This window comes from Arvicola amphibius, chromosome 13, assembly GCF_903992535.2.
Source record: "Arvicola amphibius chromosome 13, mArvAmp1.2, whole genome shotgun sequence".
NCBI classification, from domain to species: domain Eukaryota; kingdom Metazoa; phylum Chordata; class Mammalia; order Rodentia; family Cricetidae; genus Arvicola; species Arvicola amphibius.
Genome location: NC_052059.1, coordinates 48,172,980 through 48,274,807, shown reverse-complemented (window position 1 = coordinate 48,274,807; position 101,828 = coordinate 48,172,980). Strand labels below are relative to the sequence as shown.

Here is a 101,828-nt window from a genome sequence, read left to right as displayed (position 1 = left end):
ACCATGGTGGTCTCTGATCACTGCCTCTCCATACACTCTTTGCCTCTTTATTGGGTGTTTCTTTCTCCGCTCTGGTGGTTTTAAATTCATTCCCCCACAGTTTGGGCCGAGTTGTAGGTCAGCTGCAGTACCAGATGGTACCGGCAGGTGGTGCCGGCAGGTGATGCTGATGAGCTATCGTCTGCATCTCCACTGTGCACATCCAGTCTGTCAGTTACTTTGCCAGTTTCTTGGGCCATTGGGAGAAACACTGTAGAAGCGACAGGTTCAGAGACCAAGGGGCTTCGCTGTGGTCTTATGGATGCCGAGGCTTCTAGCTCAGGGTCCTGTGCAGACCTAGCCTGGCTAGGTGTTTTCTGGAAGAACTCGGTCAATCCAGGATGCACAAAGATGGAGAGAGAACGTGCAGAAAGGGGTTGGATCATCAGATTTCAGCACTGACCCTGCTGGTGAGACAGCGATCGGCACACCATGCCAAGCAGTCTCACAAGGTTCACAATGAACGTTTGCCTCTGAGCTTTACCCACTCTGACCCAGTTTCACCTCTGACCCCAATATCCCGGCTGTATCCCTCACTGGCTGACATGGCTTCATGATGGCTCGGCAGCGTGAGTGCCTGTACTATTTTTCCTGCCCAAGCTCAGTGACTTACAGTCCACCTCTGGTCCACCTGTAAGTGGATGAGGGTTCATCAGGCTTGGGATGGGGTTGTCACAGGTTGGGATACCATGATCAGCCTGCCCTCGCTTATACTGGCACCCAGGGGAGTAACGACCATGTCTTGAGATGGCACCAGAACCACTCTGGAAACTCTTGCCTCAGTCTCTCTAGGTATCCTAAGGCCCATCACAGGATGCGGGTGACTGGAGGGTCCCCTTTCCAATCTTTGCCAATGATGACATTGGCAAATGTGACATCTTTGCCAATGATGTTGTATGTGTAAGGCCGCAGGGACATGCTGACACCGTCCCAGGAATGGGCATGTTTTTCACATCAGCAGATAAAAGGACCTAAAGACAGGAGCTAGCTAGTTCTTTGAAACTGGCGCGTGATGACCTTGACAGCCGTGAACACAACATGATACTGGCTGTGTGAAGACATCCTGTGTCTAGAAACACATGTCAAGAACATGAAGCCAACAAACATAGATGACTCCCTTTTGGAATTTTCTGGAAATGTCTGGGCTTCTCTTGACCTCTGAAAGGTCCTGTCTCATGGAGACGATATCAAGACAAGGCTTATATCAACAGCCCGGATGTTTAGTGACCTTTGCTCCACATTGTCTGGTCATTTTGCCCCTCTTTGTAGATTCCCATTCCAAAATCTCCTTGGCCTGTGTGGTTATGCTCTTTAGAAGGATTTTTCTGGCTTCCACTCTACTATTCTTGTGATAGAATCTTTCTTGGAAAAGACCTTAGGCAGGGGCCTTCCTTACGGAGACCAGGAAACCTCACTTCTAAATCTGAAGCCAGCTACGATTTGCAGAGCTCTGTGTCTGTTCCTTTCTGAGACATTCAAGGTTAGCTTTTTGTTTGGGCCATGGCAGGCACACACATTAGGTTTAGATTTTCTCCTGGGGACAGTCACTGGTATAGCTTCAGACTCAGTTCAGAGACCTACAAGAGGCTACCATGGAATGACCAGAGCGGTCCCTTCATGAGCTGTGTGTTCCCTCAGTTGGTGTGCTTTGATGGCCCTCCCCAGCCAGCGCTGCCAGTCTGCTTTCCTGACAGGTCACAGTGTCTTATCTAAGATTCCAAGGTGACAGAGTTGATCCAGTCTCCAGTATTAGTTACTTTCTATTTCTGTGAGAAAAATATCCCAAGAGCAGCAACCCGAGAAAGAACTGCCAGTTCCAGACAAAGCCCAGGGAAGCTTCATCTCTGAACAGTTCCAAAACCATCCCCAAATATCCCCACCAGCTGGAGACCAAGTGCTCAGACATGGGAGCCTGTGGGGGCATTGGACATTTGGGTCACCATGTCGGTGGCCTGGCCAACTTGTCTAAGTTTGTCCTTTCCTGAGTCAGAGACCCCAGGGCATAAGAGCCACTTGTCTGTATCCTTTAAGTGTATTCGGGTTTGACAAGAACCTCAGAATAATGAGCTGGTGGCTGCATCCCATGGGAGCCCCAGAGCTCACCAGGGCCCCTCTTTTCCTCAGCCGCATACCTGAGGAGTGTGGAGACAAGTGGAGAGGTGGTTGTTCACCTCTCCCCAGATTCAGCTTGGAGAGCTGCCGCTGTGCTGTGTGATCCTAATTCCCGCTCCCACCCCAGGAGGGCACTGGTCCTCATCGTCCAACTTGATTTTAATTTCTTGCATGCTCTAGTGATTACTGCCCACTTGTTAGAGTCCAGGCTCAGCAGACAGGAACAGGCCCACACCTCAGTACCCATGAGTTCCCACATCCAGAGAGGAGGTTAGCCTTTGTCCCTTGGGGCATGGATGAGCTGCTTCGTGATTGGGGTTCAGATGATGGGGAGGCAGCTGCAGACAGGATTCAGCCAATGGGAACTTGGACCAGAAGAAACAAAAGAAAGATGGAAGGAGGGAGGAAAGGGGGATCTAGATCAGCAATGCCCTTGGGAGCCCGACATCCCTCAGTGTCAAAAGGATGGCGCCATGGTGGTCTTCTGAATGGATACCCTGCAGGAGTCAGAAGGCACCAGCTCAAAGAAGGAAGAGATTACATTGATCAGAGGCCAAAGCCCCTAAGGATACGCAGGTGTTCCGGCAACGAGAACGTGTACTTCCAGAACACTGGGTTGACTGAGCAAGCTGGGAATTGAAGAATTAAGGAACTTGGAGGTTTCAGGTCTAAGTCACTGGACTGAGTCCTTCCCTCACTGCCTCTGTGTCTGGAATAGACTGCTCAACCCATAGAGTTTAAGGGTTGAATGTAAACGCTCTAAAATACACACTGTAAAGGGTGCTCCCGTCTCCAGCAACAGGGGATGCTTGCCCTAGGCTGCTACTTGGGTGCAGCCTTCTGGTGAAGAAATTGTTTTTAGGATGAGTCAGCATGGAGCGAAGTTGGAGTCGAGTCAGAAGGAAAGTTCTGGATTGGTAAGAAGACAATGCAGACTTTAAGTGTGGGCATGGAGACAGACACACAGACACACTTAAGGGAAGGACATTTGAGGAAGTGAGGGCTTCTCAAGGGATTGGAGTCATTGAGATTTTGGATAGCCCCTTTATAAACAAACTTAATGGAAGGGCAATTATTTATGAATTAAAGTGGGGTGGGTGGGGGATTCTATGTGTGGATTTTCCCAGAATGGGGTTCACTTTTTTGGTCCGTTGTGGGGTTTTCCAGATGAGTTATGACATCAGATGAATAATGGGGGGACAATCGTGCCAGACCAGCGAGGGCAAGCTGCCATTATAGCAGAGCCAAGGACGGTCAGTGAGCGCGTTGCTCAGTCATGCTGACCCAGCTGGGTTTGGGTTGTGTTATTCATTGATTGAGCGATACAGGATGTTTCACTATCAGACAGTTGTTGTTGTTTTTTCTTTATGTAACAAGCGGTTGGCCTTTTCATCCATGCCTAGGCAGTCTGTCCCCTGTCACTTTAGCTGAAGAGTTTAAAGACACTGTCTTTTGCAACTTGCTCTGAGATACTGATGTTTCTTCTCTTCCCTGAGCCTCCTCTTTTGTGGAAGGGCAGGGTAGGGGTGATTTAGGCCTGGTTATTTCCAATGCCTCAGAGCTTAGTTTGATATTTTTTTCTAAAAACATTTTTACTTGTATGTATACATGTGTCCGTTTATGCACATGCATGCAGTTACCCACAGAGTCCAGAAGAGGGAGCTAGAGCTATTGGTGGTCATAAATCTCTTGACCATGTGCTGGGGATTAAACTTGGGTCCACCATAAGAGCAGCACATGCTTTTAAATTCTTGAGTCATCTCTCCAATCCCACATTTACTCTTGTTGGTCACTCCAATCCTTTCCAGATGCCTCGAGAGAAAACCAACCAGTAGATACCTCAATAGCAATGTTGGGCTTAGGTGCCCGTGATCTCAGCAGTCAAGGCAACTCTGAGGGCTGAAAACTCTAGCTAGAGCTAGAGTGGACTCTACGGCCCACAAGTTTCCCCTAATAGGCCTGTTTAACCTTTTGGCTGGTCAACATGGCACTATCATCTACGAAACTCACACATGAGAAATAGGCAATCAAGTTAAAAAATCGAAGCTTGGACTACCAGAGGGGCCCCTGGCAGTAGGTCCAGGAGCTATCCCTGGTGTATGAGCTAGCTTGTTGGAGCTCATTCCCTGTGGTGGGATGCCTTGCTCAGCCTTAATGCAGGGAGGAGGGGCTTGGTCCTGCCCCAACTTAATGTGCCAGGCTCTGTTGACTCCCCATCAAAGCCCTTACCTGTTGTGAGGAGTAAATGGAGGGTGGACTGGGAGGGAGGGAGGAGGCAGGGAGGGAGGAGGAGTGGGGAGAACTGTGGTTGAAATGTAAAATGGAATTAAAAAAAAAATTAAAAAATAATTTCAAACTATAGTATTTTAAGTAAGCTTCTACATTAAACTATGTGTTATTGTTGATACTAAGAGTGTCAGGCCCTGGCCTCCATTTGCATTTTCCTTTGACAGGGATGCTGAACGACTTTTTACGCGTTCGGTGGCCTGTGTGCATTTGCTGTAGAGAAACGTCTACCGTGTCCTTTGCCCCTTCGCTGATCTGCCGGTTCCGCTGGTAAGTATGTTTTGCACTTTAGCTCTTTACGAGATAAAGAATTAATATAAATCTCTCAAGGCAGAGCAATATCTTCAGAGTCTTTTAATTTTTACAAAGCAGCTGGAGAATCTTGGTTCTCCAAGGGAACGCTCTAGAAAGGTCACAGAGCAAACTGAAATCACTCTTGTGAAGGGAAGGTGAGAACGGTACCCAGGGAAAAAACATGGTGAGACCCCTGCTTTTAAGACCTGTCTCTGAGGTGATGGGAGAGAAACACACAGAAGAGGTGTGGTCCACTCTGAAAAGAGGCACTGTGAAGGCCAGGCCACGGCAGGCCAGTGGGACCCGTCTGGAAGATGGCTTGTCCAGGACCAGACAGTCTCTGGGCATCCAGAACTTTTAAAGATAAAAGAAGGCAGAGCATGCTCCATGCCAGCCCTGTGCTAAAACTCTCACCAAGGGATTCCTTCTGAAGAGGGCTGTGGAACTTCAGGCCTCAGGAAACTCACTGCACCTGGCTGACAGAGCCTAGGAATGACCAAATCCCTAGTCTGGATGATTGCAATGTGTGTGGGATTCATGGGAATGCAAACAGGAACTTGAGTGAGAGGCTGCCTCTTGCCTGGGGTGCTTTGAAGGTGGTGGAGAAAGGAGCAGAGAAGCTCCACCCAGAGCCTAGCCCTTTTGTGTGGTCAGGAGAGGAGGTCGGCCCCCACTGTGCCTGTGGGACCCTGTTCCATCCCCCACAAGGGCCGCAGGACCCTGAGGGGTGGGGGTGGCTTTTGCTACTCTTGCTTTAGTAGAACACCTTCTCCAGGTACGAATTCAAGAACATTCCAGTGGGGTCCAGCTTCTCGCGGATGTCACAGAACTTTCGAAAGGCGGGGTACATTTTCTCAAAGTCCTTCCTGGTGCAATTGTGGGCCTGTGGAAGCAAGCAGACACAGTAGACTTCATCTTAACAGAGCTGGCAGGCTACACTACAGGCCAGGACCCAACGTCTCCGAGCCTGCATTATGACACTGCTTCCCTTTCTATACACAGTACAGACTCCCAGACAGAAAGAAAGAGGTCTGGAAGGGAAGGCTGCAGGAATTTAGAATTCATCACTGGTCCCCACATCCCAAAATACCATGGATGTCCTGGCTCTGGTCCCACCACCACACAGGCCTTCACTTTCCTATCTGTTAAATGGATACACAGATACCTGCCTTATTCTGCTCACAAGCACCATAGGAAAATCGGATAAAGTGAAGTAAGTTTCTATGAAGATCCCCAAGGGCCTAGCAACTTCCAGGCCTTTTACTAGCTCAGAGTAATGGAGGAGCGGCACCCTCTGGTGGAAGCAAAACGCATAGCAGCAGCCCCGTGGCGACGGGTGCCAAAGAGTTACCTTTGCCCAGTGAGGCCTGCCTCCAAACTTCTTCATGATGGTCTCATAAGCCTGCCAGTAGTCCAGCCGAGGCACATCCTTGCCATAGGGCCTAGGGCAGAGAAAAGGTGGTTAGCCGGTCTTCCCTGTCTCATGATGTGCCCCTCCTGCCCCTCGGGTGCATTCCCAGTGGCCTGCCCTAATCAGGCAGGTGACTGGAGATCGGACTGGCCCTCCCTGCAGGACAGCACAGACAGGACAAGCACCTGTGCTCATGGCGCATCCCCAAGGGATCCCCAAGACTTTGTCCTCTTTGTGTATTCATCACTTGGTACCTGGACATGACTGTGAGTTTAATCTTGGCCGGAGACCCTAAGGTAATGGAGCTGAAAAATTTCTCACGTCCTGCCTGGCCTTTGCTTTACACAGGTTAGCTACCATAGTGTAAACAGATACAGTGTAATGCACAGGCAGAGAGTCTGACAACAGCAGGGGTGTGCAGAAGGGCATGCCAGCTAGGTTTGCACAGGGTGACATTCATTGTGACAAAATTGCTAATGGTGTCGCAAACATATAGTATTCACACCTGCAATACTTACACACAATACTTAAACACACATGGTAGTCACATAGCTAGTATTCACACATGATTTACATACATAATTCACATGATCTTCGTGCAGCACCCATACATACTAGTCATATACAATACCCATACACACACACACACACACACACACACACACACACACACACACACAGCTAGTACTTTGGAATCCCTGGATGACCTCATTCATGTCTGGAAAGCATGGCCATGTAACCTAATGAATGTCTCCTACCTAGTTGGTCCTCCTACCCCTACCTAGCTACTCAGCCCCAAAGTGACTGGTCCCCAAAGCTGACTTCCATGCTAGCACCGAACACGCACCTTCAGATGCATCCCCTGGTAACTCTCACTTCTGTGTTTGAACTCAAGGAGCGAGGAAAGGAGACATACAGACAGCAAGAGCCTCCCATGAGCATCACCATAGCCATGTCCTCTCTGAACTAGACTACCGTTCCTTCAGTGTGTCATTCAGAAGCTCTTGTGGCTCCCTAAGAACTGTGATGACAGCTGTCCCTGGCTTTTCAATAATTTGGAGCCTTCTACATGGGGAAGGAACACCTAGAGAGATCAGGTGGCCACTCTTTGGCAAAGCCAGTGAAGGCCTGTGGAGGCATGAAGCAGGGCAGGAGGTGGGTGGGTGGCAGATGAGGAACACATCTTAGCAAGGAACCAGAAAGGACAAACTCCTTCACATGTCTCCTGTTGGCTGAAAAGAGAGGTCATCCGTGGGCTTGGATTCAGTCACTGCGATTGACAGATACATCCCGACATCAGGTTAATGTCTCCCCCACTGAACTTAAACCAGCTTCAGAACTGGTCTCAGTATAGCACGGCTTCCAGGCCAGCAGAACGCTTACCGACTTGGGCACCTGAGCTGGGATGGATTGCTCTTTTCCATTATATAGTCTTCATAAATGGTAAGTGTTCCTCATTAATATTAACTCACTGTTGATGCTAGAATACAGGGGTGAAGCATAGGCTGGAAGTAGTACATGGCACAAGTGTCTACAGGGAGGGAGTAGTAAAAGAACTCAAAGGAGTGGGACGCCATTTCCTGCGACTAAAATCACTGCAATCTCCCGGTAGTGAAGGTGGCCTCAGAAACGGGCATGAGAAGACTGAGGGAGGAGAGGATTCCCTTACACGAGGGGACAACTCCCTATACCCCACGCCCTGCAGGGCACTGTCACCTGTACATGATGATGTTCATGTAGCAGCTGTCTCTCTGGAAGCAGGGGCTCAGCAGGATCTCATCACCTCGGGTGAAGCGCACCTCCACGGGGAAGTGGGCTACCACATGGGGGTGGGCCTCCAGCATGGCCTTCAGCTCCAGCAGGGCCTCCTTGGTCTTCTCCCTGCCCAGGAGAGACCACAGAGTAAGAAGGCACTGCCCCAGTCCTCCTCCATGGCTCCGTACAGGGCTCCCAGGGAACCTCAGCCCAGGCAACAGGGACTCCCAAGCTCTAGAGGGTCCTGCTTTTCATAGTAGGCCTGGGGGCGTGCACTACCTGGGAATGGCCCAGTCTTGGACGTGCTGCTTGAAGCGACACTCGTAGGTGAAGATCTTGTGGCTGAGGTTGCTGCTCTTCTTCTTGTGGCTGAACAGCAGCCAGAAGAAGAAGCGGTTGATCCAGCCCACCAGGGATGGCAAATAGGTGCTGGAGGTGACAGGGCAGAGAGGCGGTTTGTGTGTGTGTGTTGTGTGTGTGTGTGTGTGTGCAATTACGTGTGTCAGCTGTGCACTGAGTTCTTTTCACACCAGGCCCTCACTCCTCACTTCCACTCTCCTAGTGGCTGTATACAGGTTTGGGCCAGTATGGTGTTGGTCTCACTTTTCCTCTACTCCTGCTGACTTGTTACAGGCACTGCTCATGTGGACTCAACCCTCTCCCCAGTCCCATATTCCCCTTGCCTTTCTCAGTCCACAGGTTCCCAGCTCCCAGGGTACCTTACTCTCTTTCAAATCCTCATGACTTTCATTGGCCTTAGAATGCACCCAAACTCTCCATGTGATTCCAGTGTGTGGCCAGGGCTGAAACCATGGCTCTAGACCCAGGAGGCAGACCAGTTTACAGGTGTAAAGGCAGGGGCTCTTCTCATGGACTGTGTCCTCCACAGCATACAAAAGATAGCATAGAAGTCCCATGGCATTCCTACCTGATCCAGAGCAAGAATTCCAATAGGTAGAGTCCGATGGCACAGTCCCAAAACCAGCTAGATGCTGAGTAGGGGGGCTGGAAGGTTAAGTATTAGAGTTAGGCAGCAGGGGCTCAACTTCTGACTTGTTTATCATGATGTCCCATTAGAAGACTGTTGTGGAATATTATTTTAAGATGTGTTACATTCGTTTATGCCGTGGAATATTTGTTCAATGATGCGAAGATATCTTGCAGTCTTTTATGCTACATTTGTTTAATTCTGTGAAGCTGTGTTAATTGCCTGTCTAAAACACTGTATTGGTCTAATAGAGAGCTGAACAGCCAATAGGTAGGCAAGACCAAGGATTGGTGAGGATGGCAGGCAGAGAGAATAAATAGGAGGCGAAATTTGGGAAGAAAAGATAAAGGAACAAGGGAAAGAAGGAGACGCCAGGCAGGGCACGCCTTTAATGCTAGCACTTGGGAGGCAGAGGCAGGCAGATCTCAGTGCATTCACGGCCAGTCTGATCCACAAAGTGAGTTCCAGTACAGCCGGGAATGTTACAGAGAGAAACCCTGTCTCAAAAAACCAAAAACGAGAGAGAGAGAGAGAGAGAGAGAGAGAGAGAGAGAGAGAGAGAGAGAGAGAGAGAGAGAGAGAGAGAGAGAGGAGAGGACACCGGGACACTGGGCCAGCCGCCCAGCCAGACATGGAGTAAGATATACAGAAGAAAAGGAAAAAGCCTGGTCAAGAGGTAGATGGGATAATTTAAATTAAGAAAAACTGGCTAGAAACAAGCCAAGCTTAGGCCGGGCATTCATAAGAAAGAATGAGCCTCCCTCCTTGTGATTTATTTGGGAGCTGGGTCGCAGCCCCCACCCCATAAGAGCAAAGAGTAAGAAGAGTGAGAAACAACCAAACTGTAGAAGACATGTCCCAGGAGGGCTTAATGCTAGAGGAGGAGGGAGGAAAGTGAGATGACCCAGCCACCAGGACAACTGGAAGCCTTTTTTCTCCATGGCAAAGTTAATTTCCACCATGTGGGTCCCAGGAATATGAACTCAGGTCATCAGGTCAGGCTTAACAGTCGCTGTCTGTTCTAGAGATCCTGTGATCCTGTGTCCAGCAGTCACCTCCACAAACCCCATACTGTCCCCTACACACAGGAGGATTTGGACACCACTGACATTCATTTTTAAATTATGGCATTTTAAAGGTTCGTTTTGTGCATGCTTATATGTGTACCTGTGCACCTGTGGAGGCCAGAAGCCAATACTGAGCATCTTCTTCTTTAGTCTCTCCATCTTAATTTTTTGAGACAGTCTCACATTGAACCTGGAGCTTACCCAGTAGCTAGACTGACTGGCCACTGAGTCCCAGGATTCCTCCCGTCTCTACTTCCCCAGTAGAGATACTACCACCCAAAGCCTCTATATTTATTCTTTCTGGATGCTGGGAATCAAACATGGGTCCTCATGCTTGCATGGCAAGCACTTTATCAACTGAACCAACAACACCTCAGCTGGTAAATGATGGCTTTGTTTGTTGTGGAATAGAATATTACTTTAACTAGGTAAAGATGTGTTATATTTGTTTACGTTACAGACATTTAACTATGTAAAGGTGTATTACATTTGTTTATGCTGCATTTGTTTATTTATGTAAAGATGTGTTTCTGTTTTGCCTTGCTTGCCTAAGGCACCTGATTGGTCTAATATTAAGCTGAACAGCCAATAGCTAGGCAGTAGAGGGATAGATGGGGCTGGCAGGCAGAGAGAAAAAGTAGGAGGAGGAAGCTAGACTCGAGTGGAGAAGAAGAACAGGAAGACAAAGGAGGAGAAGCCCGGGGCTAGTCAGTCATGGAGTAGGACATACAGAATGAAGGGAAAGTAAAATCTGAGGCAAAATGTAGAAGAGGAGAAACAGGTTAGTTTCAGTTTTTAATAAGAGTTAGTGGGACAAGCATAAGATGTGAACATTCATAATGAATAATAAGTCTCCGAGTCATGATTTGGGAGCTGGTTGGTGGCCCTAAAGAAAGCCTGCTACATTTCTTTCCTTCTGCTAAGAAGCCCCTTATTTGCAAGGCTGTGACTAAAGGGGACAAAATATGATTTTTCTTCAACTGAAGTAGAAGAGTGGAAGTGTTAGAGAGGGAAGGATCCTGTGGGCCAGGCCAGCTGTCTCACACTCATCCATCCTGACTGCTCCTCCATGTACTTCTGTTCCCTGTGTCTCTCTCCCACATCTAGGTTTTGACATGCTGGACCCCATCTTAGCCACCTTCCTTCCCACCTTCGCCTGTCTCTTCCTCTCTTCATGTTCAATGACAAGTCCATTTCCCTAGGCATCAGGAGAACAAATGTCAGCTACTCTGGGATAGGGAGGGTGCGCAGAATGTGGTGAGGATGGACAGTGAGCATGCTAGTAACCAGCAGCCCCCTGCTCCAGATTGCTGGGCCAGGTTACCTTATTGGTGTGGTCTTGGTAGATGACGCTGACATTCTCACTGTGGGGAAACCAGAGGAAGCGGAAGTACTCTGACTTCTTCAGGTGGCTGTCTAGGTTGTCCAGGACCTGGCACAAGAGGGAAGTAGGAGAGATGATCTTGACTGTCAACTTGATTTGATTGAGAAACACCTGGATTAGTGAAGCCCTCTGAGTGGGTCTAGGCGAGTGGCTCCAGAGATGATTAGATCATGCAGACTAAATCAATGAGTCAGGCTCTTTTCTGGTTTTTAGTTTTTTGAGACAGGGTTTCTCTGTGTTAATAATTCTGGCTGTTCTATAATTTGCCTTGTAGACCAGGCTGGCCTCAAATTCAGAGATCTGCCTGCTTCTGCCTCCTGAGTGCTGGGATTAAAGGTGTGAGGGGCTGCCACCACCACCTGCCCAAGCCAAGCTATTGATGGACTCATACTATGAAGATATTATAGGAAGGTAATGGATCAGAGCTAAGGCATAACTCTGGTCCTTCCTCGTACCCCACTTCCTCTGCTTCCTGCTGTCTACTGTGCTCTCCCTGCTGTGATGGGCAGAACGTCCTGAAACTGTAAGCTCAAAGGAACCCCTCCTCCTTTAACATGTGCCTATCACACATTGGTGACCACCATGCAAAAGAAACTGGTACAGGGAAAGGCTCTCAGTCACAGAGAGAAGTCAATAAACCCAAGTCCGGGCCTAGGCATCAGTACATTCTAGCTGGACTTGGAGGCAGGACAAAAGATTTAACAATGTAGCATGCAAGATTACAACCTCTTTCTGCTGGACCATGGTCCTAGCTACATACACATCCCTTCCCAGCATGCGATGGTCCTTTTCTCCTTCACCTGTAGGAGCCCCTCTGCAGCTGTTCTCATGGAGGTCAGCGATGGCCTCCTGGGATGGATCTGACCGATTCCCTGCAGCATGCTGTGGACACCCATTCCCTGCAGCATGCTTTGGACACCCATTCCCTGCAGCATGCTGTGGACACCCATTCCCTGCAGCATGCTGTGGACACCCATTCCCTGCTGCTTTGGGAACCCCACCTTTTCTCACCATCTCCATTCCTGCCTAGCTAACCCCTCTGGGCTCTCTCGTCAGTCAAATGTGCTGCCTTCAAAGGCTCCTCTTTCACAAAAGCCCCCTTTTGAGGGGTGGTGGACCCTCTCATTGATCAGTTTCTCAGGGGTTGACGTTCTCTGCCACTGCCTGACCTGTGTCTACTAGATTCCTACGCTGACTCCCTAACTGACCTCTGCTCCTTAGGATGTGACCATGTTTAGAGATTGGGCCCAGATCTCAGCCTGTGGTGTCTTCCATAGTAAGGGAGTGCTGGCATGTCCCCCACAGGACAGGTCCCAGTCAGTGCCTAAGAACAGCTAGTCCTCATGTTTTCCTGGGGCAGATCTCTACTCAAACCCCTTCCCCATCTACAGGTCAGTAAACCCTGAGGCTCTTCTGGGTCTTAAAGTTCACCATGTTTCTGACCAGTCTCTCTTGGGCCAAGAAAGAAAGGGGGTGTGTGTGAAATGAAAACCCCTTTCCCTCAGGACACCAGAGGTCCACAGGAACTGTCTGAGGGCGAGGACCCCTGGTTGGGACCTCCATTTGTTTTCTGAGGCCGGGAAGTGGAGAGCAGGAGAGCAGAAGGCTAGTACCTCCTTGAGGGTTGAAGGGAAGGAGGTCTCCTGCAGGTGGAACTGTGGCACGCACTGCAGAGTCACGGTGAGGATGATGCCCAGACAGCCCAGGTGCACCCGTGCAGCCTGGAACACATCCACGTTGCTTGACTCGGAGCATTCCAGAACTGTCCCATCAGCCGTCATCAGGGTCAAGGCCACCACCTGGCAGAGGGAGAGATGTCACTCTTAATAGCCCACTCAGAACCACCCAGCTTTCGGACTTGTACAACAGAGATCAGGTAGCACTTATTCCTAGGAGGCCAGCCACACAACTTCCTAGCTAGGTGTCTTATACTACCTGAGAGGGCATTCTGGGAGCGGGGGGGAGAAGTGGGTGAGAGGAAAGCTGAACCTGGCATCAGCGATCAACTCTGAGGAGTGTGGAGTTCATTGTCACGTGACGTCACATGCCCCCCCCCCCCCCCCCCCCCCCCGCTGGCTTGGCCTCTCTTCCATCATTCTGTGACCTCACAGTCAAGAAGCAGCTAACCTCCACTGCCTGGTGATGCTCTGCTGCCTAGAGACACAGATCCCCAGGACAGATGCTTGACAAGGCCAAGTGGAGTCTTCCTCATCAATAGAGGACTCCTCCCACCTTAGGAAATGCATTCTCCTGCTTAGCCTCACCTGACTAGAAAGTTTGGGTTTCTGTGAGTGTTGAGGCCTTTGGTTGCAAACTGAGGGAGGTCCCCGAGGTCCCCACTTCCAGAAGGGCTTTCTCTCATGGCTATTAAGGTCCTTCTCTGTACTCCGCTACCTGCTCATTTGGATGGAAATTGCTTCTGACACGTGCAGTTGGTGGTTGGTTGCTCAGGGAGAGAGGACAGCTACAGCTGAACTAATCCTGATTAACAGTGACCCGAGAGCAGAGAGAGGAACTGACAGAAATGGGACACCATGGCCAGCTGTGGGGACAGGGTGGCAGCTGGGTATTTGTTGCACTGTTGGAGATTCGGAGCCTTGAGGAGAGCAGGCCTGTGAGAGAGGCTTCACGAGCATCTGAAGGCCTGTGCAGGGTGGGGCTCTGAATTAGTCACTCCTGTGACCTCAACAGGTGACAGCTGTCACTACCTAGGAAGGTAGGAGGATCAAGTGTGAAGCCTGGGACTAACCTCCCATTGTAAGCCGATGCAATGCGAGAGCTGGCCACCCCTTTATCTTGAATCTGAAATGTCCCCCACAGGTGCATATGTTAAAGTCTTGGTTGCCAGTTGATGGGTCTGGGGGAAGCCATTAAATCATGACAGATTTAACCTCAGTGATCCACAGGTTGACTATTAGTTTGATGGAGGTTGTGAAAAAATCAAGAGTTGGGTCTAACTGGAAGAAATATACTGCTGGGGGTGTGCCCTGGAAGGACCTTCTCCTGCCCTCGATCCCTTCTTTTGCTGTCCCGGGTTCCTAGCTGCTGTGTAGTAAACAGCTTTCCTGTCTGGGTCTTACCGGTCCTCTAAACCCACTGAGCAAAAATATACCTTTCCTTCTTGAAGCTAATTTTCCTCAGACACTTTGTTACAGTATCAAAAAGTGACCAATATCGTTGTCATCTGCATGACTGTAATACAGGACAAGCCCCACCTCTTTGGTTCCAGGCCTGCTCAGTGGGGCTTCCAAAGAAAAGTAACCAATAAATCCTATGTGCATTTTAATGAGTGACCCCCTTAAGTTAGTTTTACACCCTGACGACCAGCACATAGCACCTGACATGACCATCTTGACATGGGTCCTAGACAGTAATGCACTGGGCTCATCTCTTGAGAGTGCTACCTATATCCCCAGGGACCACTGAGCCCCTGGGGCAGGAAGCCCAGCTTTGAAAAGGCAATGGCCATGAAGGACTCCAAGTTGATAGTATGGAAAGTTGAAAGTGTTTGGTTTCAGAAAGGTCATTCCTGAGGCAGGTAGCTCTGAACTGCCATTTGGCCAGACACCGTTCAGTGAGTGCTAACTCATTGTGTCCTCTCCCTGTGGGTTGGGCTATCCTCATTTTAGCTGAGGATTTTGACAGCAATGTACCCTGAAGCTAGGGACCCTACCAGTGTGCACAGACCCAGGGAGAGATGGATTAAAATATGTTTTTTTTTAAATGAAGGACAGACAGACTCTGCCACAGGTTACCCCTATGCTGTTCCAGGCCCTGCCTCCACTGCTACCCTGGGTAGTCCCATCCCCCACCTGGCTCCTGGTTATAACTTCCAAAAGAATTGGTGCCCTTGCCCTGTGCTGCCTATGAGGATGTGCAGGGGTGGGGCTGAGAGTGTCCCTTGGGACAGCTAAAGCAATAACAAACCTGGGGCTCCTTCAGACCTGGTAAGGCTTGGGGAAGGAAGTGGTGTTTCTGGGGGCACTTTCAAGTGTCTCAGACCCATCCGGAGATGGTCATGGACCTAGGTGACTCACCTGGGTAGCCACGGACACCGGAGACTCACCTGGGTGGCCAGGATACCATGCTTGATCCCCGTGTTATGTGTGCCAGACCCAATGACGCCGGCAACCGTCACATCGGACACTGCTCCTAGACTGGGCTCAGCAGGTGGAGCAAGAGAGACAGAGAGCAGTCAGACTTCTCAGGGCAATGGGAGCCCCAGATGAATCCAAGCTCTGTGGGACAGAAGACCCTCTTCCTCCCTGAGAATCCCCCCTTCCTCTTCGACGGCCTAGCTTGTGATCAGCCCATCTCTTCAGACCTCAGCTCCCTGACCTCCATGATGAGCAGATGAGCAGGTTGGGGCATGGGCTGGTTTGCAGGGAACACCCAGCTCTTTAGCCTTTGAGGTCTCTGAAGCCTAACAGGCCCCTTTTGCTTCCTACCAAAGGCATCTTCTCTAAGCAGACACAGCCACATGTTCTGCTGAGTCTCCTCCGCTCCCAACGCACCAAGGCTTGGGTGCCTCCCTGGTTCTAAACACACAGCTATCCCAGCAGGTCTGGGTAGGTGAGCCTCCCACCCGTCCTACTTGGAAACCCACACAACTTCCTCGGGGCTCTAGGAGAAAACTAAGCTCCTGAGACTCAAGGTCCAGGCCCAGAATGAGTCATGCTGAACTTAGGGTCCCCTGAAGTCTTTCGGTCCCCTCAACACTGCTGTTGAACCTCCTTCCTCTACAGTACTGGCCAGTTTCTGTATCTACCCGCCCCGTGCTGGAGCTCCTGTTAGGTGGGGTCTGGGTTTCCTTTGTTGTTACTTCTCCAGAGCCTAAACATGGTCTATACATGGCGATCGCCCTATAAATATCCTAGCCATCCTGACCTTGGGAGAGGGGCGGGGACAATGGTTTCCATAGTGTAGATTTGTGGGATCTGTGCTAGGAAGGTGAGGTGAGCCGACCCCAACACTTGAAGGTCAACCCCAGGATTTCCACGGAGTTAATTCCAGTTGCAGTGAGATTTCTACACCACTGTTCAGACATCTGGCGGTACTTTCTCAGAGTTACCCTGTTAGCTGCATTTGACTGCTGTGCTAATGGTAACCCCTAGGACTAAGGTGAGCAATGACAAAGGCATTTGGGTAGAAGGACCAGAAGGCCATGGCCTGAAGGGCCACCTTGTTTTTCTGTCCCTTCCAGGGCTGGTTTTAGCTGCCTTAGTGTATTGGGCTCTGTAGCTGTATTTTGCCAATTTTGGGAGAGACTTAATCCTCAGTTGCCTCATCCTGGTTCAAGACCACTGACGATTGTTCAAAACTCTACTAAACTTGGACCTTTCCCCCTCTTAACCTATCGGGCATGACGAGTAAAGCCACCGGTGCCAAGTGGGAAAGGCAGAGCTCTGAGGAAGGGTTACTCCCCAAGAAGTGTGACTGTCTCACTGCCAGATCCTTGAGTATGGGGGCCCAGAGCAAGGAGGGGAGAGGCAGCTCTGGCCCAGTGGGGGCCAGAGGAGGGGCTCTTACTTGGACATGGCCAAGCCATGCTTGTCCAGCTGTAGATGCAGGTCAGCCAGGAGGATACCAGCTTCTACCTTCACCTGCTTCTTCTTCGTGTCCACCTGCCAGAGACAGCACAGGCTGGGAGGAGCTAGGCCACATTCGGGCCCTTGGTCCCTAGTCAGACCCTTCTGGAATGTGAGTATAGCTATCCTAGCCTGTGGTCAGCTTGAGCCACTTTTCAGTCTGAATAGGGGTACTGAGCCCAAGAACGCTGGGACACTGGGGGAAAAGTTTGTCTTTGAAACTGAATCTTATTATGGAGTCCCGGTTGGCCTCAAAGGTGCAATCCTCTTGTACCGACCTCCAAGCAGAGGGATTACAGATGCACGCCTCAATCCCTTGGTTCTGGTCTCATAAAGTCAGCTCTTTATTTAGTATTGTAAATGGAACCCCGGGCCTTTGCACATGCTGGGCAAACACTCTTGACTGAGCCTCCCTTTAGGCCTTCAGGGATGTCCGTGCAACTGCACTTTTCACAGGCAAAGGGAACGAGAGGCAGAGAAGTAAAGAGCTTTGTCCTGGGACTCTTGGGCTAGGATGGGGGCTGGGCCACACCCACGCTCCTCACCTTGTCCACACTGGGAAGGTGTGGACAGGGTGTGTTGCCACAGGGCCTGGTCATGCTATTTGGAGGACAAAGTCTCAGGCTGCTCTCACCCCGAAGACCTGGGCAATGGCTAACTGTGGGATCCTGAGATCCGACCGCAGCCGGGGGCTATACCAAGATCCAAGGTCATGCAAACAGAAACGTTGGTGGCAGAGCTGGGACGAGTATCCACATCAGCCCACCCACCAAGCGCTTGCTCATCCAGCCACCCAGGGTCCAGAGCTTGGAAAATCAATTGCTGAAGTCCAGTCCTCACTAATTAGCAATCAGAGTTAATTACTGCCATGACTGATGTTCGCTAAGAGACAGAGCCTGCCAGTCTGAGCAAATACGGGCACAGTATAGAAACCTAGGTCATTGTTAGCTGGCTGCGGGGAAGGGGGAGAATTCCGTGGAATTCAGCTCAGTGGAGCCAGGCTCGGGGAAGGAGAGGACTGAAATCCTATGCACATGTTTCTGGGATCCCATGTCCCTAGTAGGCAAGCTGCACAGACAGTATTCCAATAGGAAGCTAGTGGCAGTTCTGAGTCTGGGTCCATCTTTGCTGTTGTTTGCTGTGTGACCACAGGCAAGTGACTGCCTGTCTCTGATCTTCATGTCTTGTGGAGTAGTCACCGTGATTCTCTTTGAGAGTCTGTTTCTCCACGCCTCTTTGAAAGAGGTGGAATGGAAGAGAAGGGATGGACGTCTTCTCTGTGGCCAGGCCAGGCAGACCTGACAAGTGGCCTGAGCAAGCCCAGGGAGGGCTCAGGTGACAGTTGTTCAGGCGAAGGCCAGGGATCAGGGTGTCACTCTGGGGACCCAGAGCAGGAAGAGGCTAAGGACTGAGGCAAAGACGGGCACATATGGAGTCTGGGACACAGGCTGAAGCTATCAGCTTAGGAACAGCTGGGGAGGAGAGCCATGGGCCCCCGTACCCGCAGAACCCGGTTCATCTTGCCCATGTGGATCATGAAGCCATCAGTGCAGGCGATGTCTGAAGGGGAGTGGCCACCGCCCACCACCTTCACTCTCTTGTTCTGCTGCCGAGCCAGGGCCAGCACCTGCCAAGACAACATCAGTCAGTCAGGATCTGCTCAGAGAGGAAGCCAGGGGCCCCTCAGGGCCAGCTGTAGTCTGCAGCGGGTGGGGAGAAGTTGAAGAGTGAGCCTTTGGCATTAGTGGATCGACCCGGCCTGGTTCCAGAAAGCCAGAGAGATGGGCTTCGAGGGAAACTGGGACAGAGAACCACAGTCCTTCTAGTCTGGGACTCTTGTTCCTCCAACTGCAGCCCCAAGCCTTCTTTATGTTTTGTTTCTAGACAAGATCTTGCTATGTAGACCAGTCTTTCCTCTAGCTGGTGATCTTCCTGCCTCTCTAATGGTGGAATTACAGAGCTACCATATGGGCCAGTTTGAGGAACCCTCCCTTTTGAGACCTACGTAGCCAAAGCTGGCCTTGAACTCCTGATCTTCCTGCCTCCTTCAGTGCTGGGACCACAGCATACAGCACCAGCCCAGTAAGTGCAGCGGATGGAACCCAGGGCTTCGTGCATGTCAGGCAGGCACTCTACTAGCTGGGCTGGATCTCCAACCCCAGCTTAAAGCTTTTTCTCAACAATAAAAAACCTTCCAAAGGTATCCTAGCAAAAGGATAGGACCCAAGCGCCTCAACATGGCTTCCAGGACCCTTAGTCTACACCCACACCTCAGTAAAGGCCCCTAGAGAATGGTGACTGGGACCCATCCCAGGGCTGGCACAGGTAGATAGTGTCTGGAGGTATTTGGCTGAATAAATGTGCCACAATGCCACTTCAGTGAATCCGCTTCCTTCCTCATGCCTCTACTCAAACACACCCATCCAGGTGCCTTGGGACCCGCAAGTCATATTACAAAGTGTTCCATTGGCAACCAGAAATCCACTGAGAAATGCTGGCCCTACCACCTGCACGGTATATTTTAGGCTGAGGCTGAGCAAAGACATTATGTCACACCACAGTCCTGGAGCTGCTTGGTCACACACCTATTTTCATTTCCACTGGGTTTTGCTGGTCCTCTGTGGAAACACTCCCACTTACCCTGTTAGTGCCACAAGATCACATGGACTAGTACCTCTCAGGAACCGTCGTCTTAGGTAGCTATGCCAAAAGCACGCTCCTGGCTCCCTCCCTCATCCCTTAATTGCCACCAAAGTCAGTTTGCTTTTCAGCTTCTCACCCATTCCTGGTGTTTCTTTCTTGTCTCTTAGAGTACAGCCCTCAATCCCTACACTAGTGTCCTTCCCCAGCAACCCTGATTCTTCTCAGAAAGTCATCTCAGATGTGAGTGTGAGTGTGTGTCTATGCATGTGTGTTTATGTATGTGCACAAGCACTCATGCATATATGTACAGGTATACAAACCCATGTATATACATGTGTGTGTGTGCACGCATGTGCATAGATGTGTTTATGTATGTATGTATGCACAAGGCTACATGCATATATATGCATAAATGTGCATTTGTAACAGGTATCTATGCACAGGTCTGTTTGTGTGTCTGTGTATAGATGTATGTATGTGTGTGTGCTTTTGTACAGTTGCATGCACATAGGCCTGTATGTGCATATGCATATGAATGTATACATGCATGTGCATATACATAGGTCTGTATGCATATGCATCTATCTGTACCAGCATGCATGAATATGTACACATGTGTGCGCATGCATGTGCACAAGTCTTTGCATGGAGTTCATTGCAGAAGTCTGAGATGGGAGTACAGACATGGCTGCTTTTGGCACATCCCTGTGTACACCTTGAGGTGGGCATGGAAATTACAGCCGGCTGCTGGGCAGACCTGAAGCTGGGGGAAGCAGGAAGAGGAGCTTTGTGTATACCTAACCGGGACAGCAGTTAGGGACTGTGGTGGGCTTAGACCAGGAAGCCCCCCACTGACCTCTGTTCCAGGGCCAGAACTGTGGCTGCAGACTGGGCAGCCCATGTGGTGTTGATGGACCCACCTCTCTGACCTCCTCCACTGATGTGGGCTGGTAGTACATCTCTGGGCAGCAGCTGTAGGTCTTTGCCCAGTTTTGGAACTGGAACCCTTTGCATCCATGGACCTGTACCAGGAAGAAAGCCAGGTCTCAGCTAGTGAGCAGCCACTCTGCCCTAATTGTAGGCTGTCACCTCACCAACCCCACATCCCACACACAAAGAGGGGAGGACGCAGCCACAGCACAGAGCCCCGGTTCCCTATGGTTGCCAAGGTTCTTAGGTCAGGGCCACTTAGGAAGATCAAACGGGCGGCGGCTGCTCTGAAGCTGGCGTCCCACACAGGGCTTCCTAATGTTATCTTGTGATTCCCTCCTGATCAGACAGAAGGGAATTCGGCCAGTTCTGAGGCCAAGGGGATGGATTGGGTCAAACAACAACGGAACCTGATAAACCAGAACTCAGACCATTCCCTACTCCAGGCATGTTGATGGCTCAGCGGATAAGAGTGCTGGAGGCCAGCGGGCTGCAGGGAAAGAGCTGGAAGAGGTGGCCCGGGAGACAAGGGCTGGGACGTGGCTTCTCTAGCAGGGTGCGTCTCAGGGGCTAAATGGCAATATCATCTTCTTGACCTCCAGCCTGGGAATCAGAATCCTGTAGCACACCTTTGTATAGCCAGTCAGACACTGTAGAGCTGGGTCTTCTATGTGTCATCTCTTATTAGATCTTATAATAATGTCACCAAATAGAGGATATTAGTCCTCTTTCAGCTGCCAAGAAAATCAAGGCTCAGAGAGGTGAAAGAGTCTTCCCCAAGCTTGCAGAGACCCAATTGAAGGCGTTAAGAGTCCAACCTAGGCTTTCTATCTCTTTTAATGCCCCAACAGTCCCCCCAAGAGCACTTGGAGGATCCCCATGGCCCCTCCCATGACTCCAGCCTCAGCCTGACCTTGCCATCCCGCACCTGCCTCACAGGTGCACTCTCCTACACCTGACTCCCACAGGTGCTGCCTGGATACAGCTGGCTCACACAGGTGCTGCCTGGACACAGCTGAGCTGATCTACTAGCTGCATCATGGGCCCCCACCATTCCTACCATGATTCCAGTAGTCTGTGGTGTCAGACGATTTGAAGCGTTCCCAAGGAAAGTCTAACAAAGCCTTTAGGCAGTAGGGGCAGCGGTCAGGCAACCTCAGCTCTGGGTTATCTCAGGCAGAATGGAACTGGTGGTTTGGGCCGAGGCAGGTAAACGGTGTCGAACGGGCTCCTCCCCCTGCAAAATCCAGGCAATCCCTGTAAATAGCATCTAGGCCCTGCCCCCTGCCTGGATGCTCCCAGGAAGGCTGAAAGATAGACATTCAACCGCAGCTGCTGTGCTCCTAAAACCCACGGCCTGAGTTCTGAACCCAGCCTTGGGGGTTCAGAGCCAAAGACACCAGCCCCCGTTCCCAGGCTCAGAACAAGACTGACTGCCTAGGCATCTGGCTTTGACACAGCCTGTCTAACGGGCCCTTCAAAGTCAGGTCCCTATGCAGCCCTGGTACTGAGCACCTCTGAAACTGCTCCCCGCTTCCATGCTGACCTATGATGGTTGTGGGAGGAGATTGCTGAATGGTAGTCTAGTGGCGTTTAGAGTCAGTAACTGGCATCCTACTGAAGCAGACCCTTAAAGGCTGTTTGGGTTAAAATTCACAGATCCCTCACTTGGACCCACAAGGTAACTAAAGGCAGGACGGGAGCCTGACTCCTCTGCCCTCGTTGTGTCTCTCCTTTTCCGAAGACGTGGAGATAAGTCATTGTCCTTAGAGTCACTGCCACCGTGGATTCTTTTCGTTTACTTTGGTTGTTTTTGGAGACAGGATTTCTCTGTGTGTTCTGTCCTGGAAGTCACTCTGTAGACCAAGCTGGCCTTGAACTCAGAGATCTGCCTGCCTCTGCCTCAGGTGCTGGGATTAAAGGCGTGCACCACCGCGTGCAGCTACCTTGGATTCTAAGAACAGCACCACCTCACAGCACAGACCACCCTCCAAATTAGGGCCCGTATCCCTGAAGGTGAGGCTGTGCCCTGGAACCCAAGGACTCATGTCTGCAGAACTCACGTCTGGTGTGGAGGGCAAAAATGCCTCGTGCACACAGATAAGCACTGGAGGAGGCAGGAGGTCAAACCACAGTTTGCCTCTGCATGGGAATGAGGGGCTCTGCAGCTCCTCCCGGGATGCCAGGAATGGCGTAGTTCACAACCTGGGGATCCTTTCTGGAAAATGAGACAGGCTTTGCTGAATCTCCCAGAATTTATGGTTTTACTTATCCCTGACCCTTACCCCCCTAAATATTTTTAAATTATTTATTTATTTATTATTTTTGTTTTCTATGCCTTGGTGTTTCATCTGCATGTACATCTGCGTGAGGAGGGTGTTGGATCCCCTGGCACTGGAGTTATAGACAATTGTGAGCTGCCATGTGGGTGCTGGGAATTGAATCCAGGTCCTCTAGAAGAGCAACCAAAGCTCTTAACCACTGAGCCATCTCTCCGGCCCATCCCCCTAAATCCAGAACCTTGCTTTTAGGCAATAAAACCCACTCTTAGGAGTGATGTCACTTGTGTTACAACAGCCTTGGGGACTTCTGTGTTATCTTAGGGCCAGGCTAATCCTGACACCACGGGTGTTGTGTCTACTTCAGTCACACTCCCTAGTCCCTTACCCTGAGCATTGTTTCTCAGGCCACAGGAACCCATTATACAGATGAAGCCACCTGTACTTTGCAAAGAGTTTCAATGTAAACATGTCCTCAAACTGGGCAGTGGTGCTCGCCTTTATTCCCAGCATTCGGGAGTCGAGGCCAGCCTGTTCTACAGAGAGAGTTCTAGGCTCCAAAGCTACACAGAGAAATCCTGTCTGGAAAAACAAACAAAACAAACCAAACCAAAAAAACCCCAAACAAAAACAAACATGTCTTCCATAGTTGTGTACTTGGGACTGAGTTAATTGTTATCTGAATATTGCTTTTCCAAAATTTTGCTTTGCTAAAGGCTAAAGTAAAATCTGGGCCAGACGGGCTGAGCCAAGTTTCTTACCTAACCCTAATTGTTTTTTTTCCCCTGCCTGCTGTAAAGCCTACAGGGGAATCACCACAGCGGGCACCTCAACATGGGATACATGACCCTGGGAGAAGGTACGAAAAATTTCCTTCAAATAGAAATGAGGTTTAGGAAACTCGGTCCTTTCACCCAAAGGGTCGAGACCGAAGCGAGGGTGAAAACTGATGTGGTTCTGCTCAGTCCTTTGAAACAAAGCCTGTTGTGCAATTATTGAGATATTCATTAAGATCCAAAGGAGCAAAATACTCAGCGCTATAGCTCTGCAATGTTATAAGGATAGCCCATCCAAGGGAAGATAAAAATTCCTTGTAATTATTTTGCAAACTGGAGTACAGTAATGTTTTGCTTGGAACCTCCCAGGAAGAAAAAGAGGGAAGAAAAAGGAGAGAGGAAATTTTCTGCCACACATCTTGGCAGGTCTTGGCAGGATGGGCCAAATGGTGACCAGCCTTGTCAGTGGTCACAGAGCCACAGTGGGGCTGTCGCCCTTCTGGGTGAACTGACGGGAACTCTCGGGCCTCCTGCAGCCTTTTTTTGGCCTCTGAGGTCTGGAGGAGCAGAGTGAATTCCAAGGAATGGCCCGTGGGACTGTAGCATCAAAACATGAGCTAGCTTGGTTACCTCAGAACTTAGAATTTGTATTTGTTTGCTTAATTTTTTGATTAAATGTTTTTGGTTTTTGCCCATAGCAGGAATAACTCAGTATGGTCTTTTCATGGGAAAAACCTGAAAACAAGCTTAACTCCTAGGACAGAAAGCAATCATGAGGGGCAGGTGGATCTCTGTGAGCTTGAGGCCAGCCTGATCTACAAGAGCAAGTTCCAGGACAGGCTCTAAAGCTACAGAGAAACCCTGTCTCAAAAAAACAAAACAAAATAAAACAAACAAAAACAAACAAACAAACAAAAAAGCAATCATGATCAGGCATAACGTAGTCAGCCAACGCTGTTTAAATTTCTAGAGGTATTAGCCATCATTATATGGAAGATATTCTTTTCTCCTGCTTATCTAAATGCTTAAAGGCTTAACTCTAAAATTTTAGATCACCATTGGGTTTGTTCTTATCTGCTTATCACTCCTAAGGAGTTGGCTCTGCTCTTTAAGTTGCTTTCTGGAAATTCTCAGTTAAATTCTGCAACAAAGGTAACATCTAAAGTGGAGTGAGTTATTAATTTATTAAATAATGCAGTTGCTAAAGCAATAACTCATAGAAATAATTCCTTACTGGTAAAGACCATTATTGGTTTCATACTGACAATTAATTGGCAGGTTGTGTTATCAAACTACTTGGGATTTACAGATAATTATCCAAAATACTTCCTGTATTAATCAGGGTTCTCTAGATTCACAGATATTACAGAATGGATCTCTTTCTCTCTCCATCTATATATGAAAGGGGAATTCATGGGAATGACTTACTAACCCAACAATGGCTGGCTGTGAATGGGAAGGTCTTAGCAGTTGCTCAGTCCCGCGAGGCTGGGTGTCTCAGCTGGTCTTCTCTATATGCTGGAATCCGGAAGAAGTCCACCCAATGCCAGTGATGGTTGGATTACAGATGAGGGCAGGCAGGCGAAGAATGAGCCCTTCCTTCTGCCACTGTTCTTATGCAGACTTTCAGCAGAAGGTGTGGCCTTCCAGCCTCAAGGTCTGGATTAAAGGGGTGTGTTTCCCCATGACAAGATCCAGCCCAAAGGTGTGTTCCCCCAGCCTCAAGATTCAGATCAAAGGCATTTTGTCTTTTCACCTCAAGATCCGGATTCCAGGTAGGCCCTCCATTTCTGAATTTTAGCTCATTTCGGATATAGTCAAGTTGGCAACCAAGAACAGCCACCGTGTTCCCTCTTAAAATTTCTAAAGATAGCCAAGCAGTGGTGGCGCACGCCTTTAATCCCAGCACTCGGGAGGCAGAGGCAGGCGGACCTCTGTGAGTTCAAGGCCAGCGTGGTCTATAGAGCAAGTTCCAGTATTGGCTCCATAGCTACAGAGAAACCCTGTCTTGAAAAACAAACAAACAACAACAACAAAAAACAAAAATAAGAAAAGAAAAAAGATTTTTTTAAAAGAAATCCATGGTTATTGCCTAAAATTACATCTAAAAATACTATAGTTTTAGGATTTTCACTCTAAAAAAGATTGCTTTTGTAGCTAACTCTTTGAAAAGACAAGTAGCATATACACTGCATATGAATTCCACGTGTCCCACAAAGATTGTACCCATCCCAGGTGATACAGCTCAAGAATCTAAGCTCGCTACAGCCAATCAGCTTTTATTAGATGTTTCTCAGCCATTGGCTATTTTACCTGACTCTGCTGTTTATATAAATTTGGATGCTCGTCTATTGGATGGACTAAGGAAGAATCAGCGTCTTCCAGTCATGATGGGTAGCTTTGTACCCCCAGTTTGCACACTGCACCCAAAATGGCTATCCTGAAGGGAGGCAGAGGCTCAGCACTAACTGACCTCAGATATAAATTACCGCAGGAAGGATGGAGATGCACTGAGAATGGAAACGGACCTAGCTTGAGAGAGAACGAATATTGCAGAAGGATTGTAAATGTAGAACGGTATAGAGAGAGGAAACATTTGAAGGAGGTTCCTGAGGATGGAGTCTACTTAACAGGACGTTGGAACGGATGGGGCATGAAGGGTTTGGAGATAAAACTGGGAAGGAGACAAAAGTAGAAAAGAGGCTTATGTGTTCCTTCAGCTGTTTCCTTGCAATAATAATAATAATAATAATAATAATAATAAAGACAATCTCACTGAAACATGACAGTGATACTGGACTTCTGGCACCTCTGTCTCTAGAAAACGCTAGCAGGGAAAGCCTGCCTGGAAGGCAAGCCGGGAACAGCTGTGGCTGCCATTGGTAAAAGGCAGCACCTGTAAAATTTCTTAGTCCTAACGAACCCTCTGTTTATTATTTCTATCTTATTTTTAGACTAAGGAGACAATGGCAAGTTTCCAAGATACTTTGGATTAGAATGGATTTTTGTATGGTAAATTCCAAAGGTTGTAAAGGTATACTCAGGTTAGCAATTAACTTAGAGATGTGTGTCTAAAACTGTAAACCCTGATCTTACAAAAACCACTAACTTGTTGTAAACTGTTGAAGATAATTAAGACGTGCAAATTAATGGTCACCTTATAAAGGATCAGGCTCTTTAATGTGCTCAAAGCTAAATTTGTAGTCATACTAAGTATAAATATGATTTCATTTCAAAAGACAAGCTTTAGACTTCTATATATGTTTTCAAGGATACCCAGAAGACAGGCTTGGGGTCCTCGTGACACCAGGATCTTACTCTAGCCTAAGGGTCTCCAGTCCTCATGATTTCCATTGGGTGAATTCAGACAGTATCCACAGAACACAATGCAGAAGACAGGCAGAAATAACTCGATGAATTCTTGAGGGTGAGATTGGGCAATGGCCAAAGGACCATTACCTCTCATGGTGATGGACAGTGGCCAAAGGCACCATTGTGCTGACCGTCATATTTAAGTAGTTGCTATTTATTTCTAAAAATTTCTGGGATACACAGCTTTACTGAGAGATGGTTTTCTGTCCAGGTGATTGATAGCCCCATTTGGACCAACTCTTAAGGGCAGAGGCAGTGGTACACCTTTATGATTTACTGGAAAGCCCTAGCTAGATTGGCATCTCAGTTCAGAATGTTGTGTTTCCACCCAGAACCAGAGAGACACTCATGCTCCACCCTTTGACCAGTTAGCAAAGCCCTGCTGCTGTTAGTTATCCAAGCTGCCGCTGAGGAAGGGGAGTCCTGAGGGTGGCTAGACAAACCGGGTTGCCGACTTGTTCCTAAAAGCCCCTGTTACATCAGTTACTCTGCTACCCCCTCCCCACCAAGCCCAGTCCCTCCAAGTTCAAGCCAAGTTGGTCCTGCTGCTTCTTCCACAATTTCTCTTTCAACTGGAGTTAGGTCGAAATCGTCTTTTTGATGAACGGAGTCTTTCTGAGTCTAGTGCCATGGCACAGGCCTGGGAAATCTCGTAGCCTGGATCTGTTTGTGGGCTCCCTGCCTCCTCTGCCCAGGTTTTCTGAACCAGTTCCAGTGCAAAAGCTTTCTGGCTAACGGCCCACAGTGTGATGCTCCCTTCCCAATGGAAACCAGTCACATCAATGGTATAAAGTTCTTTTATTGGAAAAGAAAATGAAGGTGCATTGAAAGAAATAAAAGTCAGCAAAAATGGTGTACATCACTTAATTTGACGTGTGTTGTCTTCAGTGTGATGGAGGGCCAAGGTTTATGGAATATTTCTTCCTGTAGGAGAGACTCAGCTTGTTAGATAACTGCTACAACTTACTTTTCCCCCAAACATTCATTGACAAGAAAATCGATGTCGGTGGTTCAGAGTTCACCAAAGGGCTGGGGTCATGACCTCTCTCAGGATTGCTAACCCAGAAGAACAGAATCTTTCGTATCACGCGCTCTGTAACAGAACACATCTCGTTGGAACGGTCATGCTTTTTTCACCGTGCACATTTAGAAGGGAGGGTAGTGCTTTGGGGTCTGGGTGTAGCACTCCTGGCAGGAATGAGGCTATTCTACAGAGAGACACTTGTCTTTGACAATCAGGTATTGGAACAATGGACCCCCAAGGAACTGGAATTCCCCCCCAGGAATCCCATGATGGGGGATGGGAAGGGCTGAATGTCAGGTGTCCACCAGAGAGGATGTTTTCTCCTAGGATGAGCCCTGCCAGCTTGTCAGTCGGCCTTTCTTGAAATAAGGTTGCTACTCCATATGGTCTGGTACAGTTTTCAGGTTACGCCTTGCCCTCAGTGACTCTGTCTTGTAAGTAATGGCTGGCTCCGTTTTGAGCATGGAGGATGGCTACACTGTGATGGATGTATGAACAACACCGTGGGTCCCTGGCCGAGCATCAGAAACTGGTGACTGAACTCCTAAAAGCAGGAATGCTGCCATCTTATACATTTATCCAAGTGGACTGGGACCACATGATGAGTACGTGGGTCTATTAAATTCATATTAATAAAGCCAAGCCTGAGAACCTCTTGAACACCAGACTGAGAACAGGGTACAGCTTCCCCAGACCCCATGAAGAGCTGGACATTTAACACCAAGACAGGACAAACCCATTGACTTCATTAAACCATCCAATGCATGCATCAGGAGCCCAACAGGCAGACAGCTCCTAGACAACAGGCAGACAGCTCCTAGACAACATCAGGCCAAAAGCTCCTAGACAACAGGCAGACAGCTCCTGGACAACAGGTAGACAGCTCCTAGACAACAAGAGGCAGACAGCTCCTAGACAACAACAGGTAGACAGCCCCTAGACAACAACAGGCAGACAGCTCCTAGACAACAGGCAGACAGCTCCTAGACAACAGGCAGACAGCTCCTAGACAACAGGCAGACAGCTCCTAAACAACAGCAGGCAGACAGCTCCTAGACAACAGCAGGCAGACAGCTCCTAGACAACAAGAGGCAGACAGCTCCTAGACAACAGCAGGCAGACAGCTCCTAGACAACAGCAGTCAGACAGCTCCTAGACAACAACAGGCAGACAGCTCCTAAACAACAGGCAGACAGCTCCTAGACAACAGGCAGATAGCTCCTAGACAACAACAGGCAGACAGCTCCTAAACAACAGGCAGACAGCTCCTAGACAACAGCAGGCAGACAGCTCCTAGACAACAGGCAGAAAGCCCACCAAGATATGGCCTGTTATTTTGCTGCGCACATTCATTCACCTGGCCCCAATACTGCCTGTCACCTCTATCGCCTCCAGCACACATTGCTCCTGCAGGTCAGCTCTGACCTTGCAGCCTGGTTCTATGGCTCTGCAGCAGCAGCAACAGCCACAGACCCGAAGCTTGGTTTGTTACCTTATTCTTGAGGTTATTCTCTGGGCATCCCTATGAGTTTCTGCATCTCAGGCCCCTTTGAGACTCCGGGGGCTATGCTAGAACCTCTTTAGCCCTCCATAGTCAGAACATGTGTATATGTAGATACAGATATTTGCCATGTAATACGAAATGTGTACTCTTGAGAGTTAGTGAGAAAAACAATTACCAAATTGATGCCCCTTGTGAATTTGTTGTTATTCACTGTGATCTGACATTGTGGAAAGACACTCACATATTTGCGTATGCTTCCGGCACAGTGTGTTCATGACAACCCGAGAAAAGACCAGACCGTTGATGAGTCAGTAAGGAACAGGGCTATACTCTGACTAGGACAGCTTAGTTATGCCACTTCTCGCCTTCTATTCAAACCTAAACCTTGTAACAGTACCGAGAAAATCAACCTGGGAGCTTACTGCTCTTTATTTGCTCTTTGTTACAGTGTGGCCATATTAAATAAATCGCATTCTCTTGCTTCTTACAGTCACCTGTCTCTTTAATTGGCCTCAACAAGTGGCGGAGTCGAGCTTCTTAGGTCTGACAGAGCTGAGGCTTTGGCCTCAACAACTCTGTCATCGTATGATTGTTGCTTCCTTGCTCCACTCCGTCAGCTCATCCTCTTTACAGTGGCTGTAAGGTCCCCAGCTGGAGGATCTCAGGCTGAGGTAGGAAGGAGACTTTTCCAGTATCCGTTCCGTACCGTTCAGGGTGGATTTACATCTAAATCTAGGCCACCAGATGAAGACTGTGAACACCTGCGCCCCTTGAGGGAAACAAGTTGTAACAAACACACATGGGTCTTCCAAGAAATGTGGGTTTTTTTGGTGTTGGGTTTGTGTGTGTGTGTGTGTTTGTGAATTGCTTCTGACATGGAAATTCTGAGAGTGTTCCAAGCAGCCTCACTGGATGCCAGCCTGCTTTGCCCTCCTAGCTTTGCCAGCAGTGTCAGGGAAATGGAGTTCCTTCTGAAAAAGGACTTGAATCCTAACCCAGTAACTTTAAAAACAAGGCATTCATTTTTAGTTAAATAGGAAATACATTTACTGCTCTTGGGGCTCAGGACACAGTACACCAAATCACCATCCTTGGCAGGCTGAGTCTTTGGAGCTGATGGGCAGTGGACTACTCAGATACGAAGCCTCTCTCACCTGCCTGCCTTTCCCCCTGCCTCTTACTGAGACACAGAAGCTGCTGCGGTCCAAGCGTTCTAGAGAGTACGGCTGCCAGTCTCTAGGCTAACTAACGCCAACTTGCAAGGCTTTTTGGGGTCATGCCCATTTGAATAGTCGCTGTCATTTTTGTGAAACCCTTGTGAAACCATAGTGCTCTCCCTTCCCATAGTGGGATTCATCCCAGATAGCCCAGCAGTGTATTAATTATTGGGCATAACTTCTTTCTGCATGGGTAACTGGATGACCTTTGCCCCCGTACGGTGGGACCCTGGCGTGAAAGTATTCACTCAGTCAAGGCAGCCTTTGTTCTCATAGTCAGATCTACATAAAGCTAGACCCACAATGATCCTTTATGGCAGGATGGATGATAAGGAGAGAGGATGGCAAGGAAGGACTCTTGCAAATAGACTGCAAAAGGACCCCCAAAAGACAGACATTGAACATTAGAGATAGCATGTCTGCCCTTAGTGATACACAGGTCGGGGAGGCCCTGAATTCTCAGATAGCAAACTCAGGATGATGTAATCTGCTGGCCTTGGCTCTATCCTAACAAACTATTAATATTCTGTACTTACCTCCACCTCTGTTTCATTGACACAAGATCTTAGTCTAGAGAATGAACCGTTCGGGCCTTTTACCCTTAGAAATACAGGAAAAAAGCTCAGGCGGCTAAACCAGCCCCGGAGAAAGGGATCCCTTCTTGCCTGGGCATGAGGGGATCCAGTGCCCCTACAGCACTCTTACTCTCTTTCAGGAGACAGTGGTGTCCTCGCTGCAGTGACAGTCTGTAAAACTAACCTGCCACACTCTCCTCTGACTATCCTTTGTGATAGATGCCCAAGCCATGCTCCTGATGGGGGGGAGGGTGAGAAAAATAACCGTGTTATTGGAGGGCAGGGGATTTTAAGGAAAGGATCTGCAGCTGACCTTGGCACAGAGGCGGGGATCCTAAAAAGTGTTCCACTTTAGCAAATGCATCAGATGATCAATCAACGGAAAGAGAGGAAAGGGTAGTTCTAGCACACAGTTTTGGAGGGTGTGAGCCATGACTGCTTCATAACCAATTGGTCCCTTTGCTTTGGGTCTGAGGTGACAACACAGGGTATCAGAAGTAGGGTGCCATTAAGGTGTCCTGTGACCAGAGGACCTTCCATTAAGGTCCACATCTTCATTTCCCACCATGTCCGAAGGATACCAACTTAGGGACTGAGACTTTAATGCATATGTGGGGACATTGGAGATGCAAGCTACAGCCACGCACTGCAAAGCTGTACGGTGACGTTAGAGCCCTGGTCACCTAGAGAGGTCATCTCATTCAGTTCTCTACCTTGTGCCTCTTGAGAGCTCTGGCTTGGTTCCTTGCGAGCAGGGAAAGAGTGGTGGCATTGATCATCCCTCCATGCTGAATTTGCAGTTGGAGATTTCTGATGGAAGCCATGTTAGCTTATTAATTACGAGCCCACTCGTTTGTAAGATTCGATTACAGTGGAGAATCGATGGATGCCTTCTGCGAGGTGATGGATGCCAGGCAAGAAATAGCAAAGGGAGGCTGTAGATCGGCAGTGATGGATGACAGCCTGCCCTGCCTGTGAGTCGACCTCGGGCAGGATTCTTATTTATTGAGAGCCGACCTCACCCCAGAAGCAGCTGCTGTTGATGAGCACAGGGGCGCACTTCAGTGTGGGGTGGGGGGCTGCAGAGGACTCCACAGAGCTCTGACCTGGGGCTTAGGAGAGTAAACAGATGCCGAGAGGTGGTCAGACTCAGAGAGCTCGCATGGGTAAATAGCTCCGCCCAATCACATGAGAGTCCATCCTGAGGACAGCGAGGGGGTGTAAAGGGCTTGTGCTCCTGGGCGTGTGCCAGCTGTTATCTGATTCAAGCCATCAAAGGGGAAGGCTGCGTTTCACAACGGCAGGTGTCCTGACTGTTCCTTCTGTGCTCCTGAACCCAGCCTTAGAACCTAACACACATGGCTCAAGTCCTAGGCTGGATTCCATGACCTTAGCTCTCCAAGGCCTGGGCTGATTCATCATCTGACAACTTTGAAAGGGCTTCTGTATGTTTCTTATTGTGGTTTACCTAGTTACGGTTGGCATGAGGCACGAGAACACCTGGCGATTATCACCATCAGTGTTGCTGTTCTTCCAGAATCACAATCGTCTAGTTCGCTCTGATACCCTCACTACCCTGTGACTGTCTCAAGTATTTCATGCTGTATCTCATTTACATTTTTACTCCCACTGACAAAGCAACACAAAAGAAGGTACCCAGCAGAGGCTGGATGATGGCTGGGGAAGAGAAAGGGAAGAGGAAGAAAAGAAGGAAGAAATAGGAGGTGAAGACTGTAAGGCCTCCCTCTGAATGACCACACGGCTTGGGACTTTTGTTTTTCCGGCCCACAATGAGGACGCATCCCCACCAGACCAGCAGATTCGCTTCTGAAACGAGCCGAGGGGGTGAGCTTTGGCACAAAGCCCATGGAACAAGTCTGTTTTGCTGTACCCAAAGTCATCCCTGAGGGGCAGGGGGCAGGTGGAAGGGATGCAAGATGGTTGGGACTTTACCTCAAAGTGTTCTCTGGTGTTGGAGGAATGAGCTATACAGCTTCAGAGGGAGGTGACATGAAGGGGACCCTTAACAGAATTCATCAGGATGATGAGCTTCCTTTCCAGCCAGCCCTCATCATGATCTGAAATCACAGACTCTAGGAGGAAAGGCCCTGTCCAGTTCTTTCCCCCATTATTGTGATAAAACACACTAAAAAAAAGCAGCTGAGTGGATGGAAGTTTACTTGGCTCATGATTCCAGTCACAGCCCATTCCTGCAGGGAGGTCAAATTGCCAGTTGAGAGCAGAGAGAACAAACGCATGCTTCTTTCTTTAGTGCTTGGCTGGCCTTCTCCACACCTAGGTAGCCTAGCACCCTAACTCAGGGAATGATGCCACCCACAATGAATGTGCCCTTCCACCTCTGTGGCACTGCCTTTCTGGGGTTCCTCTGGCACAGCCGAGGAGATAGCATCCAACGGAGGTCTTAGTATTTGTGTGCCATCATGACTCTCTGCTGTTCAGCCAATCGGAGGGAGAGGCATGGACAGTAGGCCTCAGGCTCTGAAAGGACCCATGGTGTCAGCTGCCACCTGCCAATTTCTGGCTGCCCTGCCTCTTGCTCCTCACAGCAGCACTGAATTGACCAGACCATTTCCCAGGCAAAGCCTCTCAAGTCGAGGTGTGTCAAGTGCCTCTGTCAAGGTCGGGTGGATTACAAATGGCAACACTGGGTGTGAAAATGCCGGATTTCAAACTCATGGCATTTGGTTCTTTTCTCCATAATGTAACTGTACCAGTTTAAAAAATATTAAAATAAGATGCTAAAGTTTTTTTCCATGAAGCTACAAAGATGAGAATAAGGATAATGAAAGCTTGGTGACTAAGGAGGTACCAAGAAGCACTTTCAAAACTATGTCGTTTGCTGTGTATGCAATAGGAATAAATGCCCCTCCACAGAAGATCAGCACAGTAAACCATGGTACAGCTCTGTCCTGAAATGCCGGGAGCCTTTAAAAAGAATGAGAGTCATCAAATGGAAAAGTGAGAGCCAATTTGCACTACAGGTAAAGAGGTATATGTTGCTGTTGTTTTATTCTTTACTCTTGCAGGGGGGGGGGGTCACTCTTACTCCGTGGTTTGCTGTGTAGCTGGGTGTCTGGCCCCTGATGTCCTCCTCCCTTTGTTCTCTTGCTTCTTCTTCTTCTTTCTTCTCAGATTTCTCCTTCTATTTATTCTCTCTGCCTGCCAGTCCCACCTATCCTTCTCCTGCCTTGCTATTGGCCGTTCAGCTCTTTTTAGACCATCAGGTGTTTTAGGCAGGCAAAGACCCACAGCTTCACAGAGTTAAACAAATGCAGCACACTTCAAAAAAAAATATTCTCCAACAGGTATACATTCATGTTGTCACACACATTAAGTTAAAAGCAAATTTGTGAAAATACTGGAAAACACCCAGCTATTACTTGCAGCTAGCATTGAGGGGCTTCTAGATGGGTGGGTAGAGAGTTCACCTTTTGAAGCTAAGCTTTCTGCCTCTCCCTCCCTCCCTCCCTCCCTCCCTCCCTCCCTCTCTCTCTCTCTCTCTCTCTCTCTCTCTCTCTGTATCCCTCCCTCCTTTCCTTCATAATAAAAAATAAAAAACAAACAAACAAAAAAAAAACCTCTAGAAAATAAGCCATAAGCCCTGTCTCTAACATCCAGCTATCCCTGCAGGAGCTGTTGTGATCCAGAGGTTAGGAAAGGTTTAACACTTTGAGGCAGGAGGCATTCGTCTCAGTCAGATAGAAGCTTTACTGTAGGGCCCAAGGGTCTACCCCTCCTCCCAGGGTTAATCTTGAGGACAGTTTCTGGCCAGACTTCTTGTTGCATTTTTCTGGCTAAACATCCTGTTTGTTCCTGTGCTCCCTCTGCCTCCCTGGTGGTTAGCTATAAGGCCATTGTTTATTTCACCTGTTTATTTCATTGGTAATTTCCCACCTGCCTGGGGGAATTCCTTTGTGTCGCAGCTTGGTATATAAGGTTTTCCCTTAGCTTGAATAAATGGCATTCAGCATTATCTCCTCACGAATGACCCAGGTCTCTTGTGAGTTCTTTTATTCCCCAGGCCCTTGCCCAGTTCGAATGGTCCAGTGGTGCATGAACTGTACCATAGAGAGTAATGCAGGTGTTACAGCTGGAGACCCAGCAGTGAGACTGGGGAAGTAGGGGACCCCTGAGAGATTGCCCTCAGAGGCTGGCCAACAGTTAAGAAATTGATAGTGAGGGCGAATTGAAAATGGGTGCTAGTAATTCAGTATTTGTGGCCCTATTGATAGTTCTTTTTAAGAAGCAAGGGTCAATTGATTGATGGGCCAGTTGATAGTTCTTTTAGAGAAACAAAGCAAGCAAGGCACTGGTATTAAAACTAAGACAACACAAGAGTTCATTGAGACAGTTTTCTTTTGTGTAAGGTAGTTTATTGCCTAATTTTTTTTTTTTTGAGAGAGAGTTTAGTCCCTGGTTTCTACAAACAGGGGGCTTTAATGTTTCTGATTGGGAGAAGGTAAAAGTAAAAAAGCAATTAGAGAATTTGACCACAACCTTTGAGGAGATTCAGGATGAAGAATCTGTGAGTTCTGTTAAGAGTTTTGAGGAGTGGGAAGTTAAAAGTACTAAAAGGGATATAGAAGAGGAAGAAGAAATTTTTTAAAAAAAGGAGATTGCACTGATAAAAAAGAAGTTAGAAAAAGAAAGGAAGGGAGCAAACAGATGCCTCCACGAGACCTCCGCCCCAAAATCCATTCCTTTACACCTCAAATCCTTTTGCTGCTGCTTCTGCCCCTATTGACTTAGAGGCGGGAATCCGAGAGATCCAACACAGACTAAATAATCTAAGTAGAGAAAGGCAAATTTATCCTGTTGTGGAAGTTATTGATCCGCAGGGACAGAGGATCAGGCAGCATAACCCTCTGGCCTTTAAGGACATTAAGCAACTAGAAGAAGCAGTTATGGCCTATGGAACTCATGTCCCCTTCACTGTGGCTTTAATGGAATCCATTGTGGTACTCAACCTTATACCCAGTGACTGGATGCAGCTTTACAGGGCTTGTCTTTTGGGGGGAGATTATTTGTTATGGAGAGGTGAAATGCAGGAAAATTGCACAAATACTGGCTTAGCAGCACAGATTGCTTATGATCCTGCTGTTTATGCTCAGATAGCTTTACCTAACAAAGGAGCAGGGGAACAACTGTCTAAGGTCCTTCAAGGACCCTCAGAACCTTATCCTGAGTTTGTTGACTGCCTGTTACAGCTGGGAGGTTGTATTTTGGGGGATGTGGACACTGTCAGCAGACTATACGTTCCCATAGAAATAGGAGTTTAAATGACTATATCCAGTTATGCAGGGACATTGATGGCACTCACATGATGGGTAATTGTTTCTGCCCTTAGGGAGAGTCAAGATGGAGCTAGGTTAAGGACTTGTTTTCCACGTGGACAACCAGGACATTTCAAAAGAAATTACCCTGCAGGTAAAGGGGCAAGTTGTCAGCCCAGGGGAAATTTACTTTCAGTGTACTTGGAGATCTCAATTGGGTCTGGCCCAGTTTGAAAATTCCTACCGGAGCCTTAATTTTTTTTCCCCTCCCAGCATAGCCCTACTGGAGTTTTTGGCAACAAGGACATGTGTCACCTGCAAAAATTGTTATCTCATATCCTTCTGCTGTGCTATGTGTTATTCAGAAAGGGTATAAACTTAGTTTGTAAACCTTTGGAATTTACCTGATAAGCCTATTACACCATATACCCAGGCAGAAATAACTTGGCTGGAAAATTTTGCTGAAGACTGAGCCTTGGTTTTATGCACTAATCCCTGAAAGTTTGATATCATTATCCTTCTGATAAGCTGGTAACCTTTTTCAAAAATCATCCGGTATGCTTCCCTGAAGTTATTTCTTTACAACCTCTGGCAGGGGCTCAGAATGTGTTTACTGATGGGTCTTCCACCAGGAGAGCTGTGGTGGCCTCCCCTCCTGATTTTGATATTCAGCCTACTGATGCTACATCTGCTCAGGTGGCTGAATTGATCGGTGTACTAATGGCCCTAGAGAAATATGCTGGTATTCTATTTAACCTTTTTACTGACAATCAATATGTAAGCAAAATTCTTGCACCTTTGGAAACTGTAGCTTATACTGCCTCTGTATCTCGAGACCAGATGCTGGGGTCCTGAGGAGCTGGCTGTGGTGGTCGGATATCAAGGATTGTTCCTCTACCTATCAACCCATCCCATGATGATCAACTCATCGTGCATCGAACAAGAAGAGATTTTGGCTTTACAACAGCCATATGGTGGCCATTGCTGTGGCTGCCAGAGCAGCTATGGCTGTTGGATTTACCATTAGTCAGTCAGTTGCTTTTGCTAACACAATGGATACCTTATGGGGCAGGTTGCAAATGCTTTGGCCACTCAAAATGAGCTAAACTCACAAATGAATATTGCAGTTAAATTTGCAATTGGTTTTGGTTCAAGACCACTGCTAGGTTGCATCTTAACAGATACAGTAAAAATGCTCAATGCTGCTATTCACAGACCCTGGCGTGCACAATTTACAAATTGGCTCATGAGATTATTCTAGTTAACAATGCCAAGGTTCCTCCCACCAGCGCTGAGACCTTACTTAAAGGGTTCCAACTTGGGGGCAAACTCATTAAGGACTGAGCAGGCACAACCTCCTTTGGAGTGCTTATATGTGCTGGAGCATCCTCTTCATGGTTTCATGATGTCAGAGCTAGAGGTCAATGTTGCCACTCTGCAAGTCCTCTTAGCTATTGCCCTGGAGGATTTTCCAGAACAAATCTGGCTGAACATGGTAAGGGGTGAGCCAATGACGGGAAAGGTTTTCTGGGGGCTGCCCCAACCTAAGACAGGAAATGTGTTTTGACCTGGATGTTTTCCCATGACGGATAAGGGGTGTTGCCTGACGTCCAATGCCACCTAAGACAGGCCTAGTCATGTAATTTATATAAAAGAGGGACCTATAGGGCCCACAGGTCTACCCCTCCTCCTGGGGTTCATCTTGAAGACAGTTTCTGACCAGACATCTTGTTGCATTTACTGTTAAACATCCTGTTTGTTCCTGTGCTCCCTCTGCCTCCCTGGTGGTTAGCTATAGGGCCATTGTTTACTCCACCTTGTGCGGGAAAATTTCCTACCTGCCTTGGGGGGAATTCCATTGTGCAGCACCTTGGTATATTAGGTTTTCCCTTAGCTTGAATAAATGGCATTCAGCATTATCTCCTCACGAATGACCCAGGTCTCTTGTGTGTTCTTTTATTCTCCAGGCCCTTGCCCGGCTTGCCAATGGTACAGTGGCTTGCCATCTGCGAACTGTACCATGGAGAGTAATGCAGGCATTACACTTTGCCTTTGTCCGATGCCTGCATCCGTTACCAGAATGTTTCTCTGTTCTTTAGTATCTCTCCTTGTGCCCTCCTGGGCCCAGATCTTGTGAGTTGCTTTGCCTTCCCCTATGAGCTGCCTGCTTAAATCCCCAAAGTTCTTTATGCCCTCGTGGCTTTTGTGCTATTGGAAGCCTCTTTCGGGTGGAGTTCCCCCTTGTTCCTCCTTGCCCCTTATGGCCACGCTGTTCTCTGTCACTTGGCTGCCTAACCCTCCCTGTGATAGAGCTTTTTAGACCCTTCTTCCTTTTTTCCTGAGATTCAATTTCTTTCTTGATTCGGATTTTCTTAATGCCTTGCCATCTTACTGAAATGGTTTTGTCCTCAGGAAAGCTCAATGACCAAAGATGACACAGTTCCAAATTCTCACAGATGGCAGCAACTTCTGCCCTGGCATAAGCAAATGATCCTAGCAACTCTTATCTCTAAGGTTTATACAACTTTCCACTCTTTAATCTTTTATTTCTATGATTTCTCTGTACTCTGCTCTCAAGAATCTTTTAAGAGTCTCTTGTAAACAGTCTTTATCTCAGGATTTGTAGGGCTCAGCCATGACAAGCTCAATAGAGGCCTGAGTCTCAGTAGTTTACCTGGTGCCAACAAAGACCGCAAACTGAGACTACCCAGGCACCACCCAGAGCAGATCATCCAAAGGAAATTCCTAACTGGTCCAACCATTGTACACAGGATCACCTGATGTCCCTTAGCCCAACACACCCCTCCCCCTTCACCAAGACACCCCTAAACAAATGGCAGCCAGTCAGGGGCTCTGAACCTTACGGGGTCTCACCCCAACCTCTGCTATCATAAAAACCCTGCCCCAGCTGAACTCTCTTATTGTGAACTGAGGTTCTCTGATTGGGCCAATGCATTGAACATAGGGAGAGTCCGAGTTCAAACTTGAATAAAGAAAAAGGCTCTTTGCTTTTACATACAGGACTCAGTGAAGAGTCCAAGAAGAAGAATATAGAAATGTAGATCCCAGAAATAAGAACGTACAAATAAAAAAATGCAAAGTTGCGAGCCTAAGGGAATGAGAGTGGGCTGTCAGCAGCTTTCTCAGCAGCTTGAAGATTAACTTTTAACAATGGGTTACTCTGCTTTACAACTGGCTGCTCACTTTACTAGACCAAAGCATCCCTCTGCAAACTGAGGGTCAACTCTGCAAACTGAGAATAGCCCTAACATAACACCCCACCCACCCGTGATCAACAGTGGATGTGAGCTGAGTTAACTTTTAAATGATGGGCTGTATCTGATTTTTCTGGTTGTGCATTTTCCCATACCCTTCCCTGCTAGGCGAAACTGGCAGTATCAGGGGAGTGCAGAGCTTTGGTAAACACTATCAGGAAGTACCGGGGAAAAGCAATGGACTAAATACAAACGCTAGTTTAACTGAAAAACTCTGTAAATGGAAATTGAAAAAAAAACCAATTTGTATCCGAGTTTTACCTCGAGATTATAAAAATTCTTTTTCGGTTTTTCGAGACAGGAGGGTTTCTCTGTGGCTTTGGAGCCTGTCCTGGAACTAGCTCTTGTAGACCAGGCTGGCCTCGAACTCACAGAGATCTGCCTGCCTCTGCCTCCCGAGTGCTGGGATTAAAGGCATGCGCCACCACTACACGGCTGAGATTGTAAAAATTCTTTTGTTATTGCCTACAGTACTGAAAACAGCCTGGTATTGGCTTAAGAACAGACAGGAGGACCAATGGAACTGAATAGAAGACCCGGATATCAATCCACACATCTTCAAACACCTGATCTTTGATAAAGAAGCAAAAAATATCAAATGGAAAAGAGAGCATATTTGACAAGTGGTGCTGGCATAACTGGATATCAACATGTAGAAAAATGAAAATAGACCCATGTCTATCACCATGCACAAAACTCAAGTCCAAATGGATCAAAGACCTCAACATAAAGCCAGCCACACTGAACCTTATAGAAGAGAAAATGGGAAGTGCACTTGAACGCATTGGCACAGGAAACCACTTCCTAAATAGAACCCCAGAAGCACAGATACTGAGAGAAACAATTAATAAATGGGACCTCCTGAAACTGAAAAGCTCCTGTAAAGCAAAGGACATGGTCAACAAGACCAAAGGACAGCCTACAGAATGGGAAAAGATCTTCACTAACCCCACATCAGACAGAGGTCTGATCTCCAAAAAATACAAAGAACTCAAAAACTTGAACACCAAAAGTTCACATAATCTAATAAAAAAATGGAGTACAGACCTAAACAGAGAACTCTCAACAGAGGAATCTAAAATGGCTGAAAGACACTTAAGGAAATGTTCAACATCCTTAGTCATCAGAGAAATGCAAATCAAAACAACTCTGAGATTCCATCCTACACCTGTAAGAATGGCCAAGATCAAAAACACTGATGACAACTTATGCTGGAGAGGTGGTTGGGGGAAAGGGAACACTCCTACATTGCTGGTGGGAACGCAAGCTGGTGCAACCCCTTTGGATGTCAGTGTGGTGATTTCTCAGAAAATTAGGAAACAACCTTCCTCAAGACCCAATAATACCACTTTTGGGTATATATCCAAAGGATGCTCAATCATGCCATAAGGACATGTGCTCAACCATGTTCATAGCAGCTTTGTTTGTCATAGCCAGAACCTGGAAACAACCTAAATGTCCCTCGATCGAAGAATGGATTAGAAAAATGTGGTACCTTTACACAATGGAGTACTACACAGCAGAAAAAAAAATAATGACAGCTTGAATTTTGCAGGAAAATGGGTGGAGCTAGAAACCATTATTTTGAGTGAGGTAACCCAGACACAGAAAGACAATTATCACGTGTACTCACTCATAGGTGGTTTTTAAACATAACAATCCCAGAGAACTTAGACAACAATGAGGACCCTAAGACTTACATAGATCTAATCTACATGGGAAGTAGAAAGTAGAAAAAGACAAGATCTCCTGAGTAAATTGGGAGCATGGGGACCTTGGGGGAGGAATGAAGGGGTGAGGGGAGAGGCAGGGAGGGGAGCAGAGAAAAATGTAGAGCTCAATAAATATCAATTAAAAATATATATAAGAAAAAAATTTGCTTGATAAATAAGATATATTTGATAAGATTTATAAATTCCTAAGGTTTACTCAGGTTCACAGTAATATTTGTCTGGCTTCATCTTTGATCACTTTAAGGTTTAGTTTTTTGGAAAAATTAAGCCATGCCAAGACAAAAAAGTCAATAAATAAAAACAAAAAAAATCAACCAACCAAGGGCTGGAGAGCTGGCTCAGAGGTTAAGAGCACTGCTTGCTCTTCCAAAGGTCCTGAGTTCAATTCCCAGCAACCACATGGTGGCTCACAACCATCTGTAATGGGGTCTGGTGCCCTCTTCTGGCCTGCAGGCACATACACAGACAGAATATTGTATACATAATAAATAAATAAATATTTTTTAAAAATCAACCAACCAAAAAAGAAAAAAGAAAAAACCCCCAAAAAACCCAAAAACCCTAAACCAATCAACTAACCAATCAACCAATCAAATGAACCCCTGTAATGTCTGGTCCCCCATTACTATGAGAGTCTCATTACTCTCATTACTATGAGAGTCATTTTCCCAAGGTGAGGAATTTGGACAAAAGTCCCATTCCCTCAGGGTCTTGAAGAAAGCTCCTGCTTGCAAAACAGGGAGTTGGTTTCCTTATCCCTGGCAAAGGAACTTGTCACTCCCTTTAACACAGGACTGTCTATTGACTTGACAAGGTCAATCCTAGTCTCTAGGTCCCCCCAGACCCTTTTCACAAGCCCCACCCTAACTCACAACCCCTGCCTCATTCTCATTTAACCAGGAAATCTTTCCCTTGCCTCTCCTAGATTTCTCAGGAGACAGTCTTGACAGCGGGGAGTGGCTGTCTTAATTTCTTTACTTGTGCCCGTTATCACTCATGCTGTGCTGTAAAAGGATCAGTAAAGTCACCGTTTTCCTTATGGACTGTTATCTATGATTTCAAGTTTTATTTTGATACTGAAAGAGCTTCAGTTAATTTTTTTTTTCTGAGACAGGGTTTCTCTGTGTAGCCCGGGCTGTCTAGAACTCGCTCTGTAGCCCAGGCTGGCCTTGAATGCACAGAGATCCACCTGCTTCTGCCTCCCAAGTGCTGGGATTAAAGGCTAGTGCCACCACTGCCTGGCAACAGCTTGTCTTCTACGTATAGATTTAAAAGTATAGATTTAGCACACTTCTCATTGTGCTAAGAACAGTTCTATAATCTATTTACAGCTAGTCTTTTGGACAGAGAAAAGAGTGTTCCCCCTTTTAACCAAAGTCATTTTACCAAGCTTTTGCTATGTGGAATTACCTGGCGTGAGTTTGAATTAAGCACACAACAAACCCACTTAAGAGTTTGAGACACGTGTACAGGCCTGGTGAGATTGGTGTTAAGAAAGAGCTTGAAGATGTTGTGTCCAGCTTTTAAAGGGTGTGTGGGGAGGTGGGGGTGTGTGGGTGGGGTGGGGTGTGTGTGTGTGTGAGGGAGTTTGATGTAACTATGTCATAAGCAGACGATGGAGCTCATGCATGCGTGCAAGGGCTTACGTAACTGCGTCATACATACGTGGTACAACTATGCTGCATTGTAGGTCACATAGGGCCTTTTAGCATTCCCTGGGTGGCTAAGTATTTTGCCTGAGTGCTTGGCTGCACTTGTGTGGCCCTGGAACCCGGAAGTGCCTGCCACTGCTGTGTGGCTGGAATTGTGACACTATGACTCAAAGGCACGAGTCTACTGCCTTTTCTATAATATGGATTTCAGTACAGATTACAAACAATGGCTATGCCTGTCAGGATTCAGGCTTTATCCTGGCCTGCCCTGGCCAACGCACGGCCTTAGTTTGTATGTAGGTGCAAAAGTCCCTTTCAGAGACAAGCTCCACTCGCTCTTGGTCTCTTTCCCGCTATTCCTCTGAAGGGGCAGATAGGACTTTTCCTGCTTCTTCTTCTCTTTTTTTTCTCTGTCTCTCTCCCTCTCCCTCCCTCCCTCTCTCCCTCTCCCTCCCTCTCCCTCTCCTCCCTCTCCCTCTCCCTCTCCCTCTCCTCCCCCCTCCCTCTTCCCCTCCCCCTCCCTCTCCCTCTCCCTCTCTGTTTTCCATTCTTCCCTTCCCATCCCCTTTATTTCAAACAAACTCCACTATGGCACCTGCAGCACCCAGAACTGCAGTGGGGCAAGGGTCTGGGGAATAAAGAACACACAGAAACACCGGTCACTCTTGAAGCAAGAATGCCAATTTTATTATGTTCCCAGGCAGCTTATATAGGGCTCTCCTTGACCAGTGGCCACGCCCTAGCTCTCGGGATTTTCTACTACAAGCCCACCAGAAACCACTTCCTTGTTATCAGGAACTCATGAGGGTTTCGTGCACAGAGAAGCTGCAAGCATAGGAAAACAAGTTGTTTACTCCAGCAGGCAGGGTGTCATAGAAAGTTCAGGGTCTGAGGGTCGGCAGTTCCTAACACTCTGCACTAAAACTCTGTCTCATAGGTGTATTTGTCTCTCCCACTAAGTCCTTACCCGCTATGGGACCCGCCAAGGTCTCTCTTGTGCTGTTTTACAACAATGCTAACATATCTAAAATGTAGCTCTTTGTGTAATCTTTAAAATTGTTACCTAGTGGTGGTGGCACACTCCTTTAATCCCAGCATTCTGGAGGCCAAGGCAGGTGGATCTCTGAGTTTGAGTCTAGCCTGGTCTACAGAGTGAGTTTCAGAGTTACATAGAGAACCCTGTCTCCAAAAAAAACAAAACAAACAAATAAAAAAATTCTTGTAAGTTTCAGGGAATAGACTGCCAGCTACCAGGACCATGGGTCTAAAGTATCAATTTTGCACCTAGGAAAAAGATTTCCCCCTAAACTCCTTAACTTTACTCTTTATATATATATGTTTAAGCAGATTTCTAATCAAAGACTTCAAACTGCGCTTTTTTTTTTTTTTGCCCCAGAAGGTACTGCAGAGTGGACAGCAAGTGAAACAGTCTGCTCTTCCCATACTTGGCCAGCATTCTAACCTTTTGGGTCCCCAAGAATGTCCTGTGTCAACAGAAAGTAGTCATAGATGATTATGTCATCCCTTATCATCGTTTATTATCAACAAAAGTCTGGGATGTTAAGTTTCAAACCCAGGACAAGTGGCTGAGGTGCCTCCTTAATACCCAAATGGACCTGGCCTCCAAGTTCTCCCAGCATCCCTTACTCCCTACCCTGAACTCTCCAGCCCAGAGGCTCTTCCCTAAGTAATCCAGACATTTTGGTTACCTACCCCTTTTGCCCCTTTGGTCTCCTGGCTGCTGCCCTTTCTCCCTTTCCCTCCCCCTCTCCCCACATGGCCCATGTCAGGTCTACTCTGGACTCTCCCAGATGTTCCTGCCCCTGCCTCTGGCTGTGTTTTCTCACGGATCTATAATACACTCCCTCCTTTAAGCAGTCCTGCCCTTTCCTTTTTATTTCTTCTTTTTTCATTCAAACATTCCACCCATTCTTCCTCAAAGAAATAAAAAGACATATCTACAAAGTGTTACTGGCAGGTAAAGAGGTAGAAGGACAAGAGGGAGATCTTGCTGGGACAAGGGGAAGATCAGGCTGGAGTCCGACACTGGAGAATTGTAGGCGTGGCCTGCAAATTCGCTTCATCTGATAAACATAAAAACGGGACTGCTTTTCTTCTCAAAAAGAGAAAAACAAACTTTTTGCTCATACAGTGTCAGGTGGGGAAGCAGCAGGGTTTCTGGCTGCAAAGCATGGAGAATGTAGAAGAGGTAGAAGAGGGCAGGTTTCTAAGGGGCTTAATCGGATCTAGCACCAGTCTAAGCAAGGGCATTCAGCATCCTAACACTTAAGCGATGGAACTTGCTATGCTAAACGTGACACAGACATTCTCCTTGCTTTGCAGCCAGAGACCCTGCTGCTTCCCCACCTGACACTGTATGAGCAAAAAGTTTGTTTTTCTCTTTTTGAGAAGAAAAGCAGTCTCGTTTTTATGTTTATCAGATGAAGCAAATTTGCAGGCCAAGCCTACAATTCTCCAGTGTCGGACTCCAGCCTGATCTTCCCCTTGTCCCAGCAAATGGCAGCAGGTCATGCAGATGGAGACTGCCCTCGAGACTGGAGGGCAGTGAGGCATCTCAGAACAACTCGTCTTGTTCAGAGGGGACCCGGCTGGAAGGAGGGGTTAGTTGTCTCTTATCACCTGCTTAAAACGATCTTGGGACATCAACCTTTTGCAGTAAGGAAACAGAGTTGGGAATAAGCAGTCTTCTTTACCCTTTGGTTTTGGCAGTGCTACGGAGTGGGCAGACCAGCAGTAAGCCTTGTGGGTGGGCCTTCCCCAGCCCCGTTCTGAGCCCACCAGGGCCGCCCTCTGCTGGGGCATGAACTCAGCCCAGTCTCCTGCTATGATCAGGTCACTCCTTTGAGTGTCTAGCGAAGCCCCTGCCAGGAAGCATTATGCTTGAGAACAAAGCCTTCTCTCAGCTCTCAGTACAGATAAAGCGCAGCTGCTGCACCAGAACAACAGACACTCTGATATTTTCACATCAACTGTAACAACCTCCAAGACAGAACCTTTGTCCTGCCCAGGCCAGGAATAGGTAAGCATCTCCCTTCTAAGGTCACTTTCCAGACAGGGCTGGGAGCTTGTCTTGCCTGCCTCCATTTTCTCCGTGGAGGTGCTCAGAATTAAGTTCATACTTCCTCTTAGCCTGACTTGACTGGATCGTGTGGGCTTTGGAGACAAATAAGCTTGGGTCAATGCCCTGACTCAGTCACATGCCTGCCTTTGGTCACGTAGCCCAGAGCCTGTTGGTTCTGCTGAAAAGAGTATTCCACAGATTGACCGATTCTCGCCAACTTTGGTTTTCAGTGTTTGCTGACCTCCTGAAAGCAACCAGGATACATGAAGCTTCTAAGGGAGCTGTCCAGATCCGAAACTTCATGCTTCTTTTTGTTATGATTGCTTTGAAAAATATGATGATAGCCTTCTGCAGATATTAAAATTCTGTTTTGATCAGTTTTGCAAAGTGTTATTTTTAATAGATTTCTATTTCACCTAAGAAATGCAGTTTTGACCTGATTGCATATCTTATTCTGCATAATGCTGATATCTGCATTTGAAATTTTCCTTGATTTTCAGAACAGGGTTATAAATTTCACCTTTTTAAATAAACTGTTTGGCTTTACTTTCAATATTTTAACTTTTTGTTTGTTTGTTTGTTTTTCAGACCAAGCCGGCCTTGAACTCACAGAAATCTGCCTGCTTCTGCCTCCCAAGTGTGCACCACTACTGCCCCGCCTTTCTTTGTTTCTTGTTCAATTTTGTTGTCAGTTCTACATTGTTTTCTGAAGAAAAATAAGTAGTTGACTAGGGACTGGGAATGAGTTTCAGTGGATAAAGCAAGATGCAGAATGTGTCTGGGGGGGGGGTGGGACACGCGAAACAAATAATTCCAAGATAACTCCAAATAGAGTATTTTAAGGTTTGTCTTTATTAAAAGGGAACTCACGAATCATAGCGAGGAAACAGGATTGGGGTTGGACATTCAGGTGTGGCTCACACGAAGAAGAGACTGAGCAGGGTGGGTACCCAAAAGCCACGCCCAACCTGGTTCAGCCTCTCAAAGGCCATTGGCTGAAGGAGGTTCCCCATTAAAGGGGCTTGCCATGTAAGCATGCAGACCAGAATTTGGATCCCCAGCAGTCATAAAAGCCAGGTAGGCATGATAACTCACCTGTAAACCCAGCACTCAGGGGTCAGACTAGTCCAAGGTTAGGTGAGAGACACCGCCTCAAAAATAAAGCAGAAAGTGATCAAGGAAGACACCTTTATAATTATGCTGGCCTGCCCTGTCACCTATGTATCCTGTCCCTTTAAGAGACAAGCTCCGCCCATTCCCAAACTCTTCCCCCCCACCCCACCCCACCTAGGCAAACTGCTCTGGCAGGTCAGTTCTCTTCCTCTATCTCTCTCTATCCATTCTTCTCAAGAGGCAGCCTCTGTCTTCTCCTTCTCCCCCTTTCCTCTTTCCTCTCTTTTTCTGCCCAATACCCACTAAATAAACTCTATACCCAAGCTCTCTCTGCATGGTTTATCCATCTGTCTCCTACCTGCCGCGGCCTCTCCCATGGCAGTGGGACCTGCCAGGGTCACCCACGCCACCAAAAATCATAACAACACCTACCTGGGTCAGTCTCTGGCTTCCATACACATGTACACATTTGTGCATATATGTGCACCTGAACACACGTGTTCACACAGGTAAACGCACATACATATATGGGTGTATATTGCACACTTTTATATGTACACAAGAGTAAATTCTTTAAAAGTTTCCTTTTCAATTCCTTAGATACATTCAAATAGCTTAGATACCTTCTAAGCTACATCACACATTTTCAATAATATTTAAAAAGACACAATTCAAAATGCACTTAAAGTCCCACTAAATGTTGTTCTTAATTCATAGATTTATGAATGTATTGTTTGTCTTAAATACTTAGGGGATTTAAGCATTGTATCATATATTTATCTGAAATTTATCTCTTTTTTCTTTTTTTTTGTGTGTGTGGGGGGCAGGATCTCATGTAGCACAGGCTAGTCTCAAACTCATCAAAAAACGACTGTGAGCTCCTAATCCTCCTGCCTCTCCCTCCCTGTCTTCAGTTATTTCTGTGCCAGGGGTGAATCACAAGAGCATGCTAGACCAGTTCCTACCAGATGATGGCATCCCCATGAATTTACCTTAAGTTTAGTCAAAAAACATGATCTAGAATATTCCACATGATAGATCAAACTTTACTTCTTTGTAATACATCCATACTACACATGCGCATATATGTATACATACATGCATGCACACACATACGTAAATGCATATACACATACATGCACAACACACCTAATACACGCATGCATACACACTTGTACATGCAATACATGTATGCATACACAATGCGTGCACAACACACACATGCATACACATACATATATACACGCATGCATACACATACATACACACATACACACATACACACATACATACACACATACACACACATACATACACACATACATGCATGCATGCATACCTCAGTAGTACAGATTTTCCTGTTGTCGGAGTCCCATAGGTCAAGTAGACTACTTTTGTTAATTACATTATTTGAATTTCTTACTAAATTTGATGATTTTTCTAACTGTCTGGGCTAAAGGTTGTTTCATGTATGGTGAAGGTGCATTAAATCTCATAGGGGCTGGGTGGCACAGTATTTGCCTGGCATGTGATAAGCCTTGGGTTCCGTTCCCAGGATTTCAGGAACAGTTGGAAAATAGACATTTTATTATTTTATTTTCCTCTTAAACTGACCCTTTGACCTCTGATGTTTTTGTCCTTTGTCTCCACAAAGGCCCTCAGGGTTCAAGACCCTCTTCCTTGGGTAGACTCCTGTCTGTGTGTGTTTTCTTCCCTCCCTTTGAAGCGGCACGTACTTCCGCAGGTAGCGTTTATACACACCACCTGTCAGAGTGTCTGCTGAGCATCGTCTTTGGGCTGCTATGGACCCTCAGACTACAGCACGGCAGCATTTCCACTGCACTCTCAACGCAGGGCAGGCACGCTTGAGTCAGGGTACCACATTTATTTTATTAGAGCCTTCCCTGTAACATGCCTACTAGATAATATGACTTATCCCTACCGGGCACCAGAAGAAGTAGGGTAAAATTCCAATATAATACAAAGTTCATAATCTTACATTCCTTACAGGCAAATCATTTTTGGAATTATATACACATATATGTATCATACATGTGTATGGAGAGATATGATTTTTGGTCAGATAGAAACCACGATATGCAGGCTTGACTTCCAGGCAATCAGATAATGCTTATTTTTTCTTTTCCACTTGTCATCTGCCCACTGAAAGAACACATACAGGAGAAGAGTCATGCACAGAGCTAGCCCGGTTAAACCGTGCAGCAAATACGCTATAGTGTACTGCCTGCATGTGTGTCTGCAGGCCAGGAGAGGGCACCAGATCTCATTACAGATGGTTGTGAGCCACCATAGGGTTGCTGGAATTGAACTCAGGACCTCTGGAAGAGCAGTCAGTGCTCTAAACAGCTGGGCCATCTCTCCAGCCCTATAAAAACGATTTCTTTTCTTTTCTTTTCTTTTCTTTTCTTTTCTTTTCTTTTCTTTTCTTTCCTTTCCTTCCCTTTCCCTTTCCCTCCCTCCCTCCCTCCCTCCCTCCCTCACTCCCTCCCTCCCTTCCTTTCTTTCTTTCCTTCTCTTTCTTTTCTTTCTTTCTTTCTTTCTTTCTTTCTTTCTTTTTCTTTCTTTCTTTCTTTCTTTCTTTCTTTCTTTCTTTCTTTCTTTCTTTTTTGAGACAGGGTTTCTCTGTGTAACATCTCTGGCTGTCCTGGAACTTGCTTTGCGGATCAGGCTGGCCTCGAGCTCACAGAGACCCACCTGTCTCTGCCTACCAAGTACTGGGATTATGGGAGTAAAGGTATGTACCACCACCACCTGACTGAACTCAGAATTCTAAAGGATGTAATGGAAAATGTATTGATTATATATATATATATATATATATATAGAGAGAGAGAGAGAGAGAGAGAGAGAGACAGACAGAGAGAGAGACAGAGAGAGAGACAGAGAGAGACAGAGAGAGAGACAGAGACAGAAAGAGACAGAGAGACAGAGAGACAGAGAGAGACAGAGAGACAGAGTCTGATGTAACCTATGCTAGCATTAGCCTTGAATTCTATGTAGTAGAGAATGAACTTGAACTCTTGAACCTATCTCTACCACCCAAAAGCTGGGATTACAGGCTGACACCACCAGACCTGACTCTTGCTTGTGTGTGTGTGTACTTGTGTGCATGTGTCCTTGTGTGCATGTGTACTTGTGTGCATGTGTGTGTATGTGTGCATATGTACTTTTATGTGTTCATGTGTACTTGTGTGCCTGTGTGTGTATTTGTGTGCATGTGTACTTGTGTGTATATGCAGGTGGATTTATATGCACAGATGTGCACATGCGTGTGGAAGCCAGAGATCAACTTCCACATGTTTCTCAGGTGCTGTCCACCTTGTCGGCTAGATTGACTTGGCCATGAGCCTCAGGGATCTGCCTGCCTGGTCCATCCCTGCCCCTCAGGGCTGGGGTGACAAGCTGTGCTGTCACATCCAGCTTGCAGTATGGGTTCTGCCTACAGAACTCAGGACCTTGTGCCTTCAAGACTTGAGTTACTTTCCCAGCTTGCAGGATCTTTTTCAGTGATCGATTGTGATATTATTTATAACATGCTCATGCTATTGATATAAATTACAATACGGCAAAGTAGTCATTAGTTGTTTGGGTTATACAGAACAAACTATATGACTATTGCCCTTCACACCCAATACATTTTTCTTCTTCCTTCTCTCCCTTGCAATGTTGGAGACTTACCATGACATCGTGGAACTTTTTGCGGTCCAGACTAGTCTTTTGTTTCGGTTTCACTTTCGTATTGCCTACAGAGTTAGAGACAGAGACGATCACTTAGAGACAGGGATACAATGTTTCTAGGTTGAGCCCACTCTCGGATTCTTAACTTTTTTTTTTTTTTTGGTTTTTCGAGACAGGGTTTCCCTGTAGTTTCTCGAGCCTGTCCTGGAACTAGCTCTTGTAGACCAGGCTGGCCTCGAACTCACAGAGATCCGCCTGCCTCTGCCTCCCGAGTGCTGGGATTAAAGGCGTGCGCCACCACTGCCCGGCGATTCTTAACATTTTTAAATGGCTCAATTGCCTGGGAGCTCTTGCAGCCATTCACCATCACCTTTATTCACTGCTGGTAAATTTACTAGTTTATTGCCCTCTTCCTGTGGTCTGCTTGGTTTTTTACTATCAACTTGATACAACTTAGAGTCACCTAGGAAGAGGGAATTCCACTTGAAGAACGGCCTATGGCCGTTCGGCCAGAATGTCTTGATTGACGTGGGAGGGCCCAGCACCATGTCTAGGCAGGTGAGCTTGGGCTGTGTGAACTAGAGAGGGAACCAGTCTATATCCCACTGTGCTGGGTGTCAGGTGCACGCTGTCTGCCCGGTTTTTATGTAGGTGCTGGGGGTGAAGTAGGTTCTCACGCTTGTGTGTGCGCACTTACCACACTGAGATACCTCCCCAGCCCATTCCATCCTCCCGCATTTTCTTTCTGAGGCAGTTTTTTTCACTATGAAGTCGAGGGCTAGGCTGGAACTCACTAAGTAGACCAGGCAGCCCTTGAACTCATGATCCTTTTGCCACAGACGTGTGCTACCCTCCTGGTGTCATGTATTTTAGTCATAGTAGTCTACATAATTCTTTGGCTCTTTAGTTCTCCATTTATGTATATTAAAAAAAGGTCAAAACTGAACAAAAGGTAAAACTATTTTCCTGAACTTTTTTTGGTCAATTTTTCAAAATAGCAATAAGAACTCTTGACAATACAGAAACAGTAAAAATTAAGTAATGTGTAATGCATATATGATAATAATTTTAGTAAGTGGGAGATAGCAACTTTCATTTGCTTTTATCCCTAAAGAGGCCAGTGTGTGTGTGTGTGTGTGTGTGTGTGTGTGTGTGATTTTTTTCGACTTTTTTTGACTTTTTTTTCTTAGTAGCACAAAAAAAAAAAAACAACAGATATCTCTGTGGCACTTTTATACCCATTAATTTTTTATAAGATTAAAACCAATCGTTAAAAAATCTGACTATTATGCTAGTAATCATTAATCTATTAAGTACTCAGTTTCCACACGAAGGACAAAAGTTAAATCCGAGTTACTAGCTACGTCTATCTTGATACCATTAATAATCCATTATACCAACTAATTATGAAAGTAAGAAAACAAGTATGAAATCCACACACTCATCGCTTGAGAAGTCACTGGTCCTCCATTTTTTCCTTTGGGAATGGATTTTTATCAGTATGGCGATCAGGACACAGATCACAATGTAGAAGGGGATGATCAAGAAAAACGGCCACCGGGTAGGCTTGGAGCGGTAAGCACTTGCAATGTAGTGCCTTGCTGGCAAAGAAAACACCAGGGGTTAGAAGGCAGATGCCAGGACTGAAACAACGCTGCTGTGTGCTGCTGTCGTTGGAACAAACATGTTACACCATTTAAAAGTTTGTAATTCAGCCAGGTGGTGGTAATGCATGGCTTTAATTCCAGCACTTGGGAGGCAGAGGCAGGCAGATCTCAGTGAGTTCGAGGCCAGCCTGATCTACCAAGCGAGTTCCAGGACAGCCAGGACTACACACAGAGAAACCCTGTCTTGAAACAACAACAACACCAGGAACAAAACAAAAAAAAAAACCTTTATAATTACATATATTTTATATATAAACTTTATAATTACATATAATTAACTGTATATAATGTAAATAACATAATGGCACCAGAAGCTCCACCTTCAAACTCTCCAAATCTTTGTGTAAAAGTCCTGTCCCTTGCTTTTCTTTTTGCATGTATCTTTTTAAAGGATTTTTAAAATTTCTTGTGCTTAAGTGTTTATCTCTATGTATGCATGTGTACCATGTGTGTGACTGGTGGCTGAGAAGGCCAGAAGAGGGTGTTGGAATTACAGATGGTTGTGAGCCACCATGTAGGTTCTAGGGACCAAACTCGAGTTCTCTAGAAGAGAAGCTAACAATGGAGCCATCTCCCCCATCCACAATCCTTGCTTTGCCTTGGAGACTCTCCTATTCCAGCCAGTCTCTGATCAAAGGAATTGAAGTATGATCTAAGTTACCAGTGAGGAATTCTCAAACTCTTATTTCTGGTAAAAAAAAAAAATGCTGTACATATATTTTAGGTCTAAATTATGTTTTATTTTGTTTTTTTTTACCTCATCATATTTTCATGTCCTTTCTCACAGACTGTTTTTCCAGAATATTTAAAGGTTTAGTTCTCATATTTAGATAAACTGTCCACTTCATAGAGCATCAATACATCAATATTGGTTGGCTCACAACAGCCAGGGGATTCAATACCTCTGGTCTCTGAAAACACCTGGACTCACATGCATGTAATCCCTGCCCCAGCATACACACATCCACAGAATTAAAAAAAAAAACAATAAAAGCAAGTTGCTTTGAAGATATATATATATATATATATATATATATATATATATACCAGGTATGGTGCTGCATGCCTTAATTGCAACACTTGGTAAGCAGAGGCGGGAGGATCTCTGTGAGTTCAAGGCCAACATGGCCACATTGTGAGTTCTAGGCCAGTCAGGGCTACACAGTGAGACCTTTGAGAAGTGCTTTTTACTTCTTCAAATCTGTTATGATTTTCTCTGTGGTTAATTGTATCTCACACATAAAAGCAACATCCCATCATCTTTTCTAGTCTTTTTGTTCCTTTCTTGTTCTTTCCTAAGTTTAAGGCCTATGACATAGGAAACATACTGAATATGTATTGTGAGAGCGGACTTTAGTGTTTGCTACTAATTTTATGAAAAGATAAATATTGCTAATTATAAAATGTGTTGGTTTCAATTTTCTAGTACCCTTTATCAACCTGACCAGATCATTGTCTACAGTCTCTTCGCTGCTCTGTGGCAGGTGAGGAGTCTCAATATCAGTCTCTCTCTCTCTCTCTCTCTCTCTGTCTCTCTCTCTCTCTCTCTCTCTCTCTCTCTCTCTCTCTCTCTCTCTCTCTCTCTCTCTCTTATTCTGCAGCACCAAGGATTGTACTAGTCGCTGTTTTAAGACATCTCGTGGTCGGGTGGACAGTGGTGAACATCTGTAATGCAGCTGTAGAAGGCAGAGGAGACTGGGAGTTCCAAGTAAGTCACACACTCTTCCAGGATAGACATCTTCATGTTTCTTTTCCCCTTTCCAAGTCTGGCCACAGAGGGTGAAGCCATTCCTTTTCTGATGACTGGCTGGGAGGTAGCGAACCTGTTCTTCTCTGTTCTTGCTCTCAGGGACCTCCAAAGCTAAGGTCCTTTTCTTTCCTTGTCCCATCTCGGCTTCTTCGTGGGGTCTTACTGCTCATCGTCTCCTCAAGGCCTGTGCAATGGTACAAACTGTCTGCACGACCAGGGATTCTGACTCCTCCTGGTCCACCTGTGACTCTGGGCACCTGAACTTGGGCAGAATCCGTGGCCATTGCCCTCGAGGAGGCAAATCGCTCAAGTCTTTGTTGTTGGTCCAACACTCTGTGCGCCAGGGAGGACGCTAACCTTCTTTGGAGAATCCTTGTTGCTGATAGGGGTTCTTCGTTTGAGAGGCTGGGGTCTGTGACCAAAGGACATTGCTGAGAGAGTCCATAACAGGGTGCTGTTGAAGGGGTAACGTAACTTAAAATGATGAAAGGTTGTGGGATCCTGTGCTTCCTTGTGCCTCATGCAAAAGGCTGGCACCTGCTGTCAGGAGGCCATCGTGAGTGCAGTGACTCTGCTGGTGTCTCCAGGCTAGGTTGATATGGTTAGAGGGGGAAGCCTTCCTATGTTAAATCACGCAATTGTTATTAAAAGACTATCATAGCATGATAACCCTCATTAGATGATTAGCTTTCCTGGGAGACAATTTGGTCTTAAAGGTGTGTGATTACATTATAGTGTTTCCTTCACAGTACCTTCAGGTGATCCATGTATGGTTGCATGGTGCTGCGTCCTTTTAAAGGTGGCTTTGGACACTTTCAGAAACCTCTCCAAGTCTGTTGGTCTACATATAACTCCATGACAGCAGCAGGACAAGAAGTTTCGCTTTTGAGAGAGTTTGAGTCATTCCAGAAAGCACAGTGTCTTAGTTAAGGTTTCTATTGCTGTGAAGAGACACCGTGACCACAGCACTCTTATAAAGGGAGACATTTCATTGGGACTGGCTTACAGTTCAGAGATTTAGTCCATGATCATCATGGCTTGAAGCACGGCAGTGTGCAGGCAGACATGGTGCTGGAGGAGTGGAGAGTTCTGCATTCTTGATCTGAAGGCAGTAGAAGGAGACTGAGTGAGCTTCCGAGTCCTCAAAGTCTGCTTTCACAGTGACCTATTTTCTCCAGTAAGGCCACACCTCCACCAACAAGGCCACACCTCCCAAAAGTGCCACTCCTTCTAGGCCAAACACTAAAACACCTGAGTCTATGGGGTCATACCTATACAAACCCCCACACACAGGCAGTCATGCTTCTCCATCTGAGAACTCACAGGGGAACATGGCTGGTTGTTGGACCTGCTCTAAACCAACTGAAGAACAAGATGGGAAAGCTGAAATGGAGCTCTGCTGTACAACTATCACGAGCATGAAGTTTGTTGGAAAAGATACCATGCTTTTCACAGGAAACGCAGGCCATTTGGAAGTCATGCCTTGCTCAAACTTGATTCTTCTGGCTTTACCTTAAAGAGTCTCTCAAAACAAATAACAACAATAACAACAAAATCCTCAGGAGTTAGGGCTAAATACCTTGTAAAGAGCGCCATTTTTGTCTTTTGCCAACTTGAGTTTTGTTGCTATAGTGAACGGCACTGGTTGACAGTGTTACAGTAGACACCCATTGGTATGGATTTTTTTTTCCCTTCATGGTGGTACCTGGGTATTGAACTCGGGGTCTTATATGGGCTATCTAAGTTTTCTACCATGATAATCTATCCCTAGGCCTGGTCTGGAATTTTAACTTTGAATACAGGTAACTATACACTGTGAGCTAGCTTCATGTTGAAGATTTTCACATGTGCAGCGACCAAGGATGCTCGATTGTGATTTTGTTGTCATTGCTGGTTTGTGCATCTGAATTTGTTATCAGGGTTATGTTTTCCTCAGTGCTATTTTTTCTTTGCAAAAAATATCCCAATTCATCTTGGAAAGCATCTGGGCCTACCTTCTGATTATTTTTTTTTTTTTTGTGGTGGGTTTCTTATAGTGCTGTATTATTTGTGTTTTAATAAATAAAGCTTGCCTGAAGGTCAGTGCAAAGCAGCCACACTAGTCAGCCATACAGGCCAGGGAGTGGTGGCTCACACCTTCAATCCCAGCAGCCACACTAGCTAGCCACAGAGGCCAGGCAGTGGTAGTGCACTCCTTTAATCCCAGAACTAGAGAGGAATATAAACCAGAAGGAGACAGGTCTCACTCAGTCTCAGTCTGAGGATTCATGGTGGCAGGATCACCATTTCAGTCTGAGGTAGAGGTAAGAGCCAGTGGCTGGCTGCTTTGCTTTTTCTGACCTTCAGGTTGAACCCCAATATCTGTCTCTAGGTTTTTATTATTAGTGCTACAGTTTCTTAACCATAACCTCCAAATTCTCAGAGAACTTTTCTTGGTTCTACCCTTTGGTTGACAGTTCCTTGTCACACCTGGTGGCTTTGCCAGCCTGTTTCTTCCTGGTCGTAGACATGAACCCAGAACTTACATACTTCTTCTCACCATGTCAAGTTCACAAGACAGGATTCTTTCAATGTGAGTTCCTGAGTGTTGGATTAAAAAAATAATCCACTAAGGCCACAACTATGGGTCTCTTTGGCCGACTTTTCTCTGTTTTGAACCTTGCTGTGGTCACTGTAGACTGACTTACTTAACATTCTTAGTTGTGTGTGTGTGTGTGTGTGTGTGTTCCAAAGGTGGGTGGTAAGTGTCTTCCTCAGTTTCTCAACTCCTTAACTTCTATGTCTCTCACTAGCCCAAAGGTTACCAATTGATCTAGATTGGCTCCTGTCTCTGCCTCCCAAGTGGCAGAACTCCAAGTTTGTGCCACCACAGCGTTTTTATGTGAGTTCTTGGGACAAAACTCCAGTCCTCACGTTTGTAAGTCAAGCATTTACTTCCCCTGTCCCACAATGTTTTAATTACGTTTTCTACTCCTTAGGAAGACTTACCAGGGATCGACTCAGCTCGTTGTTGGTTGCCACTGTCAATGCTCCCACCAGGCCACTCATCCTCTGTGTTCACACAATCTGGAGGTAAGTATGTGGCCGTACAGTGGCAATGTTTCTTGTTATTGCATACCTGAAAACAGCATAAAGTCACAGGCTAAGACCGGCAGCCGGGTTCATTTACGCCAGGAAATATGCAAACTAGCGTTTATGTCAGACAATGTCCATTTTCCTGTGTGGCTTCTTATTGGGACGGAGGGCAGCAGGCGGGGCGGGGAGGGACATGATGGGGGGACTCAGCCCTGGCTCTCCTGAGCAGTTTGGAGGGCTTGCCTTTCTCACTCTCGGGGCTGCCACTTACACCATGGTTGTTGCAGTCTGTCGGGGTGCAATCATAATCCAAGACTGTAGCTTCTACACATTCTTTGTTCATGCAAACCTAGAATGGACGAGGGGCCTGATATGTCAGCTGGATTCGTCACTTTTTAAATGTGTTCTATACTCTCTTAAGATAAAAAAAAAAAAAACCATCTTGAAATACCACCCCGTCCCAGTTATGCCGGCTATTGGCAATGTGGCAAAAATCCAAGAAACGATGCCCCAACACACATACCAGCTAGGGTGTGGTCAAAAGGTACAGTCCCGGGGTAGGAATGTAAACTAGTATAGTTCTTACGCAAAGTGTGCGGAAAGTCCTCGAAGTAAATCAACAAGAGAAAGATTTAGAGTTATCCTGGGCCCCCACAGCTAGGTACACACACAAAGGAAATAAAGTTAGGCTGCTGAGGAGATACCTGCCCTGTCCTGCCCTGTCCTGCCCTGTGTATTGTATTATTATACATAATGGCCAAGAGATATTGCCAGTTTCACTGTCACCAATAGACAGGTAGATAAAATGCAGTATAGATGCTGCATAGATAAAATGTATCAATGTAAATTATTACAAATTGTTGAAAATCAACCCATTACAAATGATCAGACTTAATATATAAAATGCGTATTGAAATGGTTGTTTGGCCACAAAAGCGGAATGCAACCTTGCCGTTTGTGGCAACCTGGAAGAGCTTAGAGGGCGTTGCGTGACATCATCATTATGTGACTCCAGGTAGAATTAGAGAATTCTGAGGGACTGGATGCAGAATGGGTGGGGGTGGGGAGATGACGGAAGGCTTGCTAACAGGTAAAATGTTACAGGTAGAAAAGGAGAGCAAACTGGTACTGGCCTGCAGAAGCGGGTGGCTAGGGAACTACATACGACATGGTACGTATGGCAGACAAAAAAACAACAAATACTTAAAGGTAGATATGCTGGCTGCTCTGATTTGATCACTGCAGAAGTGTTTCCGGGTCTCAAAAATATTGCATTGTGCCCACAATATACATAATTATTATGTAAGATTGAGATCAAATGATTATCAAAAGCATTCTCAATACCGAGCCAGTCTTTAAACACCCAGAGAAGCAGATTTTTCAGACACCTAATTTGCAACGACGACAACAAAAATCGTAAGAAACAAAAACCAAACAGAAAAGCACGGCCTTTTCTTTCTTTCTTTCTTTCTTTTTTTTTTTTTTTTGGTATTTTTCAAGACAAGGTTTCTCTATAGTTTTGGTGCCTGTCCTGGAACTAGCTCTTGTAGACCAGGCTGGCCTCGAACTCAGAGATCTGCCTGCCTCTGCCTCCCGAGTGCTGGGATTAAAGGCATGCGCCACCACCGCCCGGCTTAAGCACGGCCTTTTCGATGGAAGGGAACAAATTAGTTTTATGGATGTAATTAACATTCTCAAAAATCCCTAAAGGGAAATACAGATGAAGAACTAGAATAAAGCAGGGCAGTGACGTCAGAACAAAGAAGACTAGAAACCAGGATCAAACTGGAAAGGGCACCACACAGAAATTCTAGTTCTAGGGAACATACTAAGGCGACTGGAAACTTCACTGCATGGGAACCTCACTGCATGGGAACCTCACTGCATGGAAACCTCACTGCATGGAAACCTCACTCACTGCAAGGAAACCTCACTGCATGGAAACCTCACTGCATGGAAACCTCACTGCATGGAAACCTCACTGCAAGGAAACCTCACTGCATGGAAACCTCACTGCATGGAAACTTCACTGCATGGGAACCTCACTGCAAGGAAACCTCACTGCATGGAAACCTCACTGCATGGAAACCTCACTGCATGGAAACCTCACTGCAAGGAAACCTCACTGCATGGAAACCTCACTGCAAGGAAACCTCACTGCATGGAAACCTCACTGCATGGAAACCTCACTGCATGGGAACCTCACTGCAAGGAAACCTCACTGCATGGAAACCTCACTGCATGGAAACCTCACTGCATGGAAACCTCACTGCAAGGAAACCTCACTGCATGGAAACCTCACTGCATGGAAATCTCACTGTATGGGAACCTCACTGCATGGAAACCTCACTGCATGGAAACTTGACTGCAGCAGAAGTGGCCAGGAGGAGGGAGGCACGGATGGACCCGCAGACAGGGTGTCTGAGGCTAAAGAGACTAAGAAATGGAGGAAAACTAACCAGAAAAGTGACCAGAGTCTAAGGGCTGGAAGGAAAGAGCATCGTCAAGTTACCCCATGTTTGGGCCATGATTCTGCACCATGATTTTCATTTTGTCCTCCTTGCCATTAAATTGCTCAGGACCCCCTGCCGAGGGAATGGTGCTGCCCACAGGGGGCTGTGCCTCCTTACATCAATTAACAATCAACTCCCCCACCCCATGCCCTTGGGACCAACTTGATCTAGATAATTCCTCTTCCCGGAAGAGACTCTCTTCCCAGGCAGCAAGTTGACAGAACTAACCATCACATGCTGGTTAGATTTGTCTGTTTTATGCTTTACTCTGTGGAATCTTTATTTTCACCATTATTTAAGATAATTATGCGAAAAGATAATCCACCACATCACAAGCGCTCTCTTTCTGCAACATTCTGAAAATGTAACGAAATGGGGGTGAACCCCATGATTGTCCCTTCTGGGAATTGGTGTGACTTCCACAAAAAGCAGCCAACGAGATAGCATTAGTAGCAGCAGCTGTGCAGGATCAATTATTATTATTATTATTATTATTATTATTATTATATTTCTTTAAAAAATACCGCTAATGATAGAGCATAATTTTAGGATCAATGACTTTATTCTATTTTATTCTTTGAGTTTTGATCTTATTTTCCAAATTTCATCATTGATTGCGTACTTACATTTTGAGAGAACACATTACTAGGTATACATATCAATAAGTACTCACTACATTAACACTGAGGAGTTGCCGGGGGAAGATCACGCTTTACGGCACTGGGGAGTTAGCGGGGTGAGATCACCTACCTTGTTGGCGTCGCAGACAGTTCCGTCTCTCACCCACATATTGTCGCTGTCTTTATGATTAGCGGCATATTCCAGGGAAACGCAGATGTGCCCGCTTATATTGGCATAAATTATAGTGGCAGCTCTTATTTTAATTAAATTCTCACTTTCATATTTACATATTAATTTCCCACACTTCCGGTCACTATAATTTACAGATAAATGAAAGCCATTATTTTAATAGAGAAATACTTTAATAGGATTTCAAAGACAAATAGATTTAAATTAAACATTGGAGTTGGCAATTAATTTTGAATAACACACACAGAGTCCTTCCTGGATTATTGACAACAATGAAGATATTAATTGTGAACTCTTCCATTGGCTAGATTACCATTTGTGATGTCTGTCGTCACCTGTATTTGATCCTTAAACACAATCAGATCCAAGCTTATTCTAACTTTTAAAAAAGAGCAATTGGCCTGGTCACCAGACTGATTGGGTTTCCTTTTTGGCTCAACAACTGATAAGATATTGAAGTCCACATCCCAGAAGCACCAGACATCATGCATATTATTACGATAAAATAATAAAAGCAAAAATGCCCTAATGGTAGTGCAGAAAAACCCAGGGAAAAACATACAGAACAATAAAGGGGCATTAGCTACAGAAGAACAAAATGAAAACTGTTGGTCAAACAAATGAGAATGTAGACCAGAAAGCTACGGAATGGTCTAGCCAACAGGGGACAAAAAGTATGCCATCTTCCTGCTCCACACATAGAGAGGACACCTGTCGGCAAGGACAGTCATCTCCTATAGAAGTGGCTTTCAAATCAACTTCCTGGCAAGGTGGTCTTTGAGGACCCTCTCCTTCCACCCTCCAGTCAGCTAGCTCGTCCCATGTGTGGTGAGACCGAGGCTTTGCACAGTAGACAGGTGCGCACTTATGCGCAGGAAGAACGCAGACTCAGGAAAGGAAGGGAGAAACTGTCTCCTAGGCATGCTGCTGCTCCCTCTTTAGCTAAGTGTTATTCTTTTAGCCTGGAAGGGCTGGCCTTGGAAACCAGTAACCCTGATGCTGGAGGAGCCTTTCTTGCTTTGATACACACTATAGAAATCCCTCAGCCTGCATCACTTTGAGACCAGCGATCTCAGTGGGCAATGGATGCCAGTAACTGAGCTGAGCCGCCCAAAGGATCCAGGTTAAGTACTTGGGGAAGAAGTACCACTGTGATAGACAGCACGGCGAGACACGGGGCTACAGAGTAAATCTGTAACCACAAAACTCGGAGACAAAATACAGGCACCTTCAGCAAATCCTGTCTGCACACAACATGCATGCATACGTACGCACGTGCACACACACACCATGCATACTATCTAAGCCACAACTTAGTAATCATTCCACATTTCATCACCCAGATAGTGAATTGAGGCTTAGATAGTATGCATGTCTGGCTTCTCTGCTAATCACAGCCATAACCTTAACAGTTTAATGTTTCCTCTTCACATATAAGGTTTATTAAAACACACAGACATGGAATTACCTCCACTTCATGAAAACATGCATTTTCTTCATTTTCTTTCCTTCTTTCTCTCTCTCTCTCTCTCTCTCTCTCTCTCTCTCTCTCTTTCTTTTTTTGTTTTGCTTTTTGTTTCTTGTTTTTTTTCGAGACAGGGTTTCTCTGTGTAACAACCCTAGCTGTCCTGGAACTATCTCATACAGACCAGGCTGGCCTTGAGCTCACAGAGATCTACCTGCCTCTGCCTCCCACACACGCTGGGATTAAAGGCGTGCGCCACCACCACCCAGCTGAAAACATGAATTATTTTTTTACAGCAAAGATCTTCTCATGATACCCTTTCAAACAAAATAAAACCAAACCAAACCAAAAAAAAAAAAAAAGAAAAAAACCAGAACCAAATATAAACAAAAAACACCACAAGCCCAAATCCTTGAGAAGTTTCTAGGGTGCCAAATCTCAGGTGCTTGCAGGCAGCCCTGAGGTAAGTCTATAGCTCATTGCCGTATGTTAGGAACACTTTGGTCAGGGCCACACAGGTTCTTCGTTAATGTTTCCCTTTCTTGTACTTTAATTTCAACTCTATAAAGAATGCCCACTCTTGGGGCTGGAGATATGGCTCAGTTCTTAAGAACACTGGCTGCTCTTCCAGAGGACCTGAGTTTGATTCCCAGCATCCATATTGGTAACTCACAAGGGTAACCCTTGTTCTAGCCTCACCAGGCATCAGGCATGCACTCACACATATAAAGCAAATAAACAGAAATGTACAGAGAAGTATGTCCACTGTGTGTGTGTGTGTGTGTGTGTGTGCGTGCTGTGTAAGTGTTTCTGTATGGTGTGTATGATGGCCTAGCTACCTGTGCGCATGTATAGAGAGACCATAGGTCAATGACAGGTGTCTTTATCTATCCCTCTCCACCTTGTTTTGTGAGACAGGGCCACTCAGGAGTCCTTGGGGCCCACCTGTCACTGCTCTCCAGAACCAGAGTCACAAAAGTACGCCGTGAATTAAGGAGACAGCATAGAAATGTCAAAAATGTTAAAAACTGAATACTTATGGCTGATGAGTGGACCTTCATAGAAATAAAACACTGAGTGGCAAAAGACAGAGAACAATTCAGGGACAGACGAATTAGTTCAATTGGGACAACAGCCCGGTGTGTATGGGGCATGACAGGGAGCCTCTCTAGGCTCTCCTGCCATCTGTCACTAGATTAGACATGGCAGACCTCATGGTCAGCTGTTATTTTGCTTCCATATGAAAGTAACTGGTGGCATTTTCAAGTGTAAGGAGCTAGAGTCTGATCACATTTTTTTTTAAGGCATACTTAGGTGCGCAGGCTTTGTACCCCGAGGGGCTGATCCCGCAGTTCCCAGATATGTCTGTTTTGGAATTCAGCTCCTCATAGCATTCATTTGTACCAAAGTCGGCTTCTGGAAGGTAAACAGAAAGGTGTTAGTTGCATTGAATATTCGGTCCTTTGCACTGAAATAGGTAATGAACACTTTCAAAGTTCTGAAATGGTTCAGAATGTATTGCACAGAAAACAAACATCACATAAAATTGAAAATAAAGGCATGTGGACGATGGCACAAAACCATTTCAGTCACATACTTCAAACTTGATGTCTCCTGCACAGTGCCTAATATGTAATGCTAATATCCCTCATACATGTAAACAAGAAAGACAGTTTCTTACACAAATCATTGACTTACTGTGAATAAAGGTGGGCTTTTTTGCACAAATGTCTTTTCAATCGAACTGTTCACCAATTATTTTCATCTCTGGTTCATCTTAGCTTCAATTCTTCTAAGACCCAAACTTCCTAGAGAAAAGTTTCTATTTTCAACCTCCATCCATTCTACGCTTGCTGAAACCTCTGACTGGGACTTTTGACACCTGCATTGCTTGGCTGGAGGAAAGCAACTTGTCACAACAGCATCCTGGACAGTCACTAGGTGCTCGGTTAAGTTGTGTAGAGATGCCAGTGAGCCCAAAGTTGATGGTTTATTTTGTCTCAGAAATAATTTGCCAAGTATGTTGTGGGTAAGAAGTGCAGATTATGACCCTGGTTAGAGCAGCAAACTGTTGCTTATGGACTAGAAAGCAGGCAGAATCTGAATATTTCATAGCTGCAGAGACAACTTTTAGATCTGTCACATTCCATTGGCTCCTGTCCAGTTTCCTCCTGAGAGTAAACCTGGGCAAGATAGGAGATCAGCTCGCGGGGAGAAGGCTTTGGTTGCATCATGCTTCCACATCTGCCTGTGTATACATCAGAGCACATGGCGGAAAACCCTGGAATTCCATGGCTAAGACACATGGGACCAACCTTCTCCAAATTCTAACTGAAGCTCAATGATATCAACGAATATCAACAAACAGCAAGTGAATCGGGACGACTGGCCTCCTCTTAGGTCTAGTGGAGTAGAAACACGGGTGGCAGTGCCTGCAGGATGCACAGTCCACAGGTGGGCCTTTTCACCACCAACCATGGAGGAGGGAAGGCTCAGCAGCGACTTCGAACTAAAGATAAGTCTCTACAATTTCACTCAGGAGTGAACAGAGCAAAGACAGCTAGGTGCACTCAAATAACGGTGCAAGTGTCTTGACATATACATGGAGAAATAGCACGAAGGATACAATCTACAAGGGAAAAAAAGTACCAGAAATAGATGGGGTGGGGAGATGGTAAAGAATTGTGATTGCTCTTTCAGGGGTCTTGGTTTGATTTCTAACACCCACATACTTAAAATAAAAATGAATTTGTTCCCCAAAAGTACCAAAAGTAGAAATGGAGGCAATTCTAGATGAGTAGACATAAACATATATTTGGTTTTTGAGGTCTGTGTGATAATGTAACACTTAGTTCACTGCTCCAAGAAACTCAGAGAACAACAAACAAAAATATCAAACAAACAAACAAACAAACAAAACCCAAAGACAATTTGGATCAAAAAAAGAAAAAAGCAGTGTATTGTGGGTTATAGTTTCTCAAAAACACAGAACCCCCAGGACAGTGGAGTAACTAGTAACTGACAATAGAATCATTCTCCTTTCTCTGCTCAAAAGATTGATTCTCACTCGGATCCCTTCCTCTCTGTCTCTCTGTCTCTCTGTCTCTCTGTCTCTCTCTCTCTCTCTCTCTCTCTCTCTCTCTCTCTCTCTCTCTCTCTCTCTCTCTCTTTTTCTGACAGTGTTTCTCTATGTAGCCCTGGCTGTCCTGGAACTTGCTCTGTAGACCAGGCTGTCCTCGAACACACAGAGATCCGCCTGCCTGGGATTAAAGCCATGCACCACCACCATCCAGCCCCTGTCATCTATTTCTTGACTGGGCCTGGTGGTTCAGGTTTGTAACCTCAGCTACTTGGGATGCCGAGGCAGGAGAATCACAAAGTCAAAGCCTGTCTGGGACACAGAGTGAGTTCAAAGCTAGCCAGGGAAACTTAGCAAGAAACTACTTCAAAACTAATGCACGGGAAAGTGGATGGGGGCTGGGCGTGCTCATGGTGGAACAAGAGCGCATGCGGCAGGTGTGGCCCTAATTGCAATCCTCAGTACCGCAAACCAAATAAAACAGACTCATCTGTTTCTTTTCAGCACCCAGAAAATGCTTAAACGGAAAAGTCAAATGATTAAAGATACCATAGCCAAACAGATCACGGCACTGTTTCTCTCCGTCCTGACACAAGCCATTAAGACAGATCCACTTATCCCGTCCACACGGATGCCCGTCGAGGATGAAGAAGTCTTCCTCACACACTGGGGATGTGCCATTGCAGTACTCTGCCAGGTCACACTCCCCGCTGGGAGGCCTGCAGACTTCCCCTTTGGGCTTTATCTGAAGGGGGAAAGGAATCACACTGAGTAAGGCCGCAGAGAAGCAGAGAGGCACCCTGCAAACCGCTGGAGTGCTGTGCATTGTGTGCGTCAGGTGGGAATAAATGCTCTGTCTGGCACATCAGCAGGGATGGGTGATCTCTTAGGGCTCCACCCGAGAGGAAGAGCTACAGGCAATTAATGACGCCCAAGAGAGGGCGAATCGGTCTCCTCCAGGGATGAGCCACCTAACTGATTATCCAGTGCCAAGTGGTCAACCCGAACAAGATATATACAAACACAGTCAGTGAACTCAGCATGTTGAATTCATATATTTACTCATTTACCTGTAAATATATATGTAACAACAATAATTAAATAAAAAATCATGAATTAGAAAGAGAGTGGAATGGGTGTCGGGGAGTTGGAGGCAGGAGAGGGGGAAATGATCTAAACATATTGTACATATGTGAAATTTAAAAACAATAAAAATACACTGTTAAATTATGTGCTGCTCGTAGCCCATTTTGACTATATATGACGTGTAATAGGAACAATATTTCTGTTTCGGTCATTTCATACAACCCATACATCCTTGTTTTAATTTTCAAGGAATGAATGTTTGGAATATTATAGAAATGCAAAAGAAAATTAATTTTTCATGGTTGAAAGATTTTGTTGCCAATACTCTGACATTTCTGGTGGAAAATGCACACAAATAGGATGAAAGATTTAAAATTAATTTCTTAATAATAGAAATGTCTGTAGACCTCCATTGGTTCCCTCCCCTTGGAGGCTGGGGAATCCTGAAGACGGGGCAGGAGGATTGTAGAAACCAGTAGGGTCGAGCACCCCAGGAGAACATGGCCCACAGAATCAACCGGGGCTCAATTAAGCAGGGCTCATAAGGGCTCACAGAGACTGACGTGGCAATCACGGAGCCTGCATGGGTCTGCACTAGGTTCTTTGCATATGTGTTATGGTTATTAGCTTGGTGTTTTTGTGGGACTCCTAGCAGTGGGAGTGGGGGTGTCTCTGACTGTTTTGCCTGCTCTTGGGACTCTTCTCCTCCTACTGGGCTGCTTCGCCCAGCCCTGATAAGAGGGTTTGTGCCTGGTCTTATTGTATCTTGTTATGCCCTATTTGGTGGATATCCCTAGGAGGTCTGATCTTTTCTGAAGGGAAATGGAGGGGGCGTGGATCTGAGGGAAGGGTAAGCATGTGTGTGTGGTGGGTCGGGGGACTGAAAGGAGTGGAGGGAGGGGAAACTGTGGTCTGGGTGTGTTGCATGAAGGAAGAATAGAAAAGAAGAGATATAGTAAATTTGGAAAAAGAAATTACAAGCTAATCTTGAAAAGGATAATAGAGTAATACCTGTGATATATATATATATATATATATATATATATATATATATATATATATATATATATATATAAATCACTGACAAATGCCAAAAACAGAATGTAAATGTCAACACTCTTTAAAAGAAAAAGCTTGGGTCTGGAGAGATTGCTCAGTGGTTATTGTCAAGAACATTGGCTGTTTGTCCAGAGAACCCAAGTTCAGTGCTCAGTACCCACACGACAACTTACAACCATCTGTCACCCAGTCTCGGGAAATCCTACACTCCCTTCTGGCCTCTGTGGGACCAGGCACCTGCATGGTTCTCAGACAAAACACCCATACACATAAAAAGTAAGAAAAAAATCTTCCAAAAAAAGAAAAGGCTCTTACATTACAATTATTGCAGCACGGCCCATCAGCACACACTGAACCATCTGACAGCTTACAGGTGTTGGGATCACAGCATGGTGGAGGTTGGTCACCACAGCCCTGAAAGGTAAACCACATGTATAAAGAGTCTTCCTGAATCTATTCATAGTGGACATGCATTTTAATGGCAACATATTATATAGCCTGAAGACAGATGCTTGCCTTTCATCTGGGCAAACAGGCAAAAGAAACCGAGTCACTTCTTGCCCATCCTACTGACTTGACTTGCCCAGACTACTACTGACTGACTGCTAAGTATTACATCCTAGACGTTTCTATTCCTAGGACAGCTTGCTGTGTAGGAAATAAAATCCTTTTGATACCATCGGGTCCATCACAGGGATCACCATCAATGAGGTGGTCCCTGGCTCTTGTAGACAAAGGCTAAATAAATATAAGATGTAGGATAAGCAGAAGTTGTGGTTTGGTCTTATGTGATACTTTTCAGCTTCAATAATATATGTCTCAATAACAGTTTATAGGCATTTTAAAGACTTTTTTCTTTTACAAAATTCTCTGTGGATGTGTGTGTTTCTGTGTGTTTGTACAAGAGAAGGTGTGTGTGCCTGTGCATGTGATGCATGAGTGTAGTGCCCACAGAGGCCAGAAGAGGGCATCAGATTCCTGGATCTAGAATTACAGATGTTTGTGAGTCACCATGTGGTTGCTGGGAACTGAACTTTGGTCATTTGAAGAGTAGCAAACACTCTTAATTGCTGAACTATCTTTTGTTGTCGGGGTTTCTGTCCTGCCTGGTTCCCACAGTCATTAAGTCCCAAAGAAATCACACAGAGATCTACATTAACTATAAACTGATTGGCCCATTAGCTCAGGCTTCTTATTAACTCTTATAACTTATATTAGCCCATTATTTTTATCTATGTTAATCACGTGGCTTGGTACCTTTTTCTGTGAGGCAGTTACATCTTGCTTGCTCTGTGGCCAGGTCAGGACTACAGAGAGATGGGCTTCCTTCTTCCCAGAATTCTCCTGCTCTCTTTGACCCACCTCTACTTCCTGTCTGATTGTCCCACCTATACTTCCTACCTGGCTACTGGCCAATCAGCATTTATTTAAAATATAATTGACAGAATACAGACAATTGTCCCACACCAATCTTTCTGATCCCACTATTGTTTTTTCTATTTTTGAGATTTAGTCTCATTTGTCTACATCAGCCTCAATGACATTCAGCTAAAGCTGGCCCTGAATGCCTGGTACTTCTGCTTCCATTCCTGCCCCTGCAGTACTGGGATTGTAGGCATATGCCACCATATCTAGCAATTAACTTTATCTTTAATTTTTAAAAATGGACTAGAAAATTAGTATCTGAACATGGCTAAAGTTGTTACTTTTGTATCATTTACTCATGGCTTCTATTTTATGCTCTATGAATCTGCTTTAATAGCTTTGACTATTGGGGTTAGTAAGCAAACATAACAAAGGCGTCTTTTTAGTTGATGTGCACACATGCACACACACATACACACACATACACACACATACACACACACACACACACACACACAATTTTTAATTCCCAGGAATTTGAGATGGCAAATTGGGAAAACATTTATTAAGCAGACAAGAATCAGCCGTGGAGGTTAGTTGTCTTAGAATGGCTGCCAGCAAGACACTCAGTAGAACACAGGAATGTTCCTGTGTTTTTCTGCCCAGTGAATGGCATTGTTGTGGCTCTCTACATTGACTTCTACAGGGAAGGTTAATCCCAGTGGTTAGACCTCAGTTAGATAACGCGCCATGAGCTAGGACACATCGTTGTTAAATTTGAGTGGGAAGTCTTGACTCAAGCAAAACCAAGCAAAAATTTTGTTGTGATAGGCAAGAGTTTCTTAAAAACATGCTATTTTCTGGGGAAGAAAGTGTCAATGAGGGATTGTCTGGATCAGCTTGGCCTGTGGGCCTATCTATAGAAGAATGCCTTGATTATATCCAGTGTGGGTGGCACCATTCCCTAGGTTTGGGTCCTTTACTGCAGGAGTAAGCATGCGAGCAATCGTTCCCCATGGATGCCACCAGTTGCTGCAGGCTCCTGCTGCTTGACTTCCCTGCAGTGATGGACAACAACTTGCAAGTGAACCCTCCTAAGTTGCGTTGTCAGTGTGTATGATTGCAAGGACAGCAGAGAAAACTGGACCCACCGAACATCAGAAAGACAGTTTTCTATTGGGAGGGGCACACACTAGTGACCTCAGCCAACACACAGGGAATCCTGAACACGTGTGCATCCTGGTTCCCCAGGGACACAGTACTCTCAGCAACTGTGACAATGGCTTGTTCCCCTTTATCTCTCTATTTTTATCTCCTTTACCTCCATTCTATCTTTTTCTCTTTTCTTCCAACACCACAGTTTTATGAAAGATTTATTTGGTTTGGGGAAAAAAACCTCCCTGTGGTTATAGGTATATTTTAAATAATTTTGAATTAAATATTAAATTTAAATTGGTGATTGAATATTGGTAAAAAGTCAATAAGATCCCATGGCCAAACTCCAAATGTGCCTCCTAAGATTGTCTTACTTCATGGTGAAAGCTTCCCGTCTGTCTTTCTGCATGACAAGTGAGTTTAAGGGAAAAGTTGGGCAAGGCTGGGCCCAAGAGGAAGAGAAGGACTTCCTCTTAGGAGATGTCACCCAAAGATGGGACTTAATGACCTTCAAAATAGCTTGTTTGGAAAATGAGAATAGGGTGGTATGGAAGGGAGGGATGGAGATGCCGTCTGTGGTCCAGGGGTGTAGCATGTGGAGAAGCACGACGAATCTGCTCTGGAGGTCTCACGCTCACTTGTAGGACTGCAGGTAACAGAATGCATTGTATGTATACTGGCAGTGTGCTAAAGAGGTGGTGCCCTAATTCTTACAGAAGAGAAGGAGAGAGAGATTGTGTGATATGAATTATAGTCTCACTACTCTACGAGAATCTTTCCACTCTACGAGGTTTGGGGACAAAGGCTTTATTTTAGCTCACCTTCTCTCCCCTAAGTGGCTTTTGTCAGGTTGTATCATAGCCATAGACACGAAATTAAGACAAAAGCCTTGTAAGAGATACTTAATATGAATTTTAGTGTTTGCTTTTAAATATGGAGATAAAGGCATTGTTCATCTCATACTGTTGCAAGAAAATATATTCATGCAAAGCACTCACAAAGTGCTTAGAGGTTACATCCTATTTTTTTTTTTTTTTTTTTTTTTTTTTTTTGGTTTTCAAGACAGGGTTTCTTTGTAGCTTTGGAGTCTGTCCTGGAACTAGCTCTTGTAGTCCAGGCTGGTCTCGAACTCACAGAGATCCACCTGCCTCTGCCTCCTGAGTGCTGGGATTAAAAGCATGCACCACCACCGCCCAGCTACATCCTAATTCTTAATGGGAGATGAGGGAGGAGAGGGGAGGAAGCGAGGGAAAGAGGGCGAGGAGAGTCAGGAGGCAGATGGCGAGCTCATAAGCCAGGCAAGATGGCTCAAGCCAGCAATCCCAGCACTCAGAAAGCTGGAGTTGTTTTGAGTTTTAGGCCAGCCTGTGCTACACAGAGTGAACCCATGTTAGATGCTGCTCTAAGCTGACGGGCTTAGCTGTGGTTTCTTTCATAGGGCACGCATGCATTGCTTATCAAGTCACCGACTCACACATGGTGAGTGTGAACCATTTCTTTAGGTGCCACCTATATACCAATAAGAGTGGCAGAAAAAAAACAAACATATCTGTATGGATAGGCTACCAATCAGTGAACCATATGCCCAGACATTACTTCACCCCTGCGTCTGTCCGTATGTCCCTTGCAAAGGCCTTTGTAGCAGGGTGACTGTAAGAAATGGGGCAAACGGACAGGGGGACAGCACAGATGTTAATGAAAACTCCCGTAGCTCTGGCACATCCTCCTGCGGCAGCACTGACCTGCGGTCCACAGTCACACACTTCGTCTTCTTCCAACTGTCCATTCCCACACACGGCCGCCTTGTAGGACGGCTGTAGCTGCGGCTTGTTCCGAAGACAATAGGAGTTTGGACTTGAGATGAAATTGAAAAAATTCTCCGTGCTGCAGTTACTGAAGGTCCGCACGCCGCTGGAATGACTGAGAAGAGCCCAGATGTCAACTGTTTGTGCCAAAAGTCCCCACAGGTCCTCTACACTTAGAGTCTGAGCAGTTAGTCAGGAGGAAGGCGCTGCAGGGCGGAGCCAGATCTGTGCCCAGGAAGTCAGCTGCTTGAGAACGCCTGCTAAATCCTTTAGTAGAAGCAGCAGCACAACGTTTTGCTGGCATTTACATGACAAATTCTGGTGACACTGGTTTCACGGTTTAGTATCTACCTTACATATCATTTCTTAAGTTGTTGCTTTCTTTTCCTACTAGAACTGTTGGACTTTGGAACAGCCCTGCCTTAAGGAAGGCCAATAATCTTTTTAAAAAATGATTATTTTTTATGTACATTGGTGTTTTGACTACATGTGTGTCTGTATGAGGGTATCAGACCCTCTGGAACTGAAGTTACAGACAGTTGTGAGCTGCCATGTAGGTGCTGGGAATTGAGCCTGGGTCCTCTGAAAGAGAAGCCAGTGCTCTTAACTACTGAGCCATCTCTCCAGCCCGGAAGGGCAATAATCTTTATCTCCTTTTATCTTCACTTGGTCAGAGGTGATTTCCCCCAACCTGGTTTTGTAGTTTTTAAATAACTCTTACATCTCTTATCTTCTGTCTTATAACCTGAACTCCGTAACTCTAGTAAACAACTCTTTATGTGTGCATGTATATGTGTATGTGGGTATTCATATGCACACACACATGCTTGCGTATGACAGCAGTCAACCTCAGGTTTATGTGGGGTCAGGCAGGCAGGGCAGGGATCCAGTTTGACCCAGATTCCTGCCCTGTAACACTGACTTAGGCCTTTGGTCAAGATGTAGATGCTGTAACATTAACACTGCGCAGTCAGAGACAAGCAAGTGTGGGAAAGAAGCACGTGGAGCGATTCAGATGGAGCACAGAACACCGTTGACTCTCTGGGTCACTGAGCTTCACCCTACTAGACTCAACCAACCATGGATCAAAAGTACCGGGGGTAACTTTTATCTGCTGGAAGAGAACAGATGGGTTTCCTTGGCCCTGCCTCCTGAATAGCACACCACGACAGAGACTTGCCTAACCCTGGCTTTAGACCTGACACACATATCATAGAGAGGAGAAGTGCAGTGCACAGAAGGGTGTGCACAACTAAGGTGAAGCTCTGTGAGGGACTTGTGCGCCTGGGGTCTTGAGAAACCTCCCTTCCACGAGGGCTGCCTTAAATTAACTGGTGAGGGAGGACGTCCTAACTGTGGACAGCACGTGGTGCTGGGCTGTGTACACGGAGAGGGTAGCTGAGCACTAACACACAGGATTACTTCCTTCCCTCTGCTTTTGACCATGGGTGCACTGTGCTCAGCCTAATGGACTCACTGGGCGCTCTCTTTCTCCTTCTCTCACTCAAGAGCCTCTGAATTTAGTTGGACACTTGATTTTCTTGTACAGATCCTGTCATCTCTTAAAGGGCAATACATGACGATTATAAGAATAAATTTATGACTTTTAATTAATCAGTTTTGATACAATGGATACATACTGGAAATATAGCCCAGATTTTTTTTTAAAAAAAGCCTGTAATTTAAACATTAATAAACTCCTTTCTAAAAAAGAACAATCCAAGCCTAGATGGCCTCGTTGGTCAGTTCTGCCAAATAAGTTGGAAAGCAATGATACCCACGTTGTGAAACCCACGTGACCCTCCCAGGGTCAGAGGCATCGCAGCAAACCACAGCTCAAGACTGAACTATTCTCACCTGTACCTTCTCTGGATGAGAAAGCGGGGAAACGCTACGTTCTGAAGGGTTCCACCCACAGTGGAATTGCTGTAAGAAAGTGCCTTGACCAAAAGCAACTGAGGGGAGCAAGGGGCAATCCAGTTTACAGTTCCAGGTCACTGTCAGTGAAAGGAAAGCCATGGCAGGGACTCAAGCGGCCAGTCACCTCACACCCGCCAGTAGTCAAGAGCACCCAGGCTTGCTGCTGAGTGGGTAAGCCAGCAGGTATCCTGCTAACATCACTGAAAGTAGCCCTCTGTGGGCGGAGGGGTAAGCATGAGCCTTTCATCTTGGGGCCTGTTTTGTGGGTGGGCTGGTGAAGGGGCTGGTTGGTATTCCTGAGTTTCAAAGGGTACTTCTTCAGTACTTTCTGGCGGGAAATGAAATCTAAACACTTGAATGCAGTTGCTCCTTCATGTCCCTAGGTGGTGCTGTTCCAGGACGCTCTATGGATATTCATCCTCAGGTCCCTCACGGTGTGTGTGTGTGTGTGTGTGTGTGTGTGTGCTTATGAACATCTCTGTGTACTTGACACCACCTCCTATGTGATGTTCAAGGCCTGGAGTCAATGCTGGGCAAATAACCAAGCATGCCGTGCTTTAGGAAGCAGGGACTAGGAAAACAGATACAATTTTATCTTAGTATTGATTGAATCCTTGGGGGTGAAGCTCAGTGACCCAGAGAGTCAACTGTGTTTTGTGCTCGGTCTGAATCGCTCCGCATGCTTCTTCCCCACCCTTGCTTGTCTCTGACTGTGCTGCCATGTTAATGTTACAGCATCTACATCCTGACCAAAGGCCTAAGTCAGTGTTACAGCGCAGGAATCCAGGTCAACCAGGTTCCCTGGCACCTCTCTTACTCACAAAAGCAGCCAAGTCTAAGGAATTGTTTGAATTCTGCTCACCGAGACACTCACCATTCGGAGCATAACTGTACTTCAGCAGGGTAAGTTACTATTACCACAACAAGAGCTGCTCTCCTCACCAACTGGCTTTCAGGAGTTCCCAATGAAACCCTTTGGTTTGGTTGTTAAGAAACCCTGCATAGGGCCTGGGGCTGTGGCCCAGGTGGCAGAATGCCTGCTGTGTTGGCCAGTTTCTGTTAACTTGACTATGGCTGGAGTCATCTGGAAGGGGGAAGCTCTGCTGAGAAAACACCTCCACTGGGTTGGCCCACGGACCTTTTTATTGATTAATGGTTGATGTGGGAGGGTCATTCCGCTGTGGAAGGTGTGCCCTGAGCTGAATAAGGAAGCAGGCTGAGAAAGGCGTGAGGAACAAGCCAGTAAGCAGACTCCTCCAGGGCCTCTGCTCCAGTTCTTGCCCTGACTTGCCTCCCTGATGGACTAGGCCATGAAAGTGTAAGGTGAAATAAACCCTTGCTTCTCCAAGCTGCTTTTGATCGTGGTGTTTTATCATAGCAACAGAAACCTAAGATGCCCGGTTTTTAAGGGGTTAGTTTTCTTTAACTGAATAGACAGGAATTAACGTAATAGAAACTCTAGGGGTGAGGCATGGGAGCCAAGGTTCTTACATTGCTTCCGGGTTCATCACGCAGATGGACACTCCGCAGTGGCAGTTGCTCGCATTGTCATATGTTATCCCCATGCTGAGGCTCAGGAGCTGAACTAAAACAATCGCCAGTGATTCCAGAGTTACGGCTCTGGGGTGCTGGAAAGAAAACACACCGGACTGTAAGTGTGTGTACGCGTTGTGGAAAGCATCTTAACTTGAGCTAGGAAAACGTGATCGGTTACTCACAATAGCCACACAGTCAAATAAACGGGAAGCATGCATTGGTGCTAGTCACAGAAGCGCAGCCCACACTGCAACAGTGTGCTACAGGCTGCACTGCAAACACAGGAATGATCTCAAAATGCATGCCTTTTAATAATGTGAGTAAGCGATACTCAGAAGCAATAACTTAAATAAATTTAGATGGGATTAATTCCAGTTAGAATATTGAGATGTATAAGTTAGTGGTTTTGAGCACTTGCTGCTCTTCCAGAGGACCCAAGTTTGATTTCAAGTACCTACATAGATGCTCACAGTTGTCTATAACTCCAGTTCCAGGAGCACTGACACCCTCTTCTGGCTTCTGAGGGCATTGCACACTTGTGTACAGATACACATACATGAAAAACCCTCATACACGTAAAATAAAAATAAGACAAAAATGTAATCAGTCAGGTGGTGGTGGCTCACACCTTTAATCCTAGCCCTCGGGAGGCAGAGACAGGTGGATCTCTGTGAGTTCAAGGCTGACATGGTCTACATAGTGAGTTCCAGGACAGTCGGGGCTACACAGAGAAACGTCTCAAAAAAAAAAAAACCCTAAGTAGTAAATAAATAAATAGTATTTAATTTAATAAATAATAAGATCAATGACATAAATAAAAAGTAAAATAAATCACTTTAAACAAATTATGAGTGGTTAGAAAATTCAAAATAGGCATCACTGGATATCAGCATGTAGAAGAATGAAAATAGATCATCTCTATTGCCAATAACAAAACTCAAGTCCAAATGGATCAAAGACCTCAATATAAAACCAACCACACTTTACCTCATAGAAGAGAAAGTGGGAAGTACACTTGAACTTATTGGCATAGGGAACCACTTCCTAAATATAACCCCAGTAGTACAGACACTGAACACAACAATTAATAAATGGGATCTCCTGAAACTGAGAAAGTTCTGTAAAGCAAAGGACATGGTCAACAAGACAAAACAGAAGCTTACAGAATGGGAAAAGATCTTCATCAACCCACATCGGACAGAGGTCTTATCTCCAAAATACATAAAGAACTCAAGAAACTAGACAGTGAAAGAACAGATAATCCAATAAAAAAATGGAGTACAGACCTAAACAGAGAATCCCAACAGAGGAATCTAAAATGGCTGAAAGACGCTTAAGGAAATGCTAAACATCCTTAGTTATCAGAGAAATGGAAATCAAATCAGCTCTGAGATTCCATCTTACATCTGTCAGAATGGCCAGGATTAAAAACACTGATGACAACTTATGCTGGCGAGGATGTGGGGTAAAAGGAACACTCCTGCATCGCTGGTGGGTGTGCAATCTGGTACAGCCCCTTTGGATATCAGTGTGGCAATTTCTCAGAAAATTAGGAAACCTTCCTCAAGACCCAGCAATACCACTTTGGGGTATATACCCAAAGGATGCTCAATCATACCACAAGGAGATGTGCTCAACTATGTTCATAGCAGCATTAATCGTAATAGCCAGAACATGGAACCAAACTAGGTGCCCCTCAACCAAAGAATGGATAAAGAAGATGTGGTACATTTATACAACGGGGCACTACACAGCAGTAAAACATGACATCTTGAAATTTGTGGGCAAATGGATGGATCTAGAAAAAAACATATTGAGTGAGGTAACTCAGATCCAGAAAGACAAATGTAATACATATTCACTCATAAGTGGCTTTTAAACATAAATAGAAAAAAAAATCAGCCTACAGGCCGTAACCCCAGAGAAACTAGGCAACAAAGAGGACCCTAAGAGAGAGATACATGGATCTAGATAGGAAGAAGAAAAAGGCAAGATCTCCTGAGTAAATTGAGAACATGGGGGGTCATGGGAGAGGACAGAAGGGAAGAGGGGAGGAAGGGGAACAGAGAAAAATGAATAGCTCAATAAAAACAACAAAAAAAGAAAAAAAGAGAAAACTCAAAATAGAACTGAGCCTTTTCTCATGTTAAATAACGGCCTAGAGCAAGCATTGCATCTACTGGAGCTAAGGAGCACTTCTCCAGAGGCGCACCCCAGGTATCTTTCTCTTTGCCCTCTACTCTTTGAGACAAGGTCTCTAGTTCAACGTGGCGCTCAGTGCGGACAGTACTGGCTGCTGGGGAGCTCCACAGATCCTCTCCTCTCTGTCTCCCAGCACTGGGGTTACAGTGTGAGCTAACATTCCCAGCTTTCTTACATGGTGACTGGGGAATTGGGTCCTCATGTCCACACAGAGGACATTTCTCCACCAAGCCATCTCGTGGTGGTCACTGTTCATTGTCTGCAGTAACCACCACACAGTCTGTGTGTGTAAAGCAAGTGCCGTACATATACATATATATGTGTGTGTGTGTGTGTGTGTGTGTGTGTGCGTGTGTGTATGTGTGTGTGTGTTGCATCTGAATGTTTGAGGAAGTCATACATCCCACCTTTAGAGAGCAGGGAAAAATCACTTTTTCCATAAAATAAAAGCAGCATTTACCAAAATATGATTTATAAATTTACCAAAATATGATTTATAAATTTTAAATATGCATTTTCTCTTCCCCAGCTCCACTGAGCTCCATTTTGCTTATTAGAGTGGGATCTCTATGTCGCCTCTCTGAAACTCCAGTAGACACTGTTCAAACACAAACACCGAAGAGAGGAGTAAGCTCTTTGGTGAGAAGCACCAAGGTGAAATGCGATCAGGATTACACCAGTGCCAGTGCCCCGAGAGCCATACAATAACGCAAATTTTAGCGGGGATAGCAAATCAAGAGAATCTTTAATGTTATACTGTTTATACTGCAGTCTGTTATATAGATTTACTTTATTTTTAATTTTGTGTGTACACACGTGTGAGTGCAGTGTCCATAGAGGCCACAAGAGGGCATCGGATTTCCTGGGGCAGGAGTCACAGCTGGTTGTGAGCTAAAGGATGTGGGTGGGTGCCAGGAGGGGAAGCTGGGTCCTCTATGGAGGAGCAGGCGCTCTCCAGCAAGGGCCCTGTTAGGAATTCTAGTCAACCAGACCAAAGCTGCAGCGTACCAGAGCCACGCCTCCTGCGTAGTTCTTGTCACACATCTTCCCTTGAAAGGTGGCACCGACGTAGTCTGAAGTTTCTCTGTAACTAAATTGAAAACAGATGATAATTGTATAATTTTGCAAAAGTTAGCAGAGTTAACGCTCTGTTTTCACAGGACAGAGTTTAGTGTTGCTCACTGATTCAGATTCTTCAGTTTTCCACTGACATTCGTGTGACACGGGTTAGGGTGTAACCAATGTTCCTCCATTTTCCAAAAGTGATAAAAATCCACTAAAAACTAGGACATACACGTTCACATGGGCTTCAAAACATAGTGACGATGAATTCAATGCAGTGACTATTTTAGAATAAAATGGATATAGTCTCTGAAATAAATATAAAAAATAAATAAAATTTTCTTAGAATGGCAAAATGAGGCAACGAAGCTGGCACAAGGCAGAGTCCAGGGGGAGCTGTGATGTCTCTTCCTCCTCTGGTGGCCTTAACGAGCCATATAAGGCAAGCACGTGACTGAATACTGAAAGTACTGCATGTCACGTGTGTTCTGAAACTGCCAGTGGTAGAAAACAAGGAGTCTATTAAATCGGGGCTTGCATATTAAAATTTCAACACAGTGTAGCTACGTTATGTTCAGGGTATATTAGAGCAGTAGTTCTCAACCCATGGGTCGTGACCCCTATCTCCAAAAATATTTGCATTACTGCTCATAACAGTAGCAAAACTACAGTTAGGAAATAGCCACAAAAATAACTTTATGGTTGGGGTCCACACCATGTTAAAGGGTGTTAAAGGGTCACAGTGTGGGGAAGGTTGAGGACCACTGCTGTAGACTATTCAGAAGCATCTTCTTTTCTGGGTTTTCATTTTTCCGTAGTGTGTGCATGCGCTCATCTGTGTGTGCCCTGGGGTTACAGAAGCACGGGCCACCTGGCTTTTATACAGGTTCTGAACTTGGGGACTCAGAAATGCACAGCCAGCCCTCGACCCACACAACCATTTCCTCATTGTTCGTGTCAGATGTCGTGAGCTTCACTCCATGGAGTGATGTGTGCTCTGTGCTAAGAAGACACCTGGAAGCTGGGCTGAAGAAGTGAGCTTCAACTACCGACCAACCAAGTGACGGAGGGGCCTTAGTGATTTCACCATAGCAGGTTGTCCCAGTAACAGTTGCATGTTATTGTATATACAGGGGGTGGAAATCACAGAGAACTTGCTTTCTCTCTAAAATGCTTGTGGATTGGAAAAGGGATCAGGCTGGCTGGTTTCTCTGATGGAACATGTCACAGCTTGAGGAGGTACGTACACAAGTAAAAATGCCATGTCGTGTGGACGCAGAACAAGGTAGGACTGCTTCCAGTTCAGGAACCTGTAGAGCAACTCGTTAGCATCGCCAGTGGTCAAGATTTTGTTTTCATCCATCCAAAATTCCAGGGAAGACAGAATTACTGTAAGATTAAAGGGGGCAAAGATCTAAAATAGAACACAGACAGAAAACCTGTTCAAACGACATGATCTAAAGGGACTAGGCAAAAGAACTCTGAAAATCAGTTCAGGTCATGCATTTAATTGCACTGGACTCAGCATTTGAAAGTGTTCGTCAGTGGTAAGTGTCCTGATCATAAAAGTTATACTGGATACTTTAAAATGCTTGCATTTTTAATGCTTGCACATTCCTCTCCCAGGAGTCTCATTGTATGTAACCCTTCCAATGACCTGCTTTCCGTGTAGAAGAACTGAAACTTCCAAAGCAACCCACTGAACCTTCCATCACTCACTCAGCACGCTTCTTTATGCTCTTCCACAAAAGAAGGTATGGGGGCTCTTAGGGACAGCAGCAAGTGTGGTGCTTTCAGTGATAATGTCCCATGTAGGTGCTGGCATTTGGATATTGGTCACCGGTTAGTGGCACTGTTTGGGGAGGTTTAGAAAGTGTGGCTTTGCTGGAGGAAGCATGTCACTGGGGGTGGGGCTTGAAGTTTCAGAGCTGAACACCACTCCCAGTTGCTCTCTCTGCTTCCTGCTCTTCTATCCAGGCATGTGCTCTCAGTTTTCGTCTCTAGCTGCTGTATCTGCCTCCTATTGCCCTGCTGTCTCCACCATTAAGGACTCTAACCCTTGGAACTATAAGCCCAAAGAAACTCTTCCTTCTATAAGCGTCTTTTTTATGGTTTCTATTGCTGTGAAGAGACACCATGACCACAGCAACTCTTATAAAGAAAACATTTAGTTGAGAGCGGCTCACTTACTGTTTCAGAGATTCAGTCCATTATCATCCTGGCAGGGAGGAAGGCGGAGCAGCGTGCAGGCAGATGTGGTACTGGAGCCAAGAGAGCTACATCTTGACTCAGAGGCAACAGAAAGCGACCGACTGTCACACGGAGTGAGGTTTGAGAGAAAGACCTTAAAGCTGCCCCACAGTGATGCACTTCCAACAGAAGCTGCGGCCCAGATTAAAGGTGTGCCCTCTGGCCTCAGGGTCTGGATTAAAGGTGTATGTCATCTAGCCTCCTTTAACAAGACCACACTTCCTCCAACACGGCCACATTTCCTAATAGTGCCACTCCCTATGAGTAATGGAGGCCAATTAAATTCAAACAACCACAGTAAGTTATGTTGGATATGGTGTTTTATCACAATAATAGAAATGCAACCAAGACACAAATGTGAAATATTTTTTAAGGAACAAAAAAGAAAATACTTACAGCATTTGCCAGTCCGATCAACTGGAAAATCTTTTGAGTGACAATGGCTGTATCAGCCCCAATATGCTCATACTGTAAAATAAAATTGCCATTTATATACATACATATATTTGTTCAGCATTGATGATTCAATTCTTCTGTTAGAAGTTTAATATAGCAAAGCAATACGCTGTTTTAAATCACTAACATATTTTAACCAGCATTATTGTATTATTCATACCATATAGTGTAAAAAATAGAAAATATAAAAAGATCTGAAAAATTCAAGCTAAAATTCCACTATTAATAAATTAAAAATAATAATAGATCTGGACACAAAATGTTAGCTTTAAATGACTTAGATGTGACTATCTCAATGTTTTGCTTGTTATGTGTGCATCTGCCGGGGCCACGGAGGCCAGGGGAGGGCATTGAATCACATGGGCTTGACTTAGAGGCTGTTGTCTGTCAGTCGCCGCATGGGTGCTGGGAACTGAACTCAGGTCCTTTGTAAGGGCGTTCTTAACCAAAGTCATCTCTCCAGCTCCAGGAAGCAACTTAAGACTGGGAAAATTCCCAGAGTCCATATAGATGTAAAAAGCTCCCAAAATGTTACATACCAAGTGATTCCATTTATACAACGCTTTGGAAATGAAGGCCGGTGAGACTGGAGGAGGGAGGTGTGTGGCTGGAAAGCAGCATGCAGTGGCTCCCTGTTGGAGTGCATGGATCCCATATCTTGACTGCGTTGGTTGCAGTGTGCTGGCTGCTGCAGCACTGGCAGAAGGCGTCTGCGTGTGCACATGTTCTTGCAAGTATGTGTGAGTACATAACTATCCCCAGTAAGAAGGTAAACTAGTAAATGAGAAAGCATTTTAATAAAAATTTCCAGCTTTGACAAAAGGAATAATGGGGAGAAAAAGAGTGCAAATAATTGAGATTATTAAAATCCAAGTTATTGCCTTCTACTGTGAGACATGGGAGAATTGATTTCCTAGTGCTTCACTGCTAATAAACAATGACTAGGACAAATGCAATTGGAATACACTTACCATTTCTTTCTCAACTACAATATGTATTTCCACATAGTAAGGGACAACTTGCTGTGGCTGAAAAAAAAAATCCACAGACTCGATGTCAAAATGCTAATGAGATGAAAGTGGAGAGATTTTTATATTCAGAAATAGAACCAGAAGCATGACCAAGGCAGATCCTCCAGAATCCTCTCCACCTGCTTCCCTGGTCCTACGTTGCACCTTATCAGACATTATCGTATCCAGAAGATAATCCATCTCTCTTCCTTTCTCCCTGTTCTCATTCATCTTCTAAGTAGTTCTGTTAGCTGAATGGTATTCCTTTTAAACTTCATCTTTATTTTTAAATTAAAAAACAACCAATGTGCACGTGTGTGTGTGTGTGTGTCTGTTGAATGTGCGCCATGTATGTGCAATGCCAGTGTTTGTGGCTCTCTTGGATATTTATTTAGTCACAGTTAATACCCCAGGCCAGGTCTAGAGCAATTCACCCACATTTTGCTCTCGATGAAACCATTTTTAGACATTCTTGGGATGTCTATGTGTGGGAGGGTCTGTGAATAAATAATTTGTGTATCAGAAAATTACTTGATACCACTAATTAATTAATCCCCTACCGTGACACTTTGTATCTTATACTTCAGGTCCCTTAGTTCAATATCCTTCTCGGCATAGAGTAAAGCGTCTCTTTTCTTAGGTTCCACCTGATAGATCACGTGTTCAAAACCAATGGAAGATTCCAGAGGTTCAATTCCATAGCTAACATTTCCAAACTGAACTAAACCTCTGCCAAGAAAGAAAGAAAAAAAATACAAGTTATAAATAAACCATTGCACAGGAAGGCATCAGTCAATCGCCATGTACTTAATGCATTTTCATAAGTTCACTGAGTCCTCCTGTGTTACTGAAGAGCCACACACTGAGAGGCACAGAAGAATAACACAATCGGGATATTCCAACTATTACTACCGCATGACTCTGCGGGGCTAGAGAAATGGTTGAGCAGTTCAGAGCACTTGCTGCTCTTCCAGAGGACCAGGGTTTGGTTCCCAGCTCCAGATGGCGCTCAAGACCTCTTGTGGTTCCAGTGTGCTCATCTAGTACACATGCTGGCATACACATATACACATAAAAATAGCAAAGAATGAATCCTGAGAATTTTTTTATGAACTCCAAATTTAAGAATAACTTAAATTCAGCATGAGGGTAGAAACTTTTTAAAATAATTTCCATTTATAACCTTTCCATTTATATTCATTTTGTGTTCCACACATTTACACACACACACACACACACACACACACACACACACATTTGTTTTTTAAAAAAACCACACCATTTTATATACAATTATGCATTACAACCTGAGTCCAGTACATGTGCTAACAATCACCATAGAATCTGGATAACCTTCAACGTGTCCTTGGAAGTAGCAGGCATTCTGAAACAGAAAGAGAAAAGGCCCAATGTATCCCTTGTGGTAAAGCCAGCATTGTCAGAGATCACAGATTGCCAGTTATTTTGTCTATCAAACACCAGTTGTTTCCAAAAGTGGACCCATAAGACTAGTGGGTGGAGGGGAGCACAGCTTTCCAAAATGCTCTTGCAGTTTTGTAAGCAAGCACAGTATTTTCATATATTCTCACTCTCTGTCTCCCTCTCCTTCCCTCCCTCTCTATCCTTCCTTCTCTCCCTTCCTCTCCCACCCTCTGTCTTTGAGAATGGGTCTCACTATATAGCCCTGGCCTACCTGGAACTCACTAGGTAGACCAAACTGGTCTTGATTTCACAGAGATCTGCCTGCCTCTGTCTCATTAAATATGATTTACTTTATTGATAATTAGGATAATTATTGATAATCAAAAGCTCTTTTTGTTTTGTTTGTAATCCTCTCTTGACTTAATTCTGCATGTTAGACAAGCAAAAGGAATTGAAAAGGGAAATTTGTTCTCGAGAGTATTTTGAGTGAGATGTTAGATTGGTTTGTAGAGCTCTCTCATAGAAGCCAGCAATAACTCCAGAAACAGGACCATTAAATTCATTGAGCTTCTCAATATGTGGGTCCCCCCCCATCTGCAAGGGCACCACCAGGCAAGCAGGGGGCCTCTAATGGTCCAGTCTTTCAGGTTCTGGGGAGTGGCAAGGGTTTCAGAGGTGCCGGAAATGAGATGCGGAGCCTTGGAAGACTTGATGACACTGATGGAGGTCCCAAGATGCATGCCCAGGTGCCATTCCACCTTTGGGATAATGATGTGGCATGGCAGAGAGACAGTGTTTTCCAGGGGCTGCTTCTACCCACCCACCCCAACCCTGGAGGATGTATTTACATTACTCGCATCTTGTATGTCTTTGAGGACAGGATGCTTACAGGGAAGGGTGGTTTGAATCAACCTGAATCCAAGAGGGCCACCAGCCTGACCACGTGACAACCTCTAACCTTTGTGTAGCTTCCATCCTAAGTGACACACCCACCAGGACCCTTAACAGAAAGCACTGGACCATAAAAGGGGCAAAGAGAGGCAGTGCTTGGCTTAGGAAACACATCCTTTCTGCGTAGATAACGTGTGACTTTCTCTGAGCAGGTGAGCAGAGAATTCAATCTGTGAGGCTCCCAGAGGTTTGCTCTCCCTTGTCTGATAAACTTGTGCGGCACTAAACAGTCATCTCTCCATGGTGGAGACAATAATCTGTGGGTCACATGGAAATGTGGCAGAAACTAAGACCCATGAAGCTGGCAAGCCAGGTGCTAGCTCCAGGTGTATTACTGGAACAAGACCGGAAATGCTTGAAGTTGATTTCTTCCAGTGCTGGGATTTGAACCTAAGACCTCCTACATGGTAAGCAAAGACTTTACCACTGAACTATGTCTCCAGCCCAAGATTGGAAACTCTTCAAAGGTTCATAAGTGTTTTGATGGCATCATTGAACATGGCCAGAACATGATTAAAAATACATTTTTTGGGGTGGTGGTGATGTGGTGTACACCTTTAATCCCAGACATCAGGAGACAGAGGCAGGCAGATTTCTGAGTTTAAGGTCAATCTAGTCTACATTGTGAGTTCTAGGCTAGTCAAGGCTACATAGTGAGATCCTGTCTCAAAAAAAGTACACACACACACACACACACACACACACACACACACACACGGGGGGGGGGGGGAAGTAGCACACAGTCAAGACAAAAAAATAAAACCACAACAGAATAACAGTTCGACATTAAAAGAGAGGATTTTGATTACCAAATACTAAAACACATCCTAAAACTGTGATCAAGAATTCCAAGGAAAAATTGGGCACAACAGAAGATCAGCTAGAGAGTCTGGAGAACTATGGAGCATAAAAAGCCAATTAGAGCAGAAAAGAATACTTTAAGTGAACACACCAAGTATGTTTCCCTGCAGAAGTGAGGGTCAAGAAACCCTTCCAAATCAGTCCAGTGAGACTTGCCAAGACGGCCTCACTCAGCAGAGGAGGGGCTAGACAGTGTGAGGAGAACCTGGGGAGGTAGAATTCCAGGACAACATGGAGGGACTGGAAAAGTGGAGACTGTCTAACCCAGTAGTGGAGGTTGAGAAGGCAGCTATCCTCTCCACCAGTTCCCTGAAGTGTAGACTTGGCCTCAGGTAACCCGAAGTCCAGGTCAGCACCGCCGTATCCATCCACCTCTGATCTAGAAAAGCCCAAAGGAACTGGTTTAGCTCTTACTTCAGAGGCGCTTTCATTAGCATCAGCTGTTAGTAAAGACCAAGAGTGAGCCAAAAGGATGCCTCCAAGAGCACAGATGAAGATGCTGAGGGCTCTCCGGAAAGTGAGCATTGACCTGAGCAGGGTGTGCTTTCTGATTGACAGGACTCACTTAGGTCACCCTAGAGAGAGTAGGCTGTCAACAGGATGGTAACCAACCTCTTCTGGGATTTTATTTGCAACAGGAGAGAAACTCGTGCCTACAGGCGTAGTGAACAACCAGAAAGGTACAGGTTGTAGGGAGAAAGTGATGCTAGACTTGTCAGCTTTCTGTGTTCAGCCTCCAACTAGCTGGCTAGCTTGCGAGGGACAAACAGATGGCTAGGAGGCGTGTCCTGGGTCACAGAAGGCGTGGGAGCTTGACCTACACAGCTGTCCCTCCAAGGCAGGCACACTGGATTACAATGAACTATAGAACAATGTGTGCCCTGGGACATGGCTAAGACAGGGCAGTGACCAGTCAACAGGGAACAGAGCCTGACAGTGGTGTGGGGACAGGAAAAAGAGAACCCTGCATGTCCACTTTCTTCCAGACTGACCCTGGGCACAACTCTAATCTTTATCCTCCTGTGAAATAATCCCAGCACATACTTAACACCGGATGGGCAGGAAGGAGGACAGACTGTTACCTGACAATTAACAAAACTAACAATTACAAACATCAAGGATGGAGACAGTACTCAGACTGGCTACAGGACACTATGCAAAATGTCTAATTTCAAACAGAATATTGGTAGATATCTAAAGCACAAAATAATTGGGGAAAAGAGGCATTTAATAGAATCTCCCAACTTTCAAGAGGCTGCATGCTTGGATTCATGAAAAAGCCTTTGTTGAGCCCCTGATCCCCAAAGTGACAGAACCAAGAGATGGAGCACAGACCCGTCTGTGTGGTGCACACCTTTAATCTTAGCACTTGGGAAGAAGAGGCCGGAGGATCTCTGTGAGTTCGAGGCCATCTTGATCTACAAAGTGAGTTCCAGGACAACCAGGGCTGTTACGCAGAGAAAGCCTGTCTTGAAAAACCAAAAACCAAAGAAGAGTAATGGGGGGGAGCATTGGCTGTCTACATGGATGATTCATTTTTTTTGGCATATGTTGTAACTTCCAGGATAGAATGTATGATTTTTAGGGATGAATACAACTTTTGAAAATCATATTTTTCTGTTTTCTTTTTTTTAACCTGTTTTGATGGCTAGAAATAGACTTAAGGCAATGATAGCAACCCAGATTATCGACATGAAGGCATGTATTTGTTGTGTTGACGTCATCATTTAACAATTCAGCGCATTTAGGTTTTATTTTATTTTTTTAAATATTTAATTTATTATGTATACAATATTCTGTACTGTGTGTTTGCTTGCAGGCCAGAAGAGGGCACCAGACCTCATTACAGATGGTTGTGAGCCACCATGTGGTTGCTGGGAATTGAACTCAGGACCTTTGGAAGAGCAGACAATGCTCTTAACCTCTGAGCCATTTCTCCAGCCCCCGCATTTAAGTTTTAAATAAAGCATCCTTTTCTTAGCCTTTCCTTAAAGTTGTGCTTTTGAAGCAAGGAAACGGAGTCTAACCACTGTAGAAGTGGCCTCGCGGTCATTGTGTCCCAACCTTGCTGCCTTAGTCTCCTGAACTGAGATAACAGACATGTGTTACAGCACAGGCTTTTGTTTCAGAGGATTTTTGTTGTTTTTCTTATTGCTTATTTCTTGACCTGGTCCAGGCTGGTGCACTCCCTATATAGCTGAGAGTGACCTTGAACTCCTAATTCTTCTGCTTTTACCTCCTACGTGTTAAGAATACAAATGTCTTAAAGGCGGTGGTGGCGCACGCCTTTAATCCCAGCACTCGGGAGGCAGAGGCAGGCGGATCTCTGTGAGTTCGAGGCCAGCCTGGTCTACAAGAGCTAGTTCCAGGACAGGCTCTAAAAAAGCTGCAGAGAAACCCTGTCTCGAAAAACCAAAAAAAAAAAAAAAAAAAAGAATACAAATGTCTCCATGGGAGTGTGAACTATTGTGGCCTTGTCTGTCTTTCTCTCATGCATACATAAACACACACGTAAATCTCTGTGTGTAACATGACAACACCATTGAACAATATGCATTATTTAGTTATTAATATTGACTCAAATGTATCTGCTTTCTCGGTTGTACAGTAATTAAAGCAAGGCATCCTGGTGTCAGTTGTCAACTTCACAGAATCTAGACGCGCCTGGGAGATGGTCTCTGGGAATGCCGGCTGGGGAATCACCATGCTTTGGTTTATTGAGTTGGGAACACCCATCCACCATGTGTTAGCGCTACTCCCTGCCTGGGATGCGGGACTTTATACATGGAGAAAGGCAGCTGAGCTGCAGGATGCTTTCATCTCTCTCTGTCCTTAACCAGAGATACAATGTAAGCAGTTGCTTCAAGCTCCAGCCTCCTTGCTTATCCTACCAGGAGGAACTTAAATTATGAGCCAGAACAAGCCCTTTCTCCTCGAAGTTGCCTTTGCCAGTGTATTCTTCTCCCGGCAACAGGGAAAGAAATCAAGACACAAGGACCATGTCTATCACTTTGTTTTGTTAAAATCTTAGTCTCTACAGAGGATGCCATCATTACTTAGAAGATGAAAATTCAAAGGAGAAAAAAGAGAGAGGAGGAGGAGGAAGGGGGGAGCAGAGGAGGGGAAGAGGGAGCACAGGGCGGGGCAATGGGAGCAATAAAAAGTGCACTTCAGACATGGCTTCTCTAGTTCTGCAGTTCTGCCCACATTTCTCAGGTGCTTCCCATCCCCCAATGTAGATATCATTAAACAAAGCTCCAAGTGTTTCAAGGGTGTGAAGATGTAGTATTTTCCTAATTGTTCATGAAATTTTATGTGTTCTCATTTGGTCCTTGGGCAACTTCAGAGAACACCTTGGGGTTCTCTTGTTTTCCCACATATGGCTTCCCTGATTCAAATCATGATTTCCACCAACACCCGTATGCACACACACACACACACACACACACACACGCACAAGCTCATGCCATCGGGAAACCAGTAGTTTGGAAACACCGCAGTCTGCTTTGGCTTAGTAATCACCTGCTAATAAGATAAGCACATCTCAGCAGCAGGAAATTATTAAATTTATGTCAAAACTAAAGAGGACATCTCTGCTGTGTGTTCTAGGACTATACCCCCAAGGCAGAGTGAGATGGACGCATACCTGAAAATGTTGGTCAAGAGGCCTCATGATTCCCGCGTTGTCATAACGGTAAACTCTAAAGTTGGGAGGCAAGAATGCTCTGCAAAAGTAATGATTAAATGTATTTAATAGAAAGTGGTTTCCCACATGTTTAACTTCTAAAAGATTGTTTTCATATACATTATCCTAGGTAAGTTTGCAGAAGATTTCTTCAGTGTCCAAATCTTTTACCTCTAGGCTAAGTTTCCCATAAACAGCCAAAACTATCATTTGCAAGTCACTCGGACAATAGGGTCCTCCTATTAGAAACCAAAGAGACGAAGATTCCTGCTATGCCCAGACCATGGACATAAGGAGGCTGCCTGTTCCGGGCCACTTTAGACGTGAATACACAACAGGCAGGCAGATGAAGACTGAATTCCAGTCATCCCCAGCACTGCCAGGACACTGGAATGCAAGTCAAGGATAAATGCTGAGCCCAACTAAAAGATCCAGAAGGAAAACAGGCAGAAGCATCCACTAAATCATTCCCAACACCTCCATGTCTTACAGAGAGGTGGGAAGAGGATTGTGGGAAATAAGCCATTTCCAAAGTGAGGTCTCCATGTCCTACAGAGAGGTAGGAAGGGGTCACAGGAAGGGACAGCCACAAAACAGAATTTTAAACAGTGCCTACATACATGTGGAAAGGTAGGTTCAAAGCTTGGACCTTCTGCAGGGAAGAAACAACAGTTGAATAAACAATGTAGTGTAAGGAGAAATTCTCATGTTGAGAAGGAAATAAATGGTATGTGTGGAGAGGCAGGAGAGATGGCTCTGTCATTACGAGCATTGTCCATTCTGAGCGCACGCATGGTGGCCCATGTACCTCTGTGACTCCCATTCTGGGTGTTCTGATGCCCTCATCTGATCTCTGAGGGGACCGTGTACACACAGTGTACTTACCACACAGACAAAACACAGGCATGAAATAAAAATCTTATTGGGAACATTTAAAATAAAAATTAACACATAAAGTACATAAGAGAAGCCATGGAAGATATTTTCAGAGCACTAAGGCACGTGTTTGTACAGAAGTTTAAACATGAAAACTTGTTAGATGCTCATTGGATCTTGAAAACTGGACCAAAAGAAACAACAATCTGAAAGTTAAAGTCAAGAAGTGCAATGGGAAAATTGGAAGGGTATGGATAAACACATGCGATCCACCAGTGAGTGCAGAATGGTTTCAGTGAACAAGTGGTGAGTGGGTCACTCAGATTAATGTCAAACCAAAGGCCCCATGCATGCCCAAAAGCATCCAGGAGAGGTGGGTGGGGTGAGAACAAAGGCCTGACGTTGTCCTGTGGAGTAATAGCTCCGTACGCAGCACAAGCGTCCTACAGTGGGAAGCCTGGACGAAGTGCCCGTCTGTTTGGCATAAGCTGGTGGGCACGTTGGAACGAACTAGCTGAAAAGGGAGCTGGAGAGGAGCTGGAGGGACTGGAAGCAGACCAACGATGCCGGCTGCTGACGGCTTCAGCCCCCAGAAGCACGAGAGGTCCAGGAATTTGTTACAGAGACTTCACAGTCTTCCTAACAAAGCTGAAGGAAATGGAAGCACAAACCAAGGAGTGGTGGCACATGCCTGTAAGCCCAGCACTTGGGAGTCTGCTGGAGGAGTATGAGTTCTAGACAGCCTTGGCTGCACGAAAAGATTCTTTCTCAGAAGAAAAACAAAACAAAACAAACAAACAAACAAAGAGAAAAAAATGAACAGCCCATAACTAGAAAATATTCAAACATTGCATTTTAGGTCATCCCCAACAATAGCGATAGTGAGATAAAGGCAGTGGATAAAATATGACAGTCACCTACTTTTGCCTTAGGTTCAGAGTGTATGCTTTCCCTTCAATTGTGAGATTGTAGGTTACCTAGAAGGAGAATGTATTTAAAAAACAAGGAAGATAAGGGAGTTAGAAAGGAAAACTTTTTACGTGGATGCTACATTCCAAAATCATATCAATACAACAAAAATGGAAAAGGTACAATTTAACGTTGACTTATTCCAAATATATGAATGTGATGTTAAAAATGCTAGCTTCTAATACAAAAACAGCAGACAGAAAAACAAAAAGGTTGTAATTTATTATCCATTGACTTATCCAATCAGACAGATCTTCTGAAGAATGGATCACTTTTTTATCCAATAACTATGTTAGCTTGCTCAAGATTGAAATCACCATAAAACTCATTGATTCATATCTGGGCAGCGTATAGCAAAATCATTTAATTCCACATACAGGAGAGCAAAATGCATAGCAGGCAGTATTTGTAACGTTTTATAAAATTGGCTCGTGGTCTGGATATGGAGTTCACCAGCACCATCCTAATATGCAGATTTAGAGAGGCTGCCTGCAGCCATCAGTTCCCGCTCTGCATGATGGCAGAGACTCGGCGGCGTCTTTTAGTCCCCAAGTGCATAATTAATAGCAATACCTGGCGGCATATTAAAGTCTTTGATCCTTCCCTTCTCATTTTTCTTGTCTTCATTATGTATTTGTGTGATTTACTTGCAATCAGATTTTTATACAGTGTAAGTTACATTCCTTTATAAAATTCTGCTTTATACTTCTTCCTTTGCCAAAATGAAAGCGCGCTGCATTTTTGTACTTTGATTACGCTTACACAATTTTTTTTTTTACTGCTAGGTTTTGTTCTGACTTAACAGATTTTTTTGGTTTATCGTTCTCTCATCTTTAAATAATGAGTTTCCCCCCCCCACTTTATCTCCAGTTTTTGTGCCCAGTCATTGTTTCTGTTGGTTTATTTCCTTTTTGCATGGGTTGGTAAGCACTTTCAGGACAATGGTAAAGAGAAAACTAACCACGGGCAGCTTTACTTCCTTCTAGATCTCTTCTAGAACTTCCAATCGCTTAACTTTATGCTGGTTTTAGAGGGCATTTTGAATTCTCTGTAAGCCACTTTGGGGTCATTTGACTGTGATTGGCCCCCATAAACTCATAAAGAGTGGCACTTTTAGGAGGTGTGGCCTTGTTGGAGGAAGAGTATCACCGTGGGGTGGGCTTTGAGGTCTCCTGTGCTTAGAATACCGTCCAATGTTTCAGTTGCGTTCCTGTTGCCTGCAAGATGTAGGACTCTCAAGTTACTGCTCCAGTACCACGTTTGCCTGCCAGCATGCTCTCCACCATGATAATAATGGACTAAACCTCTGAAACTGTAAGGGAGCCACCCCAATTAAATGTTTTCCTTGGTAAGAGCTGATGTGGATCCCACTGAAATCAGGAACAAGACAAGGTTGTTCACTCTCTCCATAGCTATTCAAGTTCCTGCTAGAGCAATAAGACAACAAAAGGAGATCAAGGGGATACAAATCAGAAAAGAAGTCAAACTCTCACTATTTATTTGCAGATGATATGATAGTTTACATAGTGACTCCAAAAACTCTACCAGGGAACTCCTAAGATTCATAAACACCTTCAGTAATGTAGCAGGATACAAGATAAACTCAAAATAAATTAACAGCCTTCCTTTATGTAGAGGATAAATGGAATGAGAAAGAAATGAGAGAAACATCACCCTTCACAACAGCCACAAATAACATAAAATATCTTGGGGGTAACTCTAACCAAACAAGTGAAAAACCTGCATGACAAGAACTTTAAATCTTTGAAGACACCAAAATATTAAAAGAACTCAAGATAATTGACATCAAAAAACAGATAATCCAATGAAAATATTAGGTACAGACCTAAACAGAGAACTCTCAACAGACGAATCTCAAATGGCTGAAAGACACTTAAGGAAATGCTCAACTTCCTTAGCCATCAGAGAAATGCAAATCAAAACAATTCTGAGATTCCGTCCTACACCTGTAAGAATGGCCAAGATCAAAAACACTGATGACAACTTATGCTGGAGAGGTTGTGGGGTAAAGGAAACACTCTTGCATTGCTGGTGGGAATGAAATCTGGTACAGCCCCTTTGGAAGTCAGTGTGACAATTTCTCAGAAAATTAGGAAACAACCTTCCTCACGACCCAGCAATACCACTTTTGGGTATATACCCAAAGGATGCTCAATCACACCACAAGGACATGTGCTCAACTATGCTCATAGCAGCATTGTTTGTCATAGCCAGAACCTGGAAACAACCTAAATGCCTCTCAACTGAAGAATGGATAAAGAAAATGGAGAGGTCCAGATCCCTCAGAGCTGGACTTGTGGATGGTTGAGTCCTGTGATGGGGTTGTTGGGACCAAACTCCGGAGCAGCACATGCTCTTAAACACCGAGCCTTCTCTCCAGCACCTGAAGCCCATTATTTTAACAATGTTCTCTACTCTTAACTTGAACTCTTTCTGTTTGTTTGTTTGCTTGCTTATTTATTTATTGAGAAAAGTTCTCCTACTATAGTCTGAGCTGGCCTGGTACTTACTGTGTAGGCCAGGCCTCAGCCTCATAGGTACTGGGAGTACAGACACGAGCCACCATGCTGGCTTAGGCTGGAATCATGAACACGTTCCATTTCTGTAGGAAATTACTATGCAGACCAAATTCATCAAAAAAAAAAAATAGAAACTGAAGTTTCTGTTTCTTTACTTTCACTCCCTTTAGCAGATCTATTCATTTATTTATTGTTTCATTGCATATTCTTTTTAAAAAGTGATTTAGATTAATTGATGCATCTGTGAGTATGTACACAGAGGCCAGGAGAGGGCACCAGGACGCGTAACTTGGGTGCTGGGTCTCTGCAATCTGGTTCTCCAGACAGAACAAATGCTCCTAACTGGTGAGCCAGCTCCCCAACCCTATTGTTATTCTGACTTCCCTTAAGGCATCTTCTTCCCTTGGTATTCAAATGTGTCAAAGAGTTACTCCCCACACTTCCGCTGTCAGTTTGCTAACCCTATCCAAGGATTCCGGTTTTTTTTTTTTTTTTTTTTGGTTTTTCGAGACAGGGTTCCTCTGCAGCTTTTTTAGAGCCTGTCCTGGAACTAGCTCTTGTAGACCAGGCTGGCCTCGAACTCAGAGATCCGCCTGCCTCTGCCTCCCGAGTGCTGGGATTAAAGGCGTGCGCCACCACCGCCCGGCTTTCCGTTTAAAAAAAAAAAAAAAAAAAGCAAACCCATTTCTCAATTAATAAAATCTTGCCCCTTACTCGTGCCTCTCAGGACTTCCACTTCCTCTGCGTTTTCCTTTCCTCCCCCTTTCCACCAGCCATTTGCAAACTACAGGTCTTTCACACTTGCCTTTGGCGCTCCCCTCCTCTGTGAAGCTCCACCCACTTACACTTAAGTGTCTTGGTCTTAGGATTCCTACTCTCTACTAAGCACAAAAGTGTCCCCTGAGTCAGCAACTACAGCAGCTTCAGTGTTTCAATGGCACTAGCAGGTCCCTTACAGGGTCACCGGCAAGCAGGCATTAACCAAAGAGAGGGTTTGAGCCCTGAATTTTACGGTTAAGACGACTGCTTTTTAAATTTTCTACTCTGCTGATGGCAAATCAGTGCCTGGTGGGTCCTTCTGGAAGCCATTCCCCCTCCCAGTAGAATCCTTGTTTGTTTTCCAGTTAAAAAGAAAACAAACACTTTTAAAATGCCCCATTTAACTTAACGATTAAAGTTTTATAAACACACACACATTCCTTCTTAAAAGATGTATAAAATCCACAAGCTTCACTCTTCAGAGCCACAAACAGAAATGCCAAGAACCATGAACACTTAGTGACCAGACCATCGGTGCCCCAGCCACAAAGGTTTGCTACTTTAAGAAACACAGTTTACGAACGATTCTAGAACTTACTTTAAAAAAAAAAGTAGAAGAAGCAAAGGACAGTAATCCTAAGGAGAAGCAAAAACAGTTTGAAAAGAATAATCTTAACGAGGAATGTATTTGCAAAGTGGAAAAAAAAATAGTTCTAAACATACCGTGGTACCAATGGTCAGCCATCACCCTTCACCAAAACAATCCTTCAAACATACGCGGGTAGGGGGATGGGAAGAGATCCTTTGGTGGACCAGGTCAGCAAGTGAATATTCAAAACCACGGAAGGACCCGGGACTGAGACACCCGGGGTCATCAGCAGTGTTTCCTCTAAATATTGTTAAAAATCTGGGGAGTGCACATGGTTGAAAATTATCAAGATAGTAGCTTCTCAACAAGCATATATTTGGGTGACTTCTAAGCTGTAAGCAAAATTGGTAATTAATTACGTGTGATTCGTAGCCTCCGCTCAGGGTGGACCGGATTTTCTCTGGCACCGTGACTTGCACGTGTAATCTCTCGCGGGCTGCAAGGTGCAAAAGGCGTTTCTCAGAGCCACACACTCCTCGCACACCGAGAACCCCGTCTCCCGGGAAGCGTCACCTCTCAGCATGGCTATCTATTCAAACACCCGCACTGCTCCTTCCTTTCCAGAACTGGAAATTTTTCAAGAGAAATATGTATGTTGCTTTGGGAGTCTTGACCAGTGGGAAGGATTTGTAAATTCTGAGACAAACTCACGTCCTCCTCCCCTTCCAACACATGTAGCATCATCATCCTGAGCTAGGATCTAAGCTGGAGGATAGGAGAAGCCAAGTCTGCGCACCCCCGTTTCTCAGTTCTCAGGGTCCTCGGGTGTGTGGGGAAGACCCATCCCTCCTGTTCCCATTTCAGCTGTTGAGCTGATGACCTGGGCTTGTGCAGGTGCGAGCGATCCGGGGACACCCAGGACAACCATGAGAGAAAGGCAAGCAGAGCTGGCATCCGGAAGCCCCAGGATGGGTTGTTACTCACTGTCTTTTGTTTGCTGCTCGCTAAGCCCGCCGAGCCCACTCAGCCCACTCAGCAGAAGCAAGATGCCCCACATGGCCTGGCGTCCTGGACCCCAGCCCCCAAGGAATGGCAGTTGGCCCGCGACAGGGCAGTTGGAAGCGCGAGGTGAGGGCTGTGGGCGGCACAGCTCTGTGCTGGCGGATTTGTGTGCTGCTCTCTGAAAGCTCTACAGTTTTGAAGGACTTGCTGGGTTTGAGTTCCATCGGAAACCATAGGAGAAAAAGGGGCGGGGGGGGGGAGATGAATGATCCAGGGAGGCAAAATCTACACTACCGAGAGACAGAATCCATGGAACAGCTGAGGAGCCAGAAGTTGCATATATACTTACGTGAACTCTTAATTATTATTATTTTTTGGTGTTTTTTGGAGGGGAGGGTTCAAGACAAGGGAACTTTTAGTTCTAAACAAGAATAATATATGATGATGTCTAATAGCACTTTACATTTATAAGGATAGTATCGATCATAGGTGGACAGTCTGACTAATACCCAAGGGGACAAACCAGTGTAATGTTACCCCACACAGATCAACAGCTAAGAGAGAACCACCCACAGCTCCAGTTTGTTCCCTGACAATTCTCACAATCACAGACCGGTTTTGTCTGCCTTGAACTTTTCCCAGAGACAATGTAACACATTCTTCACATCTCGGTCCCTGGGACGAGGTAATTCTAAGTCCCACGCACAGCAGCAGTTTCGGTGCCCACTGCACATTGGCTACATCACCATGGGTTTGATATGTGTCTGTTAACTTCCTTGTGTGTGATTTCGGTTCAATACTTCGGTGTTCCTGCTGAGTTTATTCCCAGGGGGAAGTTGCCAGGCCGAAGAGTATGTCTTGTAAATACTTCTGAGGAATCCTTCAAGATTGTGTTACTAATTCACACCCTACCAGAAGTATATGGAGATTCTAGAGTCTCTGCCAGCACTGTTCTTGTCAGCTTTGTCAACTTGACACAGCCTAGGGTCACTCGAAGAGGGACTGCTGAGAACAGATTGGCCTGTGGGTGTGTCTATGGGGGATTTCCTTGATTGTTCATTGACATAGGAGGGCCCAGCCCTCTGTGGGTGGCATCACTCCTTGGGTTGGTGGTCCTGGGCTCCATAGGAAAGTTGGCTAAACATGGCCTTGGGAATAAACCAGCAAGCAGCATTCCTCCGTGGTTTTTTTTTTTTTGTTTTATTTTTTACCTTTATTGATTTTTATTGAGTTCTACATTTTTTCTCTGCTCCCCTCCCTGCCTCTCCGCTCCCCTCAACCCTCTCTCCTGGTCCCCATGCTCCCAATTTACTCAGGAGATCTTGTCTTTTTCTATTTCCCATGTATATTAGATCTATGCATGTCTTTTTTAGTGTCCTCATTATTGTCTGAGCTCTCTGGGATTGTAATTTGCAGGCTGATTTTCTTTGCTTTATGTTGAAAAACCACTTATGAGTGAGTACATGTGATATTTGTCTTTCTGTATCTGGGTTACCTCACTAAAAAACAATGTTTTCTAGCTCCATCCATTTTCCTGCAAAATTCAAGATGTTGTTATTTTTTTCTGCTGTGCAGTACTCCGTTGTGTAAATGTACCACATTTTCCTTATCTATTCTTCAGTTGAGGGGCATTTAGGTTGTTTTCAGGTTCTGGCTATGACAAACAATGCTGCTATGAGCATAGTTGAGCACATGTCCTTGTGGCACAATTGAGCATCCTTTGGATATATACCTAAAAGTGGTATTGCTGGGTCTTGAGGAAGATTGAAGTGTTTGATTGAGGTCGTGCCCTGACATCCCTCGATGGACTGTGACCTAGAAGTATAAGCCAAATAAATCCCCTCCTCCCCTAGTTCCTTTTGGCCAGGGTGTTTGCCACTGCAGCAGAATGTAAGGAGAACAAAAGTCTACACTTATCTTCTGTTTGCTTTGGTTTGAATTTGTTTATTCCTGGTGGCTAATAAATGTTAACATCTTATATGCTTCTGTGTTTATGGACAATAACACATACACACAGAGGGAGAAGGGGAGAGAGAGGGGGGGAGGGAGGGAGGGAGGGAGGGAGGGGGAGAGGGAGGGATAGAGGGGTGGGGGTGGGGTGGGGGCAAGCTTTTTGGGCAATTGTCTCCTTGAGATGATGCCCCCCTTTCTGAATGGGCTGCTTTGCCTCTCTTTCATTTTGCTGGAAATAATACAGTCTAGATAGGATCTCTTTGTTGGACAAAATGACTGCAAAAATCTGAGGACATTTTTTGCTTTCAGTAGTTTTTTGTTGATACCACAAGTCATAAGCAGAAGTTTTCTTTTATTGAAACCTGATGAGATTTTCATATGAATTTTTATCATGGACCTTAAATTTATTGAAATCCCTTTTCTGTATCCAAGGAACTGGTCATAAGACTTCCTTCATTTTCTGTCCGTGTTCTGAGTTAAACTATTGAAGCAAACTCATGTCCCTGAAATGCCTCCTGTCACGTTCTGTAATTTTTGTGTTTTTTCTGGGTTGATTTGCTGACATTCTTTTTAGAATCTTTGTCTCCAGATTTAATGGGATCTTTTGATTTTTCTTCTGCTGCAGTGAGCTCGCCACTGGAGGTGTGCTGGCCCTGTGTAAGGCGCTGGAGATGCAGTCCTGTAATCTTTGTGGAATCTGGTGTAATACATGAATTTTTTCTTCACTGCCTCCCACCCCAGCATTTGTGAACAGAGCTTGAATTTTCCTTCTCAGGGATTTGTTTTACTGTGGGTCTCATGTCTTTTTTTCTTTTCTTTCCTTTCCTTTCCCTTTCTTTTTTCCTTGTTTTTGCTTTTACAAAATTTGCATTTTTTACTGTTTTTATTGAGCTATATATTTTTCTCTGCTCCCCCCCTCCTTCCCTTCTCCCCTTCTACTCTCTCCCATCACCCCCATGCTCCCAATTTACTCAGGAGATCTTATCTTTTTCTACTTCCCATGTAGATTAGATCCATGTATGTCTCTCTTAGGGTCCCCTTTGTTGTCTGGTTTCTCCGGGGTTGTGAATTGTAGGCTGATTTTTCTTTCCTTCATGTCTAAAAGCTACTTATGAGTGAGTACATGTTATATTTGTCTTTCTGAGTCTGGGTTACCTCACTCAATATGGTTTTTTCTAGATTCATCCATTTGCCCACAAATTTCAAGGTGTCGTTATTTTTCTCTGCTGTGTAGTACTCCATTGTGTAAATGCACCACTTTTTTTTATTAATCCTTTGGTCGAGGGGCGTTTAGGTTGTTTTCAGGTTCTGGCTATGAAAAACAATGTTGCCATGAACATAGTTGAGCACATGTCCTTGTGGTATGATTGAGCATCCTTTGGGTATATACCCCAAAGTGGTATTACTGGGTCTTGAGGAAGGTTTCCTAATTTTCTGAGAAATTGCCACACTGACATCCAAAGGGGCTGTACCAGATTACACTCCCACCAGCGATGCAGGAGTGTTCCTTTTACCCCACATCCTCGCCAGCATAAGCTGTCATCAGTGTTTTTGATCCTGGCCATTCTGACAGGTGTAAGATGGAATCTCAGAGTTGTTTTGATTTGCATTTCTCTGATGGCTAAGGATGTTTACCTTAAGTGTCTTTCAGCCATTTTAGATTCCTCTGTTGAGAGTTCTTTGTTTAAGTTTGTACCCCATTTTTAAAATTGGATTTTTTCTTTTAATGATCAGTTTTTGAGTTTTTCATATATTTTGGAGATCAGCCCTCTGCCCGATGTGGGGGATCTCATTTCTTAAAAATATCCACGCAATCTCTTTCCACTTGTGCTGTGTGAGTCAGTTGACTTCTGAAAGGTTTTGTCCATTTCCCCCCTGAGTTTTCAAGTATATTTGCAAAAGTTGTTCAAGTATCCCCCTCTCCCATAATATCCTTTTAAAGGCTGTGGCCTCTAGATAAATGTTCTTTGATTGCATAACGTTGATATCATAATTTTTCTCTTTACCCATGGCCAGTTTTTGAATTAAAATTTTATGAAAAGGACCTTGAAAAACTTTTCTCCTCATGCCCAATGCCAATTTAAATGTTTTGATTTCCACCCATTCACTGCTTTAGCTTCACTATCTCAATATTCTATATTGCATATTTTATTAGATATGCTTTATTTTATTAATATTATGTCCTAGGAGTTTCTAATTTTGTCATTATTTCTTCTTTGTCTCATGTGTTTGCTTTGCATACAATGACCTGACTTAAATCACACTTGATGCTGGTGTCTACAATTTTTTATATGACCATTGGAATTTACTTTTGCTAGTATTTTGTGGAGGATTTTTAAAATATCTGTGTTCATCAGGGTTATTAGTCTTTAGTTTCTGTTGTGTCTTTGTTGGTTTATGGCATCAGGTAGTTAATTCTGGTCTCGTTGGGCAGGTCTGGAGAATTCTCTCATGACAGTGTTATGCTTAATAGTTTAATGATTGATATACTTTTTTAAAAAATTGGGTAGGCTTCAGCAGTGAAGCTGGCTGATCCTGGCCTCTTCTCACTGGGCAACATTTTACTACTGATTTGAAATCTTCATGCATTGCTAGCCTGTTTAAGTTTTCTGTTTCTTCTGGGCTCACCTGGATTGATGCTATGCCTAGTTTGCTCCCATCTTCTAGGCTACCGGGCGTATGGGTACAGAGTTGCTCTTAGCAGCCCCTTGGGCTCTCTTATCTCTCTGTGGTGTCAGTGACCTGATCACTTTCTGGTCCCTTGATGTGGGAGTCCCCTCTGTATGCTGTGATTACCATTAATGAATAAAGAAGCTGCTTTGGACCTATAGCAGGGCAGAACTTAGCTAGGTGGGGAGAACTAAACTGAACGCTGGCAGGAAGAAGGCGGAGTGAGGAAAAGCCACGTAGCCCTTCCAGAGACAGACGCTGGAACTTTACCTGGTAAGCCTCGTGGTGTTGGAAAAGGACCACTTGTTGGTTCCTGGCTGCCTGGCCATCTTAGCCTGGAAATAACTACACAAAAACTGTATTAATTAAAACACTGCTTGGCCCATTAGCTCTAACTTCTCATTGGCTAACTCTTACATCTTAATATAACCCATTTCTAGTAATCTCTGTACATCACCATGAAGTTGTGGCCAACCAGCAAAACTTCAGCACATCTATCTCCAGCAGTGGATCCATGGCGTCTCTCTGACTCTGCCTCCTTCCTCCTAGTATTTCATTTAGTTTTCCCTGCCTACCTAAGTTTTGCCCTATCAACACGGCTACTGCAGTTTCTTTATTCATTAATGGTAATCACAGCGCACGGAGGGGACTCCCACATTATCGTGGCGATACACAGATTAATAGAAATGGGTTAAATTAATATGTAAGAGTTAGCCAATAAGAAGCTAGAGCTAATGGGACAAGCACTGATTTAATTAACACAGTTTCTGTGTGATTATTTCAGGGCTGAGTAGCTGGGAACGAACAAGCGACTTCCATACAACAATCCCTGAGTTGCCATTTGCATGCTTTTTCTTTTTTCTCTTCTTCTAGCTAATAGGATAATTTTTGTTTTTCCTAAAGCCAGCTTTAGTTAATTAATCCATTGTGTGTGTGTGTGTGTGTGTGTGTGCGCGCGCGCGCGCGCGCTTTAAGTCTTAAACTTTTTAAAGTATTCTACTTTAATCTTTCAACCTGGTTGAAAATGACCTTTGGCCAGTATAACTTCAAATCCACCGTCTCCTACACACAGCTATTCCTCGGCTGTTCTTGTCTCTCTTCCCACGCTTAGGTTTCAGTGTGTACTCTTTCTTTTTCTTGATGCACTGATAATAATATTGGTATGGGCAACATGCAAAATTGACTAGCAATTCC

At 45.3% G+C, this 101,828-nt stretch overlaps 2 protein-coding genes across 2 annotated transcripts; both read right to left on the bottom strand.

Moving 5' to 3' along the window:
* Window positions 1–4,776: 4,776 nt before the first annotated feature.
* On the bottom strand, window positions 4,777–21,713 carry LOC119800023 (L-gulonolactone oxidase). Its single transcript, XM_038310025.2, has 12 exons — window positions 21,558–21,713; window positions 20,488–20,589; window positions 18,426–18,551; window positions 16,866–16,960; window positions 15,403–15,493; window positions 12,950–13,135; window positions 11,277–11,384; window positions 8,826–8,902; window positions 8,177–8,326; window positions 7,859–8,023; window positions 6,083–6,173; window positions 4,777–5,614 (listed from the first exon to the last, which is right to left on the bottom strand). The coding sequence occupies exons 1-12, from the start codon at window positions 21,558–21,560 to the stop codon at window positions 5,486–5,488; spliced, it is 1,323 nt and encodes a 440-aa protein (XP_038165953.1). The 5' UTR covers window positions 21,561–21,713; the 3' UTR covers window positions 4,777–5,485.
* A 29,410-nt stretch (window positions 21,714–51,123) lies between these two features.
* Adam2 (ADAM metallopeptidase domain 2) lies at window positions 51,124–96,066 on the bottom strand. Its single transcript, XM_038310452.1, has 20 exons — window positions 95,994–96,066; window positions 95,429–95,505; window positions 91,074–91,129; window positions 89,238–89,316; window positions 83,665–83,741; window positions 82,918–83,086; window positions 82,319–82,375; window positions 81,288–81,359; window positions 79,889–80,055; window positions 78,588–78,669; window positions 75,333–75,469; window positions 71,859–72,036; window positions 67,912–68,010; window positions 66,001–66,196; window positions 63,683–63,788; window positions 60,848–61,031; window positions 57,856–57,933; window positions 57,498–57,627; window positions 52,534–52,693; window positions 51,124–51,157 (listed from the first exon to the last, which is right to left on the bottom strand). The coding sequence occupies exons 1-20, from the start codon at window positions 96,064–96,066 to the stop codon at window positions 51,124–51,126; spliced, it is 2,211 nt and encodes a 736-aa protein (XP_038166380.1).
* Window positions 96,067–101,828: the final 5,762 nt, after the last annotated feature.

Excerpts from the sequence above, each read along its gene's own strand:
- LOC119800023 (XM_038310025.2), bottom strand. Across the intron at positions 6,174-7,858 it reads ATGAACATCATCATGTACAG|GCCCTATGGCAAGGATGTGC; the intron begins GTGACAGTGCCC and ends TCTCTGCCCTAG. Across the intron at positions 5,615-6,082 it reads GCAGGCCTCACTGGGCAAAG|GCCCACAATTGCACCAGGAA; the intron begins GTAACTCTTTGG and ends TTGCTTCCACAG.
- Adam2 (XM_038310452.1), bottom strand. The coding sequence starts at position 96,066 with ATGTGGGGCATCTTGCTTCTGCTGAGTGGGCTGAGTGGGCTCGGCGGG. Across the intron at positions 91,130-95,428 it reads GCGGAGGCTACGAATCACAC|GTAACCTACAATCTCACAAT; the intron begins GTAATTAATTAC and ends TTCTCCTTCTAG. Across the intron at positions 66,197-67,911 it reads CGTGCTGCAATAATTGTAAT|ATAAAGCCCAAAGGGGAAGT; the intron begins GTAAGAGCCTTT and ends TTCCCCCTTCAG.